Source organism: Kogia breviceps, chromosome 18 (assembly GCF_026419965.1).
Source record: "Kogia breviceps isolate mKogBre1 chromosome 18, mKogBre1 haplotype 1, whole genome shotgun sequence".
In the NCBI taxonomy this organism is placed as follows: domain Eukaryota; kingdom Metazoa; phylum Chordata; class Mammalia; order Artiodactyla; family Physeteridae; genus Kogia; species Kogia breviceps.
The window spans coordinates 30,153,556-30,279,013 of NC_081327.1; the positions used below are offsets into that span (position 1 = coordinate 30,153,556).

At 48.3% G+C, this 125,458-nt stretch overlaps 8 protein-coding genes and 1 long non-coding RNA gene across 13 annotated transcripts in view; 2 read left to right on the forward strand and 7 right to left on the reverse strand.

The window, feature by feature from the left end:
• LOC131745377 (metallothionein-1E) overlaps positions 1–2,149 on the reverse strand; it is a 2,844-nt gene extending 695 nt beyond the window's left edge. The window contains exon 1 of the mRNA XM_059045717.2: positions 527–2,149. Within this exon, the coding sequence (XP_058901700.1) occupies positions 527–554 (28 nt within the window). The 5' untranslated portion in view covers positions 555–2,149. The remainder of the gene's footprint in view (positions 1–526) is intronic.
• Positions 2,150–8,446: 6,297 nt separating this feature from the next.
• On the reverse strand, positions 8,447–9,807 carry LOC131745380 (metallothionein-1E). The gene is made up of 3 exons (XM_059045720.2): positions 9,668–9,807; positions 9,022–9,087; positions 8,447–8,670 (listed from the first exon to the last, which is right to left on the reverse strand). The coding sequence occupies exons 1-3, from the start codon at positions 9,693–9,695 to the stop codon at positions 8,579–8,581; spliced, it is 186 nt and encodes a 61-aa protein (XP_058901703.1). The 5' UTR covers positions 9,696–9,807; the 3' UTR covers positions 8,447–8,578.
• A 7,677-nt stretch (positions 9,808–17,484) lies between these two features.
• LOC131745382 (metallothionein-1E) lies at positions 17,485–18,679 on the reverse strand. The gene is made up of 3 exons (XM_059045722.2): positions 18,651–18,679; positions 18,005–18,070; positions 17,485–17,653 (listed from the first exon to the last, which is right to left on the reverse strand). The coding sequence occupies exons 1-3, from the start codon at positions 18,676–18,678 to the stop codon at positions 17,562–17,564; spliced, it is 186 nt and encodes a 61-aa protein (XP_058901705.1). The 5' UTR covers position 18,679; the 3' UTR covers positions 17,485–17,561.
• An 8,406-nt stretch (positions 18,680–27,085) lies between these two features.
• On the reverse strand, positions 27,086–28,446 carry LOC131745379 (metallothionein-1E). The gene is made up of 3 exons (XM_059045719.2): positions 28,307–28,446; positions 27,661–27,726; positions 27,086–27,309 (listed from the first exon to the last, which is right to left on the reverse strand). The coding sequence occupies exons 1-3, from the start codon at positions 28,332–28,334 to the stop codon at positions 27,218–27,220; spliced, it is 186 nt and encodes a 61-aa protein (XP_058901702.1). The 5' UTR covers positions 28,335–28,446; the 3' UTR covers positions 27,086–27,217.
• Positions 28,447–34,630: 6,184 nt separating this feature from the next.
• LOC131745384 (metallothionein-II, hippocampal) lies at positions 34,631–36,229 on the reverse strand. Of its 2 annotated transcripts, none has more exons than XM_067019707.1 (3): positions 35,875–36,229; positions 35,206–35,271; positions 34,631–34,854 (listed from the first exon to the last, which is right to left on the reverse strand). In XM_067019707.1, exons 1-3 carry the CDS (start codon positions 35,900–35,902, stop codon positions 34,763–34,765), a joined length of 186 nt encoding a protein of 61 aa, XP_066875808.1. In that variant the 5' UTR covers positions 35,903–36,229; the 3' UTR covers positions 34,631–34,762. The 2 variants fall into 2 exon arrangements, with proteins under 2 accessions (XP_066875808.1, XP_066875807.1); XM_067019706.1 differs by having other exon boundaries at positions 35,206–35,274; positions 35,875–36,084.
• A 1,843-nt stretch (positions 36,230–38,072) lies between these two features.
• On the forward strand, positions 38,073–83,088 carry LOC131745387 (uncharacterized). Of its 3 annotated transcripts, XR_010837819.1 has the most exons (8): positions 38,073–39,428; positions 41,217–42,023; positions 49,892–50,033; positions 51,541–51,660; positions 58,490–58,582; positions 68,624–68,765; positions 72,196–72,326; positions 82,900–83,088. It is a non-coding gene; the product is annotated as an uncharacterized lncRNA (long non-coding RNA). The 3 variants fall into 3 exon arrangements; XR_010837820.1 differs by lacking the exon at positions 58,490–58,582; XR_010837821.1 differs by lacking the exons at positions 58,490–58,582; positions 68,624–68,765; positions 72,196–72,326; positions 82,900–83,088 and adding an exon at positions 80,446–82,855.
• Positions 40,406–41,861, reverse strand: LOC131745383 (metallothionein-II, hippocampal). 2 transcript variants are annotated; one of them, XM_059045723.2, is made up of 3 exons: positions 41,643–41,861; positions 40,975–41,040; positions 40,406–40,629 (listed from the first exon to the last, which is right to left on the reverse strand). In XM_059045723.2, the coding sequence occupies exons 1-3, from the start codon at positions 41,668–41,670 to the stop codon at positions 40,538–40,540; spliced, it is 186 nt and encodes a 61-aa protein (XP_058901706.1). In that variant the 5' UTR covers positions 41,671–41,861; the 3' UTR covers positions 40,406–40,537. The 2 variants fall into 2 exon arrangements, with proteins under 2 accessions (XP_058901706.1, XP_066875806.1); XM_067019705.1 differs by having other exon boundaries at positions 40,975–41,043; positions 41,643–41,848.
• LOC136793081 (metallothionein-2-like) lies at positions 46,126–47,041 on the reverse strand. Its single transcript, XM_067019704.1, has 3 exons — positions 46,925–47,041; positions 46,549–46,629; positions 46,126–46,328 (listed from the first exon to the last, which is right to left on the reverse strand). Exons 1-3 carry the CDS (start codon positions 46,950–46,952, stop codon positions 46,237–46,239), a joined length of 201 nt encoding a protein of 66 aa, XP_066875805.1. The 5' UTR covers positions 46,953–47,041; the 3' UTR covers positions 46,126–46,236.
• Positions 83,089–86,999: 3,911 nt separating the features above from the next.
• BBS2 (Bardet-Biedl syndrome 2) lies at positions 87,000–120,150 on the forward strand. Its single transcript, XM_067019702.1, has 17 exons — positions 87,000–87,360; positions 92,541–92,768; positions 97,722–97,847; positions 98,140–98,202; positions 98,999–99,076; positions 103,466–103,570; positions 103,654–103,740; positions 106,442–106,577; positions 106,809–106,948; positions 107,857–108,001; positions 108,087–108,258; positions 108,971–109,100; positions 110,481–110,612; positions 111,105–111,242; positions 112,382–112,494; positions 118,583–118,731; positions 119,679–120,150. Exons 1-17 carry the CDS (start codon positions 87,244–87,246, stop codon positions 119,783–119,785), a joined length of 2,166 nt encoding a protein of 721 aa, XP_066875803.1. The 5' UTR covers positions 87,000–87,243; the 3' UTR covers positions 119,786–120,150.
• The last annotated feature ends 5,308 nt before the right edge of the window (positions 120,151–125,458 follow it).

The window sequence follows — 125,458 nt, forward strand, 5'->3', positions numbered from 1 at the left end:
GCAAACGGTCAGCAATGCCTCCCTGAGCCCTCCTCCTCTGTCAGGACCCAGGCTCGGGAGCTGGTGTCCACTCAGGCGCATAGAGAAGCCCCAGCTCCTCTCTTCTGGTCCAAGGAGAGTAGGTCCCCTCCTGATGGACTCCACTCCACAGGGATGCCCCAGGCTCCAGACCCAGCCCAGGCTGACAGGGGCTGGGGGCCAGGGCCCACGGCCTGAATCCCAAAGGGCCAATGTCCCCTCCTCCCATCAAGTCCTGGCAGCTCCGAGGCCTCCTCCAAACACTGGGTCCCGGTCTAGCAGCCCCCTGACCAGCCGGGTGACCTCCACATGGACAGCCTGGAGCCTCCGTGCTCTCAGTGTTAACGGAGAGGCAAAGGGAGACTGACATGCTCTCAGGAGCCTGGCTCCCAAGAAAGGCCTGGAGCCGTGACAGGAGTCCTCCTGAGCTCAGACTCAAAAGCCTCCCTTCTCGCGTCCTGTGGCTGGGAAGGGGGCATCCTAAGGCTCAAAGCCAGGGCTCTCTTACCAGTGGGGCAGGAGCACTTGGGGTCCATCTGGAGGAGAAGTGAGGCCGGAGGTCCAAAGCAAGGGGCGAAGCCGCTGCACCGGTCCGGTAGAGGGCGAGTGGGAGCCAGGAGCCCGGGGGCTCAGTTATAGGCCGAGGAGGCGGCCCGGGCGCAGAGGCCCCGCCCTCGCCTTGCAGCCGCGCCGCGGGTCCGCGCCCGCGCCCGCGCCCGCGCCCTTCCGCCCGAAGCGCCCTGGGCCGGGCTGTGAGCAACAGACGGGGCCGAGCGCACGATTCCACTTCGGTGCCGGCTGGAGCGGAGGAACCGGGTGCCGTGCGGTAAGCGGTGTCCCAGCCCCCTGGCCGCCCCTTCCCAATGTGCCCGACGGGAGCAGCCAGCCACCCTGTTGCCGGGTTGTGCAGGAATGCGGCTCCCTTGTCCTCCGGTCTTCCGCGCCCCAGGCCCCGCGCCGCCGGCCTCCGGGTCGCCGTGTCCTGCAGGCTGAGAACAGCCCCCGCCTCCGGCTCGTGTCCCTGGCTCGGCTGGAGCCGGGGAGCGGTGTCAGAGAGCGCAGGCGCATGGGACCCTCAGCCCCGTTTCGCGCACCCCGTGTGTCCTCCGGCGTTGCCAGCCCCGGTCCCCAGCACGGGCCTTTGGAAGCATGTTTCCGGTACCGTGTCCTGTAAGGGCAGCGCGATGAACATTGCCTCCAGCCGGTAGTGCTCGCTTGTGTTTTCCTTTCCTGGAGGGATCATGGCGCATTTGTCCGGGGGCTCCTTTGCCTAAACTTTCGAGGGGCGTTCCTCACTGTACCGGTCCACCCCTCGCCAGGGTGGAGGTTCCCTAATCATGGGGTGCTCCCCAGGGAAGTCATCATTGTAGGTGATAGGCAGACCTGGCGTTAAGGAACAAAGCGAGACAAGTGGATAGTTCCCTCTGAGCAGTCCTGACACTTACTCACCGTGGAGTCCATGCCAGGCCTCGTTAATCACTTTTGCTCTCTGAATTGTCACACCAACCCAGAAGGGAGATACTAGTCAGGAGCCCGTTTCCCAGAGGCCAATCTACCTACAGTACAAGGAGGCTACTAAGGCAGCACCCAGCGCTGGGGAGTGGTGCGCTGCTTCTGTGTTTTTGTCGCTTCGCAGCTGAAAGAGTGAGTCAGTGAGAAAGCTCCCCTTTGGGCCAGAGCTGTGTCCTCAGCCCGTCTCTACCGTGTGCAGCTCAATCCTGGGGCGACCAAAGTGACAGAATAGGAATGTATGTATGATTTTGTGGCTACTTTCTGACTCTCTCCTTCTGTAGTGTTCAAGAGGTTTCTTTTGGTATAACGTATTTCAGAAAATCAGTGGAAAGAAAACGGTAAGGAAATCCTGATGCAGGCGACAGCAGAAATGTCAGGATCCTTCTGTATCTGTTAGGAGGACACCGACTGTCTTGCTCACGGCTTCCTCTGCGTAGTGTCAATGGCTCTTTGCGTGAAGGCAGGATAACCCTCTCAGGGCAACTGCTCCCACACTCACAGGGTTGACGAGGCCGGCGCAGAGCACAGAGCTACACACACCGTCCTTGCTTGCGTGTCTGGAAGGAGAGCAATGTCTCCTAGGCTAACGATAACAAACAAACAAATAAATAAATCCGTGATATGATAGATTACTCACCGAGTGCCCAGTATATTCTGACATTCTTTGCATGGATTCAATTCTTTAAGGGACACCTCGGGTTCGGGAAGCCCGAGCTAGGAGCCAGGCCACTATCTCGCTTATTCCCCCTCATTGAAATTCATCTTTTTTATCGAAAGGAGGAAATGAAATCTCAGAGAGTATCAGTGACTTGCCAGGTCAGGAAGTGGCATGGTGGCTGGGAACTTGGGTGCCTGACGCCAACACCCACGCACGCAGCACGGGCCGGCTCCCGAAATGCCCTCTTCACACAGGGCACCTGTGGCTGCTCTTGGTACTGACTTCTGAGCCACGTGTGTTCCCTTTCTATTGGATTGCCCGTCAAATAGGGATTCCCTCCCCAGACCGGCAGGGGGCCCAACACCTGAACTATGTTACCTGTTCCCTCGGCACAGGCTTCTTGCTAATAAACACTACCCGGCCCTCCGCACCGCAGCACCACCGTCACTCTGCAGAGGAACCCATGAAGTCCTTCTGCAACCAAGTCTCCTGGAAACGGCTGGGAAATTCCCACCAAACAAGTCCAGATCACTTTCGGGCTGTCAGGTAGCCATGGGCTGGATTTTGAGGGAAGGGAAGATGTCAGGCTGATCTAGGGAGGAACTTGGGAAGATTCAGAGCCAAGGCACTGCAGGGAGCTGTCAGGGGTGGCGAGTGTCCTGTCCGGAGCCCTGGGCCAGCCAAGACTCATGTTCCCTGTGGGGAGGCAGGAGGCAGAGCTGCTCGAGGCGTGGGTGGTCCACACACTGGGGCATCTGTGAAGTATTCCCAGAACTGGGGCACACCTTCGGTGTATGTGCAGCATATGAAAGCCTCTGATTATCAGAACTGCTCCTGGACGTATGAACGTGATATACATGTTGAAGGGGAACATGGGTGTCACATATCTTGTCCTTTTACATTTTTTGTTAGCGATTCTTTCTAGTGACCAGAGTTAAAAGTGTGGCAGAAAATACAAATAGGTCTTTCCAGGGTGTTTTAGACACAAGCCCCGTGGAGAAGTCAAACAGGAGGGGTGTGGGATTCCATCCCCTCTGGGTACTTTTCCAGGCTCTCATCACCGAGGACTGAGTTTGGCAGGGGCCCTCAGAGAAGGAAAATGAGAAATGGACAACTGTCTCAGCAATCCATACTCCTAAAGGGAATACAGGGCGTGTGTACTCTGTGTGTCCGATGCTCTATGTCATCTGGCGAGCTTTACATTTGGAGCTGAGAAACGGAAGCTCAAATTAACCTGAGCGGCTACGACGCTCAGTGTGTGTGTGTTTTGTGGGGGACGGTACTCTTTGGTCCAGAGCCGAGGTCTCTACACTTCCAGTCCAGTTCCCCACGCCAGTCCTAATGGGCACGGGGTCTCTTTGTCCAAGACAGACAAAGGAAGACAGAGCCAGAATAAAGTCAACAATTTTTATTACAACTCACATATTTCATAGAAAAAGGAATGTAGCGTCAGGTCCGGTTGTATGAGAAACGCTACAACGCAGGTCGGCCCGTGTTCCTCCGTCGACAGCCGGGGCAGGCTCTCCGCGACATCAGGCACAGCAGCTGCGCTTGTCCGAGGCCCCTTTGCACACGCAGCCCTGGGCACACTTGGCGCAGCCCACGGGGCAGCAGGGGCAGCGTGCAGTCGGACCACGCGTTGTCCGGAACCACCCTTGCCAACAGCAGGCCTGGCCCCAGCTGCCCTCAGGCCCAGACCCTGAGTTCAGGGTGGTGTCCTCCGTCCTGAGCTAATTGCTCTCAGACACTAGGTTCAGGTTGCCTGCCCCATCAGTGCCCAGGACAGGGCACAGAGCCTTGGAGAGACAGTGAGCAGGGCCTCTGGGCGCAAGAGAAAGGCAGCCCCCAGCACCATCAGTGATGGGAGCCAAGTCCTCAGGATCAAAGTGGAGGCAGAGCCCTCACAGAGCAGCTCCCGCTCGGGATAGGGAAGCTCTGGGCTGCTTCGACGGGAAGGGGCTGCACCGGGTCCGAGAAGCCACACACGGTCACTACTTCATGTCCCTAAAGTGCTTCAGTCCCTGAGAGGATTCAGAAACGTGACTCGGGAGGCAGGAGGACTACTTTAGTGACAGGTCTGAGGTTGTTGGTGACCCGTCTAGGTCTCGGTCTCCCTGTTCTCGAGTGTGCGCCTGGGTCTCGGTCATCTCGAAGGTGATTCCAGCTCTGATTGTGAATCCCTTGCTGGTGAGGGGGTGCCGGGACATTGGGTCACTGTTCTGCTCCTGCCTGCTGAGCTCTGGGCTCCCTCCTGGCACTCAGCCAGGACCCCGCATTCCCGGAGAAGGCCCCCGCACACTCACTCTTCTTGCAGGAGGTGCATCTGCAGGCTTTGCAGCTGCAGGAGTTGCCTGCCAGGAAGGGAAAGGCCAGCAGTGAGCAGGGAGGGGGATGCAGGAGCTACAGCAGACGGTCAGCAATGCCTCCCTGAGCCCTCCTCCTCTGTCAGGACCCAGCCCCGGGAGCTCGTGTCCACTCAGGCGCATAGAGAAGCCCCAGCTCCTCTCTTCTGGTCCAAGGAGAGTAGGTGCCCTCCTGATGGACTCCACAGGGAAGGTCCCAGGCTCCAGACCCATCCCAGGTTGACCGGGGCTGGGGGCCAGGGCCTATGGCCTGAACCCCAAAGAGGCAATGTCCCCTCCTCCATCAAGTCCTGGCAACTCCGAGGCCTCCTCCCAACACTGGGTCTAGCAATCCCCTGACCTCTGGGTTACCTCAACAAAGACAGTTTTGAGCCTCTGTACTCTCCATTCAAAAATAGAGGCTGGGGCTTCCCTGGTGGCGCAGTGGTTGAGAGTCTGCCTGCCGATGCGGGGGACGCGGGTTCGTGCCCCGGTCTGGGAGGATCCCGCGTGCCGTGGAGCGGCTGGGCCCGTGAGCCGTGGCCGCTGAGCCTGGGCGTCCGGAGCCTGTGCTCTGCAGCGGGAGAGGCTACGACAGTGAGAGGCCCACGTACTGGAAAAAAAAAAAAAAATAGAGGCTGGAAATCTCTGGCGGTCTAGTGGTTAGGGGTCAGCGTTCTCACTTCCTAGTTTCTGGGTTCAATCCCTGGTCAGGGAACTAAGCTCCCACAAGCCGAGTGCTACGGCCAAAAAAAAAAAAAAAATTGAAAAAATGCTGTCCCTTCCCTGGCTAGGAATAAAGCAGAAGCAGTGGGTGAACCGCGGGCGTCCACTTGTGCTCAAATTCAAAATTCTTCCTCATCTAACCCCAGGGACACTCTGTCCTGTGCCTGAGAAGCGGGCCACCAAGGCCCAGAGCCAGGGGTTCTTTACCAGTGGAGCAGGGGCACTTGGGGTCTATTTGGAGCCCAGGTGAGAACGGGGGTCTGATGCAAGCGGCCAAGAGGCACCTGAGCTGGTGGGAGGCGTGTCGAGCCTAGGAGCCGGCTTGCAGTGTTCCTACCCAGGAGAGCCGGCCCGGGCGCAGAGGACTTGCCCCCGCCCCGCGGATCTGCGCTCCGCGCCGCGCGCGCGCGCGCACCGGCCGGTCGTGGTGGGCCGGGCTGTGAGCAACTGTCGGGGCCGAGCGCACTATTCTCCCAGTGCGCATGGGTCGGCTCTGCGCAGGGAGAGCCGTTTTTGGTGCCTGCTCGCGGGTAGGGACTGTTTGCCAGGAGGTGTGCGGTTTGCTAGCCACCCTGTCCGCCCCCTCCCGATTTTCCTGAGGGCGGTAGCCCAGCCTCTGTGTCCTGGCTGTCTTCCCCACCCCCGGCCCCCGCGCTGCTGTCTTCAGGTTCACCGTTTCCGGAGCCCGTGTGCAGCCCTAGTGTGTCGCTCACGTCCCAGGCGTGGCTGGATCCTGGGAGTTGTGTGCAGAGACCGGTGGTGGATGTGACCTTCAGCACCGATCCTCAGACTCCCTCTTCCCCCACCGTTTCCCGTCCTGGTCCCCACGACGGTCCTTAGGCGGCGTTTCTCTAACGTTTCTCCGTGAGAGCACCGCGACCAACTTAAGGCCTCTGCCTGCCGTCCTTCCTTCTGTTCTCCACTCCCCAGTGGATGGATGGGCACATGTGTCCCGGGGCTCCTGGCCTAAACTTGCCAGGGGTTTTCCTGATCCCAGCCAGTCCACCCTGCTCCAGGATGGAGGTTCCCAAAGCATGAGATCCCACCCCACGGAAGGGATCATTGTAAGTGATGGGCAGACCTGGCGTGACATAGCAAAGCGTGAAAAGTGGTCGTTTCCCTTTCAGTATGCAGCAGCGGGAAGAGCACTGAGCAGGCAGTGAGATCCCTCTGCGTAGTGAGCGCTGTGACCTCTCTGGCCTTCAGTCTCCCATCTCTCCAACCAGAAGCACAACCAGACTGTCTCAAAGGACCCTCCCAGCTCTGAATAATGATAGGCAGGCCTGAGCATTCAGTGACCTCATAATCAGTGACCTTTGGCAAGGAGGTGAGACAGCCTTGCTATAGGTTCAGACCTCTGAATATGATCTGTGTGCCCTTAGGCAGGGCGCTTAAACTCTGGGTAGCCGCCCGCACAGTACAGTCATTCCACGCCCTGCAGGTTCACTCTGTTACTGGTTCCATGTAGATCAAATGATATGAAGGGTGGGCATTGATTTTGTGTTTCTCCAAATGGTGTGTCGGCATCTTATCCAAGGGGGATATTGCAGGGCATCCACCCTCCCCCTGCCAACGGATCAGTAAATTTGCAATCAAACTTTAACCTCCAGCCTGGAGTAATGCTTGCAAAACCATGAGCCTTTCCCCAAGAGCTTGTTGGAATTCAACAAGATTCTGTCCCAGCATCGTCACTGTGAACAGAAGCATCATAATAGACCCTGTTGGTTAAGCCCTAGTGAGGAGCTAGGCTGCTCTCAATTCCACATAGGGATATAATCTCCTTTTTATAGGAAATGGAGACTTAGAGAGGTTGAGCGAGCCATTTAGGACCCGTGGCTGGTAAGTGCCACTGCGGTCTGTTGACCAAGACTGCAGGCAATCTTGGTTCCCCAGCACCCATGCACCCAGCACAGGCTGGCTCCTGAAATCCCCTCTTCACACAGGACACCTGTGGGTAAGTGTGGTCCTGACACTTGGGCCACGTGACTTGTCTTTCTCTTGGACTTTCCATCAAATAGCAAATCCCTCCAAAAGCTGTCAGGAGGACTAGCTATTGCCATTATGTACAAGTCACTCAGCGCCTCACTCCTTCCTAATAAATACCACCACAACTTTGTAAATGCAGAATCTGACACGACCCTGCACAGGCAGACATGAAGTCCTTCATCTGGAACCAATTTCCAGGTACTCTGCCTCTTGTTGGGAAATGGCTGGGCATTACCTGCAAATTCCTAGTCCCTTTGCTGGTTTCAAGTAGCCAAGGGCTGCATTTTGAAGGCAGAGTTCAGCCTGACCTAAAGGAACTTCCGAAGATTCAGAGCCAACTCACCCCGCAGGGAGTTCTCAGGGGTAGCAGGTGTCCTGTCAGTAGCCCTGGGCCAGCCAAGACAGATGTTCCCTGTGGGGAGGCAGGGGGCAGAGCTGCTCCAGGCGTGGGTGGTCCACACAGTGGGGCGTTTGAAAGTGTTTTCAGTGTTCAACATACTCCTTTGATGAACACATGTGGTTTTTTTTAATAATTGAAGTATAGCTGATTTACAATATTGTGTTAGTTTCAGGTGAACAAACATGTTTTTACTTTTTAAATTTTTCCTGTATTACTCTGTTCTTCATATATTTATTCAAATTTATTGAATCAAAAATTGGGTTTTGTATTTTGTGTCCTTTTAAATTTTTCTTAGTAATTCACTTAATTTTATTTTTAACAAAGTTGAGGTTTGTGAAGTTAGAAAATAAAAACCACAGCTAGAACATTCACACGTCTTTCAGTGCAGGGAGTTTGAGACTTCCAGGTAGGGATTCAGGTAACTGGAGGTGTGATTCCAACTTCTTTAGAGTCTATCAAGCCTACAATCTATGAGGAAGTGAAGTTAGCCAGGGAAATCAGAGGATGGGAAATGAGGCGTTGAGAAGTCACCAACCCTTGCCATGCCACCAACCCTTGCCATGAGAATGGAGGGGACCTTGTATTTGCTGCACACCCTTAGGGCATCTAGTCTGACGCTCTTCCATTTTACGGAAGATGAACCCAGTGAGGGAGTGTGTCTTGTCTTAGGCACTCAGTCTGTTAGGGACTCACATTTTGTTCCAGTACCCAAGTCTCTGCACTTCTCATCCAGTCTCCTACACCAGCCGTGGATGGCACAAAAGCCCTTATTCCCAGTGCACAGAAAAGAACGCCGAGTCGGAATAGTGTCCACAACTTTTATTACCACTTACATATTTCATAGGAAAGGGAATGTAGCAATCAAGTCAGAGTTGTATAAAAACGCAGGTCGGCCCGCGTTCCTCCATGGACACCCGGGGCAGGCTGTCCGCGACATCAGGCACAGCAGCTGCACTTGGCCGAGGCCCCTTTGCACACGCAGCCCTGGGCGCACTTGGCGCAGCCCACGGGGCAGCAGGGGCAGCAGCCTGGGGAGAGATGGGGGAAAGCAGATGTCGGCGATGAGTTTCCCAGGCGCCTCCTTGCCCGATAGCAGCCCTGCGACAAGCCCTCAGATCCAAAGGACCCCGAGTACAGAAGAACATGCTCTGTTCCAAGACAGGTGGGAGGACCTTGGGGTTTGGCTTCCCCTAGGAAATGGCTGCCCTGCCCCATCTACGCCAAGGGCAGGGCAGCAAGTCAGAAGCAGCAGTGGCAGGTACCGAAGAGCAAAGGAATACCAGCCCCCCCGCCAGAGCCAGACACTCAGAGCCCGCTCTGGGTTCCCTCCCTCACCCTAGCTGCAGCCCCCAGGTGCCCAGAGAAGGCGCCACACTCACTCTTCTTGCAGGAGGTGCATCTGCAGGCTTTGCAGGTGCAGGAGCCAGCACAGCTGCAGGAGCCGCCTGCCAGGAAGGGAAAGGCCAGCAGTGAGCAGGGAGGGGGATGCAGGAGCTACAGCAGACGGTCAGCAATGCCTCCCTGAGCCCTCCTCCTCTGTCAGGACCCAGGCTCGGGAGCTGGTGTCCACTCAGGCGCATAGAGAAGCCCCAGCTCCTCTCTTCTGGTCCAAGGAGAGTAGGTCCCCTCCTGATGGACTCCACTCCACAGGGATGCCCCAGGCTCCAGACCCAGCCCAGGCTGACAGGGGCTGGGGGCCAGGGCCCACGGCCTGAATCTCAAAGGGCCAATGTCCCCTCCTCCCATCAAGTCCTGGCAGCTCCGAGGCCTCCTCCAAACACTGGGTCCCGGTCTAGCAGCCCCCTGACCAGCCGGGTGACCTCCAGATGGACAGCCTGGAGCCTCCGTGCCCTCAGTGTTAACGGAGAGGTAAAGGGAGACTGACATGCTCTCAGGAGCCTGGCTACCAAGAAAGGCCTGGAGCCGTGACAGGAGTCCTCCTGAGCTCAGACTCAAAAGCCTCCCTTCTCGCGTCCTGTGGCTGGGAAGGGTGCATCCTAAGGCTCAAAGCCAGGGCTCTCTTACCAGTGGGGCAGGAGCACTTGGGGTCCATCTGGAGGAGAAGTGAGGCCGGAGGTCCAAAGCAAGGGGCGAAGCCGCTGCACCGGTCCGGTAGAGGGCGAGTGGGAGCCAGGAGCCCGGGGGCTCAGTTATAGGCCGAGGAGGCGGCCCGTGCGCAGAGGCCCCGCCCTCGCCTTGCAGCCGTCCCGCGGGTCCGCCCCCGCGCCCGCGCCCGCGCCCTTCCGCCCGAAGCGCCCTGGGCCGGGCTGTGAGCAACAGACGGGGCCGAGCGCACGATTCCACTTCGGTGCCGGCTGGAGCGGAGGAACCGGGTGCCGTGCGGTAAGCGGTGTCCCAGCCCCCTGGCCGCCCCTTCCCAATGTGCCCGACGGGAGCAGCCAGCCACCCTGTTGCCGGGTTGTGCAGGAATGCGGCTCCCTTGTCCTCCGGTCTTCCGCGCCCCAGGCCCCGCGCCGCCGGCCTCCGGGTCGCCGTGTCCTGCAGGCTGAGAACAGCCCCCGCCTCCGGCTCGTGTCCCTGGCTCGGCTGGAGCCGGGGAGCGGTATCAGAGAGCGCAGGCGCATGGGACCCTCAGCCCCGTTTCGCGCACCCCGTGTGTCCTCCGGCGTTGCCAGCCCCGGTCCCCAGCACGGGCCTCTGGAAGCACGTTTCCGGTACCGTGTCCTGTAAGGGCAGCGCGATGAACATTGCCTCCAGCCGGTAGTGCTCGCTTGTGTTTTCCTTTCCTGGAGGGATCATGGCGCATTTGTCCGGGGGCTCCTTTGCCTAAACTTTCGAGGGGCGCTCCTCACTGTACCGGTCCACCCCTCGCCAGGGTGGAGGTTCCGTAATCATGGGGTGCTCCCCAGGGAAGTCATCATTGTAGGTGAGAGGCAGACCTGGCGTTAAGGAACAAAGCGAGACAAGTGGATAGTTCCCTCTGAGTAGTCCTGACACTTACTCACCGTGGAGTCCATGCCAGGCCTCGTTAATCACTTTTGCTCTCTGAATTGTCACACCAACCCAGAAGGGAGATACTAGTCAGGAGCCCGTTTCCCAGAGGCCAATCTACCTACAGTACAAGGAGGCTACTAAGGCAGCACCCAGCGCTGGGGAGTGGTGCGCTGCTTCTGTGTTTTTGTCGCTTCGCAGCTGAAAGAGTGAGTCAGTGAGAAAGCTCCCCTTTGGGCCAGAGCTGTGTCCTCAGCCCGTCTCTACCGTGTGCAGCTCAATCCTGGGGGCGACCAAAGTGACGGAATAGGAATGTATGTATGATTTTGTGGCTACTTTCTGACTCTCTCCTTCTGTAGTGTTCAAGAGGTTTCTTTTCGTATAACGTATTTCAGAAAGTCAGTGGAAAGAAAACGGTAAGGAAATCCTGATGCAGGCGACAGCAGAAATGTCAGGATCCTTCTGTATCTGTTAGGAGGACACCGACTGTCTTGCTCACGGCTTCCTCTGCGTAGTGTCAATGGCTCTTTGCGTGAAGGCAGGATAACCCTCTCAGGGCAACTGCTCCCACACTCACAGGGTTGATGAGGCCGGTGCAGAGCACAGAGCTACACACACCGTCCTTGCTTGCGTGTCTGGAAGCAGAGCAATGTCTCCTAGGCTAACGATAACAAACAAACAAATAAATAAATCCGTGATATGATAGATTACTCACCGAGTGCCCAGTATATTCTGACATTCTTTGCATGGATTCAATTCTTTAAGGGACACCTCGGGTTCGGGAAGCCCGAGCTAGGAGCCAGGCCACTATCTCGCTTATTCCCCCTCATTGAAATTCATCTTTTTTATCGAAAGGAGGAAATGAAATCTCAGAGAGTATCAGTGACTTGCCAGGTCAGGAAGTGGCATGGTGGCTGGGAACTTGGGTGCCTGACGCCAACACCCACGCACGCAGCACGGGCCGGCTCCCGAAATGCCCTCTTCACACAGGGCACCTGTGGCTGCTCTTGGTACTGACTTCTGAGCCACGTGTGTTCCCTTTCTATTGGATTGCCCGTCAAATAGGGATTCCCTCCCCAGACCGGCAGGGGGCCCAACACCTGAACTATGTTACCTGTTCCCTCGGCACACGCTTCTTGCTAATAAACACTACCCGGCCCTCCGCACCGCAGCACCACGGTCACTCTGCAGAGGAACCCATGAAGTCCTTCTGCAACCAAGTCTCCTGGAAACGGTTGGGAAATTCCCACCAAACAAGTCCAGATCACTTTTGGGCTGTCAGGTAGCCATGGGCTGGATTTTGAGGGAAGGGAAGATGTCAGGCTGATCTAGGGAGGAACTTGGGAAGATTCAGAGCCAAGCCACTGCAGGGAGCTGTCAGGGGTGGCGAGTGTCCTGTCCGGAGCCCTGGGCCAGCCAAGACTCATGTTCCCTGTGGGGAGGCAGGAGGCAGAGCTGCTCGAGGCGTGGGTGGTCCACACACTGGGGCATCTGTGAAGTGTTCCCAGAACTCGGGCACACCTTCGGTGTATGTGCAGCATATGAAAGCCTCTGATTATCAGAAGTGCTCCTGGACGTATGAACGTGATATACGTGTTGAAGGGAAAAATGGGTGTCACATATCATGTCCTTTTACGTTTTTTGTTAGCGATTCTTTCTAGTGACCAGAGTTAAAAGTGTGGCAGAAAATACAAATAGGTCTTTCCAGGGTGTTTTAGACGCAAGCCCCGTGTAGAAGTCAAACAGGAGGGGTGTGGGATTCCATCCCCTCTGGGTACTTTTCCAGGCTCTCATCACCGAGGACTGAGTTTGGCAGGGGCCCTCAGAGAAGGAAAATGAGACATGGACAACTGTCTCAGCAATCCATACTCCTAAAGGGAATACAGGGAGTGTGTACTCTGTGTGTCCGATGCTCTATGTCATCTGGCGAGCTTTACATTTGGAGCTGAGAAGCGGAAGCTCAAATTAACCTGAGCGGCTACGATGCTCAGTTTGTGTGTGTTTTGCGGGGGACGGTACTCTTTGGTCCAGAGCCGAGGTCGCTACACTTCCAGTCCAGTTCCCCACGCCAGTCCTAATGGGCACAGGGTCTCTTTGTCCAAGACAGACAAAGGAAGACAGAGCCAGAATAAAGTCAACAATTTTTATTACAACTCACATATTTCATAGAAAAAGGAATGTAGCGTCAGGTCCGGTTGTATGAGAAACGCTACAATGCAGGTCGGCCCGTGTTCCTCCGTCGACAGCCGGGGCAGGCTGTCCGCGACATCAGGCACAGCAGCTGCGCTTGTCCGAGGCCCCTTTGCACACGCAGCCCTGGGCACACTTGGCACAGCCCACGGGGCAGCAGGGGCAGCAGCCTGGGGAAGCGAGGGCAGCGTGCAGTCGGACCACGCGTTGTCCGGAACCACCCTTGCCAACAGCAGGCCTGGCCCCAGCTGCCCTCAGGCCCAGACCCTGAGTTCAGGGTGGTGTCCTCTGTCCTGAGATAATTGCTCTCAGACACTAGGTTCAGGTTGCCTGCCCCATCAGTGCCCAGGACAGGGCACAGAGCCTTGGAGAGACAGTGAGCAGGGCCTCTGGGCACAAGAGAAAGGCAGCCCCCAGCACCATCAGTGATGGGAGCCAAGTCCTCAGGATCAAAGTGGAGGCAGAGCCCTCACAGAGCAGCTCCCGCTTGGGATAGGGAAGCTCTGGGCTGCTTCGACGGGAAGGGGCTGCACCGGGTCCGAGAAGCGACACACGGTCGCTAGTTCATGTCCCTAAAGTGTTTCAGTCCCTGAGAGGATTCAGAAGCGTGACTCGGGAGGCAGGAGGACTAGTTTAGTGACAGGTCTGAGGTTGTTGGTGACCCGTCAGGGCCTCGGTCTCCCTGTTCTCGAGTGCGCGCCTGGGTCTCGGTGATCTCGAAGGTGATTCCAGCTCTGATTGTGAATCCCTTGCTGGTGAGGGGGTGCCGGGACGTTGGGTCACTGTTCTGCTCCTGCCTGCTGAGCTCTGGGCTCCCTCCTGGCACTCAGCCAGGACCCCGCATTCCCAGAGAAGGCCCCCGCACACTCACTCTTCTTGCAGGAGGTGCATCTGCAGGCTTTGCAGCTGCAGGAGCCGCCTGCCAGGAAGGGAAAGGCCAGCGGTGAGCAGGGAGGGGAATGCAGGAGCTACAGGAGACGGTCAGCAATGCCTCCCTGAGCCCTCCTCCTCTGTCAGGACCCAGCCGCGGGAGCGCGTGTCCACTCAGGAGCATAGAGAAGCCCCAGCTGCTCTCTTCTGGTCCAAGGAGAGTAGGTCCCCTCCTGATGGACTGCACAGGGAAGGTCCCAGGCTCTAGACCCATCCCAGGCTCAGCGGGGCTGGGGGCCAGGGCCTATGGCCTGAACCCCAAAGAGGCAATGTCCCCTCCTCCATCAAGTCCTGGCAACTCCGAGGCCTCCTCCAAACACTGGGTCTAGCAATCCCCTGACTTCTGGGTGACCTCAACAAAGACAGTTTTGAGCCTCTGTACTCTCCATTTAAAAATAGAGGCTGGAAATCTCTGGCGGTCTAGTGGTTAGGGGTCAGCGTTCTCACTTCCTAGTTTCTGGGTTCAATCCCTGGTCAGGGAACTAAGCTCCCACAAGCCGAGTGCTACGGCCAAAAAAAAAAAAAAAAAAAATTGAAAAAATGCTGTACCTTCCCTGGCTAGGAATAAAGCAGAAGCACTGGGTGAACCGCGGGCGTCCACTTGTGCTCAAATTCAAAATTCTTCCTCATCTAACCCCAGGGACACTCTGTCCTGTGCCTGAGAAGCGGGCCACCAAGGCCCAGAGCCAGGGGTTCCTTACCAGTGGAGCAGGGGCACTTGGGGGCTATTTGGAGCCCAGGTGAGAACGGGGGTCTGATGCAAGCGGCCAAGAGGCACCTGAGCTGGTGGGAGGCGTGTCGAGCCTAGGAGCCAGCTTGCAGTGTTCCTACCCAGGAGAGCCGGGCCGGGCGCAGAGGTCCCACCCCCTCCTTGCCCCCGCCCCGCGGATCTGCGCTCCGCGCCGCGCGTGCGCGCGCACCGGGCGGTCGTGGTGGGCCGGGCTGTGAGCAACTGTCGGGGCCGAGCGCACGATTCTCCCAGTGCGCATGGGTCGGCTCTGCGCAGGGAGAGGCGTGTTTGGTTCCTGCTCGCGGGTAGGGACTGTTTGCCAGGAGGTAGGTGCGCGGTTTCCTAGCCACCCTGTCCGCCCCCTCCCGATTTTCCTGAGGGCGGCAGCCACCTTGGGCCCGGATTTTGCAGCAGCCCAGCCTCTGTGTCCTGGCTGTCTTCCCCACCCCCGGCCCCCGCGCTGCTGTCTTCAGGTTCACCGTTTCCGGAGCCCGTGTGCAGCCCTAGTGTGTCGCTCACGTCCCAGGCGTGGCTGGATCCTGGGAGTTGTGTGCAGAGACCGGTGGTGGATGTGACCTTCAGCACCGATCCTCAGACTCCCTCTTCCCCCACCGTTTCCCGTCCTGGTCCCCACGACGGTCCTTAGGCGGCGTTTCTCTAACGTTTCTCCGTGAGAGCACCGCGACCAACTTAAGGCCTCTGCCTGCCCTCCTTCCTTCTGTTCTCCACTCCCGAGTGGATGGATGGGCACATGTGTCCCGGTGCTCCTGGCCTAAGCTTGCCAGGGGTTTTCCTGATCCCAGCCAGTCCACCCTGCTCCAGGATGGAGGTTCCCAAAGCATGAGATCCCACCCCACGGAAGGGATCATTGTAAGTGATGGGCAGACCTGGCGTGACATAGCAAAGCGTGAAAAGTGGTCGTTTCCCTTTCAGTGTGCAGCAGCGGGAAGAGCACTGAGCAGGCAGTCAGATCCCTCTGCGTATTGAGCGCTGTGACCTCTCTGGCCTTCAGTCTCCCATCTCTCCAACCAGAAGCACAACCAGACTGTCTCAAAGGACCCTCCCAGCTCTGAATAATGATAGGCAGGCCTGAGCATTCAGTGACCTCATAATCAGTGACCTTTGGCAAGGAGGTGAGACAGCCTTGCTATAGGTTCAGACCTCTGAATATGATCTGTGTGCCCTTAGGCAGGGCGCTTAAACTCTGGGTAGCCGCCCCGCACAGTCATTCCACGCCCTGCAGGTTCACTCTGTTACTGGTTCCATGTAGATCAAGTGATATTGAAGGGTGGGCATTGATTTTGTGTTTCTCCAAATGGTGTGTCGGCATCTTATCCAAGGGGGATATTGCAGGGCATCCACGCTCCCCCTGCCAACGGATCAGTAAATTTGCAATCAAACTTTAACCTCCAGCCTGGAGTAATGCTTGCAAAACCATGAGCCTTTCCCCAAGAGCTTGTTGGAATTCAACAAGATTCTGTCCCAGCATCGTCACTGTGAACAGAAGCATCATAATAGACCCTGTTGGTTAAGCCCTAGTGAGGAGCTAGGCCGCTCTCAATTCCACATAGGGATATAATCTCCTTTTTATAGGAAATGGAGACTTAGAGAGGTTGAGCGAGTCATTTAGGACCCGTGGCTGGTAAGTGCCACTGTGGTCTGTGAACCAAGACTGCAGGCAATCTTGGTTCCCCAGCACCCATGCACCCAGCACAGGCTGGCTCCTGAAATCCCCTCTTCACACAGGACACCTGTGGGTAAGTGTGGTCCTGACACTTGGGCCACGTGACTCGTCTTTCTCTTGGACTTTCCATCAAATAGCAAATCCCTCCAAAAGCTGTCAGGAGGACTAGCTATTGCCATTATGTACAAGTCACTCAGCACCTCACTCCTTCCTAATAAATACCACCACAACTTTGTAAATGCAGAATCTGACACGACCCTGCACAGGCAGACATGAAGTCCTTCATCTGGAACCAATTTCCAGGTACTCTGCCTCTTGTTGGGAAATGGCTGGGCATTACCTGTAAATTCCTAGTCCCTTTGCTGGTTTCAAGTAGCCAAGGGCTGCATTTTGAAGGCAGAGTTCAGCCTGACCTAAAGGAACTTCCAAAGATTCAGAGCCAAGTCACCCCGCAGGGAGTTCTCAGGGGTAGCAGGTGTCCTGTCAGTAGCCCTGGGCCAGCCAAGACGGATGTTCCCTGTGGGGAGGCAGGGGGCAGAGCTGCTCCAGGCGTGGGTGGTCCACACAGTGGGGCATTTGAAAGTGTTTTCAGTGTTCAACATACTCCTTTGATGAACACATGTGGTTTTTTTTAATAATTGAAGTATAGCTGATTTACAATATTGTGTTAGTTTCAGGTGAACAAACATGTTTTTACTTTTTAATTTTTTCCTGTATTACTCTGTTCTTCATATATTTATTCAAATTTATTGAAACAAAAGTTGGGTTTTGTATCCTTTTAAATTTTTCTTAGTAATTCACTTAATTTTATCTTACCAAAAGTTAGGTTTGTGAAGTTAGACAATAAAAACCACAGCTAGAACATTCACATGTCTTTCAGTGCAGGGAGTTTGAGACTTCCAGGTAGGGATTCAGGTAACTGGAGGTGTGACTCCAACTTCTTTAGAGTCTATCAAGCCTACAATCTATGAGGAAGTGAAGTTAGCCAGGGAAATCAGAGGATGGGAAATGAGGCGTTGAGAAGTCACCAACCCTTGCCATGCTGCCAGCCCTTGCCATGAGAATGGAGGGGACCTTGTATCTGCTGCACACCCTTAGGGCATCTGGTCTGACGCTCTTCCATTTTACGGAAGATGAACCCAGTGAGGGAGTGTGTCTTGTCTTAGGCATTCAGTCTGTTAGGGACTCACATTTTGTTCCAGTACCCAAGTCTCTGCTCTTCTCATCCAGTCTCCTACACCAGCCGTGGATGGCACAAAAGCCCTTATTCCCAGTGCACAGAAAAGAACGCCGAGTCGGAATAGTGTCCACAACTTTTATTACCACTTACATATTTCATAGGAAAGGGAAGGTAGCAATCAAGTCAGAGTTGTATAAAAACGCAGGTCGGCCCGCGTTCCTCCATGGACACCCGAGGCAGGCTGTCCGCGACATCAGGCACAGCAGCTGCACTTGGCCGAGGCCCCTTTGCACACGCAGCCCTGGGCGCACTTGGCGCAGCCCACGGGGCAGCAGGGGCAGCAGCCTGGGGAGAGATGGGGGAAAGCAGATGTCGGCGATGACTTTCCCAGGCTCCTCCTTGCCCGACAGCAGCCCTGCGACAAGCCCTCAGATCCAAAGGACCCCGAGTACAGAAGAACATGCTCTGTTCCAAGACAGGTGGGAGGACCTTGGGGTTTGGCTTCCCCTAGGAAATGGCTGCCCTGCCCCATCTACGCCAAGGGCAGGGCAGAAAGTCAGAAGCAGCAGTGACAGGTACCGAAGAGCAAAGGAAGACCAGCCCCCCTGCCAGAGCCAGACACTCAGAACCCGCTCTGGGTTCCCTCCCTCACCCTAGCTGCAGCCCCCAGGTGCCCAGAGAAGGCGCCACACTCACTCTTCTTGCAGGAGGTGCATCTGCAGGCTTTGCAGGTGCAGGAGCCAGCACAGCTGCAGGAGCCGCCTGCCAGGAAGGGAAAGGCCAGCAGTGAGCAGGGAGGGGGATGCAGGAGCTACAGCAGACGGTCAGCAATGCCTCCCTGAGCCCTCCTCCTCTGTCAGGACCCAGGCTCGGGAGCTGGTGTCCACTCAGGCGCATAGAGAAGCCCCAGCTCCTCTCTTCTGGTCCAAGGAGAGTAGGTCCCCTCCTGATGGACTCCACTCCACAGGGATGGCCCAGGCTCCAGACCCAGCCCAGGCTGACAGGGGCTGGGGGCCAGGGCCGATGGCCTGAATCCCAAAGGGCCAATGTCCCCTCCTCCCATCAAGTCCTGGCAGCTCCGAGGCCTCCTCCAAACACTGGGTCCCGGTCTAGCAGCCCCCTGACCAGCCGGGTGACCTCCAGAAGGACAGCCTGGAGCCTCCGTGCCCTCAGTGTTAACGGAGAGGCAAAGGGAGACTGACATGCTCTCAGGAGCCTGGCTACCAAGAAAGGCCTGGAGCCGTGACAGGAGTCCTCCTGAGCTCAGACTCAAAAGCCTCCCTTCTCGCGTCCTGTGGCTGGGAAGGGGGCATCCTAAGGCTCAAAGCCAGGGCTCTCTTACCAGTGGGGCAGGAGCACTTGGGGTCCATCTGGAGAAGTGAGGCCGGAGTGCCAAAGCAAGGGGCGAAGCCGCTGCACCGGTCCGGTAGGGGGCGAGTGGGAGCCAGGAGCCCGGGGGCTCAGTTATAGGCCGAGGAGGCGGCCCGGGCGCAGAGGCCCCGCCCTCGCCTTGCAGCCGCCCCGCGGGTCCGCGCCCGCGCCCTTCCGCCCGAAGCGCCCTGGGCCGGGCTGTGAGCAACAGACGGGGCCGAGCGCACGATTCCACTTCGGTGCCGGCTGGAGCGGAGGAACCGGGTGCCGTGCGGTAAGCGGTGTCCCAGCCCCCTGGCCGCCCCTTCCCAATGTGCCCGACGGGAGCAGCCAGCCACCCTGTTGCCGGGTTGTGCAGGAATGCGGCTCCCTTGTCCTCCGGTCTTCCGCGCCCCAGGCCCCGCGCCGCCGGCCTCCGGGTCGCCGTGTCCTGCAGCCTGAGCACAGCCCCCGCCTCCGGCTCGTGTCCCCGGCTCGGCTGGAGCCGGGGAGCGGTGTCAGAGAGCGCAGGCGCATGGGACCCTCAGCCCCGTTTCGCGCACCCCGTGTGTCCTCCGGCGTTGCCAGCCCCGGTCCCCAGCACGGGCCTTTGGAAGCATGTTTCCGGTACCGTGTCCTGTAAGGGCAGCGCGATGAACATTGCCTCCAGCCGGTAGTGCTCGCTTGTGTTTTCCTTTCCTGGAGGGATCATGGCGCATTTGTCCGGGGGCTCCTTTGCCTAAACTTTCGAGGGGCGCTCCTCACTGTACCGGTCCACCCCTCGCCAGGGTGGAGGTTCCGTAATCATGGGGTGCTCCCCAGGGAAGTCATCATTGTAGGTGAGAGGCAGACCTGGCGTTAAGGAACAAAGCGAGACAAGTGGATAGTTCCCTCTGAGTAGTCCTGACACTTACTCACCGTGGAGTCCATGCCAGGCCTCGTTAATCACTTTTGCTCTCTGAATTGTCACACCAACCCAGAAGGGAGATACTAGTCAGGAGCCCGTTTCCCAGAGGCCAATCTACCTACAGTACAAGGAGGCTACTAAGGCAGCACCCAGCGCTGGGGAGTGGTGCGCTGCTTCTGTGTTTTTGTCGCTTCGCAGCTGAAAGAGAGAGTCAGTGAGAAAGCTCCCCTTTGGGCCAGAGCTGTGTCCTCAGCCCGTCTCTACCGTGTGCAGCTCAATCCTGGGGGCGACCAAAGTGACGGAATAGCAATTTATGTATGATTTTGTGACTACCTTCTGACTCTCTCCTTCTGTAGTGTTCAAGAGGTTTCTTTTGGTATAACGTATTTCAGGAAATCAGTGAAAAGAAAATGGTAAGGAAATCCTGATGCAGGCGACAGCAGAAATGTCAGGATCCTTCTGTATCTGTTAGGAGGACACCGACTGTCTTGCTCACGGCTTCCTCTGTGTCGTGTCAATGGCTCTTTGCGTGAAGGCAGGATAACCCTCTCAGGGCAACTGCTCCCACACTCACAGGGTTGACGAGGCCAGCGCAGAGCACAGCCGTCCTTGCTTGCGTGTCTGGAAGGAGAGCAATGTCTCCTAGGCTAACGATAACAAACAAACAAATAAATAAATCCGTGATATGATAGATTACTCACCGAGTGCCCAGTATATTCTGACATTCTTTGCATGGATTCAATTCTTTAGTCCCAAGAGCCAGACACTATTATTTTGCCCTTTGAGCAGAGGAGACTGAGCCCCAGAGAGGTTATGTCACGTGGCTATATGTGACCCAGATGGGACTGGCCGTCCTGCAGGCTGACTGCAGCCCCCCGCCCAAGCGGGCACCATGTCATCCCATGAAAGGTGAGGACGCTGAACACGTGGCACAGAGGCAGCGGTGGGAAAGCACTGAGCTGGCAGTCAGAACCCTGTGCCCAGCTCTGTGACCTCTCAGGGCTTCAGCCTCCCACCTCTGCAGCCAGGAGCACAGCTGGACTCTCTCCGAAGACCCCTGCAGCCGTGAAAAAGGAGAGGCCGGATTCAGCCTCCAGTGATGTCACAACCGGCACCATGTGGCCGGGAGGTGAGACAGCTTTAGTGCAGGTTTCCTCCTCTGAGGATAGGCTGACTGCCCGTGAGTACGTTGCTGAGCCTCTCTGGAATGGGCACCATCACAGCAGACCATGCCGGTTCACCGAGTCTGTCCGAATGCCGTGGCGGTGCCTCGTTCCATGGGGCTTGTTGGAGGACATCCCCACGCCCTGTGGCACTGGATGAGCAAGGTTCCTATCCATGTCTACCTCACAATGAGCTTGCTTGCAAAGCAGGAGCTTGTTGGGAGCTAAAGGAGTCTCTGAGCACAAATGTCAGTGTGGAGACAGCGATCATAAGGGAGACCTCGGGTTCGGGAAGCCCGAGCTAGGAGCCAGGCCACTATCTCGCTTATTCCCCCTCATTGAAATTCATCTTTTTTATCGAAAGGAGGAAATGAAATCTCAGAGAGTATCAGTGACTTGCCAGGTCAGGAAGTGGCATGGTGGCTGGGAACCTGGGTGCCTGACGCCCACACCCACGCACGCAGCACGGGCCGGCTCCCGAAATGCCCTCTTCACACAGGGCACCTGTGGCCGCTCTTGGTGCTGACTTCTGAGCCACGTGTGTCCCCTTTCTCTTGGATTGCCCGTCAAATAGGGATTCCCTCCCCAGACCGGCAGGGGGCCCAACACCTGAACTATGTTACCTGTTCCCTCGGCACACGCTTCTTGCTAATAAACACCACCCGGCCCTCCGCACCGCAGCACCACGGTCACTCTGCAGAGGAACCCATGAAGTCCTTCTGCAACCAAATCTCCTGGAAACGGCTGGGAAATTCCCACCAAACAAGTCCAGATCACTTTCGGGCTGTCAGGTAGCCATAGGCTGGATTTTGAGGGAAGGGAAGATGTCAGGCTGATCTAGGGAGGAACTTGGGAAGATTCAGAGCCAAGCCACTGCAGGGAGCTGTCAGGGGTGGCGAGTGTCCTGTCCGGAGCCCTGGGCCAGCCAAGACTCATGTTCCCTGTGGGGAGGCAGGAGGCAGAGCTGCTCGAGGCGTGGGTGGTCCACACACTGGGGCATGTGTGAAGTGTTCCCAGAACTCGGGCACACCTTCAGTGTATGTGCAGCATATGAAAGCCTCTGATTATCAGAAGTGCTCCTGGACGTATGAAGGTGATTTTACCTGTTGAAGGGAAAAATGGGTATCACATATCGTATCCTTTTACATTTTTTCTTAGCAATTCTTTTTACTGACCAGAGTTAGAACTGTGGCGGAAAATACATAAACTTCTTTCCAGGGTGTTTTAGACACAAACCCCATGTAGACTTCAAACAGGAGGCGTGTGGGATTCCATCACTTTTGGGTAATTTTCCAGGCTCTCATCACCGATGACTGAGTTATGCAGGGGCCCTCAGAGAAGGAAAATGAGAAATGGACAACTGTCTCAGCAATCCATACGCCTAAAGGGAATACAGGGAGTGTGTACTCTGTGTGTCCAATGCTCTATGTCATCTGGCGAGCTTTTCATTTGGAGCTGAGAAGCGGAAGCTCAAATTAACCTGAGCGGCTACGATGCTCAGTGTGTGTGTGTGTTTTGCGGGGGACGGTACTCTTTGGTCCAGAGCCGAGGTCTCTACACTTCCAGTCCAGTTCCCCACGCCAGTCCTAATGGGCACGGGGTCTCTTTGTCCAAGACAGACAAAAGAAGACAGAGCCAGAATAAAGTCAACAATTTTTATTACAACTCACATATTTCATAGAAAAAGGAATGTAGCGTCAGGTCCGGTTGTATGAGAAACGCTACAATGCAGGTCGGCCCGTGTTCCTCCGTCGACACCCGGGGCAGGCTCTCCGTGACATCAGGCACAGCAGCTGCACTTGTCCGAGGCCCCTTTGCACACGCAGCCCTGGGCGCACTTGGCGCAGCCCACGGGGCAGCAGGGGCAGCAGCCTGGGGAAGCGAGGGCAGCGTGCAGTCGGACCACGCGTTGTCCGGAACCACCCTTGCCAACAGCAGGCCTGGCCCCAGCTGCCCTCAGGCCCAGACCCTGAGTTCAGGGTGGTGTCCTCCGTCCTGAGATCATTGCTCTCAGACACTAGGTTCAGGTTTCCTGCCCCATCAGTGCCCAGGACAGGGCACAGAGCCTTGGAGAGACAGTGAGCAGGGCCTCTGGGCGCAAGAGAAAGGCAGCCCCCAGCACCATCAGTGATGGGAGCCAAGTCCTCAGGATCAAAGTGGAGGCAGAGCCCTCACAGAGCAGCTCCCGCTCGGGATAGGGAAGCTCTGGGCTGCTTCGACGGGAAGGGGCTGCACCGGGTCCGAGAAGCCACACACGGTCACTAGTTCATGTCCCTAAAGTGCTTCAGTCCCTGGGAGGATTCAGAAACGTGACTCGGGGGGCAGGAGGACTAGTTTAGTGACAGGTCTGAGGTTGTTGGTGACCCGTCAGGGCCTCGGTCTCCCTGTTCTCGAGTGCGCGCCTGGGTCTCGGTGATCTCGAAGGTGATTCCAGCTCTGATTGTGAATCCCTTGCTGGTGAGGGGGTGCCGGGAAGTTTGTTCACTGTTCTGCTCCTGCCTGCTGAGCTCTGGGCTCCCTCCTGGCACTCAGCCAGGACCCCGCATTCCCAGAGAAGGCCCCCGCACACTCACTCTTCTTGCAGGAGGTGCATCTGCAGGCTTTGCAGCTGCAGGAGCCGCCTGCCAGGAAGGGAAAGGCCAGCAGTGAGCAAGGAGGGGGATGCAGGAGCTACAGCAGACGGTCAGCAATGCCTCCCTGAGCCCTCCTCCTGTGTCAGGACCCAGCCCCGGGAGCTGGTGTCCACTCAGGCGCATAGAGAAGCCCCAGCTCCTCTCTTCTGGTCCAAGGAGAGTAGGTCCCCTCTTGGTGGACTCCACAGGGAAGGTCCCAGGCTCCAGACCCATCCCAGGCTCACCGGGGCTGGGGGCCAGGGCCTATGGCCTGAACCCCAAAGAGGCAATGTCCCCTCCTCCATCAAGTCCTGGCAACTCCGAGGCCTCCTCCAAACACTGGGTCTAGCAATCTCCTGACTTCTGGGTGACCTCAACAAAGACAGTTTTGAGCCTTTGTACTCTCCATTCAAAAACAGAGGCTGGAAATCTCTGGCGGTCTAGTGGTTAGGGGTCAGCGTTCTCACTTCCTAGTTTCTGGGTTCAATCCCTGGTCAGGGAACTAAGCTCCCACAAGCCGAGTGCTACGGCCAAAAAAAAAAAAAAAAAAAAAAAATTGAAAAAATGCTGTACCTTCCCTGGCTAGGAATAAAGCAGAAGCACTGGGTGAACCGCGGGCGTCTACTTGTGCTCAAATTCAAAATTCTTCCTCATCTAACCCCAGGGACACTCTGTCCTGTGCCTGAGAAGCGGGCCACCAAGGCCCAGAGCCAGGGGTTCCTTACCAGTGGAGCAGGGGCACTTGGGGTCTATTTGGAGCCCAGGTGAGAACGGGGGTCTGATGCAAGCGGCCAAGAGGCACCTGAGCTGGTGGGAGGCGTGTCGAGCCTAGGAGCCAGCTTGCAGTGTTCCTACCCAGGAGAGCCGGCCCGGGCGCAGAGGTCCCACCCCCTCCTTGCCCCCGCCCCGCGGATCTGCGCTCCGCGCCGCGCGTGCGCGCGCACCGGCCGGTCGTGGTGGGCCGGGCTGTGAGCAACTGTCGGGGCCGAGCGCACGATTCTCCCAGTGCGCATGGGTCGGCTCTGCGCAGGGAGAGGCGTGTTTGGTGCCTGCTCGCGGGTAGGGACTGTTTGCCAGGAGGTAGGTGCGCGGTTTCCTAGCCACCCTGTCCGCCCCCTCCCGATTTTCCTGAGGGCGGCAGGCACCTTGGGCCCGGATTTTGCAGCAGCCCAGCCTCTGTGTCCTGGCTGTCTTCCCCACCCCCGGCCCCCGCGCTGTTGTGTTCAGGTTCCCCGTTTCCGGAGCCCGTGTGTAGCCCTAGTGTGTCGCTCACGTCCCAGGCGTGGCTGGATCCTGGGAGTTGTGTGCAGAGACCGGTGGTGGATGTGACCTTCAGCACCGATCCTCAGACTCCCTCTTCCCCCACCGTTTCCCGTCCTGGTCCCCACGACGGTCCTTAGGCGGCGGTTCTCTAACGTTTCTCCGTGAGAGCACCGCGACCAACTTAAGGCCTCTACCTGCCGTCCTTCCTTCTGTTCTCCACTCCCGAGTGGATGGATGGGCACATGTGTCCCGGGGCTCCTGGCCTAAACTTGCCAGGGTTTTCCTGCTCCCAGCCAGTCCACCCTGCTCCAGGATGGAGGTTCCCAAAGCATGAGATCCCACCCCACGGAAGGGATCATTGTAAGTGATGGGCAGACCTGGCGTGAAATAGCAAAGCGTGAAAAGTGGTCATTTCCCTTTCAGTATGCAGCAGCGGGAAGAGCACTGAGCAGGCAGTCAGATCCCTCTGCGTATTGAGCGCTGTGACCTCTCTGGCCTTCAGTCTCCCATCTCTCCAACCAGAAGCACAACCAGACTGTCTCAAAGGACCCTCCCAGCTCTGAATAATGATAGGCAGGCCTGAGCATTCAGTGACCTCATAATCAGCGACCTTTGGCAAGGAGGTGAGACAGCCTTGCTATAGGTTCAGACCTCTGAATATGATCTGTGTGCCCTTAGGCAGGGCGCTTAAACTCTGGGTAGCCGCCCCGCACAGTCATTCCACGCCCTGCAGGTTCACTCTGTTACTGGTTCCATGTAGATCAAGTGATGTTGAAGGGTGGGCATTGATTTTGTGTTTCTCCAAATGGTGTGTCAGCATCTTATCCAAGGGGGATATTGCAGGCCATCCACGCTCCCCCTGCCAACGGATCAGTAAATTTGCAATCAAACTTTAACCTCCAGCCTGGAGTAATGCTTGCAAAACCATGAGCCTTTCCCCAAGAGCTTGTTGGAATTCAACAAGATTCTGTCCCAGCATCGTCACTGTGAACAGAAGCATCATAATAGACCCTGTTGGTTAAGCCCTAGTGAGGAGCTAGGCCGCTCTCAATTCCACATAGGGATATAATCTCCTTTTTATAGGAAATGGAGACTTAGAGAGGTTGAGCGAGTCATTTAGGACCCGTGGCTGGTAAGTGCCACTGCGGTCTGTGAACCAAGACTGCAGGCAATCTTGGTTCCCCAGCACCCATGCACCCAGCACAGGCTGGCTCCTGAAATCCCCTCTTCACACAGGACACCTGTGGGTAAGTGTGGTCCTGACACTTGGGCCACGTGACTCGTCTTTCTCTTGGACTTTCCATCAAATAGCAAATCCCTCCAAAAGCTGTCAGGAGGACTAGCTATTGCCATTATGTACAAGTCACTCAGCACCTCACTCCTTCCTAATAAATGCCACCACAACTTTGTAAATGCAGAATCTGACACGACCCTGCACAGGCAGACATGAAGTCCTTCATCTGGAACCAATTTCCAGGTACTCTGCCTCTTGTTGGGAAATGGCTGGGCATTACCTGCAAATTCCTAGTCCCTTTGCTGGTTTCAAGTAGCCAAGGGCTGCATTTTGAAGGCAGAGTTCAGCCTGACCTAAAGGAACTTCGGAAGATTCAGAGCCAACTCACCCCGCAGGGAGTTCTCAGGGGTAGCAGGTGTCCTGTCAGTAGCCCTGGGCCAGCCAAGACAGATGTTCCCTGTGGGGAGGCAGGGGGCAGAGCTGCTCCAGGCGTGGGTGGTCCACACAGTGGGGCGTTTGAAAGTGTTTTCAGTGTTCAACATACTCCTTTGATGAACAAATGTGGTTTTTTTTAATAATTGAAGTATAGCTGATTTACAATATTGTGTTAGTTTCAGGTGAACGAACATGTTTTAACTTTTTAAATTTTTCCTGTATTACTCTGTTCTTCATATATTTATTCAAATTTATCGAATCAAAAGTTGGGTTTTGTATTTTGTGTCCTTTTAAATTTTTCTTAGTAATTCACTTAATTTCATCTTACCAAAGGTTAGGTTTGTGAAGTTAGACAATAAAAACCACAGCTAGAACATTCACACGTCTTTCAGTGCAGGGAGTTTGAGACTTCCAGGTAGGGATTCAGGTAACTGGAGGTGTGACTCAGACTTCTTTAGAGTCTATCAAGCCTAATATCTATGAGGAAGTGAAGTTAGCCAGGGAAATCAGAGGATGGGAAATGAGGCGTTGAGAAGTCACCAACCGTTGCCATGCCACCAACCCTTGCCATGAGAATGGAGGGGACCTTGTATCTGCTGCACACCCTTAGGGCATCTGGTCTGACGCTCTTCCATTTTACGGAAGATGAACCCAGTGAGGGAGTGTGTCTTGTCTTAGGCACTCAGTCTGTTAGGGACTCACATTTTGTTCCAGTACCCAAGTCTCTGCTCTTCTCATCCAGTCTCCTACACCAGCCGTGGATGGCACAAAAGCCCTTATTCCCAGTGCACAGAAAAGAACGCCGAGTCGGAATAGTGTCCACAACTTTTATTACCACTTACATATTTCATAGGAAAGGGAATGTAGCAATCAAGTCAGAGTTGTATAAAAACGCAGGTCGGCCCGCGTTCCTCCATGGACACCCGGGGCAGGCTGTCCGCGACATCAGGCACAGCAGCTGCACTTGGCCGAGGCCCCTTTGCACACGCAGCCCTGGGCGCACTTGGCGCAGCCCACGGGGCAGCAGGGGCAGCAGCCTGGGGAGAGATGGGGGAAAGCAGATGTCGGCGATGACTTTCCCAGGCTCCTCTTTGCCCGACAGCAGCCCTGCGACAAGCCCTCAGATCCAAAGGACCCCGAGTACAGAAGAACATGCTCTGTTCCAAGACAGGTGGGAGGACCTTGGGGTTTGGCTTCCCCTAGGAAATGGCTGCCCTGCCCCATCTACGCCAAGGGCAGGGCAGCAAGTCAGAAGCAGCAGTGGCAGGTACCGAAGAGCAAAGGAAGACCAGCCCCCCCGCCAGAGCCAGACACTCAGAGCCCGCTCTGGGTTCCCTCCCTCACCCTAGCTGCAGCCCCCAGGTGCCCAGAGAAGGCGCCACACTCACTCTTCTTGCAGGAGGTGCATCTGCAGGCTTTGCAGGTGCAGGAGCCAGCACAGCTGCAGGAGCCGCCTGCCAGGAAGGGAAAGGCCAGCAGTGAGCAGGGAGGGGGATGCAGGAGCTACAGCAGACGGTCAGCAATGCCTCCCTGAGCCCTCCTCCTCTGTCAGGACCCAGGCTCGGGAGCTGGTGTCCACTCAGGCGCATAGAGAAGCCCCAGCTCCTCTCTTCTGGTCCAAGGAGAGTAGGTCCCCTCCTGATGGACTCCACTCCACAGGGATGGCCCAGGCTCCAGACCCAGCCCAGGCTGACAGGGGCTGGGGGCCAGGGCCCACGGCCTGAATCTCAAAGGGCCAATGTCCCCTCCTCCCATCAAGTCCTGGCAGCTCCGAGGCCTCCTCCAAACACTGGGTCCCGGTCTAGCAGCCCCCTGACCAGCCGGGTGACCTCCAGATGGACAGCCTGGAGCCTCCGTGCTCTCAGTGTTAACGGAGAGGCAAAGGGAGACTGACATGCTCTCAGGAGCCTGGCTACCAAGAAAGGCCTGGAGCCGTGACAGGAGTCCTCCTGAGCTCAGACTCAAAAGCCTCCCTTCTCGCGTCCTGTGGCTGGGAAGGGGGCATCCTAAGGCTCAAAGCCAGGGCTCTCTTACCAGTGGGGCAGGAGCACTTGGGGTCCATCTGGAGGAGAAGTGAGGCCGGAGGTCCAAAGCAAGGGGCGAAGCCGCTGCACCGGTCCGGTAGAGGGCGAGTGGGAGCCAGGAGCCCGGGGGCTCAGTTATAGGCCGAGGAGGCGGCCCGTGCGCAGAGGCCCCGCCCTCGCCTTGCAGCCGTCCCGCGGGTCCGCCCCCGCGCCCGCGCCCGCGCCCTTCCGCCCGAAGCGCCCTGGGCCGGGCTGTGAGCAACAGACGGGGCCGAGCGCACGATTCCACTTCGGTGCCGGCTGGAGCGGAGGAACCGGGTGCCGTGCGGTAAGCGGTGTCCCAGCCCCCTGGCCGCCCCTTCCCAATGTGCCCGACGGGAGCAGCCAGCCACCCTGTTGCCGGGTTGTGCAGGAATCCGGCTCCCTTGTCCTCCGGTCTTCCGCGCCCCAGGCCCCGCGCCGCCGGCCTCCGGGTCGCCGTGTCCTGCAGCCTGAGAACAGCCCCCGCCTCCGGCTCGTGTCCCTGGCTCGGCTGGAGCCGGGGAGCGGTGTGAGAGAGCGCAGGCGCATGGGACCCTCAGCCCCGTTTCGCGCACCCCGTGTGTCCTCCGGCGTTGCCAGCCCCGGTCCCCAGCACGGGCCTTTGGAAGCATGTTTCCGGTACCGTGTCCTGTAAGGGCAGCGCGATGAACATTGCCTCCAGCCGGTAGTGCTCGCTTGTGTTTTCCTTTCCTGGAGGGATCATGGCGCATTTGTCCGGGGGCTCCTTTGCCTAAACTTTCGAGGGGCGCTCCTCACTGTACCGGTCCACCCCTCGCCAGGGTGGAGGTTCCCTAATCATGGGGTGCTCCCCAGGGAAGTCATCATTGTAGGTGAGAGGCAGACCTGGCGTTAAGGAACAAAGCGAGACAAGTGGATAGTTCCCTCTGAGTAGTCCTGACACTTACTCACCGTGGAGTCCATGCCAGGCCTCGTTAATCACTTTTGCTCTCTGAATTGTCACACCAACCCAGAAGGGAGATACTAGTCAGGAGCCCGTTTCCCAGAGGCCAATCTACCTACAGTACAAGGAGGCTACTAAGGCAGCACCCAGCGCTGGGGAGTGGTGCGCTGCTTCTGTGTTTTTGTCGCTTCGCAGCTGAAAGAGAGAGTCAGTGAGAAAGCTCCCCTTTGGGCCAGAGCTGTGTCCTCAGCCCGTCTCTACCGTGTGCAGCTCAATCCTGGGGGCGACCAAAGTGACGGAATAGCAATTTATGTATGATTTTGTGACTACCTTCTGACTCTCTCCTTCTGTAGTGTTCAAGAGGTTTCTTTTGGTATAACGTATTTCAGAAAATCAGTGAAAAGAAAATGGTAAGGAAATCCTGATGCAGGCGACAGCAGAAATGTCAGGATCCTTCTGTATCTGTTAGGAGGACACCGACTGTCTTGCTCACGGCTTCCTCTGTGTCGTGTCAATGGCTCTTTGCGTGAAGGCAGGATAACCCTCTCAGGGCAACTGCTCCCACACTCACAGGGTTGACGAGGCCGGCGCAGAGCACAGCCGTCCTTGCTTGCGTGTCTGGAAGGAGAGCAATGTCTCCTAGGCTAACGATAACAAACAAACAAGTAAATAAATCCGTGATATGATAGATTACTCACCGAGTGCCCAGTATATTCTGACATTCTTTGCATGGATTCAATTCTTTAAGGGACACCTCGGGTTCGGGAAGCCCGAGCTAGGAGCCAGGCCACTATCTCGCTTATTCCCCCTCATTGAAATTCATCTTTTTTATCGAAAGGAGGAAATGAAATCTCAGAGAGTATCAGTGACTTGCCAGGTCAGGAAGTGGCATGGTGGCTGGGAACTTGGGTGCCTGACGCCAACACCCACGCACGCAGCACGGGCCGGCTCCCGAAATGCCCTCTTCACACAGGGCACCTGTGGCCGCTCTTGGTGCTGACTTCTGAGCCACGTGTGTTCCCTTTCTCTTGGATTGCCCGTCAAATAGGGATTCCCTCCCCAGACCGGCAGGGGGCCCAACACCTGAACTATGTTACCTGTTCCCTCGGCACACGCTTCTTGCTAATAAACACCACCCGGCCCTCCGCACCGCAGCACCACCGTCACTCTGCAGAGGAACCCATGAAGTCCTTCTGCAACCAAGTCTCCTGGAAACGGCTGGGAAATTCCCACCAAACAAGTCCAGATCACTTTCGGGCTGTCAGGTAGCCATGGGCTGGATTTTGAGGGAAGGGAAGATGTCAGGCTGATCTAGGGAGGAACTTGGGAAGATTCAGAGCCAAGGCACTGCAGGGAGCTGTCAGGGGTGGCGAGTGTCCTGTCCGGAGCCCTGGGCCAGCCAAGACTCATGTTCCCTGTGGGGAGGCAGGAGGCAGAGCTGCTCGAGGCGTGGGTGGTCCACACACTGGGGCATCTGTGAAGTGTTCCCAGAACTCGGGCACACCTTCGGTGTATGTGCAGCATATGAAAGCCTCTGATTATCAGAAGTGCTCCTGGACGTATGAACGTGATATACATGTTGAAGGGGAACATGGGTGTCACATATCTTGTCCTTTTACATTTTTTGTTAGCGATTCTTTCTAGTGACCAGAGTTAAAAGTGTGGCAGAAAATACAAATAGGTCTTTCCAGGGTGTTTTAGACGCAAGCCCCGTGGAGAAGTCAAACAGGAGGGGTGTGGGATTCCATCCCCTCTGGGTACTTTTCCAGGCTCTCATCACCGAGGACTGAGTTTGGCAGGGGCCCTCAGAGAAGGAAAATGAGAAATGGACAACTGTCTCAGCAATCCATACGCCTAAAGGGAATACAGGGAGTGTGTACTCTGTGTGTCCGATGCTCTATGTCATCTGGCGAGCTTTACATTTGGAGCTGAGAAACGGAAGCTCAAATTAACCTGAGCGGCTACGACGCTCAGTGTGTGTGTGTTTTGCGGGGGACGGTACTCTTTGGTCCAGAGCCGAGGTCTCTACACTTCCAGTCCAGTTCCCCACGCCAGTCCTAATGGGCACGGGGTCTCTTTGTCCAAGACAGACAAAGGAAGACAGAGCCAGAATAAAGTCAACAATTTTTATTACAACTCACATATTTCATAGAAAAAGGAATGTAGCGTCAGGTCCGGTTGTATGAGAAACGCTACAACACAGGTCGGCCCGTGTTCCTCCGTCGACACCCGGGGCAGGCTCTCCGCGACATCAGGCACAGCAGCTGCACTTGTCCGAGGCCCCTTTGCACACGCAGCCCTGGGCACACTTGGCGCAGCCCACGGGGCAGCAGGGGCAGCAGCCTGGGGAAGCGAGGGCAGCGTGCAGTCGGACCACGCGTTGTCCGGAACCACCCTTGCCAACAGCAGGCCTGGCCCCAGCTGCCCTCAGGCCCAGACCCTGAGTTCGGAGTGGTGTCCTCCGTCCTGAGATAATTGCTCTCAGACACTAGGTTCAGGTTGCCTGCCCCATCAGTGCCCAGGACTGGGAACAGAGCCTTGGAGAGACAGTGAGCAGGGCCTCTGGGCGCAAGAGAAAGGCAGCCCCCAGCACCATCAGTGATGGGAGCCAAGTCCTCAGGATCAAAGTGGAGGCAGAGCCCTCACAGAGCAGCTCCCGCTCGGGATAGGGAAGCTCTGGGCTGCTTCGACGGGAAGGGGCTGCACCGGGTCCGAGAAGCCACACACGGTCACTAGTTCATGTCCCTAAAGTGTTTCAGTCCCTGAGAGGATTCAGAAGCGTGACTCGGGAGGTAGGAGGACTAGTTTAGTGACAGGTCTGAGGTTGTTGGTGACCCGTCTGGGTCTCGGTCTCCCTGTTCTCGAGTGCGCGCCTGGGTCTCGGTCATCTCGAAGGTGATTCCAGCTCTGATTGTGAATCCCTTGCTGGTGAGGGGGTGCCGGGATGTTTGGTCACTGTTCTGCTCCTGCCTGCTGAGCTCTGGGCTCCCTCCTGGCACTCAGCCAGGACCCCGCATTCCCAGAGAAGGCCCCCGCACACTCACTCTTCTTGCAGGAGGTGCATCTGCAGGCTTTGCAGCTGCAGGAGCCGCCTGCCAGGAAGGGAAAGGCCAGCAGTGAGCAAGGAGGGGGATGCAGGAGCTACAGCAGACGGTCAGCAATGCCTCCCTGAGCCCTCCTCCTCTGTCAGGACCCAGCCCTGGGAGCTCGTGTCCACTGAGGCGCATAGAGAAGCCCCAGCTCCTCTCTTCTGGTCCAAGGAGAGTAGGTGCCCTCTTGATGGACTCCACAGGGAAGGTCCCAGGCTCCAGACCCATCCCAGGCTCACCGGGGCTGGGGGCCAGGGCCTATGGCCTGAACCCCAAAGAGGCAATGTCCCCTCCTCCATCAAGTCCTGGCAACTCCGAGGCCTCCTCCCAACACTGGGTCTAGCAATCCCCTGACTTCTGGGTGACCTCAACAAAGACAGTTTTGAGCCTCTGTACTCTCCTTTCAAAAATAGAGGCTGGAAATCTCTGGCGGTCTAGTGGTTAGGGGTCAGGGCTCTCACTTCCTAGTGTCTGGGTTCAATCCCTGGTCAGGGTACTAAGCTCCCACAAGCCGAGTGGTACTGCCAAAAAAAAAAAAAGATTTAAAAATGCTGTCGCTGCCCTGGCTAGCAAGAAAGCACTGGGTGAACCTCGGGCATCCACTTGTGCTCAAATTCAAAATTCTTCCTCCTCTAACCCCAGGGACAACTTGTCCTGTGCCTGAGAAGCGGGCCACCAAGGCCCAGAGCCAGTGGTTCCTTACCAGTGGAGCAGGGCCAGTTGGGGTCCATTTGGAGCCCAGGTGAGGCCGGGGGTCCAAAGCAAGCGGCGAAGAGGCACCTGAGGTGGTGGGAGGCGTGTCGAGCCTATTAGCCGGCTTGCAGTGTTCCCACCCAGAAGAGGCGGCCCGGGCGCAGAGGTTCCACCCCCTCCTTGCACCCGCCCCTCGGATCTGCACTCGCGCCGCCCGCAGCGCCCGGGGTGGGTCCGGGCTGTGAGTAACAGTCGGGGCCGAGTGCACGATTCTCCCATTGCGCATGGGTGTGCTCTGCGCAGGGAGAGCCGTGATTGGTGCCTGCTCGCGGGTAGGGACTGTTTGCCAGGAGGTACGCGGTGTCCTAGCCTCCCTGTCCGCTCCCCCCCGATTTTTCGGAGGGCGGCAGCCACCTCGTTCCCAGATTTTGCAGCAACCCAGCCTCTGTGTCCTCGCTGTCTTCCCCACCATGGGCCGGACTGTGAGCAACAGGCGGGGTCGAGCGCAGGATTCCACTTCGATTCCACTTTTAATGAACACCACCCGGCCCTCCGCACTGCAGCACCACCGTCACTCTGCAGAGGAACACATGAAGTCCTTCTGCAACCAAGTCTCCTGGAAACGGCTGGTAAATTCCCACCAAACAAATCCAAATCACTTTCGTGGGTCATGTAGCCATGGGCTGGATTTTGAGGGAAGGACAGATGTCAGCCTGATCTAGGGAGGAACTTGGGAAGATTCAGAGCCAAGCCACTGCAGGGAGCTGTCAGGGGTGGCGAGTGTCCTGTCAGTAGCCCTGGGCCAGCCAAGACTCATGTTCCCTGTGGGGAGGCAGGGGCAGAGCTGCTCCAGGCGTGGGTGGTCCACGCAGTGGGGCGTTTGAAAGTGTTTTCAGTGTTCAACATACTCCTTTGATGAACACATGTGGTTTTTAAAATAATTGAAGTATAGCTGATTTCCAATATTGTGTTAGTTTCAGGTGAACAAACGTTTTTACTTTTTAAATTTCTCCTGTATTACTCTGTTCTTCATATATTTATTCAGATTTATTGAATCAAAAATTGGGTTTTGTATTTTGTGTCCTTTTAAATTTTTTTAGTAATTCACTTAATTTTATTTTTAACAAAGTTGAGGTTTGTGAAGTTAGAAAATAAAAACCACAGCTAGAACATTCACACGTCTTTCCGTGCAGGGAGTTTGAGACTTCCAGGTAGGGATTCAGGTAACTGGAGGTGTGATTCCAACTTCTTTAGAGTCTATCAAGCCTACAATCTATGAGGAAGTGAAGTTAGCCAGGGAAATCAGAGGATGGGAAATGAGGCGTTGAGAAGTCACCAACCGTTGCCATGCCACCAACCCTTGCCATGAGAATGGAGGGGACCTTGTATCTGCTGCACACCCTTAGAGCATCTGGTCTGACGCTCTTTCATTTTACGGAAGATGAACCCAGTGAGGGAGTGTGTCTTGCCTTAGGCACTCAGTCTGTTAGGGACTCACATTTTGTTCCAGTACCCAAGTCTCTGCACTTCGCATCCAGTCTCCTACACCAGCTGTGGATGGCACAAAAGCCCTTATTCCCAGTGCACAGAAAAGAACGCTGAGTCGGAATAGTGTCCACAACTTTTATTACCACTTACATATTTCATAGGAAAGGGAATGTAGCAATCAAGTCAGAATTGTATAAAAACGCAGGTCGGCCCACGTTCCTCCATGGACACCCGGGGCAGGCTGTCTGCGACGTCAGGCACAGCAGCTGCACTTGTCCGAGGCCCCTTTGCACACGCAGCCCTGGGCGCACTTGGCGCAGCCCACGGGGCAGCAGGGGCAGCAGCCTGGGGAGAGATGGGGGAATGCAGATGTCGGCGATGACTTTCCCAGCCTCCTCCTTGCCCGACAGCAGCCCTGCGACAAGCCCTCAGATCCAAAGGACCCCGAGTACAGAAGAACATGCTCTGTTCCAAGACAGGTGGGAGGACCTTGGGGTTTGGCTTCCCCTAGGAAATGGTTGCCCTGCCCCATCTACGCCAAGGGCAGGGCAGAAAGTCAGAAGCAGCAGTGACAGGTACCGAAGAGCAAAGGAAGACCAGCCCCCCCGCCAGAGCCAGACACTCAGAGCCCGCTCTGGGTTCCCTCCCTCACCCTACCTGCAGCCCCCAGGTGCCCAGAGAAGGCCCCACACTCACTCTTCTTGCAGGAGGCGCATTTGCAGGCTTTGCAGGTGCAGGAGCCAGCACAGTTGCAGGAGCCGCCTGCTAGGAAGGGAAAGGCCAGCAGTGAGCAGGGAGCGGGATGCAGGAGGTACAGTAGATGGTCAGCAATCCCTCCCTGCAACCTCTTCCTGGGTGTAGGGCCCAGTGCTAGGAACTCCTGTCTGGCATAGAACAGACCTAAGTCTCACCCCTCCTTCTCTGCCCTTCTGTGCAAAGGGCTGTGTACTGCCTTGTATTTACCCCTCAGGTATGGTCCCAGGCTTCTTCAGGATGCCTGGGTCTGGCGGCCAGGATCTTCTGTCTGAGCCCAGAAGAGGCAATGTCCCATCGCACCCAGCACAGGGAATGCAGAGGCCTGGACAGAGCCCTGCGGCCGACCCAGAAGCCCCCTGACACCTGGATGATGTGGCGCAGAACAGCCTTGAGCCTCAGGCCTCTCGCCTCTGAAAGGGAAGCCCCAGTTGGATGGAAACGCTCTAATGGGGGATGAAGGCGCTTGTCCAGGAAGAAAGCACGTGCCGGGTTAACTACAGAAGCCCACTTCAACTCAAGCTCGAAATATTCCTCCCTCCTCCAAACCCAGGGATGCTTGTTGGTATTGGGGAAGGGGCATCCAAAGTTCCAGAGCCAGAAGTCCCTTACCAGTGGAGCAGGAGCAGTTGGGGTCCATTTAGAGGCGCGGTGAGGCCGGAGGTCCAAAGCAAGTGGCAAAGAAAAGGGTCTAGGGCCGGCTACGGGCGTGCTGGAACCTAGGAGCCGGCGGGTTCAGTTTATACGCAGAGAAAGCGGCCCGGGCGCAGAGGCCCCGCCCCCGCCCTGCACGCGGCGCGCGGATCTGCGCCTGTGCCGCTGGCAGCGCCCGTCTGGGCCGAGCGCAGCTGGCCGGGCCGAGCGCAGGGTTCCGTGAGCAAGGATTGGGTCGGTGTGCAGCGCTGCGGCCGCCCGTTTGGCGCTAGAACTCGCGGAGGGACGGTGTACCGGGCGTCCCATCTTTCCTGCCCGTCCTTTCCCAATTTTCCCAAGGTAGGCAGTCACCTTTGTTCCGGGATCTTCCAGGAACCCAGTCCCCCCTCTCTTGGCCACCCCAGGTCCCATTGCCTTTGTGCTCAAGTTCGTCCTTTCCGGAGCCCGTGTGCCCCACCCCTCCCCGCCCTCCTCCCCCTCCAGCCCTCCGCACTGCAGCATCACCGTCACTCTGCAGAGGAATAATGAAGTCCTTCTGCAACCAAGTCTCCTGGAAACGGCTGGAGGAGCTAAAAGGATTCTCTCTTCACGAATGTCAGTGTGGACATAATGATCATAATGGTCACTGTTTATTAAGCCAGGACACTATCATTTAATCCCCACATAGAGATATAATCTCTTTTTCACAAATGGGAAAGTTGAGTAACATGCCCAGGCCATACCACCTGTGGCAAAACAGGCTGTGAACTGAGACGCCCATGCACTCGGCACAGACTGGTTTCTGAAATCCCCTCTTCACACAGGGCACCCATGGGCAAGCATGGTCTTGACTCTTGGGCCATGTGACTTGTCTTTCTCTTATTTTACATCAAATAGCCAGGGGGACTAACTGTTGGCATTAATTACAAGTCACGGGGCACCTCACTCCTGCCTAATAAACACCACCACACCCTCCAAACTGCAGAATCTGCCATCACCCAGCACGATCGAAAATGAACTAGTCCATCTGGAGCCAATTCTCAGGCACACGCCCTCTTCATGGGACATGACTGTGTAATTCCCTCCACACGTAGTTATTTTGCCGCTTTCAAGTAGCTAAGGGCTGGATTTGGGAAGGACAGATTGCAACGGTGCTCAATGGACACCTTTGACGAACATGTGTGCGACGTTTTTAAATCTCTGATTTTCTTTGTTTTTCATATACTGATTCAAATTATGTGTGTGGAATCTAAAAACATGGGCTTTGTATTGTTCTGTGGCATTTTTATAGTTTTTGTTTTTTACCAAGGTTTAGGTCTGCAATGGATGGGAAACGAAATCTGTTCCTTCACCACAGGGATTTTTTAGAAGCCCCATTTAGATTCAAGCAGGTGAGGGAGTTTTCCATTCCCTTTAGTCACTTTCAAGACTAAAATCCAGCGAGGAACTGAAGTTGAACAGGGAAACCATGGAGAATGAGAATTCTGGATTGAGAAGTTTCTGTGCCACCAACCCTTGACCTGAAGACAGAGGGGACCCTGTATGTGCCCAGGGTCCTTATAGCATCTGGCCTAAGGCTCTTCCATTTTACAAGAGATGAAGCCCAGTGGGGTAATGTGGCTTGAACAAGGCACTGGGTTTGTTAAGGGCTAACATTTTGGTCCAGAAACCAAGTCTCTGTACTTCTAGTCCAGTCCCTCACCCCAGCTCTGGTCAAGTCAAGGAAAACAGCCAGAATAAAGCCAACCACTTTTATTATCATTTTCTTATTTTATAGGAAAAAAAAAAGAGGAATGTAGGTTTGTACACGTTGCTCTATTTACACCCGGGGCAGGCTGTCCGCGACATCAGGCACAGCAGCTGCACTTGTCCGAGGCCCCTTTGCAGACGCAGCCCTGGGCACACTTGGCGCAGCCCACGGGGCAGCAGGGGCAGCAGCCTGGGGAAGGGAAGGAGGCGGCAGAGAAGAGTGCTTGGAACAAAGGATTAATAAGGCTTCCCGTCCTCTCCAGTGGAGGCGCCACCGTCCCTAGGGAAGGGGCAGCTACTGCCCTATTTAAATTCCCTTCCGTGTTGTAGAAGGCTGAGGGCGTGGTGGGGCGGGGGGCTGGCGGGGGTGGTGGCGCGTTAGGGGTAGATGTAGAGAAAATTCCACTTACTCTTCTTGCAGGAGGTGCATCTGCAGGCTTTGCAGCTGCAGGAGCCGCCTGCCAGGAAGGGAAAGGCCAGCAGTGAGCAAGGAGGGGGATGCAGCAGCTACAGCAGACGGTCAGCAATGCCTCCCTGAGCCCTCCTCCTCTGTCAGGACCCAGCTCCGGGAGCTCGTGTCCACTCAGGCACATAGAGAAGCCCCAGCTCTTCTCTTCTGGTCTAAGGAGAGTAGGTCCCCTCCTGATAGACTCCACAGGGAAGGTCCCAGGCTCCAGATGCATCCCAGGCTGACTGGGGCTGGGGGCCAGGGCCCATGGCCTGAACCCCAAAGAGCCAATGTCCCCTCCTCCCATCAAATCCTGGCAGCTTCCTGGCCTCCTTCAAACACTGGGTCTAGCAATCCCCTGATCTACCGGGTGACCTCAACAAAGACAGTCTTAAGCCTCAGTACTCTCCATTCAAACATAGAGGCTGGATATCTCTGGCGGTCTAGTGGTTAGGAGTCAGGGCTCTCACTTCCTAGTGTCTGGGTTCAATCCCTGGTCAGGGTACTAAGCTCCCACAAGCCGAGTGGTACTGCCAAAAAAAAAAAAAAAAAGATTTAAAAAATGCTGTCGCTGCCCTGGCTAGGAAGAAAGCACTGGGTGAACCTCGGGCATCCACTTGTGCTCAAATTCAAAATTGTTCCTCATCTAACCCCAGGGACACTCTGTCCTGTGCCTGAGAAGCGGGCCTCCAAGGCCCAGAGCCAGTGGTTTCTTACCAGTGGAGCAGGGCCAGTTGGGGTCCATTTGGAGCCCAGGTGAGGCCGGGGGTCCAAAGCAAGCGGCGAAGAGGCACCTGAGGTGGTGGGAGGCGTGTCGAGCCTATTAGCCAGCTTGCAGTGTTCCCACCCAGAAGAGGCGGCCCGAGCGCAGAGGTCCCACCCCCTCCTTGCACCCGCCCCTCGGATCTGCACCCGCGCCGCCCGCAGCGCCCGGGGTGGGTCCGGGCTGTGAGTAACAGTCGGGGCCGAGTGCACGATTCTCCCATTGCGCATGGGTGTGCTCTGCGCAGGGAGAGCCGTGATTGGTGCCTGCTCGCGGGTAGGGACTGTTTGCCAGGAGGTACGCGGTGTCCTAGCCTCCCTGTCCGCTCCCCCCCGATTTTTCGGAGGGCGGCAGCCACCTCGTTCCCAGATTTTGCAGCAACCCAGCCTCTGTGTCCTCGCTGTCTTCCCCACCATGGGCCGGACTGTGAGCAACAGGCGGGGTCGAGCACACGATTCCACTTCGATTCCACTTCTAATCAACACCACCCAGCCCTCCGCACTGCAGCACCACCGTCACTCTGCAGAGGAACACATGAAGTCCTTCTGCAACCAAGTCTCCTGGAAACGGCTGGTAAATTCCCACCAAACAAATCCAAATCACTTTCGGGGTGTCATGTAGCCATGGGCTGGATTTTGAGGGAAGGGCAGATGTCAGCCTGATCTAGGGAGGAACTTGGGAAGATTCAGAGCCAAGCCACTGCAGGGAGCTGTCAGGGGTGGCGAGTGTCCTGTCAGTAGCCCTGGGCCAGCCAAGACTCATGTTCCCTGTGGGGAGGCAGGGGCAGAGCTGCTCCAGGCGTGGGTGGTCCACGCAGTGGGGCGTTTGAAAGTGTTTTCAGTGTTCAACATACTCCTTTGATGAACACATGTGGTTTTTTAAATAATTGAAGTATAGCTGATTTCCAATATTGTGTTAGTTTCAGGTAAAAACAAAACGTTTTACTTTTTAAATTTCTCCTGTATTACTCTGTTCTTCATATATTTATTCAGATTTATTGAATCAAAAATTGGGTTTTGTGTCCTTTTAAATTTTTCTTAGCAATGCACTTAATTTTATTTTTAACAGAGTTGAGGTTTGTGAATTTAGAAAATGAAAACCACAGATAGAAAATTCACACGTCTTTCCGTGCAGGGAGTTTGAGACTTCCAGGTAGGGATTCAGGTAACTGGAGGTGTGATTCCAACTTCTTTAGAGTCTATCAAGCCTACAATCTATGAGGAAGTGAAGTTAGCCAGGGAAATCAGAGGATGGGAAATGAGGCATTGAGAAGTCACCAACCCTTGCCATGCCACCAACCCTTGCCATGAGAATGGAGGGGACCTTGTATCTGCTGCACACCCTTAGAGCATCTGGTCTAACGCTCTTCCATTTTATGGAATATGAACCCAGTGAGGGAGTGTGTCTTGTCTTAGGCACTCAGTCTGTTAGGGAGTCACATTTTGTTCCAGTACCCAAGTCTCTGCACTTCTCATCCAGTCTCCTACACCAGCTGTGGATAGCACAAAAGCCCTTATTCCCAGTGCACAGAAAAGAACGCCGAGTCGGAATAGTGTCCACAACTTTTATTACCACTTACATATTTCATAGGAAAGGGAATGTAGCAATCAAGTCAGAGTTGTATAAAAACGCAGGTCGGCCCGCGTTCCTCCATGGACACCCGGGGCAGGCTGTCTGCGACGTCAGGCACAGCAGCTGCACTTGTCCGAGGCCCCTTTGCACACGCAGCCCTGGGCGCACTTGGCGCAGCCCACGGGGCAGCAGGGGCAGCAGCCTGGGGAGAGATGGGGGAAAGCAGATGTCGGCGATGACTTTCCCAGCCTCCTCCTTGCCCAACAGCAGCCCTGCGACAAGCCCTCAGATCCAAAGGACCCCGAGTACAGAAGAACATGCTCTGTTCCAAGACAGGTGGGAGGACCTTGGGGTTTGGCTTCCCCTAGGAAATGGCTGCCCTGCCCCATCTACGCCAAGGGCAGGGCAGAAAGTCAGAAGCAGCAGGTGCCGAAGAGCAAAGGAAGACCAGCCCCCCCGCCAGAGCCAGACACTCAGAGCCCGCTCTGGGTTCCCTCCCTCACCCTACCTGCAGCCCCCAGGTGCCCAGAGAAGGCCCCACACTCACTCTTCTTGCAGGAGGCGCATTTGCAGGCTTTGCAGGTGCAGGAGCCAGCACAGTTGCAGGAGCCGCCTGCTAGGAAGGGAAAGGCCAGGCGTGAGCAGGGAGCGGGATGCAGGAGGTACAGTAGATGGTCAGCAATCCCTCCCTGCAACCTCTTCCTGGGTGTAGGCCCAGTGCTAGGAACTCCTGTCTGGCATAGAACAGACCTAAGTCTCACCCCTCCTTTTCTGCCCTTCTGTGCAAAGGGCTGTGTACTGCCTTGTATTTACCCCTCAGGTATGGTCCCAGGCTTCTTCAGGATGCCTGGGTCTGGTGGCCAGGATCTTCTGTCTGAGCCCAGAAGAGGCAATGTCCCATCGCACCCAGCACAGGGAATGCAGAGGCCTGGACAGAGCCCTGCGGCCGACCCAGAAGCCCCCTGACACCTGGATGATGTGGCGCAGAACAGCCTTGAGCCTCAGGCCTCTCGCCTCTGAAAGGGAAGCCCCAGTTGGATGGAAACGCTCTAATGGGGGATGAAGGCGCTTGTCCAGGAAGAAAGCACGTGCCGGGTTAACTACAGAAGCCCACTTCAACTCAAGCTCGAAATATTCCTCCCTCCTCCAAACCCAGGGATGCTTGTTGGTATTGGGGAAGGGGCATCCAAAGTTCCAGAGCCAGAAGTCCCTTACCAGTGGAGCAGGAGCAGTTGGGGTCCATTTAGAGGCGCGGTGAGGCCGGAGGTCCAAAGCAAGTGGCAAAGAAAAGGGTCTAGGGCCGGCTACGGGCGTGCTGGAACCTAGGAGCCGGCGGGTTCAGTTTATACGCAGAGAAAGCGGCCCGGGCGCAGAGGCCCCGCCCCCGCCCTGCACGCGGCGCGCGGATCTGCGCCTGTGCCGCTGGCAGCGCCCGTCTGGGCCGAGCGCAGCTGGCCGGGCCGAGCGCAGGGTTCCGTGAGCAAGGATTGGGTCGGTGTGCAGCGCTGCGGCCGCCCGTTTGGCGCTAGAACTCGCGGAGGGACGGTGTACCGGGCGTCCCATCTTTCCTGCCCGTCCTTTCCCAATTTTCCCAAGGTAGGCAGTCACCTTTGTTCCGGGATCTTCCAGGAACCCAGTCCCCCCTCTCTTGGCCACCCCAGGTCCCATTGCCTTTGTGCTCAAGTTCGTCCTTTCCGGAGCCCGTGTGCCCCACCCCGGCCTGTGCTCACGCCCCTGGCTTGAAGGGGGAAATGGAAAGAGCCGAGGGAGTTGTATGCAGCGTCCCAGCGGCGGATGTGACGTTTGCCTCCCAGTACTTTACATTTCCCTGTGCGCAGAGGGACTTAGGCCCTATTTTTATGGCTCAGTTTCAAGGCGGACGCTGGCCTCTGTGTGCTTCATCCTTCCTCCGCTCTCTAAGTTTTTTTTTTTTTTTTTTTTTTTTATAAATTTATTTATTTTTGGCTGTGTTGGGTCTTTGTTCCTGCTTGTGGGCTTTCTCTAGTTGTGGTGAGCGGGGGCTACTCTTCGTTGTGGTGTGTGGGCTTCTCATTGCAGTGGCTTCTCTTGTTGCAGAGCACGAGCTCTAGGCATGAGGGCTTCAGTAGTTGTGGCTCACGAGCTGTATAGTGCAGGCTCAGTAGTTGTGGTGCACAGGCTTAGTTGCTCTGTGGCATGTGGGATCTTCCCAGACCAGGGCTTGAACCCGTGTCCCTTGCATTGGCAGGCAGATTCCCAACCACTGCGCTACCAGGGAAGCCCCGCTCTCTAAGTTTGAAGAGATGTATGGGCACATATGTCTGGATCCTTTGCACAAAACTCTCCAGAGACTCTCCACAGCCTAGCCAGCCCGCCTCACTCCATGGAAGTTGTTCAGAAAGTGGGATGCCTCCAGGGGAGGGGTCATTTTAGGTGATAGGCAGATCTAGCATCTGCATATCAAGAAAAATAATTGTTTCCCTTTCAGTATTACTGACCATTAGACAGCATTGTGTGTGTGTCCCAGCTGGTTAATCAACCAGGTGATCTTTCAACCCTCACAGTGACTCAAAAAGAGGAATACTGTTATTTATGAGCTCATTTGGCTGGTGGGAAATATCTTTGTTTTCTTCCCTCTTTTATCCCCTTCTCATATAACATAGAATGTATTCACTTTACATTGTAGTATTAACGTATTGTTAACATCACAGTATTTGTTACGTGATATCAAGTACAAAAGTGACCATCACCCAAGGACTTTGCGTCCTCCTTTGGGGACAGTGTTATACATTTTCAGTTGTAATTAGGATAGTTGTGTCATGTTAGGCAGAAGTATGACCTTGTTATTGTCTTTGTTGGGAGATTAAGTACGGTTTACGAAGTTGTGTGGGTGCTAGTTTGATAAGTGGTGGTCTATAACGGTTAGTTTTATGTACCAACGTGTTTTAGGCTGTCATGCCCAATCCTTGTTCACACACTAGCCTGATGTTGCTGTGAAGGTATTTTTCAGATGTGATTAACATTTAAATCAGTAGACTTTGAGAAAAGCAGGTTACCCTTCATAATGTGGAAGGCCTCATCCAGTCAGTGAAGGCCTTAGAGAAAAACTGAGTCCTCTTGAAGAGGAGGGAATTGGGCCTCCAGACGGCCTTTAGAGTCAAGATTGCAACCAACATCAACTCCTACTGGAATTTCCAGGCTGCTGGCTAGCCCTATAAATTTCAGTCGTGCCAGCTTCCAGAGTTGCATGAACCAATTTCTTAAATCTCTCCCTTACTCTCTCTTTATCTCTCTATCTCTCTATCTGCCTACCTGCCTACATCCTGCTGGTTCTGTTTCTCTGGAGAATGCTAATAAAACATATAAATCATTAAAGGAAAAATGTTAAGTAAAATACTGGTGCAAGTGGTAGCAAAGGGCACAGACGGTTGTGCTCAGGGTTATAAATCCCCAGTGCTGATGAGTTGATGAGGACAACACAGGAGACACAGCTAGGCACACATAGGTAAATAAATACCCCATATGTTAATAATAATAATAATAATAATAATAATAATAATAATAATAATAATAAATGGCTAACATAATAGACCACTCACCACGTGCCAAGCACCGTACTAAGTCCTTTACATGTACTAGTTCTTTAATCTCCTGAATCATATGCTTTTATTTTGCTCCTTTAAAAGTGAAGGAGGGCTTCCCTGGTGGCGCAGTGGTTGGGAGTCCGCCTGCCGATGAAGGGGACACGGGTTCGTGCCCCGGTCCGGGAGAATCCCACGTGCCGCGGAGCAGCTGGGCCCGTGAGCCGTGGCCCCCGAGCCTGCGCGTCCGGAGAGCCTGTGCTCCGCAATGGGAGGGGCCAAAGCAGTGAGGCCCGCATACCGCAAAAAAAAAAAAAAAAAATAGTGGAGGAGACTGAGCCACAGAGAGATTATGTCCTGTGGCTATAAGTGACACAGGTGAGATTGGCACTCCTGAAGGCTGACTGCAGCATCATGCCCTCACCCACGATCTTACACCAGGACTTCATATGACAGATGAGGATGTTGAAAGCTGGCAGAGGCAGCAATGGGAAGAGCACTGAGCAGGCAGTCTGTACAGTTCTGTGACCTCTCTGGAATTCATTTTCCCATGTGTCAAGCCAGGAGCACAATCTGTCCATTTCGAAAGGTCCTTCTAACTGAATAATGAGAGGCAGGATTTAGCATTCAGTGACATCATTATCTGCCAGCTGTGGCCAGGGGGTGAGGTCAGCTGTAGTGTAGGTTCAGACCTCTGACCTCTGAGCTGTGTGCCCTTGGGCAGTGTGCTTAACCTCTCTGGAATCAGCACAATCACTCCAGCCCCTGCACATTCACTCTCTCACTGGTTCCTGTGCAGATCAAACATGAAGCATGGGAATGGCTTCTGAGTCTGTCCAAATGCTGTGGCAGCATCTTGTCCTGGGGGTCTCTTTGGAGATCATCCATACTCCCTTTGGCACCGGATCAGCAAATTTCCAATCCCATCCTTAACCTCCAACCCTGAATAATGCTTCTATACCAATGAGCTTTTCCCCAAGAGCTTGTTGGCAGCTAAAAGGATTCTCTCTTCACGAATGTCAGTGTGGACATAATGATCATAATGGCCACTGTTTATTAAGCCAGGACACTATCATTTAATCCCCACAGAGATATAATCTCTTTTTCACAAATGGGAAAGTTGAGTAACATGCCCAGGCCATACCACCTGTGGCAAAACAGGCTGTGAAATGAGACGCCCGTGCACTCGGCACAGACTGGTTTCTGAAATCCCCTCTTCACACAGGGCACCCATGGGCAAGCATGGTCTTGACTCTTGGGCCACGTGACTTGTCTTTCTCTTATTTTACATCAAATAGCCAGGGGGACTAACTGTTGGCATTAATTACAAGTCACGGGGCACCTCACTCCTGCCTAATAAACACCACCACACCCTCCAAACTGCAGAATCTGCCATCACCCAGCACGATCGAAAATGAACTAGTCCATCTGGAGCCAATTCTCAGGCACACGCCCTCTTCATGGGACATGACTGTGTAATTCCCTCCACACCTAGTTATTTTGCCGCTTTCAAGTAGCTAAGGGCTGGATTTGGGAAGGACAGATTGCAACGGTGCTCAATGGACACCTTTGACGAACATGTGTGCGACGTTTTTAAATCTCTGATTTTCTTTGTTTTTCATATACTGATTGAAATTATGTGTGTGGAATCTAAAAACATGGGCTTTGTATTGTTCTGTGGCATTTTTATAGTTTTTGTTTTTTACCAAGGTTTAGGTCTGCAATGGATGGGAAATGAAATCTGTTCCTTCACCACAGGGATTTTTTAGAAGCCCCATTTAGATTCAAGCAGGTGAGGGAGTTTTCCATTCCCTTTAGTCACTTTCAAGACTAAAATCCAGCGAGGAACTGAAGTTGAACAGGGAAACCATGGAGAATGAGAATTCTGGATTGAGAAGTTTCTGTGCCACCAACCCATGACCTGAAGACAGAGGGGACCCTGTATGTGCCCAGGGTCCTTATAGCATCTGGCCTAAGGCTCTTCCATTTTACAAGAGATGAAGCCCAGTGGGGTAATGTGGCTTGAACAAGGCACTGGGTTTGTTAAGGGCTAACATTTTGGTCCAGAAACCAAGTCTCTGTACTTCTAGTCCAGTCCCTCACCCCAGCTCTGGTCAAGTCAAGGAAAACAGCCAGAATAAAGCCAACCACTTTTATTATCATTTTCTTATTTTATAGGAAAAAAAAAAAGAGGAATGTAGGTTTGTACACGTTGCTCTATTTACACGCGGGGCAGGCTGTCCGCGACATCAGGCACAGCAGCTGCACTTGTCCGAGGCCCCTTTGCAGACGCAGCCCTGGGCACACTTGGCGCAGCCCACGGGGCAGCAGGGGCAGCAGCCTGGGGAAGGGAAGGAGGCGGCAGAGAAGAGTGCTTGGAACAAAGGATTAATAAGGCTTCCCGTCCTCTCCAGTGGAGGCGCCACCGTCCCTAGGGAAGGGGCAGCTACTGCCCTATTTAAATTCCCTTCCGTGTTGTAGAAGGCTGAGGGCGTGGTGGGGCGGGGGGCTGGCGGGGGTGGTGGCGCGTTAGGGGTAGATGTAGAGAAAATTCCACTTACTCTTCTTGCTGGAGGTGCATTTGCAGGAGGTGCATTTGCACTCTTTGCATTCGCAGGAGTCGGCACACGTGCAGGATCCACCTGCAAAGAGAACGGCCGATATAAAAACGGTTCCCGGAGACTCGATCGCGGGCATGGGTGCTAGGAGCCCGAGTTTGAGCCCCAGTTCCACAACCAACTCATGGGAACCTGGGCAAGCCACGAACGCTGATCTCCTTATCGGTCAAACGGGATCTCCTAGTTTAACTTGGAATAGAGGCGGGTACACCAAAACGCTTTCGAAAGGGGCAATTTGTGCGCGGAAAGTGAGTGATGAGTCAGAAGTTGCTTCTCTAGTTCTACAATTGACACCCAAGCCCAAACAAGATCTCCTTACCCGCGGCGCAGGAGCAGTTGGGATCCATGGCGAGAGGAAGCGGAGGCTAGGGTCCGGAGACTGTGGTACGAAGGATGACAAGGATGTCGAGGGAGCGTGCTGGAGCGGAGGGCGCCGTGGGCTGCCTTTATAGCCGGAAGGAGCCGGGGCGAGTGCAAAAGCCCTCCGGGGTGGGCGCCGCCTGCACACGCCCCGCGCTGAGTCACTGGCGGCCGTGCGGCGCCCCGAGCTGTGCACAGTGGCCACCTGGCACCAGTTCTCAGTGGCCGCCCTACGTGCGCCTTGGCGAGGGAGGGCCGGGTGCAGAGCGCGGACTCCGCGTGCAGGGCTGTCCCGGGCTGTGCGCGGAGCACCCTGACCCCTGCCCTTCGCTGTGTGCGCAGTTCCCGCCACCGCCTTCCCCCTCCCCCAGCACGCTCCACCCCCACCCTCCCCACCGCGTCCGGTGCCCTGTGCTTGAACCTGAGTAGTTAAGAGAGGGTCTTGGGGATCCTGCTCCGGAGGAAAACCGGTGGGAAGTAAAAGACAGATTTAAAAAAAAAAAACAACTCTTTGCACCCGTCAAGCCTTAAAAATTGTGTAGCATCATATTAAACCCGTGGGATGGTTATTGATGACATACTGTATATTGAGTGCTTTAGCATGCGATAGGGAAGGTGTAAGCGTGTTATGTGCGAGCTCTCATTTAATCCTCTAACAACCCTGTGAGGTAAGAACTAGTCATCATTCGCATTTTAGAGTATGGAGGCCCAGAGAAGTTAAGGAACTTGCCCAAGGTCACACAGCTAGTGAGTGGCAGAGCCTGGTTCAAATCAGTGGGCCCAGCAGATGCTGAAGTCCCTCTAAGGGTATCACCAACAGGGGATGAATAAGGATCAAGAAGCCACAAGCTGTACTCAGGAAACTCATAGTCATGGGGGCAGCCTCATGGGTGCGTGGGGAAAAGTAACACCAGGGTCATGGCTAGGATGGAGGCAGGGGGAACAGAGGGGAGACCCAGTCCAACCTGGGAGGAGGTGGGCCAGTCAGGTGGGCCATTGCCTTGGGCCTGAGGGTGAGAAAGTCTTCACCAGGCAGGGGAAGAGGAAGGAGTTGTATTCCAGCCCGTGGAAGAAGCAGCCAGATGGAAAGTTGGCATTCCCGTGGAACATTTGGAAGGGAAAACCTCACAAGAACTTTCTTCCCCAGTGGATGCAGAGGGGAAGAGTGGAAGTGCAGTCCAAATTCCTTTCTGGGGAGGTGCATCCTGCTTCCCTGCTGGCACATGTCTGGCTGCTGTGAAATGGATCTTAGATCATTATCCTAGGATTGCCCAGAGTGTATCATCAGTTGAGCAGGTTACTGGAAGGTTGGTGGCAGGTTTAGGGAATGTTGGTTGCTGCAGTGGGGAGTTTAGTGAGGAGGTGGGCAGAGGACAGGCTGTCCTCGCAGCATTTACTGTAAAGTCCTGTGGAAATGTCTTCACAGCTCAGCTCAGATGTCACTTTCTCCTGGGAGCCCGTCCTGACCCCTGTGCTAGGTTAGGATGCCTGTGGAATGTGCTGGTAAACAGCTTGTCCTTTTCCTTCCTGCAACTTTCCATGTCTATAATACATAGGAAAGTATGTGATTCTGGGATCTTTGTCCCTCCACACCTACCTGCCACTGAAAACACCAAGAGCACTCACTGCCCCTGAAATGTGCTTCCAGCCCTCGGCCCAGGGCCACGTTTACAGTTGGCGCTTAATAAATATTTGTCAAATCAATTAATAGGAGTAAATCCCCTGATATGTCCTCCCTTCCCAGCCCTGCCCCCTCCGGCATTAGGGCCGATTACAAAATGAAAGTAAAAAACTTGTTTTTCACCACTCTGGGACCTGTGTGGTCACTCAGAAACTCCAAACCGGGCAGGAGAGTTGAACTGTCAGAAGGACTAAATTCTAATGGTCACTCCGCCACTCACTTGCTGAGTGGCCTTGGGGCTGTTATGGGCCAGGGCTTCCCTGAGCATCAGTTTACTCATTTGTCAAATGATCAGATTGTACTAGAATCTGAGGGTCACATGCAAACATGCTCTGATTTTAGAGCCAAGGTCTCAGAAATCTCGCTGTGTCTGGCAGCCCCGTGGACCGAGAGCATGGAAGGGCTGCTCTTTGGATAGTGGGCAGATTTTGCTGTTGTTGTTGTTACATACGCACCCACATTATATGCAAAATTCCTGGTTTCTTATAAATCAGATGGGCACTTGTCCACTCAGGGGAGACAATCCAACTCAGTGAGGAGACTGTAACGCCTGTATTTTGCCCTCTAAAGTATTGAATAAAGCCCTGGGTTTGGGCCATCTGTGTTGGCAGTAAAATTTGTTTTCAGATCTAAGCTGTCTCCCTTAAGTCATTTTGACTCTGAGAGGAGAGGGTTGACCAATCGGCAAAGGTGAAGGGCAGCCCAGGCCCAGTTTTGCTCATCTCTGTACCCCTGTAAGCCTTGTGGGACAGAGGTGGAGAGGGAGGACTTTCTAATGCCTGCAGTCCTCATGTGGTAGGAAGTGAGGAAAATGAAGCCAAGCAGCATAAGATGAGGAAAAACACCCCTCTGCAAATTTGGTGTGAGTTATAAGTATGAGGCAATGATGTGGCCCTAGTCTGCATTAATAGAAGTATGCCATCCAGAATGAGGGAGGTGATTTTTCATCTCTTTTTAACTGCTAATGTGGATATTTTTAGTTCTGCTGCTGAATCAGTCATCCATTCATCCTTACCCTGTGACAGTACCCTTAGGTTTCCTTTGTAGAATCACTCTTCCCTACTCCTAGTCCACGTGGACTAAGATGGATGGATGGAGTAGGCCCCATTCGTGGGCTCCCAGGAAATTCCATCTTCCTGGACATAGTGATTGGCTCTGATTGGGTCACCTAGCCATGAACCAGAGAGAATCAATGGAACTCCTCCTGGAAATGCTAGGAAAATGACAGATCCTCTTTCCATCTAGACTTCAGCCTGAAAGGGTGTGAAGCTGAGTTTCTAGAGCCTTTGTCTCCATGAGAAAGAGCCTGAGAATAAATTTATCGTAAAGGAAATGGAGCCTGACAATATCATTGGAGCACCTGGATCCAGCCAAGCCTGAAGCCACTGTGAGTCCAAAATTTCCTTTTTTGTTTAAATCATTCTGGATAGATTCTTAACTGGCACAGTTGGGCAGACCACCCTGAGGGCTGTGTTCATTCTTGGGCTTCAACAGTCCAGAAGACAGTTGATCACAATAGTCCTAAGACTCAAAACCCCATCATGTGAGCAACAACTGAGAGGGGTGGGCAGGTTCCATCTGCAAGAAAACAGTTACCTTCGGATATGTGGACAGTGGTTGCTCCTGTAGCCGTGCAACAAATCATCCAAAACTGCAGTTTAAACAACAACTAGTTCATCGTTGCTCCTGGTTTTGTGGGTCAGGAATTTGAGAAGCGCTCATTTGGGTGATTCTTTTGTTTCATGTATCACTGTCTGAGGTCACTTGGTGGCGTTCAGTTGGTGGATGGGCTGGTCTGGAGGATCTAAGACAGCTTCACTCACGTGTCTGGCACCCTAGCAGGCGTGGCTGGGGGGCTGAGCTCAGCTGGAACTAAAGACCAGAGCTCCCTCCTGTGGCCTCTTCAGCATGGTGGCCTCAGGGCAATTAGATTCCTTACATTTGGCTCAGGGCACCAAGGGTGAGAATCCCAAAAGACAGGAGTGGTAGCTGTGTCTCTTAAGCCCTGGGCCCTGAAACTAGCACAGGTCACTTGCACCACTTTTGATTGGTCAAGAAGCCACAGGGCCTGCCCAGATTTGAGGGGAAAGGATGAAGACCCCAGGTCTTGATGGAAGGAGTCAATATGTTTGCAATTATCTCTCATCTGCCATAGTAGTCATGGGGCATAATATTGAGCACGTACTATGCATCAGGACATTCTGAGTTTATTTCACTTAGACCTTGGCACAGTCCTACAGGGCAGATGCTGTTAGTATCTCCATTTTACAGATGAGGCACTGAAGAGTTACACGGCCTGTTCAGGGTCACACAGCTGTAAGTGACAGTGTGGGGATTTGAACCCAGGACTTTCTGATGCCGCAGCTCCATGTTTATGCCATGCTGAAAAGAAGAGAATAGATTTGTGCTCTGTGGTCCCAAGGGCAGTACCAGGAATAAAGATTCTGCTCTGGGTGGGAAAGGCCTTTCTTGCAATTAGAGCTGGTGACAACTGGAAGGGACCGCCTTGGGAGATAGTTTCCTGTCACCATGCCATAGGAAGAGAGGCTGGTGGATTCTGGCATTAGATGGTGGGATAGAAAGAATAGATATATTTATTGTGAGAAGATCATCAACATCGTGGAGGTGATGAACTAGCCTATCTCTGCAAGATCTCCTTCCAAATCACCGACACCCTGAGCACCTCTGTCGCCATTATCATGCACACACTCATCAAAGACACCCTTGTCCATCTATCTATCTATCTATCTATCATATATATATATATGTATACACACACATATACACATATATAGTTTAAATTTCCCTTTTAATGTGATTAGCATTATACTATACATATACCTTGGGGTTATTTCCCCACTGAATGGTAAGATGTGGTGGTCTTTCCATTGCAGATGTGTTTTTATCAGATGTTCATTATGACCATTTTTATACTTCACACCTGAAGGATATTTCGCTTGTTTTGAGGCTTCTGCTGATACCAACGATGGGACAGTGAACTTCCTGGGCTGAAGGTATGTACGTTTTAATTTTGAGTAACTACTGTTAAAATACCCTCCAAATTTCTCTTCAAGACCCTGCTTTCAATTCTTTTGGGTATATACCCAGAAGTGGAATTGCTGGATCATAAGGTAATTCTATTTTTAATTTTTGGAGGAACCACCATTTTACATTTCCTCCAGTAGTGCCCAAAGGTTCCAATTTCTCCACATCCTTGCCAACACTTATTTTCTGATTTTTTTGTTATTTTTGTCTTCCTGATACTGGTCATCTGCTGTGGTCTGAATATTTGTGTCCTTTGGGGCCTTTGAGAGGTGCTTAGGTCATGAGGGTAGAGCTCTCATGAATGGGATTAGTGCTTTTATAAAAGAAACCCCACAGAGCCCCTAGTCCTTTCCACCATGTGAGGATGCAATGAGAAGTCTTTGACCCAGAAAAGGGGCTTCACCCAACCATGCTGGTACCCTAAATTCAGACTTCTAGTCTCTCAAACTGTGAGAAATAAATTTCTGTTGTTTATAAGCCGCCTAATCTGTGGTATTTTGTTACAGCAGCCCAAAGGGACAGACAATATCCTAATGTGTATGGGTAATTTAACTTTGTTTTGATGCTTTTTGTAACACAAGGCAAGCCAGAAACAAACAGAGAAGACAAGCATGGTTAGGTTTAAGAGCCTGGGTTCAAATCCTGGCTCTACCACATTCTAGCTTTGTCACCTGTTAAGCACAAGACAGAAGGCTCAAAATAGAGTTGTTTATGCTAAGCCCCATGTCACCAGGGACTTCGGCTCTCCCAGAAATCTTTAACCAATCAGGAATCACCTGATCAGCACTAGTTAGGTAATCTGCCTGAGAGGCCCCTGCCATCCCCTGAAGGAAAGTAACTGCAATTACCAACCTGCTTTTTTGCCTGTTATGACTTCCTTGTTCCCTTCTAGCTATAAAAGTCTTTCGTTTTGTGCAGCTCCTCTGAGCTCCTTTCTATCTGCTACATTGGATGCTGCCCGATTTGAATAGATACTTGCTCAAATCAACTCTTAAAAATTTTAATATGCCTCAGTTTATCTTTCAGTAGACTGCATGCAGATTACACTAAGCCCTATTGCCCCATCTGTAAAATGGGTTTAATAATCATACCATTCTTCTAGAGTTGTAAGGATCAAGTAAGATAATGTACTTAAGAGAACTTTGTACAAGATAATCTCACATTTATCAATCTTTTTGGTGTCTTAGTTAAAAGAGGTATCTCTACCCCAAAGTAATAAGCATTCTCCTATTTTCCTCTTCCAAATTCTTTTACAGCGTTGATTTTGCTCCTGGGTGTTTAAGTCAATTGGAAATTATTTTTTAGCTGATATGCAAAGCGTAGCCCATTGTTTCAGCACTTCTCACTAACTAGTGTATCCTTCACTGCGGATTTCATGTCTCTTACTTGCAGCTGCACTGGGGTCTATTTTTGAACTATCCTCTCTGTCCAACTGATCTATTCCGGAGAGGACACCACTTCCTAGAGCTTTAGAACAAGTACTGGTATGCAGTTAGAACAAGCCTTTTTTGTTGTTCCTTTCCAAAACTGGCTTGGCTTTTCTGGCTCTCTTTTTTTTGAAACTCAGCCTGTTAGGTTAAAAAACAAAATCCTGGTGGGCTTTTGAACGGACTGTCCTGATAAGTAACTTGGAGGAAAACTGACATGTTTGCAGTCCTGTGTTCTCTTAACTGGGAAACTTTTCTCTGCCAGAATTCTATTTTTCTTTTCCATTCAACCCGGGTAGATCTGCGTGTTCCCTTTTATCAAGGTCTGCACAACTACCCTGGATTAAAGCACTCATTACCCTACTTCCCCTTGAAGAAGGAAGGAGCTGGACACAAACTGCCAAACGAGAAGGTTTGAAAGGGAGCTGAACAATCTGTTCCGGGAGACAGGCTGCTCAGGGCGGTGACCTTGGAAACGCTGCTGATGGTTTCCCAAGACAGGCCCCAGGCCTCCTGGCCTCTCCTCTAATGACCCTGAAAACAGGCAGCTTTGCAGGAGCAGCTAGAAAATTCCAGAAACCCAGGCCTTTGGGGCTGGGGGCTGGTTTTAACTTCCCCCAACCCCACTGTACAGATTCAGAGAGTGAGGCTGAGAGACAGGAGAAGGAGACAGACCCATATGGGTCTGGTCTCCCCTCTTTCCCCAGAGTTAAGGTTGACTTGGCAAGAGGGTCAAGTGCCATATGAAGGTGCGGGAGGATGTCCTCAGCCCCCGAAGTTCCATCCGAGTCCCAGAAAGACCAGTGGCCAATCTCAGGATTTTATCTTCCAACTGAGCCGTCCCCCCTCAGATGAGGCTCCTTCTACCCTCCGTGTCCTTCCCCTTTAAGAAAAGACCAGTCCTTGGTTTATGCGGTTCATGGGATTTATTGTTACTTGCCAGTGGCTAGCAGGGGAAGGGGACACACTGCGGAGCCTCACCACGGGGACAGGGGGCACTGGGCCACCCAGCACTATTTACACACGTTTCGCACGGGGCACGTCCTCACTGGCAGCAGCTGCACTTCTCCTCAGCTTCGGCACCCTCTCCGCCTTTACACACACAATCCTTGGCGCATTTCTCACACTCTGCCGGGCAGCAGGAGCAGCAGCCTGCAGAGAAAATAGGGGCACCCAGTCTGATGGCCTCTCCTCCCCCATCTGTCCCCATCAAGAGGGAGGGGGAAAAGGAGGGATGCCAGAGGTCACTGCCCCCTTCCTAGTCTCACACCTGGGTTGACTCAGCATCTCTGTTGTGTCAGCTACACTCTGGGCTCCCCTGGGAGAGGGGTACCTAGTAACTAGCCCACAGCCCCTTCTGCGAGCACAGGACTCCCGGGGATGGGGGGATTAGGCCCACGCTGGGGAGTTGTAGGCCTGGAGGAGAAAATATCCAGGGTAAATGGCCTTGAAGGATAAACCTGCAGGAGCAGAGATGGTACAGGTGTAGGGGGTTCAGGAGATTCATGGCCGGGGGGTGGGGTGGGGTGCTCCATGCCTAGTCTAACACGCGAAGAAGAAGGGCGCCTTCCCCCCACCTCCTTCTCCCCCTGCGTGTTCAACTGCTTTGGGGAGATTCAGGGGAGGTAAAATCGAGGGGATCCACAAAGGCCCGAGACGGCCCAAGGGACCCCAACTCCAGAGCTAATCTCCAGCCTCACTAATGGCTCCCCAGGCACTGGAGGTTTTGAGGGGAGGAACTGGACCAGGATAGCAGTTCTCAATCCCAGCTGCCCATTAGAATCTTCTGGGAATTTACAAAAACATCTTGCCACGGGCGGGCCTAAGGTAACAATCATTGAGGGAGGGGCCCCTGCAACTGAGTCTTAAGGTCTCCCGGGTGGTTCTGTTACATTAAGAGTCAAAGCAATGTAACAGGGGGCCTAGGGGTCGCTCTGTATTGCGTGGACAGGCCTTGTGCTCCGGGGAGTACAGCGGGGAGGGGAAAGGCAGAGGGGCCCCCACACTCACTCTTCTTGCAGGAGGTGCATTTGCATCCCTCACACTTGCAGGAGTCAGCGCAGGTGCAGGAGCCGCCTAGAGAGGGAGGTGCCACAGGAAGGGTTAAAGTGGTAAAACTTGGGGTGGGGCCAGGCCCCTTGGGGGAAATAAGGCTCCCTTTCCCCAAAGGCCCTTGAGCAAAGGCGTAGGGCACGGGGTTCTTTGCAAGTAAAGGGGCGCGCTGTGCCGCAGGATGGGGATGGGGGCGGGGGCTCACCAGTAGGGCAGGGGCAGGTCTCAGGATCCATGTCGAGAGGAGCTGCCGCCGGAGGAGGTGAGTTGACTTCTCGGGCAATTGGACGCACTAGCGGCAGCAGGTGGCGAGGCTTTTATAGCCCCAGGCGGGGGCGCGTAGGCACAGCGCTCCAGGCGCGCGCGCCTCCTCTCTCCGTCTGGGAGCATCAGCCTGGGCGGAAGCGCGCACTGCGGCAGCCGTTCCCCCCTCCCCCGCCGTGTGCACGGCCGGGCGCTGCCCCCACTCCCCCCCGCTGCCTCGCGCACGGCCGGGTGCGCGCAGCCACCCACTTCCCACCGTGTGCAGGGGGGACACTGCCCTGCCCGCCCGTGTGTACCGCCGCAGCTGCCTACCCGCAGACAGTGCACACTTCCCGCCTCTGAAAGCGGAGGGAGAGAAAAAGGCTTTGTTATTCCCCAGCCCTTCCCTGCCTTTTATCCCTTCCACCCCCCCTTATCCCTTATTCTAGGATTCCTCATCCAAGTGGGCTGCTGAGCCACGGTGCTGCTTTAGGACTCCGTTCCCTGTGTGTCTCATGGGGAGAGAACACCACCGGAAGGGCCCTCGCAAACTGCCTTCTGGAGAGACCTGCTCTGGGAGGCCTAGAGGGCAGGTCTGGGGTGACTCGTGGGAGTTTGGGGACGGAGGAAGGGTAGCGGTGCTACGTGGCTGCCTCTCAGCTTCAGAGGGAAGTGGATCTCCTTTTATCTGTTCCTTCTGCTAGGTTTCTGAGTCCCTTGTACTTGTGGTAGGCTGAAAAATGGCCCCTCGAGAGCTATCCATGTCAAATCCTGGAATCTGTGACTATTACCTTATTTGGAAAACGGGACTTGGCAGATGTAATTAAGGATCTTAAGGTGAGATCATATCCAGGTAGGCCCTAAATCCAGTGATGAGCATCCTTAGAAGATCCACAGAGAATAGAAGAGGAGGAGGCGACGTGACCACAGAGGCAGAGATTGAAGTGATGTGGCTGGCAGCCAAAGGACAGTTCATGTCCTTTGCTAATAAGTCTGTGTCCTCACTTAGCAAATCAAGACACTTAGTCCCTAGGAAACAGAAGAACAAAGGACAGCATTAGACAACTGGTCAAGGGTTAAAGAAGCAGGAGAAAGGATTGCTAATGGCATTTCAGACAAGGCAATCACATGGCGACCGCCATGGGGAAGCCTCACTTTTCCTGCTTGCAGTGCAAGCACCTTTCACATGGTTGTATTGGGCTTCACAGGGGCAAGGCTCATCTAGAGACAGTGAAAAAAAAAAAATTATCCCAGGACTCCTGCAATAAAATATTTGAAAGGTGAAGGTGGGAGAGGTTAGCATCTGGCATTTGGTTGGAACACCTGTTGCCTTGCCAGGAATGGAAGTTCCTCCACAAGCCCTCCCAAAGGGATCTTATCACCTTTCACACCCAATTTCCACTTTTTTAAAAGAGATACTTAGATAGGCTGGGACCTGGGACTCTCTACCAGAGTGCTTGCACTTGAACCTGGACAAACGTCTCTTCATTTACAAAGAAACTATAAGAGGGACTTCCCTGGCTGTCCAGTGGTTAAGACTGCGCTTCCAGTGCAGGAGGCACAGGATCGATCCCTGGTCGGGGAACTAAGATCCCACATGCCGTACGACGTGGCCAAAAAATAAAAAATAAAAAAAAAAAAAGAAAGAAACTGTGAGACGGAAAATTACCACGCATGCGCAGTCGGGGCAATGGTGAACAGCAGGATACTTTAAAAGCGCCACAAACCAACTGCCATTTCTGAAGTGCCGAGAGTAAATCAGGGTACTGCGCATGATCTCTGCACACAGCACCACCATGGGAGTGGGCAGACCACCTAAGCCACCCCTCCGGCACAACCCACCAAACGGCCCCTACCCTCACCCCATTTAGGGAACGAGCCCACCCTCCTTGGAGAGCGAGCAAGGGCAGCTGTTTCTCGTTTTCACTCCCTTGTGCTGCAGCCAGAGCCCCAGTAAAAGCTTGCCTGAATTTCTCATCTGGCCTCTTACCAATTTCTCTTGATTAAAGAGTCAATACCTGTGTAGGATTTGCAGCCCTCCCTCTTTGGAGGTGGTCTCAAGGCTGCTTCCCAAGGAAGGCGGGTCTGGTGAGTCCCCAGGCTTTGGTTCTGCTGAGCGGGGGAGACTGAGACTCGCTAGGAGAGAGTGGACCTTGCTCCGAATCTCCCCCATGCAAAGCTGAGCCTCTTCTAAATCTGAGCTGGACAAAGCAGTTTAAAATGTTGGTTGGAAACTCCCCACCCCCAAAATATTAGCTTCCAAGCGGCCTCCAATAAGGGATTGAGCTAGCTTTCTGCAGGCTTTTGCGAGTTTTCTACGTGTCGCCCCAGAAGTCTTAAGTTTCAGTGAAGTTGAAGGAAGGGGAAAAGGGAAGAAAGAAGAGTCCAAAGAGGAGACGATATAATCTTATATCCCAAGGTATTTAACGTGAAGCCCGGGTTCGTTCTCAACAGTGGCTTCATGCAATTTCAGATTGCAGAGCTCACCATCTGTAGCACTACTGTTTATTTCTTGCTTGTTTTTGTTTTGCCTGAGGGCACTCCAGCCTCAGACTTGTCTGGCCTAGGCCCTAGCCTTGACCCCACTCAAGGTCTCACTATCTCGTGCTTTCAGTGCCAGGTGAGACGTGTATCCCAACACACTCAGCCAAAGCTGCCTCCCCGCCATTTCCCCTCGGGCCTCTCAGATTTCCTCGGGATTGAGGCTTGAGCTGGGAGAACAATCTCCGCCCGCGCCCCCCCCCCACCCCGTGATGGGTAATTTTATGTGTCAACCTGGCCAGGCTCAGGGATGCCCAGATAGCTGATTAAACATTACTTCTGCGCACATCGGTGAGGATATTTACAAAAGAGATAAGCATTTGAATCAGAAGACTGAGGAAAGAAGATCACCCTTACCATTGTGGGTGGACATCATCCAATCTACTGAGGGTGCAAGTAGAACAAAAGGGCAGAGGAAGGGTGAATTCGCTCTCTGCCTGAGCTGAGACATCCATCTTCTCCTGCCCTCGGACTCCTGGCTTTCCGGCCTTTGGCCTTGGACTGGGATTTATACCATCAGCTCCTCCGTTCCCAGGCTTCCAGACTCGGATTGAATTACACCACCAGTTTTCCTGGGTCTCCAGCTTGCAGGTGACAGATTGTGGGACTTCTCAGCCTCCATAACGACGTAAGTCAATTCCTAACATCTCTCTCTCTCTGTGTATATGTATATCTGTTTCTCTATATCACCCCACACCCAAGGGTGGCCAGGATATTGAGAGATCTGAAAACCACAACATCCTTCGGAAACACCCTCCCCCCAATTCTTCACATGGCCTCATCCTTCAGTTCTCAGCTTCTGTGACCTCCGAAGAGCATTTCATGTAGATGTGTCACTCCAGAGGGTTCCCCATCACCCCCACCTTTATTTCCCTCTGACCCCTTGTTAATTCTTACAACGTAAACTTATTCTATGTTCCCTCTACCAGTGATGCTCCTTCTCCAGATATCCACATGGCTCATTCCCTTCTTTCTTTATTCTAAACTGTTGCTCAAATCTTGCTGTCTCCATGAAGCCCACCGTGATCACCCAGTTTAAAATTGCAACACATACCTCAAACCCACAGGACTCCTGATTCCCCCATACTTTGCTCTATCTTTTCTTTTTTCATAGCATTTAACACCTTCTAATGAAGTAAATTACTTATTTGTAAAGCTTATGTGCTGTCGCCCCCTGCTAAAATGTAAGCACCGTGATCCGATAAGGAATCATTTCTTTTGTTCATTGACATATGAAGTGCCTGGAACAGTGTCCTGTACATGGGAGATATTCAGGAGATACTTATTGAATGAATGAATGGCTCTGAAGTCAAGTTGTTGCCTTTGTTACCGACCAGGATTCTTGGCCTCCTTAATCAATAGAAATTGATAAGAGGCCAGACAAGAAATTCAGGCAAGGCTTTTATTTTTATTTTTTAATATTTATTTATCTGGTTGCACCGGGTCTTAGTTGCAGCTCGAGGGCTCTCCTTAGTTGTGGCATGAGAACTCATAGTTGCGGCATGCGTGTGGGATCTAGTTCCCTGATGTGGGATCTAGTTCCCTGACCAGGGATCGAACCTGTGCCCCCTGCATTGGGAGCACAGAGTCTTATCCACTGCGTGGATAAGACTGGAAGTCTCCAGGCAAGGCTTTATTGGGGCTCCTGCTGCAGCAGGAGGGGGGTTCCCTTGCTCACTCTCTGAAGGGGTGTGAGCTGGTTCCTTATATGGGGTGAGGGTAGGGGTGGGTCCAGGGGTCGGCCCAAGGGTTGGCTTAGGTCGTCTGCCCACCCCTTTGCTGGTGCTGTGTGGGTTTTTGGTCTTTTTGTATCTTGTTCATAATTTGCCCCAACTGTGCATGCATGCAGTTATTTTTAGTCCCCTATAGTTTCTTTGTATTTTGTTGCTCAAGGAGAGGTTTGTTCAGGTGCAAGCACTGCAGCAAAGGGTCCCAGGTCCCAGCCTGTCTCACGTTCACAGTCTGACTCTGCCACTTACTAGTAATGTGACAAGTTACTAGCAAGTTGCTAACATTTCCGTGTCTTGGGGTGCTCGAGGGTAAAATGGGAACAGGTTTGTTAGGGGCTTACATCGGATGGCACTTGGAAAGCTCTCAGAGCACGGCCCTAACCGTGTTGGCTCTTACCAGCTAAGCAAGTAAGTCTGAGACTCAGGAGGTCAAGGGAGGACTCTGCAGGAGCCTGGTATCCCTACAGCTCCTACCTGACACCCAGCTTCAGTGTTGGCCTCAGTTCTGTGCTTCTTGGATTGCAGCTGCCTCTGATTAACATGGGTTCCAGGTGTCGGCTTGGACCAGCTTGGTCACAAACATCAATCTTCACCCTGGGCCCTGCACCCAATCCCAGTGCTTCCTGGGAGAAGGGAGCTCATGGAGATGCTTATCTCTTTAATTAGATTGGGGCCAGGAGGCAGGATCAGGTAGGTTGAAGGGTGGAGATCATTCAGGGTCACACCAACTAATGGATGGAAAATCCCCAGGTGATCTCAGAAAAAAGCAAGGAGTCCAGCAAGTCCCACCCCTGGCTGAAACTGATTCAGTGCAGGATTGAGACTGTTGGCGTTGCTCTTAAAAAGACTTTCCCAGTTTATTATCCTGGGACTGAAAATTGGGCAATAGTTTAGAAGCCTGGGTAAGCAGTAGTGTACCAAAAGAGTTTGCAAACTTGCTTATCTGCAAATAAAGTCATTTCTTGGAAAGATCTGGAGACTTATTAGTAGAATGATTGTTGAATGAGCAATGTTATTCATAGGAGCAGCTGAAGCAGGGGAAGAGGCACCGGTCTAAGAGCCCCATGGTTCCTAGTTCCAGCTCTTCCAATAACTAGCTTTCTGAACTCACGGAAGTGTCTCTTCAATTTTCACATAGGTTGACCAGATGACTACTAGTGGCTAATATGGATAATGTCCACCACTTGCTGGGTGCTTACTATGCATATTGAGGCACCATATTTAGCACCATGTGGGCTAAACACTCCATATATTATATCACTGACTCTTTCCAATAACCCTATGGTAGGCATTGTTAACCCATTTTGTAGATGAGGAAACTGAGGCTGGGGAGAGTAAGTGATTTGCCCTGGAGGCAGAGCCAGGACTTGAATCTAAGCACAATGCTATTCAACCTGCCCTGATATCTTTAATTCAATTTGCCATGAGTTCCAGTTTTTAAGTGCCTATTATGTGCTTCTGAATAGCCAGCTACGTTTTTTGTTTTTTGTGGGTTTTTTTTTTGCTAACTACGTTTTGATGTCCCAGAAAACTTTGTGGAATTGCAGAATCTTCAGGTCTGCAACAAAGAAAGTGATCCTGCCTCTTTACCCACAAGGCAGGTCTGAGGCCCCTGAAAATGCCCCATATAGGCCCCATGATGTGCAGTGCCCTGAGTCAACCCAGTCTGTCCAATGATACAAATGGTTTTCCACACCTGAGAGCGGCAGGAGGCCATCAAAGCCCTGACTTAGACTTCCCAGTGGAGATGGACTCTCCACTCTAAGCCAACCCTAGCCTGGACCAGGTCCCACCCCTACAATGTCAGGGGCCCAGTTCTCATCTCCAGGGAACTACATCTCTGAGCCTGGGGCAGTCGTGAGCTGCAATAACTAGGTTCTGGGGACCCAATTCTAGCCTTTTGTGACATTAGCTTCCCAATTGCCACCAGATTATTGATGCACCTGGGGTCTTACCTTTGATTTGGGAAAGTGCCCCTTCTAGCTAATGTCTATTGCAGTCACTTGGCCCAAATTTTCTAAGACAGTTTCAATTTCAAATACTCTGCCCTTCCCCGTCTTCAAAAATAAATTGTACGAATCAGGCCATCTGTGCCTCAGATTAAAAGACACCTGGATCTAGCTCCCCTTCCCTTCTTTTCCGTTTATTGTAGAAATTTTTCAAAAATTAAAAAAATACATATGTAATCCTTTCAAATATAAAAATAGAAGCCTAAAGTAAACACTGCTTTACAAATGACTTTTCCCTTGCTTATCTGTAGATTATGAACATCTGTCCATGAAAGTAGTTCGACTTCTACAATTTTATTTTAGTAGATTCATTCCACAATCTATTTAACCAATCCCCAACTTTGAAACATTTTTGTTGTTTCCAAATCTTCACTATTATACTCCGTGCTGTGATAAACATCTTGGTATCTTTTGTGTGTGTCCATTCATAATTTTTTCATTAGGACACAACATGACTTGAAGTAGAATTTCTGGCTCAAAGTACACATATTTTTTTCTTTTTCAAACAGCATTTATTTATTTTTTAAAATGCTACTTCAGTAAATTTTGGAAAACTCAGAAAAATAGAAAGAAGGAAAAGTAAAGAATTATCTTTATCTACCATCTGAACACAACCACTGTAGACATTTTAGTATATTTCATTTCCATATTTTGTATGGCTTCTTTTTTCAAAAAAATTCCTGCGGGCTTCCCTGGTGGCGCAGTGGTTGAGAGTCCGCCTGCCGATGCAGGGGACGTGGGTTCGTGCCCTGCTCCGGGAAGATCCCACATGCCGCGGAGCGGCTGGGCCCGTGAGCCATGGCCGCTGAGCCTGCACGTCTGGGGCCTGTGCTCTGCAACGGGAGAGGCCCGCGTACCACCAAAAAAAAAAAAAAAAAAAAAATTCCTGCGTAATGAATTTGTAGCCTAACATTTATTTAAGATTGTTACCATAATCATTTCCTGTGTTTCTGCATTTTTCATGGTTGTATCATATCCTGTTGTGTGCACAGACCATGGCTTACTAGAGCAGCTTCATGGATTTAAAGTTATTTCCAGTTGTTCACAATTGTAAATAGTGAAAATGAACCTTTTTGTGAGTGAGTGAGGCTTTCCCCCCCCCCCCCCCCCGAATTTGTGGTGAACTCCTTAGAATAGATTTCCAGAAGTGAAACTACTGGGACTAATGGGAACGATTTTAGCCTTTGCCATACATTGCCAAATTACTTTAAAAGCCTTATGCCCTGTGAATCTGGGTGGTTTGCACCTTGTTAAGGCCTTTTCCACCTAAGGCCTAATCGGCCCTTGGAGAACTTGTCCCGATTTATCCTCTGGTGGCGGTGTCTGAGAGTTCTAGTCCCTTCCTGGGATCTTTTGGGCTCCAAACCCAGCCAGACTGAGGTGGGAACAGATCCTCAAACACGCCTCCCCGCTCGCACCCCCACCCAGGTACAATTCCCTGGGACTCAGGGATTACCCAGGCTGCACTTGCCTCTGGGTCTGGAGCGCCACCTGCAGTCCACGTGAGGAACTTCCCTCCCCGCCCTGGGACCTGGGCTCCATTCCTTTTCCACCAAACCCTCTTCTGGTCTCCATCTAAGTTGGAGTGTGGCCTGAGCAGGTGCAGCGTCTGTCACAGCCTCTCTGAGGTCTCCATTGTCCCGTAGGCAACACAGGAGCACAATCCATGATGTATCAGCCTGCTGACACAGTGCTTTCCTCCTCCACATGGCTCTGCCGAGAGAAAGCTCTTCTTTTTCTTGACCTAAAATGGCTTTCCTTGGTGGTTCTCTTGCACTGCTCAAGTGTTACTCATTCAGGGCCACGTGTAACCAGTCTGCTCCCTTTTCACTTTGGCCTTTTCCCCAGCTCATTTTCCCTTATGGTCTTCAAGCTTCCCTCTCAGCTGGTCCTGCCTGAATGAGGGAAAATGCCCTTAACTTCTCTGAGTCTAGTTTCTTCACCTGTAGAATGAAGATAATAATCCCTATACTGCAGGGTTGTTGCAGACATTCAAATAATACCAATAAAAACCCGAGCCCAGATGTTTGGTTCAAGGCTGGGGCTTCCCTGGTGGCACAGTGGTTGAGAGCCTGCCTGCCGATGCAGGGGATGCGGGTTTGTGCCCCGGTCCGGGAGGATCCCACATGCCGCAGAGCGGCTGGGCCCGTGAGCCGTGGCTGCCGAGCCTGCGCGTCTGGAGCCTGTGCTCCGCAACGGGAGAGACCACAACAGTGGGAGGCCTGCGTATCACAAAAAAAAAAAAAAAAAAAAAATCCGCATATAAGTGATATCATATGATACTTGTTTTTCTCTGTCTGACTTACTTCACTTAGTATGATAATCTCTAGGCCCATCCATGTAGCTGCAAATGGCATTATTCCTTTTTATGGCTGAGTAATATTCCATTAATGTGTATACTTCATATTCTTTATTCATCTGCCTATGGACATTTAGTTTGCTTCCATGTGTTGGCTATTGTAAATAGTGCTGCAGTGAACATAGGGGTGCGTATATCTTTTTTTTTTGCGTATATCTTTTTGAATTATGGTTTTCTCTGGGTATATGCCCAGGAGTGGGATTGCTGGATCATATGGTAGTTCTATTTTTAGTTTTTTAAGGAACCTCCATACTGTTCTCCATAGTGGTGTTTTCTCTTTTTAAAATTACTTTTTAAACTCAGGATGATTTCAAAAACAGATAAGAATAGAAAATTAAATACAGAACCTTCCCATGTTATCAGATATTAACATTGTCCCGTTCATTTCAATTGTTAAAGGAACAAAATAATCAGAGTGGAAACCCCCTGTGTAAACTTTCCAAATCTCATTCTTACTCCATCACCAAACCCGGGAACCAATTTCATGAAGTGTTTATCATGCCCATGCATGTTCTTCTAGTTTTACTACATATGTATCTATAAAAATTACACACCCTTGTTTTACAGGTTTATAAACCTTTTATAAAATGGCGTCATTCTCTTTGTAGCCTCTTACAATTTTTTTTTTTTTGGTTTTTTGGCTCAACGTTTTGAGATTTATGATTTTAACTGCTTTATATTATTCTATTATATGACTACTTCACACTTTATCCAGTTGATGGGCATTTAGGTGTTTCTTTCCACTTTTTCATTGTTATAAGCACTGCTGCAGTGAATATCCACGTATAGTGTTTCTGTATGTGACATGTGCCAGAGTTTCTGTAGGTACACCTAGGTGTGGACTTGCTGGATTGAAGGGGACATGCTTGTTCTGCTTTACTAGATCTTTCCAAATTGCTCACCACAGGGGTTTACACTCCCATGACCAATGTACTCAAGTGCCCAATTCTCCATGGCCTTGTTAATACTTGGTACCGCCAGCCTTCATTTTTGCCGGTGTGACAGATGTGAAATGGCATATCCTTGGCTGCTGATTTGCATTTCCCTAATTACTACCAAGGTTGAGCATACTATCATAAGACTTTTGGTCCCTCACGTCTTCTCTACGTGGTCTGCTCTTCTTCCTAAAATGCTGCATTCCTCCATCGTTCAGTAGGACGTAGCGCTAGGCAATCCCACTTTGGCATCAGTCTGTATATTATTTTCTCAGACATGTGGCAAGTCTCTGTCTTCCCACATTGCTGGTTTTTAATAATTCCCCTGTTGGAGGCTCAAAGTGACCTTGGTTGATAAAGATGAACATCCGGTGTAAACCCAGGAAAACCACTCAAGGTGTCAGGGGGTAGGGGGTGAGAGTAGAGAGGGCTGCATCTTCAGCCTTAAGTCCTCCGCAAGCCCACTGGGGCCCAGTCGGCAAAGCTCATTTCAGGCTTCTGCACTTTATCCCCTTTGTTTAGAAACCCTTCCTTCAGGTCGAAATTGATTCCTAGCAAGGCGTTCTGGATTTGCTCTGTAATGCTTCTGGAGGATTCTTGAAAAAGAAGGAGGGAAACAGAAGAATTCCCGGAATTAACATAATTCTAGAGTGCCAGAGCTGTAAGGACAATAATGTGGCGCAGACCTTGTCTCAATCCCAACCCCATTTACAGATTGGGAGCCTGAGGTCCCAGAGGGGAAGTGTCCCGGCCACCAGTCCATCCACAGTGCAAATCATCTGGGCTATGTGATGAATTGAGGAAGAAAACTTCCCAGGGCCTTTGAAACCTCTTAGGTGACTGTGGAGTGAGGCCATTCGCAGAACCACCTGCTTAGGTTAAGCATTCGCCGAGGGCCTCACATGCTGCCACCTGCCTTACGCAAGGGTACAAAGAAGAATTGTGTAATTGGGGAGCTGAGACACCGGAGGAGAAACCATTGGTGAGCATCATAGATGTCTGTGCTCAGATGGTGAAATAAATGTGGCTGTCTCTGTGCCCATCTCTCCCCCTGCCTCTTCTCCTTCTTGCCTTTCTTCTTTCTCCTCCTCTTTCCTCCTTCTTCTTTCTCATTCCCCCTTTACCTTTGCACATCTCACTTTTTCTCTTGTTTCTTCTTTTCTCTCTCCTGGGCCAAGAAGCCCAGCCGGGGAGTCAGGGCAACTGAGTCCTCTAAACTCACTCACTGGGATTGCTCACTCACAAGTTCACTTCCCTGCCCTGGGCCACAGTTTCCCCGAAACAGCGACAAGGTGCCATAGCTGGTGGTCTGTTCCAGGTACAGGTAAAGAGACAGCTGTTTAGAAGATGCCTGTCTCTAAGATTTCTAAAGGAGTAACCCCTCAGTCAGCACCGAAGCAGTCTGTAAATGTCTACAGCATTGGCATCAAAGCCACATTGGGGAGAAACTTCCCTAATTGTTAATTGTCTGCAGGCACTTTTAGCTGTGCTTTTCTTCCAAAGATGTGGGAGCTAATTCAGCAGCCCAGGCCCTGCAGCCCCTGCAGTGTGTTCTGGGCTCGCCAGATCAATGTTTTCTCCAGCTCCAAAATCCTTGGGGTCTGGGGACTTCTGTTTGAACAGGCCCCTTAGATTGAGGAACCAAGGCTCAACCCACAGAGCCCCCCCCCACGACCTGGCAGGGATTTCACTAACAACTCAGAACGATAGTGCACTAGTTATTGAATTTGTTGGTTTCTCCAGTATTAATACATAGTTCTCTGAAAATAATCGGCTCATCCCCAGTTAATGTTAGGGAGAAAAAACAAAGACAACAGTTTGAGGGTCGTAGAGAGGAGAATAATTATCCACTGCAGTCATTTCCTGCATTGTAAGGGGTTGATGACAGAGCTTGCCACCTCCCCTCAGCACCTGTGGGGTTACTACTGTCTTTGTGAAGTTTGGGTCTGGGAAAGCCAGCTTGCGAACCAGGAGGGGTAGCCATGACAACCCAGCTGGGCAGGAGCGCCAGGTGTGCTTGAATTCCTGGGCCAGATACAGGTCTGAGTGAGCCTGAGATGGACATAGACTTATGCTGCCACTGCTTCGATTCCATCTCCCTCTTTCTCTGTATGGCCTTGGACAAGCCATTTGACCTCAGTTTCCCTGCTAATAAAATGGGGATAATAACACACTTTTCTAAGGGTGCCTCTTAAGAATAATTGGCCAGTTTTTGCAGGGCACTTTGAAGAAAATTGCTGTGAAGATGTTCTGCTGGCCCTGGAGTTTTCCTTGGTGCAAATATCAAACAGACGAGGATGGCCAATGTTGTGATTCTGGCACTCCCAGAGGAACCATTTTCCCCAGTTCAGTTGGAAGAGAGCAAGAAGGGGAGGGGCGGGGATCACAGCCTGGGCCTGCCTGGAATATTAAAGGCACAACCCTGCCTTTGATGCCTGCCTGCAACGCTTGTTAATTTTAATAGGAAGCCAGCAGAGGCAGGAAGGTTCTGCCTGGCAGAAGAAAAGAGGTTGAGACTGAAGAGGATTAGTGCCAATCTAATTTGGATCTTGTTTGGCTTTGAAGTCCTTGGCCCCAGTGCTGGAGTGACAGGACAACGCCTAGATGTCAGCAGGGTGGAAGGCAGGGGGCTGGGGAAAGTGTGGACCTGAGGCCCCTCAAGCCCCAGATCAGCCAGGAGCAGATGGCCCCTGTCTCAATTGGGGAATCACCGTAGGATCTTCCAAGCTGGTGATTTTCTGGGGAAACCTCAAATAGTGGTCTCAAACTGAAGTGACTTTGGGAGCTAGGTAGTTAATGCACCTTAAAATTCATTCACTAAGACTTTTGGTTACTATTTTCTAGAGAATTCAGACCAATCCCTGGTTGAGGGTATCAGAATTATACAGAGAAAGCTTTTTTTAAAAAAAACGAATATTTAGGGATCCTGATTCAGTGGGCTTAGAGTGGGATCTGGGGAGGGTCTCCTATTTTTTTTTTTAACTCCTCAGATGTTCTGGTGTGCAGCCAGGTTTGGGAAATGGTGACCTCATCAGTTCTTCTTAGTGTTTTTAAATTTTTTTAAGTCATAAACACTTTTGAGAAGCTGAAGAAAGTTATCAACACTTTCCCTAGGGAAAAAATGATGCTCACCGAGAAAAAATTTTGCATACAATGTCAGGGAGTCTGAATACCCTCCCTCTGAAGGCCATCCAAGACCACCCATTAAAGAACCTTGTCAGTACTTGATGCTGGAATCCCATCTACAAGTGCCATGAAAATAGCCTCTGGGGTCTCCCTTGTACTCCTACAGTGACAGGGAGCTCATTACCTCTGGAGAAGGTCTATCCCCTTTTGGGGAGCATTAGTCTTTAGTAAATTCCTTTTTGTGGTGAGCAGAAACTAGCTGTCTCTTCTCAAAGCAACCTTCTCCAGCGCCCCTAGCTTTCACCTGCAAGTCCCACATTCGTCCTCTGGCTCATCTTTCTGGTTTTACTGGGGTTTAGAGGGGAGAGCTGCTGCAGGAGGTCAGGAGAAGCTGAGGGGTGGCCAAGGATGAGGAGCTCTTCCTCTTGGGATTTGAGACTTCAGGAGCAGATTATTGACCAGATCCTGGTGATTCCTGTTCCTGACACTTCATCCCTTTGTCCTTTTTAGAGACCCCTCTCCGTGAATCCAGCACGAAATGTCAAACCTACTTCATCGTCACAATCCTCTCCCTGAACCTTTCCCTGTGGCTGACTCTCTTGGAGTGGCTGACCCCCAAGCTTGGGAGATGAACTTTTTCAACATGAGTCAGGTACAGCTTGGAGATACCAGAAGCATCAAATAGGCGATCACTTGAATCCCTTTAGCTCAGTACTCTTGCTTTGATCAGGGTCTAGTGGGCACTTGCAGGAGAGGAATGCTGCTGTGACATTCATGCCATCCCATTCATTCAACATTGGCCAAACATTGACCACACGGTTGTAAAAGGGCCTCCAACCTAGCCTCAGGTCTGTCACCTCTTGACAGATTTGAAGCGATTGGAAGGCTTCTTAAACCTGTTTTTATTCTTGGCCCATCCTACCTCTGCCTTGGGGTAGGAAACATCATAAGGTCCTTCTGAGCAAAATAGGCTGGGGTGTGTGTGTGGCTTTTCTTTGCCTTAAACTCTTTTAAACTTCAAGGTGGAACCTCTCCTTCTTCTAACAGTTGAGGTTGGGTGTCCATCATCCCTCCCTCTGCATCCAGTTGGGATTTTATAGATTTAATTCAAGTCTCCTTTTCTCTATCTGGAAGAAGCCTCGTGTTGAAGCTCTGTCGTCTCATCATCCCTTTCATCACTTTACACCTCTGTACTTGCCTGACAAATGTACCCGGGTTTGAATGCAAATGCCCCTAAGTGCTTTCGCTCACCTTTCATCCCAGAGCTTCTGGAAAAAGGGAACACATGGGCCTGCCCAACATGGGCTTGAGTGAATCCCACAGGGAGGCTGGAAAAATGCTATCCTCTTACTAACCCTGCCGGAAGACAGGGAGGATTGGCCCCTTGTCATTGAATAGATGCTCATGGAGTTGGCAGAGTCTCACTCATGCATTCCAGCATTCATTCATGCATTCATACCACAAATATTTACCAAATTCATAAGATGGGCCAGGTCCTGGGCTGCATGCTGCAAATGCAGCAATCAGTAACACCAAGCAATCCTTGCCCTCCTTGGGTTTCTATTTTAGTAGGGGAGACAGAGACAAATAAATAAGCACACACATGAATAATTATAAGTTGTGATATGTGATATGAGAGATAATCACAGATCCATTAAGGGGAACCCAATTCAGACAGAGGAGGTAACCTTCAGCTGAGACTGGTGGAGGGAAGTGTGTTCCAGGCAGAGAGAACAGATTATGCAAAGGCCCTGTGACTGAAAAGAGATTGACTTTTTTGAGAAACCCAGAGAAGGCCAGTGTAGCTAGCAGGTAGTGACTAAAGGGGGGGAGGTACTTCAAGAACTGTGATTGGAATGCCTACAGGGTTCAGCAGGTTTCATGAATGAGAGAAATGAGCCAGATGGGAGACAAGAGGGAGCAGTGGGGACTGTGGCAAATTGGTGAACACACCCCCTGTGTAAAGGAGGCAGTCACTGCTTGGCTCTAGCCAGCCTTGCACATGTGAAAATGGAATCCTGGCCAGTATTGCAAGACCTTTTGATTTTTCAAGAGAATTCTCAAATCTAGATTTTTATTAAAAAATCTTTTATCTTTTTTTTTTTTTTTTTTTTTTTTTTGTGGTACGCAGCCCTCTCACTGTTGTGGCCTCTCCCTTTGTGGAACACAGGCTCCAGACGCGCAGGCTCAGCGGCCATGGCTCACGGGCCCATCCAGACGCGCAGGCTCAGCAGCCATGGCTCACGGGCCCAGCCGCTCCGCGGCATGTGGAATTTTCCCAGACCGGGGCACGAACCCGTGTCCCCTGCATCAGCAGGCGGACTCTCAACCACTGCGCCACCAGGGAAGCCTCCAAAAATCTTTTATCTTTAAAAAAACATTGAGGGGACTTCCCTGATGATCCAGTGGTTGTTAAGACTCTGCACTCCCAATGCAGAGGGCCTGGGTTTGATCCCGGGTCAGGGAATTATATCCTGCATGCATGCTGTAAGGAAGAGCCTGCATGCTGCAACTAAAGATCCCTCACGGGACTTCCCTGCTGGTCCAAGAATCCTCCTTGCAATGCAGGGGACGCGGGTTCGATTTCCAGTCAGGGAACTAAGATCCCACATGCCGCGGGGCAACTAAGCCCGTGCGCCACAACTACTGAGCTCACACGCCTCAACTAGAGCCTGTGTGCTGCAAAACACAGAGCCCACGCACCCTGGAGCCTGTGTGCTACAACTAGAGAAGAAAAAACCCATATGCCACAACTAGAGAGAAGCCCGCGCACTGCAACGAAAGATCCCACATGCCTCAATGAAGATCCTGTGTGCCACAACTAAGACCCAACACAGCCAAAAATAAATAAAATAAATAAATCTTAAAAAAAATAAAGATCCCACACGTGGCAATGAAGATCCCGTGTGCCGCAAAGACCCAACACAGCCAAATAAATAATTATTTTTTAAAAAATACAAAATAAAAATAAAAAACACTGAGATCTTCACAACACATGTTTGAGGGCCGAATGTGACCTGCCTGGGTGCTGCCTCTCGGCGGCCCCTGAGCTAAGTAAATCCACAGTAGCGAATTAAGGAATTATAGAGTGCCGGGTGTCTCCTCACCCAGGGAAGTAAACTGAGGCCCCTAGTACTCTCTGCTTCCAGTTCTTGCTCCACCCAGTGGTTTCGTGAGGAATGAGCCACCTTTTAGGCTGATTTCCTTTTTGGCTCCAGGCAAGCTTTTAACTGTGCCTCAGTTTTTCTAATTTGCAAATGTGGGAGGATTGAGGCCGAGTTTGCTGGCTCCCTGGGGCTCTAATGTGTGGGGTAATTAGGGTTTGAAAATGACTTTGAAGCTTCCAAGAGTGAAATACCCACCAAAGTTCAGAATGGGACTGTTCCTTAAAGTGCCACCAAGTTGTATATCCACCCGCCCCATCTCCAGGCCTTCCCCAGATGGCAATGCTGTGGGATTCCAGGGAACCCCCAGTACCTCCCTGTCTTCCCCACCAGCCTGTCCCTTCCTTCCCTGCCTTCTGTTCCCCTTCTGTCCTTGCCCAGAGACTCAGTGGGTCCAGTCACAGGGAGTCACAGTGTCGGCTCTAGTTATGCATCCTTGGGGAACTTGCAGCCCAGCAAGGAAAACGGAGAGTCAGAAATGACATATGCAGTGCACGTTACAAGATGGAAATTGCAGGGGGTCTAAGGAGCCAATAATCCACTCTGGGTTTCAGGAACCCCACCCCTGATCCCAAGTAAGTGATGCTTCAGTTGAAAGCTGAATGTTGAGCAAGGGTTAGCCAGAGTGGAGACGAGAGTGGGGCAATATTCTGGGTCGAGGGAGCTTCCAGGATCAGAGGCTGGAGGAGGGTTGAGTGTGCTCTAAATTTTCCTAGACCTGAATTCAGGGCCACACTTCTGGGACCTTGAAGTCCAAGGCCAAGTGGTGGATTGGTGGTTAGGAGGGTACAGGGTCCAGCTTACATGGATCTTAGGAGCCAGGGCAAGGATTTTTTTTTTACCTTGAGAATAATAGGGTTATAAGAAGTTGGTGAATCTCACTCCCCGCAAAAACAGGATTTGATTGTATCATTCCAGAACTCAGTGGTTACTCCCTTGGTCTCATCTCCTTCGAGGAAAGCCTGGCCAGTGAATACCTCTTCTGTGATCTCCAAACACCCTTTCTGCATCTTTTCTTCATCCCAAGACACCAGCATCTCACCTGCAAAGTAGGTACTATATTGTGATGACAACACGCTGACTCAGAGAGGTCATCTGCCAAGGTCATCCAGCCAGGAAGGGGCAGAGCAAGGATTTGAACCCCGGTCTATCTGTTCGGAACCCCGGGCTTTGTCCAGTATGTGTGCATGGTCAAGATAATGACCGACACTTGGAAATAACCATCCTCAGCCACGTCCCCAGGTAGAAAAAGCCCTGGTCTGTGGAACTCTCCTTGCAAATGCTGGAGGGAAAAATAAAATCCCCCTCTAAAATCAACATCTACCCAGAGCTGGGTTGAGTGGGAGCTCGAGGAGTAGAAGCTCTGTTTGCATATTAAGGAGGCAAAGATGCCAGTGGCTTATTAATGACGACCTGGCCTCCAGGGTTCTTAGGATGCCAGCTTTTGTCCAAGTCTTTTCTCTTTCAGAGAATACTGAGCTGGTTCCTGGAATTGATGCAGCACAAAAGGGCAATTCAGGGCCTCCTTTGAATGAAGTGTTCTGTTCCCACCACAGCTTTTTAAAGACGTGGGGAGAAAATAGAAACCCAGCAGGACTAAGAAGTTCTGTTTCTTGGGGTGAGTGGCAGGAGTGCTGCAAAGTCTGAGGACAGGCCTGCCAGTGGGACAGGCACCTGCAGCCTGCTGGTTGGAGAGCTGGGGGCTGCCCTGGGCCTGGGCTGAGTCACCTTCCTGGTACCCGTGGTAAATTATCACCCTTGGTTTACAGCTAGAAAACCCAAAAGGAGACTTGAGTCATCGAGCATGATCGTGATCTGGACATAGCAGGAGATATGGATCCTCTGCTTTTCAGTCCTCTGAGGGGTCCACAGAGGGCTCAGCCTGAGATCAGTGCCGTGGGTTTCCCTGTGGGAGGGCTGGATCTGTGTGAGAAAACTTAGACCATTCATATAAGTGCAGGCAGAGATGATATAAAAAATAATACGGATGGCTCTTAGAACAAATGATAAGATACTCATCTACACTTATACTAATAGAAATGCAAATTCAAATTACAACCAGATAACATTAAAAAAAAAAATCTGTCTGATTGGCAGGGATCCCAAAATGTGAAGTATGCTGTGTGGGAGGGCGGTGAGGAAACAGGTGTGCTCTGTCATGGATGGTGACATGCAAACTGCAGGATAACCACAATAGCTCCCCAAATTTAAAAAGCAAATGTGTGGGGCTTCCCTGGTGGCGCAGTGGTTGAGAGTCCGCCTGCCGATGCAGGGGACACGGGTTCGTGCCCCGGTCCGGGAAGATCCCACGTGCCGCGGAGCGGCTGGGCCCGTGAGCCATGGCCGCTGGGCCTGCGCGTCTGGAGCCTGTGCTCCGCAACGGGAGAGGCCACGACAGTGAGAGGCCCGCGTACCGCAAAAAAAAAAAAAAAAAAAAAGAATAAACGTAATCAATCAATTGAGCCTACAGTTCATTGGGAGCTAATAACTGCTATGGAGAAAAGGACAAGTAGAGAAGAATTAGAGGGATCAGAAATTGCTGGGGGCAGGGGACACATGGCATTACAATCAGGTGGTCAGAGTAGGGTCCTTAGGAAGGTCCCTCGGCAGCCTGCACAGTAGTCCCCATTTCACAGATGGTGCAACTGAGCCAGAGGTGAGTTTAGTGACTTGCCTGGAGTCACACTGCCAAGAAAGGGAAGGCAGGAATTTTAACCCAGGCTGAATGGTTTGAATCTGTGCATTTCACCACCTCATTATGTAAGAGCTATAAGGAACCTGGAGATGGGGAAACTGAGGCCCAGAGAAATCCAAGGGACTTGCTCAAGGTCATGGAGCAAGAGGAGGAGTGGGGTTAGTGAATCCTCTGCTCACCAGGGAGAGAGGTGCTCTAGCCTGGGGTTCCCCAAAGCGAGAGGCTTTAGGATGGTGTGCTGAAAAACGTTGTTGTTTTAGTGGTTTTAATTGACATTAATGCGTATTAGAAAGAAATGCAACTAACACATGGAATTTGTAATTGCACAAGGTTTGTGCTTAGGATGAATAATTAATTAATTAATTAGGTTGCTCTGGGTCTTTTTTTTTTTTTTTCCAAGATTAAATCAAAGACTTTATTAAACATCTCTCCTTCAAACCACCTGCATTTAAATCTATACCCCTCTCCTATACCCCAAGCATCACCCTGATCTCTGCCTTCATCTTCACATGGCGTTCTCTCTGGATGTGTCTGTCCAAATTTCCCCCTCTTCTAAGGACACTAGTCGTATTAGATTATGATGTTCTAATAACCTCTTTTAATTTGATTATCTATGCAAAGACCCCAATTCCAAATAAGGTCACATTCTGAGGCACTGGGGGTTAGAAATCCAACATACCTTTTTTTGGTGGGGCAGGGAGGATACAATTCAACCCATAACAGGTGCCTCCTTTTCTCGTGTTGGTTTCCCAAGTCCTGTCCACACCGTCATTCAGTTTCTCGCCATTCCAGTTGAGCATGTCTTCTGTGTCTTGCAGGGACCCATCAAGCCTTAGCACTCTGGTTATTTGCTTTTGTCTATTTCTCAAAAAAATAGCCCATATCTTTGTTTCCTGGTGTCGCTGTTGGAGAATTTCACGGCTGCCTGACACCCCTGTTCTCTGTGTGGTACTGTTGTCATCACCTTGGCCTTGTCCCTGGGAGCTTGAGGCAGGTGGAGGGAAAGGACGTCTGTGTGTGTAGGAGGAGAGGGTTCACAGTATGTCACATCTGCTTTAAAGTTCCTCTCAAAGCAGGCTCCTTAAGGAAGAAGTAATGGTTAAGTGTGTCCAGGTAGGTAAAGGAACTAGGAATTTCATCCCCCCAAACTCCCAAACCCTTGAAGGATCCACCTGGGGGTGTTCAGCATAAAGAAGCCATGGAGGGAAGATGATAAATCTTCAAACACCTGAGGATCCCACATGGGTATAGTGATGAAGTCAATCTGTCTATTTCTATAGAGAGACAGATACATGACCCAATATAAGTAAGAGATTTCTGAGAAACGTGTTCAAATGTAATGGCTTCCATGTGAGTCACAAGCCCTTCAATCACGGGAAGTATTCAAATAGAGGCTGGATGGTGATTCTTGCCTTGGTTAGAAGCCCGGGCTGGCAATCTCTCTGGCCTCTTCCTACTGGGAAATGCCATGATTGTAGAAATGGAACTTGTAGTTCCCTTCAGCTTGCTCTGCTCCTTGAAGATAGAATGCTCAGATATGGGGTCTTCCCTGGTGGTCCAGTTGTTAAGAATCCACCTGCCAACGCAGGGGACGCGGGTTTGATCCCTGGTAGGGGAACTAGGATCCCACATGCTGCGGGGCAACTAAGCCCGCGTGCTGCAACTACTAGCCTGAGTGCACTCTGGAGCTCATGCGCGCCACAACTAGAGAGAAGGCTGCACGCCACAAGGAAAGATACCACCTGCCGCAGCTAAGACCTGACGCAGCCAAATAAATAAATATTAAAAAAAGAATGCTCAGATCTGCAAAGCTGCACACTGCTTTCAGCTACAGGAGCTCCTAAGAAGGTAGAAAAATTCAAACTTTCCAGAGCAGGTGCCCCAGAGGTTGTCTTCCTGCCCAAATAGGTGGTTACGAAAGCTGAGACAAGCCTTAGCCAGAGTCGAGTGCCCACACCCACATGTGGCGTTGCCCTGGCAGAGCTGACTTGTCATTGTCAGCTCACCTCTGGTCACGTCTCCCCGTCAATCAATACCATTTGCCACCGTGGACTTGGCAGGTGGAGATGAAAGTGGGAGTAGTTTTTCATCAGTCACAACAACAAAAAGATTAAGGAGAGTAGATTTGCAGATTTAAAAAAAAATCACCACTGATGTAAGTTATAGAAGGATTTCAAAATCAGAAGCTTATGCTGAAAGCCAGAGAGTATGAGAAAGAACATCAACAAAAATTCATCAAAATCTGTTTCTTTGAGCGAATTGTTTGGCAAGGCTGTTATAATATTTGAATCCTGCTAGACAAAAATCTTTACTTTCTTAAAGGGTCTTTAAACGTAACTTACGAAGTCTTTGAATAACTGAGAATGTGATGCATTAAAGCATTGCTTTATTGCTGTTTCTATAAAAAAATAATAACTCTGGTCCTCATATGTGTGCAAATAGTAATCATTCCCTCATAGCTTCCCTTCTTCGCTTCAGGGAACCTCTGGCTCACCCAGAATCATGAATCGTGCTCAGATCACTCCCAGAATGTCAAGCATGGTCTTGTGGGTGTCATGGTACAAAATAAGAGAAAGGAAGAGGCATCACTTCTCAATGCCCAGTAATACAAAACCATACAATCTGTTTTGAAATTTTCAGTGGGGAGGAGTTATGTCGGCCGGTCCTACAGAGTGGACCAGGGTCATGAGAGAGAGAGATGGGGGCACTGGGCAGACCTCTCTGAGGAGGGAAGCGTCGAGCTGAGATCTGATTGACACATGGGAGTCGCGGCTTGAAATGCTTTGGGGGCTGAGCATTCCGGGTGGAAGGAACTGTAAGGTGGTTTAGTAAGTCCTGACAAGTGAGTTATTTAAGACGTGAATGTTGACATATTTGAATAGACATCATTCATTCACCAAATATTTAGTATTATCCATTATGTGCCAGGAACTGTTGAAGACACTTGGACGACGTTAGGCTGGAGTATCCTTTGCGGAGGCAGCAAGAACATTGCATGACAGTCCTGGTGTCCTTTGCCCCTGCTGCTCTGCCGTGTCTCCTGGGGTTGCAGCTCAGCCACCTCCCAGGAGCTGGCCTGCCTATTCCCCCAAGGGTGGTGAAAGAAGCTTGCCCCCAGGACTTGGCCTGTAGTTTTCCAGTGATGAACAAATCTCCCGATTCTGGCATTCAGGATTAGGAAGCCCATTTTCTGGCAAATAGAAGTCACATTCTCCATTATCATTTCTTTTTTTTTCTTAATACATTTATTTATTTATTTTTGGCTGCGTTGGGTCTTCGTTGCTGCGCGTGGGCTTTCTCTAATTGTGGCGAGTGAGGGCTACTCTTTGTTATGGAGCACGGGCTCTAGGTGCGCGGGCTTCAGTAGTTGTGGCACGCAGGCTCAGTAGTTGTGGCTCGCGGGCTCTAGAGCACAGGCTCAGTAGTTGTGGCACGCGGGCTTAGTTGCTCCGCGGCCTGTGGGATCCTCCTGGACCAGGGATCGAACCTGTGTCCCCCGCATTGGCAGGCGGATTCTTAACCACTGTGCCACCAGGGAATTCCCTCCATTATCACTTCTTACAAAGGAAAAAGTAATACACTGACCTCCATCTAACCTGATTTCTCTTTCTTTCTCTTGAGGTGAGGGTAGGGAGGTACTGGGCTCCCCTACCAAAAGTGGGCAAGACACTTGAATTCTAGTGTGGAGAGACAAAAAAAACAAAGAAATAAATAAAGAAGATCATCTCAGGAAGAGAGAAACACTATGAAGAAAATAAAGCAGAATGATGTGAGAGTGAGAGAGATGGAGCAAGCGAGGGCTGGGGCACTGGGCAGGTCTCTCTGAGGAGGGGAGCATTGAACTGAGACCTGATTGACACATAGGAGCCAGGCTTGACAAGATCTGGGGGCTGAGCATTCCAGGCAGAGGGGACTGTAAGTGCAAAAGCCCTGAGGTGAGACCAGGAGGTGTGGGGATGATTCACAGACACCAGAGTTCTGTAGGCCAAGTTAAAAGTTTGGATTTTGTTCAACTTGTAATGCGAAGCCATTGGAGGATTTTATGTAACGGAGCGACATGATCTTATATTTTGATTTCAAAATGTAAAAAACAAACAAACAAACAAACAAAACTACTTCCTAGAGGCATAATTTACATACCATAAAATTACTTGTTTTAAGTGTACAGATGATGAATTTTGTTGAAAAAGTTCCATTTTAATATAAGTGTTTCTCACTTAGTCTGACTTTCAGCATCTCTTCCTGAGGTTATTCACAGACTTAAGCTACAAGCATCTGAGCACCATTGTGGACCCCGGCCTCACCTGGGGATGTGGCAAGAGCCCCAAGAAGGCAATGATGCTTTGAGGCATATGGGACCCTGGGCGCTGAGATTTTTGGCCTCTCCAGGACGTTTCAAGTCCTATGGAAGTATCAGAGAACCCCCCCATAACGAGAAACCACTGAGACCTTGGACAAGGATATTGGCAGCAACCACAGGAGACCCCTCCCCCCATTTTCTGGCATCAGTAGGCCTCCCTGGTTCTGATGGGTCTCTGAGGTTGGAGTGTGGTAAAGTGGGTGATGGGGGGATACCGAACACTGATGGATGGCATTTCCTACCAGTTCAGTGAAATGTGCAGGTTGGGGTGGAATAAGGTGGGGAGTAGAGGAAAAATTGTAGTTGAAATTAGTTTGTGCAAACTGTAAAATGGGGATAATAATATTACCTCTCTCATAGAGTTATTATGAGGATTAAGTGAGATAAACATACAAGTAAATAATTTAGAGTCTGGCACATAGTAAGTGTCCAACAGGTGTTAGCTCCTATTATTATTATGATGATGATGATTTAGCTTTTCCCTGTCTGCTGACCAAAGGTTAGCTGTTTCTGTTTTGTGTAAGTGACATGCTGTGAAGTGACTTTGCATGTGAGTCTTCTACTCCTCATTTCACATGCGTGAAACGGGCTGACAGAAGAGACCAACACAAACAGCCTCACCTTCACGGCCCCCGGCAGACGCATTCCAGAGTTACCAGGGAGTCATGTGATGAAAGATTGAAGGATGGAGCATCGGGGAGGACTACGTGTGAACCGTTCTCACAGAGCCAGGCTCTCTACCGTCTGCTCTGCCCCAGTGGTCCCCGGCCGCTGCCCCTCCATGGCCTAAAGGTCACTCCCTTTAAGTTTGGGGAAACTTAAAGCTGGGGTCCTTTATGGGCAGGTTCTGGGGCAACTGGTGGGGAGAGGCTGTGGATCTCTGAGGTTCACAGACAGTCCCCACCCTCACACTCCTTTATTTTCAAGTTGTTGCATATGTGTTAATTACAGAAGTAAACCAAACTCACTATAAAAACAGCCAACACCACAGTGCATAAAGATAAAGGCAAAAATCCTTCTCCAGCTGCTCCCCTGCCCCAGTCCACTTCCCAGACGTCAACCCTGTGACTAGACTAGTGGAGGCCACAGGTCCTGGGGGCCCTCTCACCCCGCCTCTGTCCAGGCCTTTAATCCTGAGTCCTGATGTGTGAGAGCCTCCGTTCTTTACACCTGCACACCCTCTAGTGTGGGTGCTTTGCATAGGCGAGGTGAGGACCCAGAAGTAGAGGCAGGTGGCAGGCATGGCCCCTGTAAGTCAGGATCTAAATTCTTGGTCTCAACTAGGTCCACCAGACCTTGACTAGTGAGGTTGGTTTTTCTTTTTCTTTCTTTTTTTTTTTTTTGCGGTACGCGGGCCTCTCACTGCTGTGGCCTCTCCCGTTGCAGAGCACAGGCTCCGGACGTGCAGGCTCAGCGGCCATGACTCACGGGCCCAGCCGCGCCGTGGCATGTGGGATCTTCCTGGACCGGGGCACGAACCCGTGTCCCCTGCATCGGCAGGTGGACTTTTAACCACTGAGCCACCAGGGAAGCCCCTGAGGTTGGTTTTTCTAACCCCAGTGCTGAGAGGATATTTGGAACAAAGCTACCTGCTAAAAAAAAAAAAGAAAAGAAAAAAGACACCAACTTTATTACAATAGCAACCCTGACAAGTCAAAAGCAGCCTTTTCAGCTATAGGTAATTGTGGCGAGCATTGCCCTCTGAGGAAGGCGCCATTAAGACCCTCATAAGCCTCAGGGCCCGATTCTACTCTCCTTGGTATGCATCCTGGACTTTATGGTATGAACGTAAAAAAGGAGATGGCCTTTGGCCAAATCGCTCCAGGGACCTGCTCAGTTACTGGGAGTCCCTGGTTGTTCCCTAAAGCTAGGAAAAGCAACCCTGGAGGGGAAATTGGTGCCTTTGAGGGAGAAGCCGAGAAGCCAATCTACCAGCTGATGCCGATAAGGTGACTAAGCCGAGAAGCCAATCAACCAGCTGATGCCTGTAAGGCGTGACTAAGCAAATTCCCTGCTTTAGGGGTGGATATACATGGCTATGCTTTGTTATTGAACTTGCCTTGCAACCATCAGTTGTCTGTGCCCTTCTGATCCCATACCTTGGTGCATTCAGTTCCCTACCCTCTCTCGTCGATCGTTGCTGCACTTTGAGGACCCGCCGCGGCTGGCGGCAAGTGGCGCCCGAACAGGGACCGGACGAGAGGGACATCTGAATCTCGGTAGGTGAATCCCCGGAGTTACGAGTGAAAGTGTGGCCACATAGTAAAGTTGATAGTAACTCGGGGCAATAGTCAGAAGTAAAAAAAAATATGGGACAAAAAGTATCCAAGGAGCGACCTGAGATCACTGATCTCTAGAGAAGGAGTTGTCCACCAGTGCTTTCCAGGCTTTCACAGCTGGAAATTATGATGTCTGTCTGCAACATCTTGCCTGCCTACAAGATATAAACAAAGACGATTATAAAATAATTTTGAATACGGCAGTAGCTGAGTTTTTCAAAAGTAACCAGGCAACAACAGATAGTTTAAGACAGACACTTAACCAGTTGAAGAATCAGGTGCACTCAGCTGTTGAAGAAATGGATGCATTAGATGATGTTGAAAACAGTATGTTGTATTACAATCAAGCAGTCATCCTGTATCATGTCCGACAGTATACAGAAGCCATATCCGTTGGTGAAAAACTTTATCAGTTCATAGAACCTTCTGAAGAAAAATTTGCCCAAGCAGTGTGTTTTTTGCTCGTAGACCTGTATATATTAACCTACCAAGCTAAGAAAGCTTTACATCTTCTTGCTGTTCTAGAAAAAATGATTTCACAGGGCAAAAATAAAAAAAATGGAAAGAATGAGACTGGTAATTACAGCAACAAAGATGGGTCTAATCATAAAGCTGAAAGTGGAGCTCTAATAGAAGCTGCAAAGTCAAAGATACTATCTTTGTGTTGAAGTATATGTAGGAGGACAAGGGACTTTACTGGCCGGCCATAGTTTAAGGGTAGTTAAAGCTGTTACAAGTTTGAAGTTTCCCTCTTTTTTCCTTCTGATTTTCCCCAATCTGATTTTGAATTCTCAAATCTGGTGCACCTTAAATTATAATAATGGTACCATTTTAATTTCTTCAGTTTCTGTTACTAATAATAGTTTGGTTTTTATAAGCATTGGGATTTGGGGAAGTTTGCATTGTCTTATTCTTATCAACCGGTTATTACTTGTGTTACACCCTCATATGCCTTGCTAATAGGAGATTTACAGATTGAGTTTACTTCTGGTTCCTTAGGATATAATATAACTTGTCAGAATTGTATTTTTAGTACTTGCATTCTGCCTATGAAAGGAACTTTTTCTGTTATGATGTTAAAACAACCTTCCTATGTAATACTGCCTGTAAATATTTCTGAACCATGGTATCATAGTACTAGCATGCAAGCTAGGCTAGAATTATCTGAAGCTTTAAAAAGACTTAAACGATTCATTGGAATATTAATATGTAGCATATTAGCCTTAGCCGCTTTAACAGCCACAGCTGCTACCGCCAGTTTAGCATTAAGTAAAACTGTACAACAAGCACATTATGTTAATCAATTGTCTAAAAATACCAGTATTGCATTAGCATGACAAAGTCATATTGATACTCAACTAAAAACTGAGGTTGATGAGTTAAAAAATGCTCTCATAGGTTTAGGAGACCAAATTATGGCTTTAAAATTGAAAATGAGTTTGATTTGCCATGCTAAATATACTTGGATTTGTGTGACTCAACATGCTTATAATGAAACTGACTGGGATTGGAACAAAGTAAAAATGCACTTTTTAAGTGTATGGACTGATGGACACATTAGTATGGACATACAAAAACTTAATGCGGAAATAACAAGCAATTCAAGAAGCTCATCTACAAGAAGACGGGCCCCAACAATTAATTCCAGGACTCTTGGATCAGCTTCAATGGTTAAACCCAATGCATTGGTTTCAAAATGGACTCACAGGATTGATTACCGTGGGATCATGTGTATTGTTGATGTTAATTGCATTACCTTGTTTATTACGCTTTGTTGGCCGTCTCGCTGCTCTTCGTCAGGAGGTGTATGGGTTGAAATTGCATTATCAAGCTTTAAAAAATAAAAGAGGGGGAAATGTGGCGAGCATTGCCCTCTGAGGAAGGCGCCATTAAGACCCTCATAAGCCTCAGGGCCCGATTCTACTCTCCTTGGTATGCATCCTGGACTTTATGGTATGAACGTAAAAAAGGAGATGGCCTTTGGCCAAATCGCTCCAGGGACCTGCTCAGTTACTGGGAGTCCCTGGTTGTTCCCTAAAGCTAGGAAAAGCAACCATGGAGGGGAAATTGGTGCCTTTGAGGGAGAAGCCGAAAAGCCAATCAACCAGCTGATGCCGATAAGGCGTGACTTAGCCGAGAAGCCAATCAACCAGCTGATGCCGATAAGGCGTGACTAAGCAAATTCCCTGCTTTAGGGGTATATATATATGGCTATGCTTTGTTATTGAACTTGCCTTGCAACCATCAGTTGTCTGTGCCCTTCTGATCCCATACCTTGGTGCGTTCAGTTCCCTACCCCCTCTCGTCGATCGTTGCTGCACTTTGAGGACCCGCCGTGGCTGGCGGCAGGTAATAATAATAACCTTATAGTAACGACGATAATAACCATTTATGGGGTCCCTTATCAAGTGCCAGGCATTGCTTCAAGTCCTTTATTTATATTCACTGGTCTAATTCTCACAACAACATTCCCCAGAAGTAGTACTATTAATCTTTCTCTTTTCTAGAAGAGACACTGGTGCTTGGGGTGTTGACTGAAGGAGAAGGATGTGCAGTGGTTAGCAGCTCATGCTCTGGACCCCAGACCACCTGGGTGAGCCCTCCTGGTTCTGCCACTTCCCAGCTGTGTGACCTTGGACTTAGGTTATAAAACTGCCCATGACTCAGTTTCCTCTCTTGTACAATGGGATGATGACAGAATCTCCCTCGGAGGGTGGCTGCGAGGATTCAGTGAGTTAGTGTGTCCAGTGCCTGGCACAGAGAAGGCACTCAGCCCATGGGGGCGTGAGGATTAAATGATGGGCCCCAGTCTCAACTAGTGATTGACCGAGGAGGAGTTTAAACCCAGGTCTGCAGGCTCTCAAGGCTTGTGGGCTCACCTGCTATGGAATGCTGCCAACTTAGAGCCCACAAGCTCCTCCCCTCCAAGTCTTGGGTTCTCAGGAGCCTCAGATCTCCCTGATGTGAAGATGTGTCCCCTCTGAAAAGCCAGTGATTCCTAGTGGGTGGTGAGAGGTAGAGAAGACTGTAGGCCAGCCTGTCCCGGCTATGGTTGGAAGGCCTCCAAGTCCCTGCCCTGATCAGTGGCTTGGCAGGGAGGATGGGGATTCTCTACCCTTCTGGGGATCCATGCTGTTCCTAATTAGGGTTGTGATGCAAAGACTCAAATACCCCCCATATAGCGAATGATATGACTGCTGGGGGACCCGTGAAAGCGCAGAGAGGAAGGGAGGCTACCTCCCAAGTGTGGCAGCTGCTGTAAGAGAGACCGTCAGACACAACTCCCTGGGTGGTGCTGTCCAACCTATGAGGTAAGGGTGAGGACATTCCAGGCAGAGGGCTAGTGTGAGCAAAGGCAGAGAGGCTGAGAAAGCAGCTGAGAAGGGACTGAGCTTGAGGCAAGAGGCAGCAAAAGCGGAGGCTGCAGAGGCCAGCAGTGGTCAGAACTTGGAGATCTTTGTGTAATCTGTCAAAGAGCTTGAACTTACTTTGCCTGAAAATGGGGAACCAGTGAAGAGTTATGAAGGGAGGAGGTGACTCTGGGAAGGTTTTGTCATCTGTCAAATGGGATAACAGTGGTATCTGCCTCATAGGGAGGATTAAGAGAGATGATCCATAGAAAGTACTCAGAATGGCACCTAGAACATGCTCATTAAATGTCCGTGATGGCTGCCACTGCTGCTGGTACTGTCCCGTTGGGAAGAGCGAGAGCAAAGTTGCAGGCCCCCAAGGCAGTACACTGAGCGAGCGAGGCTTCACCGGGTGGGTGGAGGCCAAGACCAGCTTTACGTGCATATCCAGCAGGCCATGGACTTGTCTGCCTGCTAAAGACTAAAACCCAAGCTCCTTGGTGTGGCTCACAGTCCTGCGTGTTGTGGCCCCTCCTGGCCTCTCGTTCTCACTTGCTGGGCTCCCGCCACCTTGTCTTCTTTCTGATCTTCACACGTGCCCATCCTGGGCCTTTGCCCTTGCTGTTCCCTCTGTCTGGAATGCCCTTCCCTCACATCTTCTAAGGGCTGACACTTTCTTGTCATAAAGCTCTTGGTTCAAATGTCACTTCCTCTGAAAAGCCTTTTCTGAGCCTCAGCACATCAGCCTTATCAGAGAAAGTGATCTTATTTGCTTTCATGTTCAGTGTCTGTTTCTCCCTGTCTCCTTGATACAGGCTGAATTGTGTACCCCTCCATCCAAATTCATTTGCTGAAGTCCTAACACCCAGTACTCAGAAGGCAAGTATCTGGAGTTAGGACCTTTAAAGAGGTGATTATGTTAAAATGAGGCCCTTAGGGCAGGCCCTGATCCAATCAGACTGGTGTCCTTACCAGAAGAGGAAATTTGGACACGCAGAGAAGGGTGCATGCACAGAGGGACAACCACGGGAAGAGGCAGCAAGCCAAGGAGAGAGGCTTCAGGAGAAATCAATTGTTTCGGCATCTTGATCTTGGACTTCCAGCCTCTAGAACTGTGATTGCATAAATTTCTGTTGTTTAAGGTACCCAGTTGCTGGTATTTTGTTGTGGTGGTGTATTAGCAAATGAATACACTCCTAGATATAAATTCCATGAGGGCACAGATTATGTCTTTCTTGTATACCATGGTGTCCCTAACTACTTGAACACTGGCTAGCACACAGAGACCCTCAATACATGTTTGTCAGAAAAATGAAGACTGTGAGATGACCTCTATTAGAGATTTATTTCTTTCAAGCTGTTCCTGGGTTGGGGGGGTGGCCTGTCAGCCTTGTGATCAGCTATTAGCAAAATGGAGTGGATTCAGTGAGCTGATGCCTCCCCGGAGGCAGAGTCTAGGGGCTGAGGGGAGGGGTACCTCACAAAGTTCTGATGGTAAAAGGCAGGAGAACAGACCCAGGGCAATTTCCGTTACAGGGCTGGTTGGGTAAGTGCTACAGGACTGTAGGATCTAGGCAGTGAAGCAGAGACACTGGGGCAGAAAGGAGCTGGGAGAAGTCAGAGGCAGGGCCTATCAGACGGGGTTTATCGGGCTATTGGCTCAGGCCTTACATTCCATCGAGGCCCTCAAATTTAGTCATTTATAAATTTATTTATTGAATTTATTTATTTTATTTTTGGCTGCGTTGGGTCTTTGTTGCTGTGTGCAGGCTCTCTCCAGTTGCAGCGAGTGGGGGCCGTTCCTCGCTGTGGTGTGCGGGCCTCTCAGTGCGGTGGCCTCTCTTGTTGTGGAGCACAGGCTTCAGGTGCGCGGGCTTCGGTAGTTGTGGCTTGCAGGTTCTAGAGCACGGGCTCAGTAGTTGTGGCGCATGGGCTTAGTTGCTCCGTGGCATGTGGGATCTTCCCGGGCCAGGGCTTGAACCTGTGTCCACTGCATTGGCAGGTGGATTCTTAACCACTGCCCCACCAGGGAAGCCCACATTTAGTCTTTTGGCATTTATCTCCAGAAGAGATTAGAACTAGTCACAGACCCCCCCCCCAGTACGCTTGAAAAAAGAAGCTCATTTGTATGGCTATAATTACAAAATGCAAATATCAAGAATATTCTAGAACCCATCTTTCAAGACCCACCTATAGCATCTGCCACGGTTATTTTCCTACTCCTGGCAACACTCTCTTCACTTGGCTTCCTTCTCAGTCTCCTCTGTTGCCTCCCATTCATCTCGTCCCTCAGCCCTAACCGTTTATTTTCAGAAGGCAGCCAGAGCGAACCCTCAGTACTGGCCTTTGCACCTGAATTTCCTCTGCTGGAACACTCTTCCTCAAAACTGACTCCCTTACTTCTTTCAAGTTCTTGCCTGGATGTGACTTTCTCAGTGAGGTCTCTAACCCACCACCTTATTTAAAACTGCACTCCCTCCAAACTTCGATTCCTCTTCCCTCCTTACCACTTACTACCAAAAGACCTCCCACATGTATTTCTCAGTTACTGTTTGTCTCCCCCCGAAACGGAGGTCAGCTCCAGGAGGGCAGAGGTTTGTCTCATGTTAATTACCATACCTCTGTTGTCTAGAACAGTGCCTGACACATAGTAAACACTCAAAAATTACCTGAATGAATGTCGAGAAGTTTAATGACTTTTCAATTTTTCGTGTTCGCATTTAAAATTTATAGAGCATCTTACAAAGGGCCATGGACCATTTAAAGGTGAGAGTTTAAAACATTTTTTAAAAGAGTCTATATATTTAGTAACTACTGTGGGCATCAACATACAGCTAAAGTAAGGAGAAGAGTAGGCATTCAAGGCATATTTCTTGAATTAATGACCCTTTGGAGTGTGGTTGACGTGCGCGTAGTCTGCAACGGTGCAGCAGCTTGGTTGTAGTGCTAGAAGAAGCCCCAGGGGTGCGCTGGCTCAGACACCGCCACTGTAGACCTGTTTGAGTCGAATCCAACGCGGATAAGTTACAGCTGCAAAAGACACGACTCCACCAACGAGACCCAGCTTCAGCCTCAGCCGAGCCTGAGGCCCGACTGCGCAGCCGCAGAACTAGGTGGGCGGGCCTGCGCACCCGCAGAAAAAGCCGGTGGCCTGGGATCCGGCTCAGTCTCGCTCAGTTTCTCGGCCGGCCTGGTTCCCGCGTTCTTCGCCGCCGCGGGTGAGGCCGGCTTCGCTGCACCGGTATCGGACCACTAGCCCTCTTCTCCTGAGCTGTCGCCATCATGCTGCTGCCTGTGTTCACCCTGAAACTGCGCCACAAAATCAGCCCCCGCATGGTGGCCGTAGGGCGCTACGACGGGACTCACCCGTGCCTGGCGGCCGCTACCCAAGCAGGCAAGGTAACCGCTCCCACACGTTCCCACCCGCACGGGGCCCGGGCCCCTGGAGTCCCCACGACCTCCTCCCGCTAGGTCCCTGCAGTCCAGCTCCCGATTCTCAGGCTCCGCCCCCAGCCAGGGTTGCCCGGCAACGGGTTGGTAGCCTCCGTAGCTCTCCATCTTGCGCACACATCATGAATAATCACGCAGAACGGCTTTTCTGAGCAGTTAACTTGTCTTCAGGCACTTAGACTCGGACAATGTTGGTGTCTCTTTACAGACAGGGGGCTTACGGAAGAGAAGACCCCAGAGGGGGAATGGCTTTGTCAGGGTTAGCAGTAATGGCAGACTCCAGATTAGAGCCCAGGGCCTCTGCCTTTCGCTCTGGAACTCCTACTATCTCAGACTGCCTCTCAGAGCCAACAACTTTAAGGGGGAAAAAAAAAATCACAAAGACCCTTAACTTAAGTGATTCAAATTGCACTTTCGATCTTTATCCATGTACAGTCACGTATCTTCCTATAATTTACTAAGTACCTTTTAGGGGCTTACTATGTGCCGGGTGCTGGGCAAGGTGTGGGAATCACAGAGACGAAAAAGATATGGTCATTCAGCATTCACCAGACTTACTGGACACGTCCTTCGTGCTAGATCTTGGGGATTCAGAGATAAAGTTGGAGTCCTGACTTTCAGAAAGCTTATAGTCCAGAAGGACAGCAGACAAGGCAGATCAAGAAACTGTGTGTTGATGGAGGCATGCCCCCAAAGCATGGAATACTATGACGCCAAGCGTAATAACTTCTAACAGGTACAAAGCCTTGTTACGTTTATCGTCTCAGCATCCTTCCTAAGTTGCCAACAGCTGCCATATAGCACAGGTGTCGTAGATTGTGGCTCCGGTGCTTACTAAGTTCATGACCTTGGGCAAGGTACTTAATATCTACCACATAGGGTTGCTAAGAGGATTAAGTAAGTTACTACTGATACATGTCATGCGCTTGGCATATAGGCAGTGGTCACTAACTGTTAGCTGTTATTTTCTTCTTATTACTCCCACTTCACTGATTAGAAATAATGGTTCAGAGAGGTTCAAAGCAATGTTTGAGGCTGTTCAACTGGAAAGCGGTAGAAATGAGATTAGAGTGCATGTTCTCTGACCCAGTGTGGATTTAATAAGGTAACGTTTATATAATGATTTATAGTTTGAGACACTGCCACCTATGTTGTATGTTTTCTCATATGCCATGCCTTGGGACACATAAGTAAAAAGTAATGATTCATTTTCATTAAGTTGTATAATGGAGAAAAGCATTTAGCACAGAACCTTGTACGTAATAATGTTAGTAGGCACTGACAAATCCCAAAAATTCTTATTGGTTCTGCTGTAGGTGCATAGCAGCTACATAAGTGGGCTGAAAAGATCCCATTGATACTAGCTCAGCCCCTGATTTATTGAGGGCTTGCTATGTGCTGGGCACTATTCTTAGCTCTGCAGTTACAAGGGTGAAGGTGACAGACAAGTCTCATCCCCTTGGACGTTACTTTGAGAGGGGGAGCCAGATAGTTAACAGAAACACACACACACTGTCTCCATGGGAGAAAAACAGAGTAAGGGGTTGGGGGTGATGGGAGATTGCTATGTTAGACAGGGTGATCAGAGATATACTTGGTGTGTTCCAGAAACACAAGAAAGTTGCTGGGGCTGGAATGGATTGAGGGAAGCCGTGGGGTAGCCAGCGGCTGGATCATATAAGGCCTTGTAGGCCACGGTAAAGACCTTGGTTTTAATAAAGTGCGTGATGGGATTCGGTTTATGTTTTAAATAAAGGATTATTGGCTGGTGCTGCAGCAGAGATGCATGGAGGGGAGTGTAGGAGTGGAAGCTGGAAGATCAGGCAGAGGTTTCTATGGAACCACTTTCATTAGAATGTGACCTAGAGTGGGAGGTAGGGACCACTTGATTCTAAGTCTCTTTCTGAAGATGGGGGGAAAAAAAAAGGAGAGAGAGAAGTTCCTATGTCCTGTGTAATTGGACACTTTATATTCAGAACTTCAAAAACAAATCTTAAAAGTTCTAATGTGATCTTTTATCTTTAGACTTAAGGAAAAAATTGGTACCATTTTATGATCTAAATAATACACAAATACATTTTTCTTTAAAAACAAACGTTGCAGGTAAGGCTAAAGCCCTCCTTGACTGTCGGGGCCCATGTCTTTTTTTTTTTTTTTTTTGCCGGTACGCAGGCCTCTCACTGTTGTGGCCTTTCCCGTTGTGAGCACAGGCTCCGGATGCACAGGCTCAGTGGCCATGGCTCACAGGCCGAGCCGCTCCGCAGCATGTGGGATCTTCCCGGACTGGGGCACGAACCTGTGTCCCCTGCATCGGCAGGCGGACTCTCAATCACTGCACCACCAGGGAAGCCCGGGGCCCATGTCTTTAGAAGCAGGATTTTGTCATTTTCAGTGGGACTCTGTTGTGAATGGGGGGTTGACTTATTGGAATCTGGTCTCTGAACCTGAGCAAGGATGTTTTAGAAAGGGGTTTCTTGCAGGAGGAACATTAGTTCATCGGGGGACATGTTTCCTCTCACCATGCAATTGGAGGGCCTAGTTGGAATTTATATTGTCAGCAACACCCCCTCAGCCAGGACAGATACGTGAACTTCAGCCAGTCCTTTGGCTGAAGGCACTGGGAGTGATCTGTTTGTTGTGTGACTGAGCCTGAGGGACAGGTGAGTCTCCAGGGCACCGACTGCTGTATGCAGAGAACAGCAGGAGGGGAACTAGGGAGAAACCAGACTCCTGGGACTCGTGCTTTTGACAGCAACCTCCAAACTCTTTTCATTCCAATAACAGTGAACATGAAGTCCATAGGTTATTTTTCCTCCTGTTCTTTCTCAGCCTGTCTAATTACTAGAAGACTCTATAAGAATTCTTTTGTTCAGAACGGAAGTAAGATGTGGCTAGAGATTACTGGAGCCAGACACCAGGCTTGCATCTTAGCCCTGTCACTTATCAGTGGTGAGACCTTGGGAAAGGGCCCTAAACCCTTCTGACCTCCTCTGTATATCAGGAGGACCAAATGCAGTCATGTTTATAAAAGCATGTTGTAAAGTATTACACAAATGAGAACATGAACACAATATTCAGTAGCTACACACATTATGTTTCTAACCAATCTTTTAAAAATTATTTTTTGTCAAATAGGCTACCTTGTTTAGATAATAATTTAAAACTAATCCTGCTTGGATTTAAAAGCAAGTCTCCTAAAACTGAGTTCCTCGGCTGAGTTTATAATTAACTTCTCTATCCCAAACTTTGTCTCCTTTCTTGTTCCACACCTGTTCCTCCTCAGGATTGAGGATTATCAAAGAAAAGCAGGCATAACCAAGCAGGACCCTATGGGGCCTTCCTGGGACAGACCCCTCCCCTCCGTGTCCTCTACCTGCCTCTTGTTTGTAGAAAAGCTTTAGCCTCCCAGGCCTGCCCTCAGTCTCAGAAGCCTGGCTCAAGAGTTAATTATAGGAATGGGAAGATGGAGAAACAAGCTGTTGAGCTGGAAAACTGGCAACAATTTAGACTCTGTAAACCAGCCATAAACAGTCACCGGAACTCCCAGCTCCCAGTTCCCTGAAAGCTATAAAAGTCTGACACACATTCCTAAGCTGTTTTTGCAGGGAGCAGACTCCTACCAGATGAAAACTGCTGATCACAAGCACGTAGACCCCAGACCGGTTGAAGCCAGAAGATAGGTGATGCTTGAAACTTCAGTTTGATGCCATCTAATCCAGGAATTGTGCACGAGCTGCTCATGCACCCCGTGGATCCTCACACTGCCTTTAAAACCTTTGTCTCCTAACCGGCAACTTGGAGATGGTCTTAGGACATTAGTGCACCATCTTCCCAGGTGGAAAAGTTTCCTTTTCCACCAACACTTGTCTCTCGCGTATTGGCCTTTTGAGTGGAGCAACCAAACTGGCCTCACCTGGTTACAGATTATACCAAGGGGTGAAATGTTTATTTAAAATTAGCAAATTTTAGCACAAGAAGGGGCTTAAGGCATCTCTAGTGCAGTTTCTCATCCTTTTCTTTTTTTCCATATTGCCTCCCATGGAGCTTTTTTCAGAAAATAAAAATTTCCCTAATGAAATTTTAATGCCACAAATATACAGTATATCTGTTTTTATAAAGACCCTTTGGAGGCTACAAGCCATTCTAATGTGTAAGATTCCCCCCACCCCAAACCCAGCTACCTGTCTTGAGAGCAGTATCACCCCTCTTGAGAATGCATGTCTTAGTATAAACCTCCTTTTACAGAAGCCCAAGGAAATTTAAAGATTTGTAGGGATACTCAGATGATTATATTTATGATAGTTGAAACTGCTAAATTAACTAACTGAGCTAATTATTTAATTCTGTCTTACTAGCATAGACAATGAAAGCCTTCAAGAAGCTCGCTTTGTGTGACTCAGTTTAGGTTTGTAAGACAAATTTACCACCTACCAGACCTTAAAACTACCAGTTTTTTTTTTTTTTTTTTTTTGCAGTAAGCGGGCCTCTCACTGTTGTGGCCTCTCCCGTTGTGGAGCACAGGCTCCGGACGCGCAGGCTCAGCGGCCATGGCTCACGGGCCCAGCCGCTCTGCGGCATGTGGGATCTTCCCGGCCCAGGGCACGAACCCGCGTCCCCTGCATCGGCAGGCGGACTCTCAACCACTGCACCACCAGGGAAGCCCAAAACTACCAGTTTTAAAGGTTAGGAAGTGAGTGAGTTAGGTGCTTGGATGGAAGATACTAAAGGAAGTGTTTATTATTCTATTTTCTCTGATCTTCTTGTGTAGCAATCACATTGTAGCTGGCAGCAGCTTCCTATAGGTTGACCAGGAAAAGGATGGTTCGTAAGAGTGCTTTAACACTCTATGAGTGGGTAGTATATAAGCTGCCCTGGGAAGCAACAACTAGATCTTGGCTATTACCTTGTCCTTTATAAGGCTAAGAGCCACTGGGTTTCCACAGTTTGCAGTGATTGAAAGCCAGCCATGCACAGAACTGTGTATGGGTGTTTTGAGTTTTGTAGATGATTAAAGTCATTTCTTGTTAATGTTGATATCTGCTAATAACCTGAGTCTTTTTAAAAAAGATGTATGTTAATTTTACATTTTTGGTATTTTAAGGGGATGTAATTAACTGTTTTTGTTTTAGGTTTTTATTCACAACCCTCATACCCGGAGCCAGCATTTCAGTGCATCCAGGGTCTTCCAGAGCCCCCTGGAGTCTGATGTTTCACTTCTCAACATTAACCAGGCAGTCAGCTGCTTGACTGCAGGAGTACTGAACCCTGAACTTGGCTATGATGCTCTTTTAGTGGGGACACAGACTAATCTTCTGGCTTATGATGTCTACAATAATTCAGATTTGTTCTACAGAGAGGCGAGTATACCCCTTTATAACCATAAAACTTCCATTACCCATTAGTGTCCACTTTTTCTTTTTTATGATTAAAAGAGATCAGACATTTATTTTGGTTTTTTTATGTGGTTGTTGTAGGGTAGTTAAAAAACATGCGGATTTTGCCATTTACATCTCCTTTGTGTACTTGACACTTATTTATTTGGTCACGGTTGGTAACCACTTTTTGACACTCCAGCTTATCTCTCAGGAGGTATATCTGTGCTACTACCATCTGTCAAGATTTGCCATCAAGAGTTCTGCCAACAGCCAGGGAACCAGCAAACAGGTCTCCTGGTGGCTTTGCATTAAAGTTTAGTATAGTAGTTTGTAGGAGAAGCACTTACTGTAGCCTGCCATCTACAGGCTACTGCAACTTTAATACTCAGATAATCCAAATTTATTATAGAAAAGATATAGAAGCAAAATAAAAATAATTACACATGGTTTGTTCATTTGGAAATAGCACTTAACTCTTGAATTGCTTTATCCCAACTTTTTACTAAGTATTTGTGAGTGATTTTTTTTATTTTTTACAAAATGGGATCATACTATATACATGTAGCCTTTTATTTTTTTTTCTGTAATAGCTTTATTAAGATATAATTCATATACCATACAGTTCACCTATTTAAAGTATACAATTCAGTGGTTTATTCAGAGGGTTGTGTAACTACACCACAATCAACTATAGAACATTTTCATTATTCCAGAAAGAAACCCATACCCATTAGTAGTCACTCCCCTTTTCCCCCAACCTCTCATCCTTAAGCAACCACCAGTCTACTTTCTATCTCCATAGATTTGCCTATTCTGGACATTTTCTTTTATAAACTTATTTAATTAATTAATTTATTTATTTTTGGTTGTGTTGGGTCTTTGTTGCTGCGCGCAGGCTTTTCTCTAGTTGCGGGGAAGGGGGGCTACTCATTGTTGCGATGCACGGGCTTCTCATTGCAGTGGCTTCTCTTGTTGCGGAGCACAGGCTGTAGGTGCACAGGCTTCAGTAGTTGCGGGGTGTGGGCTGAGCAGTTGCAGCGCACGGGTTTAGCTTCCCGGATCAGGGCTCAAACCCGTGTCCCCTGCATTGGCAGGCAGATTCTTAACCACTGCACCACCAGTGAAGCCCTATTCTGGACATTTTGTTACATGTATCATACTTCATTCTTTTTATGGCTAAGTAATTGTCCATTGTATGTATAAACAACATTTTATTTATCCATTCATCATTTAATAGACATTTGGGTTGTTTCTACTCCCTGGATATTACATGTGGCCTTTTTATTCAGAAATATATGTATTGTACTAAACTTTATATTAAAGTTACTATATATCTATGCATTATTCTTATTGGCTCTAGTATTTCATTGTGTTAAAATATATCATAATTTGTTTAACCCTTTCCATATTGTTTCACATTTATGTTATTTCCATAGTTTCTCTATTACAATTGATAATTTCATAAGCATATATCTTTGCCAACTTCTCTGATTATTTCCTAAGGGTAAGTTCTTAGAAATGCAATTTTTTTTCCTTTGGTATTTTTTTATTGAGGTAAAATGTACATACCGTGAGATAACACAAACCTTAAGTGTTCAGTTCAATGAGTTTTGATCCCTGTAATCAACACCCCCCAATAAAAATATATTGGGGGTGTTATGGAAGCATCTTATGGAAAAACCGGAATGAACAACTTTTTGACCAACCCAGTAGAACATTTTCATCACTTCAGAAAATTTTGTTTTGCCCCATTCCAGTCAATTCCTATTCCCTATAGATATTCACTGTTTTGATTTCTGTCACCTTAGATTAGTTTTCCCTGTTCTTGAACTTCATACAAATGGAATCATACAGAATGTACTCTTTGCTGTCTGGCTTCTTTCACTTAACATCTGTGAGAGTCATACTTGTTGTTGCATTTAGCTGTAGTTCTTTTTTTTTTTTTTAAATATTTATTTATTGTGGCTGCGCCGGGTCTTAGTTGTAGCTTGCGGGCTCTTAGTTGTGGTATGTGGGCTCTTAGTTGTGGCATGCTGACTCTTGGTTGCTACATGCGTGTGCGGTATAGTTCCCCAAGCAGGGATCGAACCCAGGCCCACTGCACTGGGAGCATGGCATCTTACCCACTGGACAACCAGGGAAGTCCCTACCAGTAGTTCTTTTTTGTTGCCGAATAGTAATTCCATTGTGTGAATATGCCACAATTTGTTCATTCTTCTGATGATGGACATGTGGGATGGACATTCGTGTTGTTTCCAGTTTGGGACAATTATGGATAAAATTGCTGTAAACATTTTTGTCCTAGTCTTTTTGTGGACATATGTTTTAGTTCACCTTGGGTAAATACCTAGGAGTAGTTGTACCATTTTACACTTCTCTCAGCAGTGAGAGGTCCGTTTGCTCCACATTTCTCGTCAGCATTTGGTGTTGCCAGTCTTTGTAATTTGAGTCATTTTAGTAGGTGTGAAGTGGTATCTTACTGTGGTTTCATTTTGTATTTTCCTTGTGACCAGTGATGTAGAACACTTTTTCTTGTGCTTATTTTTTATTTGTATGTCTTCTTTTCTGAATCGTCTAAGTCTTTTGCCTATTTTTTATTGGTAGTTTGGGTGTATTATTGATTCACAGATGGTCTTTGGATATACTGGGTACAAGTTCTCTGTCAGATTCATGTAAAATAAATATCTCCTCTCCATACATGGTTCATTCCAATAGGTAGGTATCTTTTGATGAGCAAAAGTTTTCAATTTTGATGAAGTATTGCTGATCAATTTTTTCTTTAATGGTTAGTGCTCTTTCTGTCCTAAGAAATCTTTGCCTATTTCAGTGTGACAAAGATACTGTTGTATTTTTGTTTAAGACTGAAATTGAGTTTAGGACTGTATTAGGATTCTTCAGAGACACAGAACCAATAGGATGTGTATATATATAGAAGAGGGAGTGGAGATGGATTTATTTTAAGGCATTTGCTCATGCAGTTTTGTGGAGGCTGGCAAGTCCAAAATTTGCAGGGTATGCCAGCAGCATAGACACAGAGGAAAGAACTGATGTTGAAGCTCAAGTCCAAAGGCAGTCTGGTGGCAGGATCCTTCCTTCCTCAAGGGAGGTCAGTCTTTTTTCTATTTAGGCCTTCAACTGATTGGATGAGGCTCACCCACCTTCTACAGGATAATCCGCTTTACTCAGAGTCTACTGATTTTTTAAAATTAATTAAATTAATTTATATATATATTTTAAAATTTTTGTCTGTGTTGGGTCTTAGTTTCTGTGCAAGGGCTTTCTCTAGTTGCGGCAAGTGGTGCACGGGCCTCTCACTATCGCGGCCTCTCTTGCTGCGGAGCACAGGCTCCAGACACGCAGGCTCAGTAGTTGTGGCTCACGGGCCTAGTTGCTCTGCAGCATGTGGGATCCTCCCAGACCAGGGCTCGAACCCGTGTCCCCTGCATTGGCAGGCAGGCTCTCAACCACTGCGCCACCAGGGAAGCCCCGAGTCTATTGATTTAAATGTTAATCTCATCTAAAAAATACTTCCGCAGAAACGTCTAGAATAACGTTTGACCAAGTATCTGGGTACCATGACCTGGCCAAGTTGACACGTAAAATTAATGATCACAAGAGTTCAGCTTTACAATTGCTGAGTTTAAAACCTTTTCTAAGTGAAATTTTTGTTAGATATTGCTAAACTGCTCTCTAGAAAGACTACTGTTTTCCCACCTCCCCCTCAGAATATGAGAGTGCTTGTTTTATCACACCGTAACAAACAATAGGTTTCATCTTTGCTAATCTGAAAAGTGAAAAATGATGTATTATAGAATGAACATATTTTCATACTTGTTGGCTATTTGTATTTCTTCTCTTGTGAATTTCCTGTTTATTTTATTTATTTATTTTTGCTTGGGGTGTGTTTACCCATTTCTTATTTATTTACTTTGTATTAACTCTCTTATTAACAAGAAATATTAACTCTTTGTCCTATATATTGCAGTTATTTTTCCCAGTTTATTTTTTTTTAACTTTTTTTTTTTTTTTCTTTTCGGTACGCGGGCCTCTCACCGCTGCGGCCCCTCCCATTGCGGAGCACAGGCTCCGGACGCGCAGGCTCAGCGGCCATGGCTCACGGGCCCAGCCGCTCGGCGGCATGTGGGATCCTCCCGGACCGGGACACGAACCCGTGTCCCCTGCATCGGCAGGCAGACTCTCAACCACTGCGCCACCATGGAAGCCCCTTTTTTTACCTTTTAACTTGATTGATTGATTGACCAGTTAGTAGTTTTGGCTTCTTATGAATTCTTTTCTTTCTTTTATAGCCAATCTATTTTTTATAGTTTTCCTACTTAAAGGTTATGTAAGTAAGGACTATTTTCCTATACAATAAACAGTGTTTACAAAGATGTCCTCAAATCTTCCAAAATTAAATTGTGTTTATGTACTTTATTCAAGAAGTCAAGACATTTATTAGTTCTGGATGGTGGGTCTATAGGTGTTGTAGTTCTTAGTACTTTACAATTTACTTTACGATTAAATAGAGCAATAGTAAGAGAACTGAGTAATAAGTATTAAAAAGATATCCATCTAAAATAGTTAAAATAGGTTACAAAAGTTTGGGTGTTTAAAGGCATAAGTCTTGATTCTCTGGGGAATTTGGCCTTTAGAACCTGGTGGTTCAAGAGAGCCTGGGATTTTGTAGCAGGTTAGCGTGAGAGACCAAGGGCCTGAGTTTATCCTGGGTCTGTGCTCATCTTTGCATGAGCACGCATAAGCCACAGACACGGTCCTCAGTGGACAGCCCTGGCCTGCCTCTCAGGAAACCATGTGGCTTCTCAGAAATGATGACAGATGACTCTGAGTATCTAAATAAAAAGAGGGATATATGTTACCTCCAGTGTGCCCGTGCAGCATTGTGTTTGAGAGTTTCTGTCTTTTTTCCCTTCTTAGGTAGCAGATGGGGCCAATGCAATTGTGCTGGGGACATTGGGAGACATTTCCTCTCCTCTTGCAATTATTGGTGGAAATTGTGCTCTGCAGGGTTTCGATCATGAAGGAAATGATCTCTTTTGGACGGTATGAAGAACGAAACACTCTCTTTAGTATTCTTAAATGTTTTTACTTTTAATGTTCTTTAGGTCTTGTTTGTTTTTTACCACTAACTGTAATGAATAATAGAAACAAAATAGAACAATGTTTATAATTCTGTACATTAAAAAAAGGATATGAGTAATTAGTGTTTTTTTTTTTTTTTTTTGTAATTAGAGTTTTAAATTAGTGGTTTGTATCATCCTCTCTTTCATGTAGCTCCTGTGTTTGGATTAAGTGAAAAAAGATGGTGTAGTAATGATTTTGGTTCTGTTTTCAGGTTACTGGAGATAATGTTCATTCCTTGGCCTTGTGTGACTTTGATGGTGATGGGAAGAAAGAGGTACGTGTGGGAGGAGATACTTCACTTGTGTCTACTTCTCAGCTGAGTACATACATTTTCCCATTATGGTGACATTAGCGTTGAGAGAGCTGTTAGCTTCTCACAGTTGATTTGGGTTCTCTGTTGCCTAAATGATGAGCTAACTGGCCTCATTGGTCTTTCTCCTCTCTTTTCAACAATAATTTACTTGTGTTTGTCTAATACAGAGATCAAGACCATGATGTTTCAAAGACACCTGACAGGGAGAGAAGGCAGAATATTTGATGAGATCGCAGTCATATTCACAGGATTCCAGTGTTTTTAAATCGTGCCTAGTTCTCAGTTTTAGCCAACTTTTTCAGGAATCTGAAAGTTTTAAAGATTGACTCTTAGCCTTTTTAAACTGTTCTAATGGTTTCTCTAGAAATTAACTTCTTGAGCAGCCAGTGAAGTACTGTGTTGGGCATTGACTTACCCTCCACTTGTCCACGGATACGGGGCTCTGGCTTTTGAAACAGGGCTTCCACCTGCAGGCAGACAGACACCAAACCAAGAACATTTTCAGGTGCCTGGTGAAAGAACTTGTTCTGGGTAGGAGGTGCAGCCCACATGTATATAGTAACCATGTTTTCTTCACTGACTGAATCTTGGCCTTCTCAATGGAAGGAACTTTTCTGAGCATCACATTACTGGGAAGTTGGAACTCCTGGCTGGCTGTAGCAACATACGAAGTATCGTGCGATTTTTTTGGTTTATTTTTGGAAATTTTGCTGTGTTCACTCGCTGAACTAAATATGTATGATTTTTTTCCTTTCAGCTACTTGTTGGATCTGAGGATTTTGATATCCGAGTTTTTAAAGAAGATGAGATTGTGGCAGAAATGACAGAAACAGAGGTAAGAAGTGTAAGAAGGTATCAGAATTATGATAACCTTGACAGATTAGCATAGTCAAATGTAACATTAAAGGAGAGTGCTGGGACGTCTTCTCACAGCCCAGGCAGTTTTAGGGTGAAAACTGTGGGGATTAAACAGAGCTGTGCATTACAGAGAAAGAAGCATTTAAATATCCTTTGTCAAGATACATCTTGCAAAGACTGATTAAATAGAGAAAAATTATTGAGCACATAAAGGTATTTCTTTTAATGAGCTAATACATACTACTGATAATAGTAGCAACCATTTATTGTGCACCTGAAATATGCACTCGAACTTACTCATCCTACAACAACCCTGTTATGAAGGTATTATTAGTTCTCATTTTACAGATGAGGGAACATGCTAAGTTTCTCTGTTAAGTTACTCTCACGAGCTCATGGCTATTAAGTGGCATGGTCAGGATTTGAAGCTTTGTGTCTCCTCCTCCTCCTCCTCTCCTCATCATCATGTGTATTAAATGGGGTTGAATATTGAATAAAGTGTGTAAATGAGATTTTTATACTTTTTCTCTTAATTCAAATTAAGTACATCTTAGGCACATTTCTATGGGTAAACTTAAATAGCAGATGTTAGAGAACTTGACTAGTTTCTTTGGGATTAGAATTACTCATGTAATTGAACCTGAGATGTTTCTTAAAGAGTTTTTTTTTCTTAAACAGTGAAGATTACTCTTATCCTTTGTAGTTTTTGTATTCTTAAGATATTGATTTGCTGCTGGTTTTCCAGGATTGGGCAAGATGGAAACAAAAAAGAATTAGGATATTCTGAATTAAGGAAGGAGAAAGGGATAAAGGAGCAATGGCTTGTGATCATTTTCAATGGACAGAAAAAAACAAAAACAGAAGGAAGTCTTGGAGATCAAAATGATGGGATTGTGCAAAATTGAACCAGGTGGTGTTTGGGAGTCTGTATCAGAAAAGGTTGAGGGCACCAGCCTCAGAACTCACCTTGGCCACTCATCCTTGCTTCTCACCACTTACAAAGCTGTCTAGGGACGTCAGGCTTCTATTTCCCTGACTACAAAAGGGGGCCCACAAAGCAAAACATACATATTGATATGTAGAAGTGTTATCAATGATTTTAACTGGTTTACCTTTATTATAGATTTTTACTTCTACTTACTATACTTTTTATGCAATCATAGTTATAATGGTTGTAAACTAATAGCTATGGATGGAGGAAAATGAAGGGGAGAAGTGAGTGCCAAAAGCAACAGTCTGAAGATGTGTGTCCATATGGGGGCGGTTTTGTTTATGTGTATGTGTTTAATGTTTGCTTTTCTAGAGAGAAGATCCTTAGCTTTCATTAGATTCCTTTTTTTAATGTCGGTTCATTGGTTTGTTTATTTATTTATTTATGGCTGTGTTGGGTCCCCGTTTCTGTGCGAGGGCTTTCTCCAGTTGCGGCAAGCGGGGGCCACTCTTCATTGCGGTGCACGGGCCTCTCACTGTCGTGGCCTCTCGTTGCAGAGCACAGGCTCCAGATGCACGGGCTCAGTAGTTGTGGCTCACGGGCCTAGTTGCTCCACGGCATGTGGGATCTTCCCGGACCAGGGCTTGAACCCGTGTCCCTTGCATTGGCAGGCGGATTCTCAACCACTGCGCCACCAGGGAAGCCCTCACTAGATTCTTGAAGGGGGTTGCCACCACCCTGTTAAATAAAAACCTTGAGAATCACTGGCCTGTAGGTGCTGTGTCCTGCATTACTATTTCCCTTTCATTCAAATTTGTAGTAAATCGGGACTTCCCTGGTGGCGCAGTGGGTAAGAATCCGCCTGCCAATGCAGGGGACACGGGTGCGAGCCCTGGTCCGGGAAGATCCCACATGCCGTGGAGCAACTAAGCCTGTGTGCCACAACTACTGAGCCTGTGCTCTAGAGCCCGTGAGCCACAACTACTGAGCCCACGTGCCAAAACTACTGAAGCCCGTGTGCCTAGAGTCTGTGCTCCGCAATGAGAGAAGCCACCGCCACGAGAAGCCTGTGCACCGCAACGAAGAGTAGACTCCGCTCGCTGCAACTAGAGAAAGCCTGAGAGCAGCAACGAGTACCCAACAAAGCCAAAAATAAATGAATAAATTTTAAAAAATTTTGAAGTAAATCTTCTTTTTTTTTTTTCTTTCTTTTTTTTTTTTTTTGCGGTACGCGGGCCCCTCACTGCTGTGGCCTCTCCCGTTGCGGAGCACAGGCTCCGGACGCGCAGGCTCCGGACGCGCAGGCTCAGCGGCCATGGCTCACGGGCCCAGCCGCTCCGTGGCATGTGGGATCCTCCCGGACCAGGGCACGAACCCATGTCCCCTGCATCGGCAGGAAGACTCCCAACCACTGCGCCACCAGGGAAGCCCAAATCTTTTCTCTTTTAGAGAATCATTGAGGTGTTGTTGGATTTCTGTTTATTGTCAGTACTAGATGTGAGGGGAGTGCATTCTTTGAAACATCTCTTTCCTAAATCCTGGAAAAGGACAGAAGAACATGAACTAGAGCAAGGGATTTGAGGTGCCTCTTGATCCTCTAGTCCGCAAAAGAAGAAACTAGTGAGCTAATGAAGGACTGAGAGACCAAGGGAAACTGGGGCTAAATTTACGAAAATGTGGACTTCATAATATTGTTCATTTCAGGACTGTTTTCCTGTCCTCTTGGTTTGATTTTGCTCCTAGTTCAAATGTCTTTTTACACATCAGCAAAATTATAATTTATTTGGCAGTTGAACAGCACTGCCCAAAGAATGCCTTGAGCTAAGTAATTCTGGAGTCCTACCCCGCACTTTGTATTCAGAGTTAAGTGAAGTGGGTGGTTTTATAGAAAAGCTGTAGGTGTAGGAGAAATGACATAACTATTCTCTGCTTTATACAATATATTTCTTTATATCTCTTGTATTAGTGTCAGAATTAGAAAGTAGATCTGTAGGATCATAGATATCATTAAACTTTGGTTTTAACTTTTAAGGATAAGTTTTTTCAGTATCTAAAATTTTATCCTCTTAAGTATGTTAAATCCTCTAATAATTCTGTAAATATTTCAGTATAATATATACATTATATATATTGTTAGATACATATAGAAATCTATGTGCTGGGTTTTTGTTTTTCAAAGGATTATGTTTTCTTCTAAAAAATGTCTTTTATCTCTAGCAAACAGTAAATTATGTCATAGAAAAGTATACACTTAAAAGATGTTTAATTGTGGATTTTACAAGTCTTTTTAAAATTTAGACTAGGATATCATAAGTTAAGGAAACTGGAATAATAATTAAAACATTTTGAGTTAGTGTGTGTAACATCTATTGTACATATTCCAGATCTTGTGTACACGGCTTATTCCCTCTTTAATTCCTTAATTTTATTATTTAAAAAATACTAATTTGTTGAAACTTGCTACATATGCTCAATCTAAAACAGTAAATTTTGTGAGTTTATTTAATTCTGATTATCCAACTCTGAAATAGATGACACGGATCATAGAGAAGGGGAATGCATTCCCCTCTAATGGATTGGAAGTGCATTTAAATCTAATTTTAACATACTTATAGCAAGACATACAGTTTTTTTTAAGTTAATTCTGAATAAGGTCTTTAATGAATGCAGTTGGAAAAGGGAGTTTTAAAAATCGTGCGTGTGTGTGTGTATGATTAATATATATTGTTATTTGGTTAAGTGAAGGGTTTGGACCAATGCCATGTAGAAGTTATTTTAAAAGTAAGAATAAGTTGTCTCTAAAGCAGAAACTAACACCACTGTAAAGCAATTATACTCCAATAAAGATGTTAAAAAGAAAAAAGAATAAGCTGTCTCATTATAAGCATTTTGTAATTATGAAGAAATTGCTTGCCATTGTTTGCAGCACATCAGGAGATTCAGAGTGATGTTAGTTCCTTGGCTTGGGGGTATGGGCACAGAGTGCCTTTATCTTCATTGACAAAAAATTAATCAGTCCATCTAAGAAAGAAATGGAAAATTTTATTTGAGCCAAATTTGAGGATTATAACCTGGGAAGAGCATCTCAGAAAGCTCTGAGAATTGTTCTACCCATTAGAAGCCAAGGCACAGTTATATAAGTTTCTTTGAGACAGAGGATTGTACATCAAATGATGTATCACTGATGGTTTACATGATCCAGATCTAAGGGTCATGGTGGTAGGTCACATGACCCCTTACAAGATCAAGAAGAAATGTTATCTTTAAGGAGTTGTTTTGTCAGTGCTAGGAGAATGCTGTTTTTTACGGCTGAGCAGGTATTCCTGCTGAGGGGGGAGGTTTGGTCAATGTATCAAAGGCATACAGTTTTATAAAGCCACACTTTGCACTAAATTGAGCCTTAATGAACTGTGTGTTTATCATTATTTTTTGCAGATAATCACCTCTCTTTGTCCCATGTATGGCAGTCGATTTGGTTATGCCCTTTCCAATGGCACAGTTGGAGTTTATGACAAAACAGCCCGATACTGGAGAATTAAAGTTAGTATGATTAAGCCTCTGAGATTCAGGGATTTTATACTTATTGAGAGACTTCTGTACTAATTGTTGAAATTCCTTTTCAGTCCAAAAATCATGCCATGAGCATTCATGCTTTTGACCTTAATTCTGATGGAGTGTGTGAACTGATAACCGGTTGGTCCAATGGGAAGGTAAGTTTAAACAGTAGAGTTCAAGTATGATTTAAAGTAATAATTGTCTGAGATACATTGGCTGTGTGACTCAGAGCAGTAACACGAGAATATAAACTTGAGTTCCTTGGCTGCGCTTTCAAATGTAACTTCATAATCTTCCCATGTTTTTTATTCTTGCTCTAGTTATCAACAGTGCAGAGTGAGTGAGTGTCCTTTCCGTCTCATTAAGTGCTATTTGGGAGAAAATCTCTAGGAAGGTTCTTTCTAAATCTCTTCCTTGAAGGAATGAGAATGAATTTAATCAGGTTGATCCTAAGCATAAGCAGGTTAAACAAAGGATTTTTATTTTTAATTTTTATTTATTTATTTATTTTTTTGCGGTACGCGGGCCTCTCACTGCTGTGGCCTCTCCTGTTGCGGAGCACAGGCTCCGGACGCGCAGGCGCAGCGGCCATGGCTCACGGGCCCAGCCGCTCCGCGGCATGTGGGATCCTCCCAGACCGGGGCACGAACCCGCGTCCCCTACATCGTCAGGCGGACTCTCAACCACGGTGCCACCAGGGAAGCCCCACGTAGTTGCTTATTAAGAAACTTGAAAATCCATAAAGGGGACCCTGTTCTGGAGGAATGTAAGTTATTATGGTTGATTTGAGAATTAGAAACTACTTGACTTGAGAAGTTATCAGAAGTAACCTTCAGATCTGACTCTGGACCTAGATGTTTTTCTCGTTAAATGCTTTCAAAATTTTAAGAAATTTCTATTAAATAATGTGTTGTAGGGCATAAAAAAGATAAGAAAACTATACAGTTCATTATATAAGTAGAAAAATTGTTATCTGTGTTTAATAGAAATAACATTAAAAGGAAAATAATACAGATCCAACATGTGAATATAGGTACAAAATTACTAAATTAACTGCGAGTAGCCAACTGACTTTTTCTTTAGTAGGTCATTTGTTGAGTTGGAGGCTCATCTTCTCTTCCAAGGCAAAACCTTCATGTTGGATAAAACAAAAGAATAGAAAATCCACAGAAATATAAATTCGTAGTCCTGTTTCTTAGTTAGCAAATGAACCCTCTTGTTTGCTAAATATTGTGGAAATGCAATGCTGAAGGCCATGGAGTAGTTAGAAAGAAGCAAGTTTAGTTCAGTCTGAGTTCGAGGGTTCTGTTAATGTGCGAAGAGCTTTGGTTAATACGGGCCACTCATTACTTCGCAGGCTTTAGCATCCATAATTTTCAGGCTTAACTGATGTTGTTATTAAGAGCATGGTATCCTTCAGACAAGGGGTAGGAACTAGTAGTAAGCTATGACCTAAATTAGTGTTTTTCATTGCAAAGTTTTGCCCAGAAGGACATTTATGAAAAGACAGAAATAGTGGTCACTGAGATGCTTGCTGTGTTAGATTTTCTGTAGCTAGCCTTTTATTAATATAATGCATACGTTCTTGCTTAGAACAGTCATCATTTTAAGTGGTTATCCTTCATTGTCGTTTTGAGACGCTTTTTTTTTTTTTTTTTTTTTTTTTTTTTTTTTTTTGCGGTATACGGGCCTCTCACTGTAGTGGCCTCTCCCGTTGCGGAGCACAGGCTCCAGACGCACAGGCTCGGCGGCCATGGCTCATGGGCCCAGCCGCTCCGCGGCATGTGGGATCCTCCCGGACCGGGGCACGAACCCGTGTCCCCTGCATCGGCAGGCGGACTCTCAACCACTGCGCCACCAGGGAAGCCCTGAATGCTTTTGTTTCTGATGGGTTGGTTAGTTATTTGCCTCCCTTGGGAAGAGGAGACTCAGAGGATAGTAGGGCTGTCTGAGGTGTCTCATTAGTGTACGTGGAAGAGGGACTCTTTTTTTTAAAAAAAAAAAAATTTATTTATTTATTTATTTGGCTTCACCAGGTCTTAGTTGCAGCATGCGGGCTCTTAGTTGCGGCATGTGGGATCTTAGTTCCCTGACCAGGGATCGAACCCGGGCCCCCTGCATTGAGACCGCCAGACCACCAGAGAAGTCCTAGAAGAGGGACTCTTAAACAGGGCTATTACAAAAGGTTATATGGTGGAAGATTGGGCTAGGTTGGCATTTTTCAAACTTTAGCTATAACTATATTGTATACATTTACATATAGTAAAGATAAAATTTGTATATAGAGCTAACATGTCTGGTATGCCTGTATGTGCCAGGCCTTGTTCTGAGTGCTTACCCCGTGTTAATTCCTTTAGGCCTCATTACAACTCTGAGGTGTGGATACAGTTATTTTCCTCATGTTCTTATTATTGATCTCCAGATCAATCAATTATTGACCTCCAGATGAGGAGGCCAAGCACAGAATGGTTAAGAGAGTTGTCCAAGATCCCACAGGCAAAAACAGATCCCAGTGGCAAAGCTGGAATTCAAACCCAGGCAGTTTGGACTTTGGCACTGTTCTGTATATTCTAAATGTACTGCCTCTCAGGCAACCCACTTCTTCAAAGGAAATACTATGTGCAGGCCAGTATGTAAAACAGCTTTTACTTAATAAGAAAAAGAAAACAGAGCTGATTGTGGCCCCTTGGCCCTGATGGTTGTAGGTACGTCCTGAGAAGCCACAGGGCCCCATGGAATACTCTTGAAAACTTCTAGACCATAGCTGATTTTAAAGCTGATTCAACTTTAAAATTTTGTGTTATTTTAAAAAAACTGTAGCATAAGCTGTTTTTCAAGTTCTTGTTTTATTTTTAGGTCGATGCTCGAAGTGACCGAACTGGGGAGGTCATCTTTAAGGACAACTTTTCTTCTGCAGTTGCTGGTGTGGTGGAGGGAGATTACCGGATGGATGGTCACATACAGTTAATCTGCTGCTCGGTGGATGGGGAAAGTAAATCGGGATAGGAAAAATCCTTGAAAAGTCAGATTTTGATTTGGGTCTGAATACCGGGAAATTCCACTATAAAGTGTTTGTGTTGATATCCTTTCATCCTAATAAATTCACCTAAGTTGGGGAAATGAAAACTTAGGTTTTAAGAACAGGTAATTGATGACTTAAAAGTAGACCTGGCTGTACCTGGGCTTATCCCTCAGTCTGGTGAGTGTTTTTTCCTCTTGTCAGTCCGGGGCTACCTGCCAGGCACGGCTGAGATGAGAGGGAACCTCATGGACACCAGCGTAGAGCAGGACCTGATCCGAGAGCTGAGTCAGAAAAAGCAGAACCTGTTGCTGGAGCTCCGTAACTATGAGGACAATGCCAAGGTAGGTCCTCACGTGGAAGGCCCATGGGAGTCTGAGAAGTTGAGAATGACCAGGAGGATTGGCAGCTGTGAAAGAAGAGTTCCAGCGTCTGCCACAGTGTGGGCTCCCCCTCCCCGCTGGTGGAAGCACAGGTGGTTTGCCTTTTTGCTAGTGTCAGAATGAAGAGGGTGTGTATCCTTTAACCTAGAAATTCCACTGCTGGGCAGCTAAACTATGGAAATATTTGCATGAGTGTTCAGAGACATTTACTGCAGCACTATTTGTAGCAGGGGACAGTTGGAAGCATCTTAACTTTTGATCAGTAGTAGGGACTGTGGGCTGGGGAATATTAAGCCGCTCAAAAGAATGAAGTATATATATTAGGACTGATAATGGAAGGGTATCTGTGGTATCACTGAATGAAAGGAAGCGAGAACAGTATGTATAGAGTAACTTTTATCTTTTTCAACAACAAATAAAATAAAATGACAACTGCAGAAGCTCTGTGTGTGTGTGTGCGTGTGTGTGTGCGTGTGCATGTGTGTATATGTACGTGCATGTACCAAACTGGCTGGAGGATGAGCTGGGGAGTAGGATTTTAATTTGTCCCATTATGCATAACTATATTTGAATTTGCTATACTAAGTGAATTTCTTTAGTTACTAAAAAAAAAAAAACGCAGAAAAATGTAAAAGACATGCTGGGGGACACTGGACCCTAACCACAGGAAGGGATGAGAGTATCTTCCTTCGGGAAAAAGCCAGGTTAGAGCGAGAGCACTAATGAGGTGAGTCCTCTGAAGTCTAAAGAATCAGGTGAATAAGATGATGGGGGATCTGTCTTCTGAAACTAAATAGCCATGTTATTTAAAATTAACATTAGCTCACTGTTCCGGTGACTGAGTTGGAAGTGGGTGGGGTGTTTTGCAGGCCGAACTGAGCAGTCCTCTGAATGAGGCTGATGGGCATGGGGGCATCATCCCGGCCAACACCAAGCTCCACACTGCCCTCTCCGTCAATCTGGGGAGCGAGGCGCAGGCTGCCCATGCAGAGTTGTGCATCTCCACTTCTAATGGTGAGTCGTCACTTGGAGCTGGTGTGTTGGCACCTGTGCCATCTTGGAGTGGTTCTTGGACTGCTGTCTTCTCTCTTCCCTGCAGACACCATCATCCGAGCAGTACTGATTTTTGCAGAGGGAATTTTTCTAGGTGAAAGCCACGTGGTGCATCCCAGCATTCACAACCTTTCCAGCTCCATCCGCATCCCAATTACCCCTCCCAAAGATGTCCCTGTGGATCTGCACTTGAAAACCTTCGTGGGTTACAGGAGCAGGTGACCCTTTGCAAGTCACAGTTCATTTCCAGAGAGCATTTAGAGAGCAAAGTGTGTAGATTTCCCATGATGTCATGGATTCTCTGGGGCCGGAGAAGCCATTTAATGGTTCTTCCCACCCAGGCAAGGTTTCCTATGACCTCTTATTTCTCTAATTTGAAATCTTTCAAAAAAAAATAACGAGTATAGAAGTTGAAGATGGTTATTTCTGGTTTTAGTCAGATGATCTCACATTCACAAAAGTTCCCAAAATACATTTAAAGGATGATTTAGTTTTGGCCACTAAGACTACAAGGTTAGGTTGCACCTTTACATGAGAGTCATATGTAACCTCAGCTAGTGAAAGAAAACCACTAGATTTTTGGAAGATAAAAACCTTTTCACATTCCTTTTAGAGTGTTTTTAACCCTTGGTGCAGGCATGTAGTGGGTTGGCCAAAAAGTTCGTTCGGGGTTTTCCGTAACATCTTACGGAATGAACTTTTTGGCCAGCCCAGTATGTACACAGACTCAGGATGTCACTAAATCCCAAACACCATTACATACGGGACTTTAACCCTCAAGTCTTTTTTGGGCGGGGGGGGTTTCTTTATTGAAACCCTTAAATGTCAGCTTGATGACCTGGTAGTGATGTTACATTTATTTTCTGGGCCTTGCCCTTTGAAATAAATTCTACATAAACAGTTCTTTTGTGTTCCGTTGGTTGGCCACAGCACCCAGTTTCATGTGTTTGAGTTGACAAGACAACTCCCCCGTTTCTCCATGTATGCGCTGACCAGCCCGGACTCTGGCAGCGAGCCGCTCAGTTACGTCAACTTTATCATCGCAGAACGGGCACAGAGGGTGAGTATCTGGCTTTTCTCTTTCAACACTTTTGCACTTCAGAATCCTTTGGATGTTTTTCTGTAGAAAGGGGGAAATTTCATGAATGTGTTATTTGGTAGCAGTAAATACGACATGAAAGAGTTATGTAGCTTGGAGTTGGATTGTTTATAATATAACCTGTACCAAAAATGTTGCCCAAATATCTTCTCCCGTTTTGAAAAATTATTCAAAAATATTTATTTTGGATAATCAATTCAGAAATATTTATTTTGAATAATGTATTAGTAATAATAATTAATAATTTATTACCTAAGCAATCCCTAGTCACAGGTGAATTCTTCCCAGTTTTCAATTCCTCTCTTTCACTGCTGTGGCCTCTACCGTTGCGGAGCACAGGCTCCGGACGCACGGGCCCAGCCGCTCTGCAGCATGTGGGATCTTCCCGGACCAGGGCACGAACCCGTGTCCCCTGCATTGGCAGGCAGACTTCCAACCACTGAGCCACCAGGGAAGCCCTCCTCTCTTTCTTATATTCTTAGTGTGGTTGGATCTAGTGTTACAAGAGGAGCATGCATCAGAATGGAAAGAGTGGGGACTTGGGAACATTTGGGGGGTTCAGGTGTTACCTTAACTAGTAAATTCTTAGCGATCTTATGGAATTCCCCTCACCAGTCTGAGCCCCAGTTTTCTTATCTGGAGGTGAGGATAGTCTTACCTCACAAGGGGGCCCCTGAGGATTACATAATTGGTATAATAGCATTTTGTAAAGTTTAAAGGACTGATACCTGTGGATTTTAACATTGGCTGGACTTTGGAATTCTCAGTGAGGCTTTTAATCATGTAGATTCTCAGGCCCCTTCCTGGCCTGTGAAACATGAAACTCTACAGGTGGCCCCTTCCAAAAGGCCTCACAGGTGGATCTTATGTGGAACCTGTGTTGCAAACCACTGTAAAGTATTATTATTTATATTAAAATTAATTCTTAACTTATAGTGTGGATGTATCTCTGTGCTGTATGTGTGCAAACTTCATTTGAATTTTTTAAAGAGTGGAATGGAATGATTTTAAGCAGGATATAGCCACAGAAGAGCTATCATGTAAACAGAATTAGCCTCATACCTGAATCATTTCCACACTGCATATAAGATTATGTCTAAGTAGAAAATGCTATAAAATTACGCATGCTGTGGGACCAGACATAATTATGAATGTTACTTAAGAACATGCATGGGGTGGGAGAAAGGAGTGTGAATAGTGTTTTCTTGGTGGGGGTAAAGTATAATTCTTTGTTTTTTGTTTGTTTTGTTTTTCCAAGGAGTAAATCTAGAAAGCAGGATGACTCTTAATAATGACTGTACTTTAAAAATGGAAATTCATTTCATCCTGTTCATCTTTAAGGTTTTTATGTGGCTCAACCAGAACTTTCTGTTACCGGAGGACACTAACATTCAGAATGTTCCATTTCAAGTGTGTTTCACATCCTTACGGAATGGTGGCCAGCTGTGTATAAAAATAAAACTTAGTGGAGAGGTAATTTTACTGTCATGGGCACAGATTTCTCACGTAACATTTAACGTTCAGTGTAAAGTGAGGCAGGTGAAACCAATCTCAAGGTCGTAAAACCACGTGTTTCAGCCTAGTCTGTTAGTGTTATCATCTCTGACATGAGCGTATAATCTAGAACAGTGGTTTTCTGCCTCTCTCCCACCTTCCCTTCACCCATTCCTTGCCTAATTTGGGACGGTTTAGGAATACAGAGGAGGACAAAACATTTTCACTGTCTGAATGACCTTGTTGTTCAGTTTATAAGGCAAGAGGATTGATTGTTTTTTTTTGCCTGCTCCTAGAAGTAATTAATGTGGTTTGTAATTTCCTTGAGGGCTAGACCTTATCTCTTTATTTATCACCACATATACATTTGTGTTCAATAAATGTGTTGGATATGGGGAATTTCAGGTAGTTTTCGGCCAAGTTTGTCTTAATGTCCAAGGATGCTAACTTGTCTTTTTTTCCTCTGGATAGATCACTATAAATACTGATGATATTGATTTGGCTGGTGATATCATCCAGTCGATGGCATCATTTTTTGCTATTGAGGACCTTCAGGTAGAAGCCGATTTTCCTGTCTATTTCGAGGAATTACGAAAGGTGCTAGTTAAGGTGAGAGCACCTGGTGGGTGCATTTGAGAGAACATTGTGGTCTAATAATGTTTGAAGTATTTCTCTTAAATTAGTGGTACTACAAATGTACATATGTTACATGGTAGTCATGTTTTAAAGAACTTTTGAAAATTCTTAAAATAAAAATTGAGCTAGTATTGGAGAGTTCATGACTTAAAAGGATATCTTTTATAAAAGTGAGTGGTTAGCTCTTGACCACCCTGCTTTCTGTGTTTGGTTTGGAGGGACACTTTAAAAACAATAAATGAACATTTTCCTTTGCTAGCCTTTCATCTTATCTGTTGTATTTACTTTGCTTTTTGGTTTAGTGCTTTCCAAGAACCCAAAATCAAAAAAGAAAAGGATTGTGATTTGTCCCCACTTACAACAACATCCCTACCCCAGATATCTAAAATGTTAATATCTGTGTTGCTTGGGCTCACGCTGCTAAGACGTGGGAAAGATTCACATCAAATGTCATTTTGAGTGTTGGAGGCAGCACAGGAGGAGATGAAACGTGGGAGATAGTTGAGATGGGGCAAGTGAATGGCAGAAAGAAAAGGGCGGGGCTCCCCTGGTGGCGCAGTGGGTAAGAATCCTCCTGCCAATGCAGGGGACACGGGTTTGAGTCCTGGTCCGGGAAGATCCCACATGCCGCGGAGCACCTGAGCCCGTGTGCCACAACTGCTGAGCCTGTGCTCTAGAGCCGTGAGTCACAACTACTGAGCCCACGTGCCACAACTACTGAAGCCTGCCCGCCTAGAGCCCGTGCTCCACAGCAAGAGAAGCCACCACAATGAGAAGCTCACGCACCGCAGTGAGGAGTGGCCCCCGCTCGCCGCAACTAGAGAAAGCCTGCATGCAGCAACAAAGACCCAGCACAGCCATAAATAAATAAATAAATAAGAAATAAAAGGGCCTCGGTATATAATACATGACGTCTTTTCAATTTATCTAGTTTTCAAGACGTTTGTGAGGCTTTTTTTTTTTTTGGCCACCATGCGGCATGTGGGATCTTAGTTCCCTGATCAGGGCTCAAACCTATGCCCCCTGCAGTGGAAGCGCAGAGTCTTAGCCAGTGGACTGCCAGGGAAGTCCCTATGAGGTCTTTTTAATTCCTGGGTGTTCATGGTCTCCAGGTGGATGAATATCACTCAGTGCATCAGAAGCTCAGTGCTGACATGGCTGATAATTCTAATCTGATCCGAAGTTTGCTGGTTCGAGCTGAGGATGCTCGTCTGATGAGGGACATGTGAGTATTTACCATGGCTAGGACAGGTGCGTGGTTGAAAGCATCAGCGATATGGAGTAACGTCTCTCAGATGCTACTAGTAGGAGTGTAAATAGGTACAGAGACTTCGGAAAATAACTTGGCATCATCAGTAGAGTTGAAAATGTGCACACCCTATGACCCAGCAATTCTCCTGGTTTATAACCTCGAGAAACTTGTGCATATAAACCAGGATATTAGTTCAAGAATGTTCATAAAGGCATCGTTCATACAAACCCCAAAGTGGAAACAATCCATACTAATATAACTGATAAATTATGATATATCTGTACAATGGAATACTACATTCAATGAGAATGCATATATTTGGATGACATGTAACAACATGGACAAATCTTACAAACATAATGGAGATTGAAACAAGTAAGACTCAAAAGAATATGTACAAAGTGCTTCCATTTATATAGTTTGGAAACAGACAAAACTAAGCTATATCATTTGGGAAGCATACATAGATGATAAAAATATAAAGCAATACAGGGAAGAGATTATCATTTAAGATATTCTCCTTGGGGACGAGGGGACTCTATTCAGAGAGAACACATTGGGAAGCTTCTTGAATGTTGGCAATGTCCTATTTCTTGACCTAGTTAACAAGCACTTGTTTTATGAGTTTTTCTGAATATGTATTATAATATATTTTAAAAAATTTTTAAACTTTTGGCTGCATCAGGTCTTAGTTGCGGCACGCGGGATCTTCGTTGAAGCATGCGGGATCTTTGGTTGTGGTGCGCGGGCTTCAGAGCACGTGGGCTCTGTAGTTTGCGGCATGCAGGCTCTCTAGTTGAGGCGCAGGGTCTCAGTAGTTGTGTGCGGGCTTAGTTGCCCCAAGGCATGTGGCATCTTAGTTACCCGGCCAGGGATCAAACCCACGTCCCCTACATTGGAAGGCAGATTCTTTACCACTGGACCACTGGGGCAGTCCTTGAATATGTATTATATTTTAGAATAAGAAGTTAAAAACAAATTTGTGCACGTCTAGCTTCTTGCTAAGATGCAAAATTTATCTTGGCAACAAAATGTACTGAGGTGGATTCAGTAAAATAGTTCACCAATGATAGGTGAAGTTTATGTGTGCCTTTTAGAGGTAAGAGTTCATCTAAGGTGCTGCTTGTTTTTTTCCTGAAAGGCCTGAATCATTAGCAGATAGTTAAAATGGTCTTGCTCAGAAATAAGTGATTTCTGAAAGTTACATTGTTGAAGATTTCAAACACAAAAGTAGACTGAATTATATAATTTCCTCTATAGCAGCTGTTTGGCTTCAGTAGTCATCAACTAAGGGCTCATCTTGTTTCATCTCCACATTCACCTTCTTCCTCTTCTAGGTACTGTATTTTTTTTTTTTGAAGCAAATTCCAGACATATAATTTTTGCCACAAATATTTCAGACAATGAACCTTTAAAAATCAATAACCACAATACCATTATCACACTTAGAAAAATGTAAAATAATTTCTTAATATCACAAAATATCTAGTCGTTGTTTAAAATTTCCCCAGTTGTCTCAAATGTATGTGTGTGTGTTTTAAGTTGTTTTGTTCAAATCAAGATTCAAAGACCAAAGACCATCATGCATTGAATTTGGTTGATAAATCTCTTTTAATCCATATATTTGCTTGCTCACTTTTTCTCCTAACTCTCTCCTTCTTCTGTAGTTTCCCACTTTGGATTTTGTTGATTGTATCCTGTGGTAATGTTTAGTATTATTCTCTGTCCCCTGTTTTCTGTGAAAATGGTAGTTAGATATAGAGGATTGATCAGATTCAGGTTCAATTTTTTAGCAAGAATGTTTCATAAGTGGTGCTGTGTACGTCTGTGAGGATGCATGTAACGTCTGGTTGTCTCTTTTTATTATGTTATCAGCTGTTGATGATCACTGCTGAAATCAATTATTCTGGGGTTTGCAAAATAGTGATATTTTAATTGTTATTTTTCTTTGTAAATTGGCTGAAGTACTTCTATAAAGAGTAACATTCCCTCATGAATTAATGAATTATTTGGTTCCCTGAGGTACAGTTTGTACTGGAATGACACAATATTTATTAGCTTTAAAATAATGAGTTGGTTCCCTAGCATCTCCAAGTTGACGAATGAGATTTTTTAAATCCTAGTAACGTTTTTAATGTGCTTCAGTCCATTTCAGTTATTCTTTATGGTGGCTCAGTTGTCCTGTCTTTGGCCAGTAGAAGCCTTTTCAGGTTGGCTGCAGTTATCAATACCTTTGGACAGACCTATTCGTTTCATTAGTTTGTTTTCTTGTACAAGATGTTTTAGGCTTATCTGGTATATATCCTCTTCTGAATCTGGAATCAGCTATTTCTTCAATCCTGGTCCTTTGGGTCCTGGTCTCCTGGGAGATGGAGATCATAGTCTGAGCATTAGAGATGCTCATTGCTACTGGGTTGGATATTGATTTGAGACCTTTTCCATAGATAAAGCTAGGTAATGTGTATATTTTTTTCAATGAGCAAATATATCATGAATTCATACTATTTCCACTTCAAATTTATGAATATAGGCTGTTACTTAATTTTGATGTTAACGGTGTATCTCTTTTCTCTCACATTGGAAATCATGTCTCTAACCACTGTCAACATAACTATTGGCTTTATCTTATGGTACATACACAACATTTAAGGATGATATCAATATTACTGTCAACAATATGATTGCCGAAAATGGTGTAAGACTTTTTTTCTAGTTCTTTGTATCTTTAGAGTGTGTTCTAGTAGGGAGTTTTAGTCAAATTACTATATTTTAAAGTCATTTGAAATAATTCCTCTTTTTTTGGTCATGCTGCAAGTGTGATACACAGGTTCATTTTGCTGTCAATCTCAGGGGATTGACATTTTTTCCTTTTTGGTTTGATTTTATTACATCTTTATTAAAACCTTATATGGGGGGCTTCCCTGGTGGCGCAGTGGTTGAGAATCCGCCTGCCGATGCAGGGGACACGGCTTCGTGCCCCGGTCTGGGAAGATCCCACATGCTGCGGAGCGGCTGGGCCTGTGAGCCATGGCCGCTGAGCCTGCGCATCCGGAGCCTGTGCTCCGCAACGGGAGAGGCCACAACAGTGAGAGGCCCGCGTACCGCAAAAAAAAAAAAAAAAAAAAAAACCTTATATGGGTCCAAAGTCGGACCAAAAAACATGTGCAGAAAAGTCTAACTTCTCTTTCCTGTCACCTCCATCCTGTTTCCTCCCTTTCACTATAACCAATCAAAAATTTAAATATACATACACACATCTCCTCACATGGTAAGTAAATCATAGCAAATTACTCTTCTCCACCTTGCTTTTTACACTTAAAAATATATCTTGGCGTTCATTCCACAGTAGTACACAGAGATACTTCTCATTTGTTTTTACAGCTGCACAGTATCCTCTGGATGTTTATTCAGCTAGTTCTCCACATTTGGGTTGCTCTTCTGCTATTATATTGCAGTGAATAATTTTGTTACATAAATCTTTTCATGTTTTTACTCAGGTATCTTTGGGGAAAAGTTCTAAAATGGGATTGCTGGGGAAAATGATAAATGTGTATACAGTTTTGCAAGATTTTGCCAAATTCCCCTCTATAGCTGTCATATCATTTTGCATTCTCCTCTGAGAGGGCCTGTTTCCCTTAGTCTTGTCAATGGAGTATGTTGGCAAACTCTTGGATACTTACCAATTCAGTGGGTGAGAAATGGTCTCACTGTTGTTTTAATTTTCATTTATTTTATTATGAGCAGTATTGAGCATCTTTTCATTATTTTAAGGGCTTATTTGCATTTTTTTTTTGGTGTATAAGTTGTTTATTTCTTCTTCTTTTTTTTTTTTGGCCACGCCAGGCAGCGTGAGGGATCTTAGTTCCCCAACCAAGGATCGAATCCGTGCCCCCTGCAGTGGAAGCTTGGAGTCCTAACCACTGGACTGCCAGGGAATTCCCTGTAAATTGTTTATTTCTTTTGCCTATTTAGATTTTTGGTTTTGTGTATAAAGTCTTTTAAAATTTTTTATGTAGTCAAATTGATCCATCTTTTCCTTGGTACTTCTCCATTTTGAGTTCTAGTTACAAAAGTTTTCTTACTTCCCATTTGTAGAGAAGTTCACCTATACTTTCTTTTAGTATTTTGTATATTTATATTTAAGTCTGTTACAGTTGGAGTTTATCCTGGTGTTCAGTGTAAGTTATAAATTCAGTTTTATCTTTTTCTATGTGACTCTCACATTGTTTCAGTAATACTACTTTAAAAGCCTATTTTCCCGCTGATTTGAGATGCTGCCTTTATAATAATATAATGTATTTCCATATGCAGTGGGTCTATTTCTGGATTTTCTATATTGCTCTATCCGTCCGTCTTGTCTCTTCATTTGACAGTGCGATTCTTTTCTTAAAAATGCTTTGTATGTTTTAATGTCTGGTATGGCTAGGTGCCCCTCCCCCAACCCTTTTGCTCTTCTTTTTCATGGTTTTCTGGGCTACTCATGCTTGTTTGTTCTGTGAACTTTATCAGTTATTTTAGCTCCAGAAAAAAGTAGGTAGTTTTACTGGGATCACATTAAATTTATTAACTTAGGAAGAACTGACATTGTTACAGTGATGTTCAGTCTTACTAAGAATGCGGTATGTCTTTATATTTTGTTTCAAGGCATGTTTATGTGTTTCAGGAGTTTTATGGTTTTGTTCATGTAGGTATCAGACATTGCTTGTCAAGTTTAGGTGTAGGTGTTTTCTTTTTGCAATTGTAAATAGGCTCTTTCTTCCACATTATATCTTCTAACTGGTTTTTTGTTTGTCTGTATGAACACTATTGATTTTTCTGTGTTGATTTTATAGTCTACTACTTTACTGAATTATCTTATAGTTTAGTTTTTCCATAGGTACACTGTATTATTTGTAATACAAATAATTGAGATAGTTTTACCTCTTTCCAGTTCATTTTCTTCCAATTGTTTTCTCTGAGGTATATAAGATTTTAGCTTTTTTTGCCAACTTTATCTATAGGGCTCCACCTTTTTATCTCTCTGGCTTTCTTTTTTCTTTTTTTTTTTTTTTAAGTGAAAGAGATGTTGCTGGCTTTAGGTATTTCACTGTGCTAAACTGGAGAGAGGTGACCAGCAACCTCTAAATTCCTTTTTTCTTGATTTATTTATATTTCATTTAGAGACTATCAGATATACATTGTTTGTATTTTTTAAAGCCAGGTTAGTTGATATATAATTTATAATATACATATAGATAATTCACCCACCCTTTTTAGGTTTACAGTTCAATAAATTTGGGGAAATTTATACTACTACCAGAATCAAGTACCTCTCGTAACCTCCAGGCCCTGGCAGCCACTGATCTAATTTCTCTTCCTATAGTTTTACCTTTTCCTAAATGTCATATAAATGGAATCATACAAATATATATAGCCTTCTGGGTCTGGCTTCTTTCACTTACCTTAATGCCTTTGAGATTCATCCGTATCGTTGCTAGTTATCAGTGGTTCATTCCTTACTGCTGAATAGTATTCTATTGTATGGATATCCATACTTTGTGTATCCATTCACCAATTAATTGTCATTTGGGGTGTTTCCAGACTTTGGTGATTGAGAATAAAGCTGCTATAAACATTTGCATACAGGTTTTTTGCAGACATATTTCTTTTGGGTGAAATGTGGCATAATGTGATTGCTGTGTTGTATACTAAGTGTATGTTTAACTTTACAAGAAACTGTCAGTATTAATCTGAAGCTTGGAAGATAGCCTATCACCTTACTCACTTTTCCCTACCCCTCATATCATGGGCATGATAATTCTTGGTTCCTAAGTTCAAACAAACCATGGATCAATAACCGAGGAAGGCCACTTGTCTTCCATTTATTTGGAAGAAACAGAATATTTCATAGAAAATTCTCAATGTTTTCAAAGCAGACTTTAGCAGTTACCCTGTTTTAATGACAATACAGCTAAAAATCTGGTTTGTTCCTTTTTTTAATGTCTAAGAAGTTGGCAAGTCTTTTCATTTAAGCCTGCCATATTGAGGTACAGTGGTGTTAAATTTCTCTTGATGCACACAGGAAAACAATGAAGAATCGCTATATGGAACTATATGACCTTAATAAAGACTTGCTCAATGGATATAAAATTCGCTGTAGCAATCACACAGAGCTGTTGGGAAGCCTCAAAGCAGTAAATCAAGCGATTCAAAGAGCAGGTCGTCTACGTGGTAAGTATCTTTTTGTAGCACTGTATTTCATCTGTAATTTTGGGTTGAGAACCACTGAAGATGGTGGTAGCTTCAAGAATTAATATCAGGGCTTGTATCTATAAAGATGCCTTTCATATTGAAGTTAGCACCGTTCACTTGAGTTTCAGTCAGCCTATTGTTTGGCTTTAGTCTGCAGACTTCAGAGGGAAAGAACACTTTCAGCTCCTTTTCCTAGATCTTGCTGCATCCTCTAAAGAAAAACCTGACATATACTCAAGAGGAAAGCCTTAAATTACTATTAGAAAAAAATAAAAAAGACTGAAAATTAATGAGTTAAGTGTCCAACTTAAAATTTACAAAAAGAACTACAGAATAAACCAAAGGAAGCAAAAATATCAGCCAGAGATTTATACCTGGAATCTGCAGTTTTGGGTCAGTGCTTTGACCTCCTTTTATAGAAAAGGATCAAAGCTCATATCCACTTAGCAAAGATTATTTCTAAAACTGACTCTTGGTTTCTAGGTGTGAGATAGTTTCTAAGCTTGGTTTGTGATGAAGTCCCTTAACAAGGGTATGTATCTTTTTTAGGGAATGGTAAGATAAATTGGTTACATTTGTACTTACCTATAACTCTTTTCTACCCTAGTTTTATGTTGTTTTTATAGATAGCCTCTGATTCATAATTACTTTTTTTTTTTTTTTTTTTTTTGCGGTACACGGGCCTCTCACCGCTGTGGCCTCTCCCACCGTGGAGCACAGGCTCCGGCTGGACGTGCAGGCTCAGTGGCCATGGCTCACGGGCCCAGCCACTCCGCAGCATGTGGGATCTTCCCAGACTGGGGCATGAACCCATGTCCCCTGCATCGGCAGGCAGACTCCCAACCACTGCGCCACCAGGGAAGCCCCATAATTTCACTTTTAATAATCTTTTGGCTCATATGGATTTGTTGTTTCTTCTCTTACAGTTGGAAAACCAAAGAACCAGGTGATCACTGCTTGTCGGGATGCGATTCGAAGCAACAACATCAACACGCTGTTCCGAATCATGCGGGTGGGGACAGCTTCTTCATAGGAGAGGAAAGAATAGGTAACTAGGTTGCTAGAAGGGGTTTTTCCTTAAACTTCTAGGCCGGTTTGCTTTGGATCACATCCTGGTGAACCCAAGGTGCTGCTGAGAGTGAAAACCATCTTGGTGAGTTGTACAAATGAAAGACAAAGCATTGCATCTGAAAAGTGTATTCACTTTTTTTTTTTAATCAGTAGTACTGTTGCAGAATACACTAGGTTTGTATGGAGGGAAATGAATACTTTTGAAACATTAGGGCTTCAAAGTCCAGTTTTTCTGTATGTATGTAAAGTCAGTATGTAGATGCCTCTTTTTTCTTGAAATTATAATTAGATTATCTACTTTTTCATTAAAATTTAAAGGTGTTGCACTATGTGTTGACTGATTGTAAAATCACCACCATATCAGAATTGCATAAAACCATTTGTATTATGTGGAGAAAAACAAAAATATGGATATTCAATTTGTGCGCTTTTTTAAACCTCACGTCATTTTATTGAATATATACTTATTAAGAACTTATTTACAGTAGGAATGTTCTAGACTTGGGTCCAAAGATGGGCCATATATATAATTCTCTGTATAACAAAAAACCGTTTGGAATTTTCAGAGCTGAATGTGGAGAAGTGAGAGTGAAGCCTAATGCAGTTATGGAGGTTTGGCTCAGAATATCTGTTCCAGTTTTCTTCTAGTGTGACTTCCCTTTCCTGTGAAGAGCAGGAAGCTAAAACAGAAGTTTCTCCAATTCGTTTTCAGCTGGTGATACAGGTTTGATTCAGCTTGCATTTCAGATGCAATCACATGAGACTTGAAATTTGAACTGAGATAAATGGGATATTGGGCATGTATTTGATCAGTGTGGATTACAGCAAATGTAGCGTGGTTCTGGAGCCAAACTCTGTCTCTGAGGCTTGCCGATGTAGCAGAAATAGATTCTGGGTAGTAGAAAAGCTGGCATGACTGGGGGACCTTGAAGCTAGAGTGGCAGCTTCCTGGTTTTGCACATGAGGTTTCCTGAATGGAGCACTGTGATGCTGTTCTGGAACCTGTAAATGGTAGCTGATTTAGTGGCTCAGCCTGAGGCAGTCCTATGTTTATATATGCAATAAAGGGTGCCTTCTGGTTTCACAAGCAGCTTCCTGATCTGGCAGGAGCAGCTACTTTGACAGCCTGGTTCTGCAGTACAGACTTGAGAAAATATTCTGGAATTGCATCCTACAGGTTTTTATTCGACAGCCTTAATAATTCTGTAAGCCATCTGGCAGGCTCTAATCCTTTTATTCAAATTGTCTAGTGAGGAATCTGTTCTCTGCATCAGAATACTGATCTGTCTGAAACTCCAAAGAGACTATACAGAACACAGGCCTTTCCTCTGTGGTAAATTAATTTCATAGTTTCCTCCGTTTGGCCATTTAGGATTACCTCTTCTATTTCTGAAATGTGAGCTTTAAGGAGCCCTAATTTTTATGAGACTGTTATGCCCCTCTAATACCTTTGTTTTGCATTTTCAACCTGTAAGCTCAAAAGACATCCACATACACTATATTATCTTCAGTAATCTCCAAAGTAGTAATCTTTTATACCTGCTTCAAAGATGAAGAAACTGAAGCGCAGGGATTAATTACTTGCCAGAGCCACAGAGCTACTGGCAAGACACAAGTCCCACCGTGGGGTCTTTTCCTGTTTTAGCCATAGTCTAATTTACACCTTTTGAGATTAAAATCTCTAGTTGGTGCTGGTTTTAAATTGTATGGCATTATTCATTTTTAGGGACCCTTAAAGAATCATCTCATTAAAGGTCATTCTGTTGTTCTTCAGCCCCCAAACTTCCTTCTTACACCTAAAAATATTCATGGACAAGGCTTGAAGGAGTCGACCTGCAGCAAGATTATTTTTTATAGCCCTGACTTATAGATTACAAATAGGTTATTTTCACATCAATTTGATCCTCTTGGTATTAGTATCTCTGAGCTCAGACAGGCAGAATGTTTTCTACAGGGTCCTACAGCTTGGTTAAGTCGCAGTGTAGACGTTAAAACCAAGTAGTCATGGCCCTTTCTGCTATTTCAGACTGCTCCCAAGTGAGTGAAGACTAGATGAGATGAAAATGTTCATAGTATTCATCCTTTTTATCCTGTTAGAAGTCATGTTCAGCTTAGGGAGGAGAAAAACCTGTTTGGTTATCAGCTACTTCTCTATCTTGTTGCCATATTTTTCTATGCTGATAGAATCTGATTGCCTTCTACAAGCTATAGCTTAAGCTCTATTTTGTTGCTGAATTTTGTTGTAGCTTTAAGTGAACACTCTGCCTTCATTTAAAAGCTGATCTTGAGGATTCTGGTATCTGGGAGAAAGCTTTTTAGTCATTTTTAAAGCATCCCTTTTAAAGTCACCCCCCTTATCCCTAGATTCAGGTATTCAATATTTTAGAGAGAGTATGGTCTTTATTCTTTCCCACCATGTCTGCCTGTTCAAATACTACATCAAGGCTCAGTTCAAATGCTCTCTCGGGAGACCTTTCCTCTCCCATGTCTATTCTTTAACCCTTATTACATTCTGTGTTTATATAAATCTTAATCCCCGATTAAGTGAGAACAGGGGCTGCATGTTAATCAGCTTTGTCCTCCCCGTGGTGCTGAGCCAGTGCCTTGAGCATAGAAAAGCACCTGCTGCTCCCCACGGAAGTGCTTGTCCTCAGTAAGCCTGTCAGTGGCTTCAGAAATCAAAGAACTAGGAACTTTACAACCATTATGCAACCCTAGAAGTACTTTACAAGAATGATTTTCAACATTATTAACATTTCAAATTTTATAATTAGCAGTTACAAATCTGCCAGTGCAGAGTCCTGTGAACACCAAACTAAATTATCTCGTTTCACTTTGACACTAAAGTACAGTAAGACACCCATTGCAGCCTGGTGTTTTGCATTTTTGCCTCATCCCCACCTGGCCCCTGCCCACACTATATGCTCTAGCTCATGAGTCATCTTTTTATTTGTGTGGTAGAGAAATGTGCTATTCCTGACATGAAGCCACATGGGCAGTTTCCAAGTAGTTTTCAAAATTGTCTATGTGGACTGATTTTTTGTCAATCAGAGAAGGAATTATCTGTTTTTGTAGCAATGTCCAGTTCACGCAGGCTGGAGAGCCTGCCAGTGATATCATTCCCTCTATCAAGGACTCTTTTTAACAGGGTTTGATTTTCTCATTCAGTTGTAGTAGTGGCCAGTATGTAATGGTACTGACAAGGTACTGCAGCCGAAACTTACTTGCTGAGGAAATGCTGGTCTGGGAGAGGCAGCCCAAGCATTGATTTTTTTTTCAGTATTCTATGGGAAAGAAACACCACATTCAGAAGAGTTTGAGGCAGTTAGTGAGCTGTAGAAAAGCCAGGTTCAAAACCTAACAGCCTCTTTCTTTCCTACGTTTCATTTTTCTACATCTTTAAGTGAGAGACTGAAATTAGATTTATAGGGTTCTTCCTTAAATATTTTATTTTTCCTTCACTTAACAGAAATACTAATATGCTTTCAAAGTCACTTTCTGAAAATGTTCTTATTTACATAATGGTTAACATAAGGGGAATGTGTCACGGGGACTTGACCTTACACAATTGTAGGAAGTGGCAAAGTGTAGTCTGTCAGTTTTCTAGTCTGATGCTGGAACTTAAAGCCCACAGGACGGGCAGTCAGAAAGGATGTAGAGTTGGGAAGAATAGGAACAAGCTGGAACCCAGAGGCATGAGCTGGAGCCCACAAGGACACGTTAAAATCTCAGTTCTTGCCTCTGACCTTGATGGTGTGGGGAGACCCTTCATCAGAGAAGCTGAAGGAAGAGTCAGGCACGGAGGAGCAGCTGCAGGCGTCAGACGTGGAGTCACACTGAGAAGGTGAGCCAGCAGGTAAGCTACAGTGTGTGTGAGCTACAGAATGGCCACTGCTTCATTCTGGCCCTCCATATCTTGCACAAGAACGTGTGGCTCATCCTAACTGGAAACAGAGGGAAGGGAATCCTGGGAAATGTACTTCAGTCTAGCCAAGTTGATACATCACATAGCACACAGTAGCTATCGCAGTATGGTGGGATTCCAGGTGACCTTTACTTCATATTTTTACATGTTGTGTTCTTCACAACAAACATGTATTACATAGATAATCTAAAAAATAACATATAAAGCTATTCTCTTTGGGAAAAAAAATCTTCCTTTATTAAAAGGAATTATAAGAATTAAGAGATGACATATTTTACGGGTGAATATCATAGCTTTTCTCTGCAAGAAGTATAAAAAAGATTGCCCATGTTTTAATTCCTCTGTTGCTACTTAACAGTTGTCAACATCGGCTCTAGGCCCTAAAAGTCAAGATGAAGAATGAAATGCTGAGGAAAAGCAACTTCTTCATCACTGGGTACCTTCAGTGCAGAAAACTGACCTGCGAGTTACACCATCCGTCACAGTCTAACAGGTACCACTGTAAATGATGTAACTAACAGCAACATCACAGTCTGGCTCTCAGGGATTCTTTCCCCTCGGACACCAGAATCCTTTTTTTTTTGTAGTGTGTAGATGATTCTGCTGTGTTGACAGACCATAAACACATTGAGATTAAGGAGAATGTGATAAACACGTTTTAATGCTTGTGTAGGATGCTACGACTTAGACTCAGTGCTCCAGAACTCTTAGATGTTACCTGCAACCATGAGTCTCAAACTGTTTTCTAAGCTTGGTACACATGGTGGTTTCACCTGCTCAGCCCTATTCCCTGGGGCTTCTTGGGGTTATGCCACTAAGAAGGTGTTAACTAGAACTTCACCCCTCTTGCTGGCACTTACAAAAACACATCAGAAAGCAAGTGAGTGAAAGTAATAGGATGACTTTCAGTCTGCAGGAACTTAAAAGAAAAGGCAAGCTTTGAAATTTAAACCATTAGTAACAGAGTAGTAGTACTTGTAATCCCGCTTGAGTGTCACTACACTATGGTTAAAAAATTGTGCTCCCCAAAACAGTATGCATGTAAATGGTCCCCGCCATGTTGGTGGGGAAAGGCAATATGAGAACTAGTGCTAGGTATTTTATTTTAGCTCAATTTTTAAAAATTAGTGTTTGTTTTATAACAACTAATACTGAATATTAGTACATGTGTAAAATTTATAGATAAATATCTATATAATGAGCATACATGCTAAAACTGTTTTACTGATTGGGGTACAAGATCAAAATTTAGAAACCATCAACAAAGAAAGTGCGACTCATTTTCTTCATTTAAATCCAAATTTTAGTACTCAAAAGTTTTAGGAGATAAAAAAAGATAAAGCTAAATGCTTTTCCTATTAATGAGTAAAATCCAAAATAAAAGCTACTGCAATAGCTAATAATACACGTAAAAAAAGAGGAAGTTAATGGAGACAGCATGGAGTGGAATGAGAATAGCATCTTTCAACTAAAGATGCAGTGACACCTTACACCCATCCATGCACGCCCATGCACATGGGCAGCAGTTATTATATAATCCCCTTGAACAGTTCAGGGGAAAAAGAATTTAACAAAATGGACAACTTCTTGGCATTTTGCCATGGTCTTTAGTATTTGGTCTCTTCAAGAAAGGCAACTAGTTTGATAGTTGACCCTATAATATTTAGGGAATGAAAGCCATATGTGAGATTAGAAAATCACTTAGTTGTA

Coding starts and splice junctions, on each gene's coding strand:
- LOC131745380 (XM_059045720.2), bottom strand. CDS start 9,695: ATGGACCCCAAGTGCTCCTGCCCCACTG. Junction 9,088..9,667: donor CAAGTGCTCCTGCCCCACTG/GTAAGAGAGCCC, acceptor CCTTCCTGGCAG/GCGGCTCCTGCAGCTGTGCT. Junction 8,671..9,021: donor ATGCACCTCCTGCAAGAAGA/GTGAGTGTGGCG, acceptor ATCTCTCCCCAG/GCTGCTGCCCCTGCTGCCCC.
- LOC131745382 (XM_059045722.2), bottom strand. CDS start 18,678: ATGGACCCCAAGTGCTCCTGCCCCACTG. Junction 18,071..18,650: donor CAAGTGCTCCTGCCCCACTG/GTAAGAGAGCCC, acceptor CCTTCCTGGCAG/GCGGCTCCTGCAGCTGTGCT. Junction 17,654..18,004: donor ATGCACCTCCTGCAAGAAGA/GTGAGTGTGGCG, acceptor ATCTCTCCCCAG/GCTGCTGCCCCTGCTGCCCC.
- LOC131745379 (XM_059045719.2), bottom strand. CDS start 28,334: ATGGACCCCAAGTGCTCCTGCCCCACTG. Junction 27,727..28,306: donor CAAGTGCTCCTGCCCCACTG/GTAAGAGAGCCC, acceptor CCTTCCTGGCAG/GCGGCTCCTGCAGCTGTGCT. Junction 27,310..27,660: donor ATGCACCTCCTGCAAGAAGA/GTGAGTGTGGCG, acceptor ATCTCTCCCCAG/GCTGCTGCCCCTGCTGCCCC.
- LOC131745384 (XM_067019706.1), bottom strand. CDS start 35,902: ATGGACCCCAACTGCTCCTGCTCCACTG. Junction 35,275..35,874: donor CAACTGCTCCTGCTCCACTG/GTAAGGGACTTC, acceptor TTCCCTTCCTAG/CAGGCGGCTCCTGCAACTGT. Junction 34,855..35,205: donor ATGCGCCTCCTGCAAGAAGA/GTGAGTGTGGGG, acceptor ATCTCTCCCCAG/GCTGCTGCCCCTGCTGCCCC.
- LOC131745383 (XM_067019705.1), bottom strand. CDS start 41,670: ATGGACCCCAACTGCTCCTGCTCCACTG. Junction 41,044..41,642: donor CAACTGCTCCTGCTCCACTG/GTAAGGGACTTC, acceptor TTCCCTTCCTAG/CAGGCGGCTCCTGCAACTGT. Junction 40,630..40,974: donor ATGCGCCTCCTGCAAGAAGA/GTGAGTGTGGGG, acceptor ATCTCTCCCCAG/GCTGCTGCCCCTGCTGCCCC.
- LOC136793081 (XM_067019704.1), bottom strand. CDS start 46,952: ATGGATCCCAACTGCTCCTGCGCCGCGG. Junction 46,630..46,924: donor CAACTGCTCCTGCGCCGCGG/GTAAGGAGATCT, acceptor TTCTCTTTGCAG/GTGGATCCTGCACGTGTGCC. Junction 46,329..46,548: donor ATGCACCTCCAGCAAGAAGA/GTAAGTGGAATT, acceptor TCCCTTCCCCAG/GCTGCTGCCCCTGCTGCCCC.
- BBS2 (XM_067019702.1), top strand. CDS start 87,244: ATGCTGCTGCCTGTGTTCACCCTGAAACTGCGCCACAAAATCAGCCCC. Junction 108,259..108,970: donor TTCGTGGGTTACAGGAGCAG/GTGACCCTTTGC, acceptor GGTTGGCCACAG/CACCCAGTTTCATGTGTTTG. Junction 118,732..119,678: donor AAGAGCAGGTCGTCTACGTG/GTAAGTATCTTT, acceptor CTTCTCTTACAG/TTGGAAAACCAAAGAACCAG.